Source organism: Ranitomeya variabilis, chromosome 6, assembly GCF_051348905.1.
Source record: "Ranitomeya variabilis isolate aRanVar5 chromosome 6, aRanVar5.hap1, whole genome shotgun sequence".
Lineage (NCBI taxonomy): Eukaryota > Metazoa > Chordata > Amphibia > Anura > Dendrobatidae > Ranitomeya > Ranitomeya variabilis.
Window position 1 is genome coordinate 439,513,147 of NC_135237.1, and position 144,179 is coordinate 439,657,325.

The window sequence follows — 144,179 nt, forward strand, 5'->3', positions numbered from 1 at the left end:
TACCTCAGGTCGCTCCCAAGAGAGTAGCATTGTTACAAGAGTAATACATAATTGAACAGATACCAAGAGGAATGAGGGCACTGCTCGCAAGCTTACAATCTATGAGGAAATAGGAAAGGCACAAAAGGTAAATAGTGCTTGCATTGTATGGTTCAGCCATAAATCTAAAAACTAGCTGCATGAACCGGTCACTAGCCAGTATTTGTACGGTACAGATACAAAATGCTATTAAGCACATGGAGGCCGTGTAAGCACATGCTATTTCTGGCCACATTCCGACTAGACGTATACGGCCTCCCTCATTTCATTTTCATTGAGCGAAGCCATGCATGTCTAGCAACTGCATGTATGCAAATTTCATACTTGCGATGTCGTGACCTCCCACTCTCACCACCAACACCAGAGAAATCTGACTGCATCCAGTGTGTGCTGAGAATTCAGAAGTCTGCAGTCACATAGAAAGACTGCAAACTCATAACAAACTTGGACAAACCTTTTAATGCTCTGAACATAAATGAAAACATAGTAACCCTTCATGGTCAGATGGCACAAAAAACTTTATTAACATAGCCATGTATCACGTAATCTTACAAGTTATGGATTGTTACATGTGTACAGGATCAGAACCAATACCAGTACAAGAATCCATCACCAGACCACCAGCAGTACAGAAATACTGATGTGGAACCCCCATCCATACAGAAACACAGCATCATAGCCCTCATCAGTACAGAAATACGTCACCAGAACCAGCAGTACACAAATTCATCATCATAAATACCAGCAGTACAGAAATACATCTGTACATAAACACAGCATCAAAAACCTCATCAGTACATAAATACATCACAAGAACCACCATCAGTACAGGAGTATATCACCAAAATCACCAGGAGCACCATCAGTACATGAATACATCACTAGGACTACCATCAATACATGATTTCTGCACCACAACCACCATGAGTACATGGTACATTATTAGTTATGTCCGGTCAGACCTATATATACATTTGTATTGCATGAACCTACAACTTCCAGTATGTCCTTAACAATGCTAAGGAGATAATGGGAGTTGTTGCCGTCAGTCGTCATCAGACTGCGCACCATACAGTATCCACAGTACTGAAAAGAATTAGTCAGAATCACAAATAACCATTTACTGAACATCCAGGTACCTTATAGATGTTGCCTCTGATTGGAGTTGTTCCCTTTTCTTCATTTTATCCAGACGCCATGATGACTTTTCACAGCCAGAGCTCGTCCCTGCATGCTTTCATCTTTTCAGGTCTAGTGCAGCACATCCCCACATGATACCCTTAAAAATAGCAGTGTCATTATAATGCTCCTGAATAAAAAATAGAATTATTCTTACCGTTAATTCGGTTTCTAGGAACCTTCCACGACGGCATATGGAGGTTGTCTCTTTGCCCTAATGGGGAACAGGAAACACAGAGAGGTTAAAAGGACCTCCCACCTCCCACTCGCCAGTGACTTACAACTGAGACCATAGCACCGGTTTACCTTCTGAATCCCAGGATTAATCGAGGAATATATAGAGGGTGGGAATTAGCGCCGTCGTGGAAGGTTCCTAGAAACCGAATTAACGGTAAGAATAATTCTATTTTCTCTAGTCACCTTCCACGACGGCATATGGAGGAATACCAAGTAATTTGGCACTAGGGAGGGACAACGGCCTGAAGAACCTTGCGGCCGAAGACTAAATCCTTATTGGATAATACATCCAATCTGTAATGTTTGGAGAAAGTATGGAGTGAGGACCACGTAGCTGCCCTGCAGATCTGCTCTGGAGATGCGCCTGCTCTTTCTGCCCAGGAAACCGACGTAGATCTGGTTGAGTGGGCCTTGATCCCTACTGGAGGTAGTTTATTTTGAGCAAGGTAGGATTCTGTTATGGCTTTTTTAATCCATGTAGCAATGGTATTTTTGGCTGCCTTCTTCCCCCTATTTTGCCCTGAGGAATGGACAAAAAGGTTATGATCAATTCTGAAATCTCGGGTTTGATCCAAGTAATGAAGCAGGATACGTCGAACATCCAGTGTGTTAAATTTCCTTTCCTCTAAGTTTGCAGGATTATTGCAAAAGGTAGGTAGAACGATTTCTTGAGAACGATGAAATTCAGAGACCACTTTTGGAAGAAAAGAAGGATCCAGGCGGAGTACTATCGAGTCTTCTCTAACCAGTAAATAAGGTTCTCTTATTGATAAGGCCTGTAATTCACCCACTCTTCTGGCTGAAGTTATGGCTACCAAAAAAACAGTTTTGTAAGCAAGATTTTGTGGGGAGCAGGAAGACAGAGGTTCAAAGGGTGGACCTGTAAGACCTTGAAGTACAATGTTAAGATCCCATGGAGGAACTATGATTTGTTGCCTAGGGTTTATTCTGATTGCTGAGGTCATGAACCTTTTGATCCAGCGATGGCCTGCTAGATCTTGATCGAAAATAGAACTGAGCGCAGAAACCTGGACCTTCAGAGTACTGGGTTTCAGACCAATCTCCAAGCCTTTCTGCAAGAAATCTAATATCCTAGGTATATCCGGCCTGAGAGGGTCTGGAAGGTTAGGTAGACAAAAAGATGAAAACTTTTTCCAGATTTTATTGTAAATGGCGTTTGTTACTGGTTTCCTGGATTTTTGTAAGGTGGCTATGACAGGGATTGATAACCCTTTCGCTTTCAACACCTGGGCTTCAGAAACCACGCCGCTAAATTCCATTTCTGAGGGTCTGAGTGGAGAACTGGCCCCTGAGAGAGGAGATTGTCTTTTATCGGTAACATTACCACTTGTAGTTGGATGATCAAGTTGAACCAACTTCTTTTGGGCCAAAATGGAGCAACCAGAATAGTTGGGGTCCCTTCTATCCGTATCTTCCGTAGCACCTTTGCAAGGATCGGGATTGGTGGAAATGCGTAGGCCAGATGAAAATGCCAATCTTGCACTAGAGCATCCACTGCTCTGGGATTGTCTGTTGGATTCAGGGAGAAATATGTTTTGACTTTTGCATTTTGGTGAGAGGCAAAGAGGTCGACTTCCGGGAGACCCCACCTGTTTACTAGAAGATTGAATGTTTGATGATCCAGACTCCATTCGCCCGGGTGGATATCTCGCCGGCTCAGATAATCTGCCTGAATATTGGCCGTACCTTTCAGGTGAGTTGCCGTCAGGGACAGTAAGTGATTTTCGGCCCAAGCAAAAATTCGAGCAGAGACCTTCTTTAGGCTGGCAAATTTTGTACTGCCCTGGTGTTTAATATGAGCCACCGTGGTCATGTTGTCTGAGTGTATCAGAACATGTTGCCCAAAAATCTGACGATTTGCCGCTAAGAGAGCTTCTTCCACCGCTTTGAGTTCCCAGAAATTCGATGATCTCCCTCTGATTGCCTGGTCCCAAAGATCCTGATAAGGAACATGATTTATCATGGCTCCCCAGCCTCTCTTGCTGGCATCCGTTTTGATTGTAGTTATTGGGAGCTGAACCCAACTCACACCCCTGAGAAGATTTTTGGATCTCATCCACCATGTTAAGGATGCTTTCACCCGATCTGGAGTGCGAACCTTTTTGGTTTAGTGAGCTGGGACGACCATCCCAATTGTCTAAGACATGGGTTTGAAGAATTCTTGAGTGGGCTTGAGCCCAAGCCACCGATTGAATGCAGGCTGTCATAGAGCCTAATAGCGACATTCCCTCTTTGAGTGTAGGAGATCTCATCTCCTTGTATTTCCTGATCTTTACTACTAACGGTAGTCTGTGATCGTCTGGAAGAAAGGACATTTGTTTCGCCGAGTCCAGAACCACTCCTAAAAACTTCCTGGTTTTTGAGGGTTGAAGCTGAGATTTCTTCATATTCGGAATCCAACCCAGAGACTTCAATATCTCTAATGTAGCTGACAGATGGGATATCAGGGTTGTCTCGGTGGGAGCTACTATCAGCAGATCGTCCAGATAGGGCACTATACAGACCCCTTGTCTCCGGATAAATGACACCGCCTCTGCCATTACTTTGGAGAACACCCTCGGGGCTGATGAAATGCCGAAGGGAAGGACTCCAAACTGATAGTGCTCCACTTGGTGACTTCCCTGTATCGCAAACCTGAGATATTTTCTGTGTCTCGGGTGGATAGGGATGTGAAAATATGCATCCTTTAGATCTATAGTTGCCATAAAGGAGTGTTTATTAAAGGGATGGCTGATTTTACAGACTCCATCTTGAATCTTCGATATTTCACATGCTGATTCAGACCCTTTAAATTTATAATAATACGGACTTCCCCTGATGGTTTGGGTACCAGGAATAATCGGGAATAATGTCCCAGACCTTGTTCTGACTGTGGAACCGGGGAGATCACGTTTGACCTTAGGAGATCTCTGAGACCCAATGTTAACAAATTGTGATGTCTTGTTGGAAGGGTAGTAATTTTTAGACCCTGAGGGGGGGGGAAATTAACTCCATCAAAAGGCCCTGTTTGATAACATTGAGGACCCAGTGGGAACTGGTGATGTTTTCCCACTGATCCACATATTTTGAGAGTCTTCCCCCCACCCGGTCGGAGTCATTGTTTATCTTGTTGGGATGACTGCTGCTGCTGCTGTTGTTGAGGGACAAAAATATTTTTCCCTCTCTCTTTTGCATAGCTCCACCTGCCGGTTTTGCCTTTACCTCTCGGTTGAGAGGGTTGCGACATTGGGGCACGAAAAAAATGTTTTTTCGGTTGTTTTTGCTCCGGGAGCGCTTTCTTCTTGTCAGTTGCTTTGTCAAGAATATCGTCTAAGGCTGGACCAAACACATAGTCTCCTTTAAAGGGAATGGCGCACAATTTAGCCTTAGAGGTGATATCACCACTCCATAGTTTGAGCCAGAGGGCCCTTCTGGCAGAGTTGGAGAGTACTAGAGATCTGGCAGAAATTCTAACGGATTCCAGGGAAGCGTCCGCCAGAAACCCAGTAGCTCTATGCAGTATAGGGAGTGAATCCAGCATTTCACCTCTAGGGGTACCCTGGGATATGTGAGATTCTAATTTTTCTAGCCAGCAGGAGAGGGCCCTGGCTACACAGGTAGAGGCAATATTAGCCTTCAGGACAGACGTAGAAATTTCCAAAGACTTCTTTAGGAGACTCTCAATCTTCCTGTCCATAGGATCTTTCAACTGCAAAGAGTCCTCAAAGGGGAGAGCCGTTCTTTTGGCAACTCTGGCCACCTGCACATCAAGTTTGGGAATGTAAAGTTTGACAAAATCACCTTCTAGAGGAAATCTATGTTTCATCTCTGAAGACATGCTAAGGCGTTTTTCAGGGAGCTCCCATTCCTACTCAATCATGTTAACAACATTAGCGTGAACGGGAAACCCTGATTTTTTTTCTCCGATCTGAGCCCACCAAACATATGATCCTGTATGGACTGTGGTACAGGTTCCTCTTCAAGTCCCATCGTGTTACGTACAGCAGAGACTAGGTCCTCAATATACTCTGAGGAGAAGAGGTATTTCCTGATCTCAGCCTTAGGGGATGCTGGATCCTCCCAGCCAACAGATGAAGTTTGAGAGTGGTCTGAATCAGAATCAGATTCAACGACCTGGAACTTCCTTTTCTTAGCTGGGGAATGTGGTGGCGGAGGTGGGGGTGGAGGTGTGAAAGCTGCCAAGGAAGATTGTACCTCCTGTTTAACAAGAGAGCGTATTTCATCTAGTAGGGATGGTTGCTCAGCTTTTATTATCCTGTCAGTGCATGGCTGACAGAGTTTTTTATCCCAGATAGGAGGGAATTTAACAGCACAGACCGGGCACTTCTTCCTATAGGTAGCTTTAGGGGTAGACTTTTCTCCCTGAAATAGAAGGGAGAGAAGAGTGAGGAGCTAAACCCCCTAAGGGAACTACCTCCTGGATCCCGTCCCTGCGTACTCACAGTAGCAGGGGCAGTGCTGGGCTTCTGCAGACGCAGGGCATAAGGAACCGTCCATACTGAAGATTTTTTAGTCTTACCTCAGTGGTGGTTCAGCAGGCTTTTATGGAGCAGCGCTCCCAGCACCTGCCTCCAGCGGCCGAATCTCCCCCTCCCCCTCCAGGATGGGACGCCATCGCTCCGACAACGCCGGCCGGCAAAACCCAGAAGTACCGGCTTCAGGGAGCATACGAAAACCGGAAGTGACGCGCGCGACTGCTGACGTCACTTCCGGAACGCTGAGCCGCATGGAGGGGAAGAAGCCGGGAAGCTCAGAGAGGATCCCGGCTGGGGATCCAGGCCTGCTTTACCCTCGTGGGGGCGCAGGAAGGCCTGGAGGGGGTCCCGAGGCACCTGGAGTACAGGACGACGGGAGCAGCAAAAGGAGAGGCACGGAGCGACATCAGCTTTCCGGCTAAGCAGGTAAAACCTGCATAAAAAAACACTGCAGTTCACCGGCCACTACAGCATATGAAAAAAACCTCTCCTTGTCCCAAGGGGAACAGGAAAGACACTGGCGAGTGGGAGGTGGGAGGTCCTTTTAACCTCTCTGTTTCCTGTTCCCCATTAGGGCAAAGAGACAACCTCCATATGCCGTCGTGGAAGGTGACTAGAGAAATATCTGCTCTACTCTGTGAACCTGAATAAATTATTGCTCTGCATGGTGTTCCCTGCACGAAATATGACCGACAAACTGTCCCTCTTATGGTACATGTCCTCCACACTGCCCTCTCCTTTCCATACTGGGCTCCATCTTTACACTGCCCTCCGTATACTGCCCAGTCTCTATACTTTGGTTCCTCATCACACTCTCCCTCCTTAGTATACTGTTCCCTCCTTGCTGCGGCCTAACTGTTCCCTCATGAGGTCATCTCTCCATACCACACTACTCAGTCTATTGGCACCCACCTAACAGCTGTGCCCAGGGCAAATGTCTAGCCTGCCCCTCCCCTAGATACACCCCTGGTAAATGTCGCTAACGGACGTCGGAGTTGCAGGTGTCACTTTACATGCTTACATCTTTTTCCCTTTCTTTACTGCTGCTTTTGCATTTTGATTTTTTTTCATCACGTTTCATTGGGTTATGCGATAGCCATAACCCAATGAAATGAGCCTTGTGCCTTTGTGTGGTGGCCACCTAGTGGTCATACCACAGGATCATCTTTATTTCCCTGAAGCATATATTCTGTGTACTTTTTATTTTTATTTTTTACTGTTAGTGACATTTAACCATTTATGTATTAATTTTTAGCAACCCAGTTACTTGCTGATCATATTTTGTCCTTGGTGCCGTCTTTGTGTCCTCACCATTGATCCACTACTATTTAATTATATTAACAAAAGCTATATTTTGCTTATTTTTGATAAATGCAATAAAAATGTATACTTTTTAGACTTAAATAGGTCTCATTATTTCTTAGTTACTTGGGATTATGCACCCATTTTTGTGTAGTATATATTCAAGACGGATTGGAGAGGAGAGAAGAATTGGGATGTTCTATAAAATGTAAAGAAAATATTGCAATGATTTGGAAATCTTTTATAGGCATATTTTATTCACAACTGAACAAAGCTCACAGATCGGAAGTGGAAAGTTAGACTTTTTCCATTTCAGTTGAAAACATGAACTAATTTAGAAACTGATGACAGCAATGCATCTTAAAAAACTTGGGACAGGACCACGTCTACCATTGCGTAGCATCCTCTATTCTTATTAAAATAGTCTGTAAACATCTGAGAAGTGAGGAGACCAATTGTTGGCGTTTTGGGAGAGGAATACTGATCCTTTGTTATACGATGTTGGATTCTAGCTGCTCAACAGTCTCGAAGCTTCTTACAAAAGAATTGAGGACTTAAGTTTAAAGAGGTTGTCCACTACATGGATAACCCCTTCTCAATTAACATTTTTCCATTGTAAACTAAAAAAAAAACAAATAAAAAACCAAACACCTATCTGTAGTCACCTCAAGTTCCATTCCAGTGATCTCGGCACCAGGTCTCTCAGGACGTTAGGTCACATGAACCCTTCAGCCAATCTGTGGCTGCTAATAGTCTGTTTAACTCTTATTTTCATCAGACAAAACTTACATGTAGAAGTAGTGAGAACTGCTGTTGCTCTTTGACTCCATTTGGATGTATGTTACATCCGATGAAAGTGAAGAGGACCACCATTATTGACCATTGGTTGGCAGCAGGGCTTACTCAACATGTCACGCTAGCTCCTTCACCAACAGTACTGGCACCAGAGTAGAGACCAAGCTGTTTTTATTTGATGTGTAGGATATATAGTAATTGAGAAGCGTTTGTCTAAGTAGTGGAGAACCCCATTAGGATGCCGAGGCTTCCATATAAATAAGATAGCCAGGTGATGCCACTGAATTTGCTGGGTTCGGCTGACTTTGCTCTAATTTAACACTCTTGGGTTAAAGGAAACCTGTGGTGTAAAAAAAAAAGCTATTATGCTGTAGATATGGGGTTAATCTGTAAGTTAAGTGGGTTCTTCTAAACTTTAGAATCAAAAGTCAAGCAGCCACCTCACTGAAAGCCCCACTCCTGGGAGGAAATGAACTTTTATCCTCCTGGCAGCCTCCAGCTTTCAGTCACAGAAGTGCGGATTCAGTCACTGCTTGGCACATAGTCCGTGCCGGGGCGTGGAGACCGCTGTCGATCACTATGGACTAAGCAGTGACTGAAGTCAAAGCCGCCGGCTGACGGGAGAAATGAAGTTAATTTCCTCCCGGTAGCCTTGCTTTCAGTGCGGTGGCTGCACCACTACAGAACACTATTAACCAGCAGATTAACCCCATATATGCAGGGTAATGGTGTTTTGACAGGACAGGTTCCCTTAAAAAAAAAATCAAGGTCAGATTGAAACAAACTAATCAACACAAGTCGTTTAATTTTACTTTAAGTTTATTATGTAAGAATGTGGAAGAACAGCAAAATAAGACGACCTTCTTTGACACATGCAATGCAAAACAATAAAATAATATTAGCTTTGATCGTGTTTATAGTCTACTACAAATTAAATATAGTGTAAGCGTCCCAGTTCACAGACATTATTGCTATTGTATTGAAGAGCAACATTCTCTTCCAAGACCGCGTATCCATTCACCTATTTAATAAGTAATGAACTGTGCCAAAACAAAGGTAAAAGTATAGTCTTCACGCCTTTCTACTAAAAACTGCAACAAACTTACAGTATCCCAATATAGAATCACTACCAAAATAAACAAGGCACAATGAACACTGCCTGGAGTTTATGAAGACTTTGCCTGAAGAATGCATTCAAATGGTTTCCTGCGATTTACTGCAATTTCTCGCTACATACACAGGTACATTTGTAATTCACAGTGCTGCTGTAGTTACCGTTCTAAACACTAGGTGGAGCCATCCTGTGGCCTGAATCACAGTATTCATGAGAATGCAGCATTTCATTACTAGGATCCAGTGCCTTAGAATTGTCACGTAGTGTACATGGACTCAGGCCACAAGATGTCTAACCTAAGTCGCATGTTCCTTCTAAATTCAAGGGTAATTTAGAAAATAAAAATAAATTAAAATTCAAGCAATTAAAAAAAAGTTAACTATACGTTCACTTGTAACTATTTTTTTTCCATGGTTTAATGCCCTTACAGTGTAAAGGATTAGAAAAACATGGCTGACATTTTCCAAAAACAGCACCACTCCTGTCTATGGGTGGTGTCTGGTATTGCAGTTTAGCTTCATTGAAGCAAATAGAGCGGACCTGCAATACCTCACACAACCTGTGGACAAGTGTGGCGCTGTTTATAGAAGAATGCCATTGTTTTCTAATTCTGGATAAACCAATTTAAGTAAGGAAATCTAGGTCTTTATGCAAAGAACTAAGCAAAATAATGCAATGGTTTCAGGTTAGATGCCGATAATCTAACAGTATCACTGTGGAGCCTGCCGAGCGATACAACGGCCATTAACACTGCATCATGTCAGCGACAATAACTCACAGTTCACAGTGTAAAAGGGGGTGCAGGAGAAATGGCAAATTTAAAGGCGTTCTCCAAGACGAAACATATAGGGTATCAATGGAAAAAACAATGCTCAAAATGCAGTCCCCGAGCGGCACGCTAACCGGACAGCACACACTGGGCTCTATGTATGAGCAGGTAATATAGTGATCATGCATCCACGGACTGCGGCCACACAGGGGGAAGGCAAAAAAATCTTCTGAAGCAAGGAACGTCTCAAGTTTTTTACTTTATTTCTTTGCAATAAAACAGTTATCATTTGTATAGAAATGACCCTCCAAAGAATGCCACTGAAGGAACTGGTGCCACGATCAGCACTGAGGTCTGGGCTGACAAATCACTTGGCTAATGTGGTTTACTTAAAGAAAGCCATGTACCTGCCGCAGCTCCAGAGCTAGTGAGATGGCGATGTATAAGCCAAAGGCGTTCTTAATAAGTAGAGCTGATGCTGATCAAAAGGATTCAATTCCCATCTATGGGAGCAACAGTACACATGTGTTACCACTGCTCCCCCCCAGACTGTGAATGGTGGGATGGTCACACATGTGTTACCACTGCTCCCCCCCCAGACTGTGAATGGTGGGATGGTCACACATGCGTTACCACTGCTCCCCCCCCCAGACTGTGAATGGTGGGATGGTCACACATGCGTTACCACTGCTCCCCCCCCAGACTGTGAATGGTGGGATGGTCACACATGCGTTACCACTGCTCCCCCATAGACTGTGAATGGTGGGATGGTCACATGTGTTACCACTGCTCCCCCCCCAGACTGTGAATGGTGGGATGGTCACATGTGTTACCACTGCTCCCCCCCCCCAGACTGTGAATGGTGGGATGGTCACATGTGTTACCACTGCTCCCCCATAGACTGTGAATAGTGGGATGGTCACATGTGTTACCACTGCTCCCCCCCCAGACTGTCAATGGTGGGATGGTCACATGTGTTACCACTGCTCCCCCCCCAGACTGTGAATGGTGGGATGGTCACACATGCGTTACCACTGCTCCCCCATAGACTGAGAATGGTAGGATGGTCACACATGTGTTACCACTGCTCCCCCATAGACTGTGAATGGTAGGATGGTCACATGTGTTACCACTGCTCCCCCCCCCCCCAGACTGTGAATGGTGGGATGGTCACACATGTGTTACCACTGCTCCCCCATAGACTGTGAATGGTGGGATGGTCACATGTGTTACCACTGCTCCCCCCCACCCCAGACTGTGAATGGTGGGATGGTCACACATGCGTTACCACTGCTCCCCCATAGACTGAGAATGGTAGGATGGTCACACATGTGTTACCACTGCTCCCCCATAGACTGTGAATGGTAGGATGGTCACACATGTGTAATCACTGCTCCCCCATAGACTGTGAATGGTAGGATGGTCACACATGTGTTATCACTGCTCCCCCATAGACTGAGAATGGTAGGATGGTCACACATGTGTTACCACTGCTCCCCCATAGACTGTGAATGGTAGGATGGTCACACATGTGTTACCACTGCTCCCCCATAGACTGTGAATGGTGGGATGGTCACATGTGTTATCACTGCTCCCCCATAGACTGTGAATGGTGGGATGGTCACATGTGTTACCACTGCTCCCCCCCAGACTGTGAATGGTGGGATGGTCACATGTGTTACCACTGCTCCCCCCCCCCCCAGACTGTGAATGGTGGGATGGTCACACATGTGTTACCACTGCTCCCCCATAGACTGAGAATGGTGGGATGGTCACACATGTGTTACCACTGCTCCCCCATAGACTGTGAATGGTAGGATGGTCACATATGTGTTATCACTGCTCCCCCATAGACTGTGAATGGTAGGATGGTCACACATGTGTTATCACTGCTCCCCCATAGACTGAGAATGGTAGGATGGTCACATGTGTTACCACTGCTCCCCCATAGACTGTGAATGGTGGGATGGTCACATGTGTTACCACTGCTCCCCCATAGACTGAGAATGGTGGGATGGTCACACATGTGTTACCACTGCTCCCCCATAGACTGTGAATGGTAGGATGGTCACATATGTGTTATCACTGCTCCCCCATAGACTGTGAATGGTAGGATGGTCACACATGTGTTATCACTGCTCCCCCATAGACTGAGAATGGTAGGATGGTCACACATGTGTTACCACTGCTCCCCCATAGACTGTGAATGGTGGGATGGTCACATGTGTTATCACTGCTCCCCCATAGACTGTGAATGGTGGGATGGTCACATGTGTTACCACTGCTCCCCCCCAGACTGTGAATGGTGGGATGGTCACATGTGTTACCACTGCTCCCCCCCCCCCCCAGACTGTGAATGGTGGGATGGTCACACATGTGTTACCACTGCTCCCCCATAGACTGTGAATGGTGGGATGGTCACATGTGTTACCACTGCTCCCCCATAGACTGAGAATGGTGGGATGGTCACACATGTGTTACCACTGCTCCCCCATAGACTGTGAATGGTGGGATGGTCACACGTGTTACCACTGCTCCCCCATAGACTGTGAATGGTGGGATGGTCACGTGTGTTACCACTGCTCCCCCCCCAGACTGTGAATGGTGGGATGGTCACATGTGTTACCACTGCTCCCCCATAGACTGAGAATGGTGGGATAGTCACATATGTTACCACTGCGCCCCCCCCATAGACTGAACGGTGTGATGGTCACACATGCGTTACCACTGCTCCCCCCATATAGAGAATGGTCACACTTGCTCGCTACCACTATACAGAGCGGTAGTGTGCACAAGTTATCATGGCACTCGTAAACCATGCAGACGGTCATACTTGTGCACTACCGCTCTATTCAAACACGGAACATGGGACCCCAACACACATCTAGCAGTCTGACCCCCAGGAAGCAAACATTACCTATCCTATATAATGATGATGTAAAAGTTATAGGTTAAAGAAGAAGAAAAAAAACTCTACTTTTCTCCATTAGACAGAGTGCCACTCCTGCCCATCGACTGTGTCCAGTACTGCCTTTCAGCCATTTTTCTATGATATGTAATACTGAACACAGCCCATAGACTGAAATGATGCACTTTTTTTTTGGGGGGGGGGGAAATTAAATTTTCTTTCTTTATTTTTTTTTAATCCTCATACAATCACCTCCATGCAGCTCTTGGTTACTGGTACTGTGGCTACAGGCTCTTATTTGGAGGGCTATAACCCTGTGGTCAGGAGCTAAAGTACCACATAAGGTTTACTAAAAAATGGAGATCACCATATTGGAAGTTCATTACATTTTATTTGTTACTCCGCAGAAAACATTTTGTTCTACTACCAATAACTGCTCCGGGCAATATTAACAAAATACCAACATTCATCTGGAAATGGTTTCTTGAAAAGGAAACCCGTCTCTTAACTCATATTTCCCCAAAACCCAGGCAGCGAGAACCAGAGCCCGGCTGCACGACTGCGGTCAGGTATATTTTCTGTATGAAACACTCGGGCGGGCGTTTCAGAGAAAATACTATGAAGATCTGGTAGGCGTCCATAACTGGAGACAAGACTAGGCCAGCGCCGACCCCAGCTGGCTTTACCCAGATCCGCTTTAGGGGACTGACAGGTCTTTACCGTGAGTATACTTAGCAAGAGACCTGTCAATCACCCAGAGCGGCGCTGTACAAAAAAACAGCAGGCGGTGGCACGTGGCTCGTCTGATCTCTCCCTGTAGTCCCCGGATGGACCTTTAAGTTACATTTTCTCTGAAACCCAAGAGCTTTTCAGAGAGAAAAATATACCTGGCTGCAATCTGATTCTTGCGGAGTGTGGTTTAGGCAACATGAATCAAGAGCCAGGTTCCCTTTAAGAATGCAACCTACATTTCATTGGGTCCAAGCACCTGAATGCAGCAATTAACCCCTGCTGTACTGCAGATTTTAAAGCAGTGCTCGATCATAATCGGCTCCTATGGAATCCAGTCCCATGGTCCTAAGCATTACTCCTTCGCTTATTCTACAATACTATAAAGGCAATTTGTTTTCGCATTCTTCAGCACAAAGTCACAAAAGCAAAGAAAAGATTTCATTCTCCGAACCTGTAAAATAAAGACACAGTGACTACAACAAAACTCATTTCCCTCCGAAAATGGAGAATAAAATCCTTAAAAAAAAATAAAAATAATAATAATAATAATTGAGAATCTCTGGAGCAAATTGAATTCTAGAAAAAACATCACCAACACAATATGCTATTCTTCAAAGAAGAACATATTTTGGCTCATTTTGAGTTTCACACAAAAGTAATGTGCTGCAAATAAAAATATACAGTATAAAAAAAAAATTAAAAATAAATTAGCAACCTAAAAACAGATCACACACACAAAAATATATTCTTGGCATCGGCTCCCTGACATTTAACACAGTTGGCACAGATATTTGGACAACCTGTATGTATGTTATGATATGTAGCTTTTATGATATATTATACAATAGAGATGCCATAGAATAAATCATACATCTACAAATGATAGCGGGATTAACTGTACATTCTGCCCCATGGTGGCCACGGCTGCATTCGATTAACCCATCACGGGTCCCTTTTCTCTTCCCATTCGGAAATGAACCCGCCGTAGCAGACTTGTCTAGAAGGCCTTAAGCTCACAAACCATTATAACAGTTTTCAGTCATAGCTGGCCATTAGGTAGAAACACGTCCTTCATATTACATAAAGCTCAAACAGATTTGTAAAATTCTAATATTTACAAATGTTCCGTTTTCATGCAAATAGACAAGTCGTATTCAAATAAAAAATAAAAATAATAATATAATAGTACAGTTTTACAATAAAGACATGCAAAGGTGTAAAACAGGAGTCATTAAAAACGTTGGAATAACTTTACATCAATCCATGTGTGTATACATAAATGTATCTACACATATATACACACAAATATAACCAATGTATTTACACAACTCAAAAATGATATATACAGAAACATGTACACCTGTGGAATACAAAAATAAAAAAAACTACGGTAAATAAAATATGCCTAAAAGGGGGGAAAAAAATAGTAAGTCAAGAAGCAGTAGATTGGTGCAAATATAATATTGGAAAGGAATTGTGTTCTTGAACTGAAAATCACTGCACAGTGGATTGAACGGTGAAGATGTGGAGCGTTTGGTGAGGCAAGGCTTTTGTCATGAGCAGTCTTCTGCTGTAAACATTGATGTAGCAGCTGCTGGCTTCGGATGTATGTATGGTCACACATTCAGAGAAGGAATTCGATATCAGTCACTAGTTAGAGGTGGTCCGTTCCTCCCATCCCGACAGTGTTCCTGCGGCTCCAGTCGGCACCCCCATTAATAGTCTTTCACTGGAGCCAGCTCTGGCACTAGATTAACTGTGATGTTTTTATACAACCTGTCTATGACGATATTTGGAGCATATATCAAATTGTTTAATCCATCTAGGAACTGACGTTCTTTAGAATATCGCAGCAATTTGTACCTGTGCAGGGGAAAAGAAAAAGGATAATGTATTATTACACGACGGCCTGGTCGGGGTAGTGTCTAAAGCAGACGACCATGATAAAAGAGGCAGCATACATATAGATCCATCTATAATAACACAAGACTAACAAGTGCCACTATGTAATCTAGCATGGCATTTTGCCCCTGTGGGCAGACATCATCCCTTCTTCTGTAATTGGAGTGGGCATACATCAGCATGAATTAGTTCCATTGCATAACACTAAAGCTTCACTGTTGGAAAGTTGGTGCACGGCCAGAAATAACCTGTAATATCCGGCCTCTATACAGGATGGAGGAGCGCACTGCATTGGATGTCATTACTCGGCTCAATGAATGAACACTGAGCTCTTTAGCTCCCTCTAGTGGTGGCAGTAGGATGCCAGCAGTTTCCGCTTTTTATGCTCTATATACGTTTTAGAAAGCGTGAGCTCCAACTAATATAACGACATACTGAGTAATCATCACAGAATTAGCTCCTCGCTCTAATGATACTGACCGGCCTAAGAACTGCACCTCTCCTCTATGATGATGAGGAATCGACTTGTATTTCCCAAGGTCTCCTTCTGGCCGGGAAACATTGAAGCCAGCATAATGCACCCTGGAATCATAAATACAAAGAAATCATCAGATCTGCCAGGAGATAGAGACCACAGACATCACTATTATAGGTTCATACAGACAAATACAACTTAGGTCACTTTTGGGGGGCAAACACTCAGAAAGTAACACCAAAACCATTCCATGTAATAAAGCCTACATGGCGGCACAGTAGTGGAGCTCAGCCATGGAGCCACAATTTGTTAAAGTGGTTTTCCAGGGCAGTTAATTTGTAAATAAAAAGTTGTGCATTACTTACCCTCCCGGGGTAAAGCAGAGGGTCTCCAGCGCTGCATTGATCTTCATTGCTTGGCTGCAGTGGCGACATCTCAGCAATATCGCTGCAGCCGATCACTGAGCTCAGCATCTCTGAGCGTCTCATGCCCTTTACATGGGCAAATACTGAGCTCAGTGATTGGCTGCAGCATGGCTAACACACAGACCAACGCAGCAGCGGAGACATTGTGCGGGAACCCCAGAAAAGGTAAAGTAAAGTAAAGCTAAATTTAAAAATTTATTTTTTTTTACAACTAACTGAACATATCAAGAAAAGATTTCTTAAGGGGGAGAAGCCTTTCAAGATGGGTCATCAACATCAGAGCAGTGAGGTCTGTCTCTTGGCATCAGCCAATTAAAGGGTCTGTTTCGTGTCCTCTTCATTTTGTAGTGACTGTTACTGGTAAACTCATTCCCATTCATTTGAATAGGACTCAACAGCAAAGAGCTGCAGTACCATATACAGCCACTACTTGGTGCACAGAGCCAGTAAAAGAGGCCCTCTGGTGCACCGCTACCCTTTTAATTAGCTGGTCAGTGTCCAGAGTCATATTCCCAAAACTCTGACATTGATGGCCATCAAAGACCTGGAATATTTCTGTAAGGAAATGGAATTATCTAATATGTAAACAACAAAACCACCACAATAAATCAAGGATCCAATGACAACCCTGCAGTAACCACATTTTTGAGAAGTCCACTGACAATACAGGTTACCATAACTGGCAACTATTTGCGGAACCTTTTGGGAATTGTCGCAATATGATAACAATCAAAGTGGATTAAATATAACACAGGGTGCAGAAAGATCAATTCTATGCCGAGTGATGGGTACTTCTGTTTAGACGCTACTCTATGGTGACAGATCTGATAAATATGCGATTAATAGTAATATGGAGATCTGTACAATGGTGGCTTTGTTCCCCACAATGACACACTGTATGAACCTGCTTACAGTTCTCACCCTTGAGGCTGTGTGTACTCACCTGTTCCATAAATCATCGTCTTCACCTCCCCAGCCCCAGAAAGCATTGGGAAATCCATTGATCTTTCGAAATTGCTCCACCGTCAAACCACTCACACCACCAAAGAACTCATTGTATGGTAGACTGAAAGAGATAGGAAGACAAAACGGGTCACTGAGCGGTATCGTGTCTATGAAAAGTAAAGGCCCATTTACACCAGACAATTATCACAAGACTATACATTCTCCACAGCACATTGTCCTGTGCATACATGTGACAATGTGCTGCCGATAACCTGATGCTATATGGTACATAATGATCATATTAACCATTGCTCTGTGAGCATAGAATATTCGTCAGCCAGTAAATAAGTAAATAAAATAAGCATATAATCACAAATGGGTTCTACTGGAATAGTATAATATGTTATGTAAGGGCAGTAAAAAGCTTATGGCCCAGTGACCAAATTTAAAATTATGTAAAAACAAAGGGCAAAAGAAACCTTTAATTAATAAATAATAAAATCTGATGCCAACAAAAGTTCCCCCCCCCCCAAAGTGAATTCCTCCACAGTAACTTCCACACGCATGGTACGGTAAGTCTACTGTATCCCCATCACAGTATGATGCTCCAACAGTGATCTTCCACACAGAATAATGGTCCCCACATAGTCCTCCATACAAAATAATGGGCCCCACATAGTCCTCCATACAGAATAATGGGTCCCACAGAGTCCTCCATACAGAATAATGGACCCCACATAGTCCTCCATACAGAATAATGGGCCTCACACAGTCCTCCATACAGAATAATGGGCCTCACATAGTCCTCCATACAGAATAATGGGCCCCGCATAGTCCTCCATACAGAATAATGGGCCCCACATAGTCCTCCATACAGAATGATGGGCCCCACATAGTCCTCCATACAGAATAATGGACCCCACATAGTCCTCCATACAGAATAATGGGCCTCACACAGTCCTCCATACAGAATAATGGGCCTCACATAGTCCTCCATACAGAATAATGGGCCCCGCATAGTCCTCCATACAGAATAATGGGCCCCACATAGTCCTCCATACAGAATGATGGGCCCCACATAGTCCTCCATACAGAATAATGGGTCCCACAGAGTCCTCCATACAGAATAATGGACCCCACATAGTCCTCCATACAGAATAATGGGCCTCACATAGTCCTCCATACAGAATAATGGGCCCCACATAGTCCTCCATACAAAATAATGGGCCCCACATAGTCCTCCATACAGAATAATGGGTCCCACAGAGTCCTCCATACAGAATAATGGGCCTCACATAGTCCTCCATACAGAAAAATTGGATCCACATAGTCCTCCTTACAGTATATTAGGCCCCGCATAGTCCTCCATACAGAAGAATGGGTCCCACAGAGTCCTCCATACAGAATAATGGGTCCCACAGAGTCCTCCATACAGAATAATGGGCCTCACATAGTCCTCCATACAGAAAAATTGGATCCACATAGTCCTCCTTACAGTATATTAGGCCCCGCATAGTCCTCCATACAGTATAATATCCACACATATACCCTGGCTTCGTGGGCCAAATATAATCACTCTGAGGGCCAGATTTGGCACACGGCCAGAGTTTGACATGTGTGCTGTAGGCTATGTCTGGAGATAGAGTGTCTAAACCAAGGAGAGAGAAGATATTCTTGATTCAGCTTTTCTGCTCTGGGTCAGGTGGCCTTCCAGTACATTAATAAATATATATTAATATTAATTCTGTTAGGTTTCTACTATCTCCCCGCACTCATCTTTCCCCTGAGTGTTAATACTGTTATAAAGTCACTTACAACAGACTTATGTAAATGAGCATGCACCAATAGGGTATTTTAGCCTTTCATTTCAAAAGGTTTTGATTTTTACACTATTTTTAGGTTTCTGAATATTTTCACACACACATTAAAAAGGGGTTGTCCATAACTTTTATATTGATGACCTATGTACCTACTTTATGTACATGATTAATATGGTGGCAGCCAGCTTGCCTGAGCTGCTGTTAATGGAGACTAACCACTGCTGGACCTAGTGCACGAGCGCTGGCCCAGTGATGTCAGCACCACTGTTCCCAGAGGGTGACATTGTTGTATCACGTACAGGCTGCAGTCACTGTGGCTGATCGTCAGCTGCAGGCTTTACAATTTTGTGTAAGCGAATGTCTGCATAGAATATGGATTTAGAGCTGATGAGAGACCACTCACTGGCCACAACCAACACGTGACACAGACATCAGTGGAACAAAATGTCGGCGGGAGGTATACAATGTTTTTATTTTTAATTCAGGTCCTGAATTGATTAAAATGGGGTTGCCCAGTTGTGGATAATCCCTTTAACAGGACTTAGAGATCTGCTTTATAACAGCCACATTGATCATAGATGGAGATGTTCACGGTCGTCTATGAGACAATGTGATGGGCATGCTCAGTTCTCAGTGCAGAGGTCACAGTACTGAGAGGGGAAGGAGGCGAGTTGTGACCATCACCTCTAATAAATGTTATCTACATATGGCCGTTACCTGCCATTGTAATGCTGGCTGTGACGATAATGACAGAAGTGGTCTCTGCAGGATAGGAAGTGTAAGTATTAAATGGTCAGCGTGAAATCGACAAGATTTCAGATTTTTTTTCATATAGATCATTACATAGGAAAAAACAACTACATTTCTCATTGACAGCAGGTTATTTTCTGATAACACATTGCCTTTATGCCAGCCATACACAAGATAGCTGAAGTTGCTCAATTTGCCATTTCACCTAACACCTCCATTTTTTTTAGTGCAGCATGCTATCTCCCACTAGATCAGAGGATCATATATATTATAATGCTGTGCCTGATCCCTATTTGCTCCTAAAAGTGCCGTCAGTGACGCATCAGGAGACCCTCAAACAAGTAAGACAGAGCGTCAAAATTTCTGACACTGCCATGATCTGTCATTATGTAATGTGCATGACCAGACATTGACAATGACATGATGTCAATACAACTACAATCCTGTTAAATCAAAGTTTACCAAGTCCATCATTTTCTGGAATATTTTGGATAAACTTGAGCACTTCAGAGCCAGCACAGGAAGAATCCACGGCCCATTCACTGCATGAATCACTCACCTAAGCAGTGGCGCATCTGTTTAGGTCTCTCGACAGCAAAACACACGAGGAAGGGGTTTTGCATAATGTGTATACTGATGAAAAACTCATTGTTATTAATCAAATAAACGCTATTTTTGGATGAAAGGACCCTCAGGAGAACCAACCGAGGACACAAGAGACCCATGACTCATATGACATCTAATACACAACATATTTGGTTGTGTGTCACAGAAGCCCGGCATTGTGAGGTTACAGATTACATCCTGAGCAGCTTCTCAGGTTCCAGTGGTTCCCAGGCAGCGTCCGTGGTCCAGTAACTCTACATGTTCTTCTATTACGGCACAAGCAATGTCAGCAGCTCTCGTCTTGGCACCTAAAGTTCCCTTCATATTGATAATTCTCCTAAACAAAGTTTCCATCCTTCTTGGACTTCTTCCACCTGCAGTCTTTCCCAATCAGCCCGATAACCGTTAGGAGAGGTCTTTCATCCAAAAATGTTGTTATGCTGTTAATTCTATTTATTGCACACATTATGTATGATTGCTGTATGTTTATGTACACAGCTGTGCTATGCGGCCTTTTATTACATAAAAAGGAACGGATTACGGTATGAAAGAGAGGTCTGTTCTTCCAACATAATGAAGAATGGATCTCCAGTACGTATACATAAAACACGGGGGCCGGGGAACTACATTTGCCCTTGTAGGACTACACATTCATATATGTCCAAGAAATACTCCCAACATATACTTCTGACAGAAGGCTCACACAGGGGAGCAAAGTTTTTAGGAAAATAAAAGGCTGCTTTTTTATTTTCAACTGTATGGTTAAGTAACAAAAAATACTTACATGTACATATATTTGTCAAGCTTTGTAGCAAAGTGACGCGGCATTTCCCCACATCCATAGTAATTTCTATCGTTTTCAGGAATGTGATCCACATCATGGAAAATGACACAATCCCATTTTCGATCCTTCATGGCTTCCTTAAACCCAACATTAAACAACATGGCTCGATTGAACGTCTGAGTACCGGCCTAGAAACAAGCAAAGCACTTCCTTATAAAATGCTGAAATCTGTGCATAGATGATAAGTTCATTTGTCGTGAACAGACAGTAACGGCAGCTATTTATGTGGATATAAACCGACAGAAACAACTGCACTCAGCATGCAGAAGCATATGTGAATGAACTACATACATAGTTACAAGGTTTCATCAACTTGCAGTTAACGCAATTGCCACATTTGAAAAAACCTTAGATTTTCCGATCTAACCAAGTGCCCTCTGAGTTGGATCTCATAAAGAAGCTATGCAGCAGATTATCACTGATGGAAAGTCCCTTCCTAAACGTGATCATTGGTCGAGGACCCACAATCCCGCCAAATCGGGGTCGGCCACCAGGATGTCCTAATACTTATTTAGGATTCCTACCACTCTCCTCTTTTGACAGTCAAAAGTACTAATGATCCGGGTAAGGTCTGAGCTTCTTTGAGGGCACTTGGTGCAGGTTTGCAATAAAGTACTTCTGTCACATGATAAGGCATGATTAAATACCATCTCAATGGTACCTCTGAGGTATCCTTTTTTCGTGACTCTCCTTCTCATTTCCGCAGATTGTTGTAGAAAGTCACCCATGTCGGAGCAGTTCCTCCTTAGACTCAAAAATTGTCCCTTCTGGATACCACGCTTCAATGCTTGTGGATGGTGGCTATCCCACCTAAGTAAACTATTTGTACTGGTAGGTTTCTGATAAATTTTAGTGTTCAGTGATCCATCTTGATTTCTCTGGATCTGGACATCGAGAAATGGCAAGACACTTTTCTCCAATTCAAAGGTGAATCTCAAGCCCACACTATTGTCATTGAGATCACTGACAAAATTGGAAAAGCTGATCTCAGTACTTTGACAGATGACAACGATATCGTCAATAAATCTGTACCAGACCCCTATGTGGGAATGCCACCACTTTGGTTCGTCTGTAAAGACGGTGGTTTCTCCCACCAGCCCAGGAACAGGTTGACATAGGATGCAGCGCAGGGACAACCTATGGCTGTGCCCCTGAGCTGGTGGAAGTACTTCCTGTCAAAGATGAAAAAATTATGAGTAACCGCGAATTGAAGAAGGTCCAATACAAATTGACTGTGGACTTGAAATTGGATTGCCCTTGTTTTAAAAAAAATCTTCAACACCAAAGAGGCCAATTTTGTGTGGTATATTACTATAAAATGGGCCTCAACGTCAACAGAGGCCAAGAAGGAAACCTCAACGACATGGATGTCCCCTAGTTTGAGAAGGAGATCAGAAGTGTCCCTAACATATGAGAGAAGAGCGAAGGGGCGAAGGATTTCATCGATATATACACCACAATTTTGAATTAGCGAATCTGTACCTGAGACAATGGGACGTCCCTTGATGGGATTGAGTCCCTTGTGGACCTTGGGTAAAGTATAAAAGGTAGCCACCAGAGGTTGGGATGGTAGTAGGAACTCAAATTCATTTTTGGAGATTAAAACCCGAGCTCTCATGGTCTCCAAAATACAGCTCAGTTCGGTTTTATATGACACAGAGGGGTCAGATCGCAGAATTTCATAAGTGTCAGTGTCCCTAAGGATGGTACCATGCACCTTCAAATATTCAGACTCTTCCATTGTAACCAAGTTCTCCCCCTTATCGGAGGGTTTTATGATCAAACCACTGTTCCTAATGGGCTGGTGGGAGGAAACCACATTCTTTACAGATGAACCAAAGTGGTGGCATTCCCACATCTTGTATAGATTTATTGACGATATCTTTGTCATCTAGGAAGGTGCCGATATCAGCTTTTCCAATTTTGTCAGTGATGTTAATGACAATAGTGTGGGCTTGAGATTCACCTTTGAATTGGGGAAAAGTACCTTGCCATTTATCGATGTCCAGATCCCGAGAAACAGAGCTGGATCACTGAACACCAAAATTTATCGTAAACCTACAAGTACAAATAGTTTACTTAGGTGGGATAGCCACCATCCACAAGCATTGAAGCATGGTATCCCGAAGGGACAATTTTTGAGACGAAGGAGGAACTGCTCCGACATGGGTGACTTTCTACAACAATCTGTGGATATGAGAAGGAGATTCACAGAAAAAGGATACCCCAGAGGTACCATTGAGATGCCATTTAATCATGCCTTATGTGGCAGAAGTACTTTATTGCAAACCCACACCAAGTGCCCTCAAAGAAGCTCAGACCTTACCCGGATCATTGGCACTTTTGACTGTCAAAAGAGGAGAGTGGCAGAAATCTTAAATAAGTACTGGGACATCCTGGTGGCCACCCTTATTTGGCGGGGATTGTGGGTCCTCTACCAATGATCACATTTAGGAAGGGACGTTCCATCAGGGATATTCTGGTGCACAGCTTCTTTCAGAGATCCAACTCAGAGGGCAGTTGGTTAGATCGGAAAACCTAAGGTTTTTTCAAATTTGGCAATTGTGTTAAAAGCATATGTGAATAATAAATAGATCAATTCTGAACTGCATTACTGCCATGTACTTGTAAGTCAGAGGTGCAGAGCGCACACAGTTGTGGGATCCAACCAGCCCTTTCATTTTATAGGCTAAAGTCCCCCACATACCTTAGATATCTGTCGGCTGAACGATGATTCAGCAAATCATTCAGCCAGCAGCTCTCTCACCCCACTGCCCCATACACAGGAGTAAGCACTCTACAAAGTAATCCTGTGTTATGAGGGCCTCTGCCAGACATCTACGACAAATCCTGAAATTTTGTCAGGGGAGAGTTGGTGTATATGAGGCCATTCGGTCCTGGTGAGCTAAGTTTGACAATGTAGGTTCCCATCTAAAGAGTTTGCCTATCTCTGGCAGATGTGTTCACACAATTTGATCAAAATTTGTACGAAGAGCCTTAAATGTATAGATCTCGTTTATACAGCAGTAATGCAATTCTAAATTCATATATTCAGTTTTTCCCTCTACCTTAGCAGACTCAGAGTGCAGCTGGATGTTTGCAATGCAGTCACAGCAACCTGCACCTGGAAATTTATGTCATTTTACTACAAGGTGTTTGGTTTTTTGCAGCACGTCATTTTACTTATGACTAAATGAGTAGCTTTAACGTATGCTTACAAATAAGGTATCACATCTATTCCTTTTACTAATTCAAACCAGATATGATTAGTTTATTGTTTAGTTGTTAGTTTTAGATTTTGCTATTTTTTTAAATGAATGTTCTGCTCAGGATTATGGGGGCGGCCATACATAATGCTTGAGCTGTGAATAAAAGCATTCAGACATTTGCTTTGCATAACTCCCATTTGGTGTCCAGTACATGCAGTATATAGCATATTAACCAGGAAGCAGAAGTAAACACTGAAATAGTACAGTATCTGCCCTTGCTTTTTAGTGTTGGACTGGAGGAAGCGACTTGCTGCCACAGAACACCCCCGATATACACGTGGCACCCTTCCAGCATGCGTCCTTCTTTAGGGCAACACAGAGGGCTCAGATGTCACTTCCCGCAAAAGAGACTCTTCCTCTTCTAGCTCTAAAACAGGAAAAGCCATCTAGACTGGTGCTGACATGTGAGATGGCACGGCGTTGCCTAGCGGGCACGAAAGCTGCTGGAGAAGTCATGAGCGGTGTCCCTGAACTCTCTAGGGAGGAGAAATCAATGGAAAGGAACTCTTAAAATGTCAGCGGGAAGTTTTTTTCAACAGTGACCATGCAAACATGGGCCAATAGACTATAAACAGAAAATCTCATTTCCTTTTCATGCAGAAAAAAAATATATACCGTATGTTTCTTTAGCAGAAAACTAATGTCATCAATAACCACATTCCCACATGTGATCACGCAGACCCACTCCACGGCAAAGTGATGAGACCGGCTTATCCTAAATAACAGTGGCCAATATACGGCAATGGAATCAGGTTGCCTACTCCTCCTATTGTAGGACGAGCAGCGAGTTTTTGTTGTCAGTGCTGCTTTTAAGATTATTTGGGTATTAGATAAATATGATATTCTAACGGACGCCAAATTCAGTCCACAACATTTTTACATTTTTACCAGTAGATGGCAATGCAAACAAAAACGTCAGGTGTCCATGAGGAATGGTACGAATCAGAACCCGGATCCTGCATTTAGCAGCACTCTCGCGCTCCCAGGGCTCAATCTGTATTTTTAGTTTTTTCCTGCTCTCAGGAACAAAATGAAGGTGAAAAAACTTCTATGTCGTCTCCCAGGCACAACACACAGAAGAGGCGATCCTGCTTCCCTGTCTCTCATACATCATAGAGAGGAACAAAAAGATTCACAGGACCCTGATGGGGCGGCCATGTTGGAAGTCCGCAGCTATCGGACCAGAGCATGGCAAAGCTTCACCTGCCAGCAGCCCCGCTTTCCCTAGGCCACGTGATGCCATTAGGTTGCGGCTTGTTGCATGGATGATGTTGTAGGGCCAACTAATCGGAGAATGTGCCAGGATGTTGCAGGTAATAGGATGTACGAGTGTAATGGAAACCCTTAGTTGGCACAGCAGCATGGCGAACATCATACACTAGTAATGAGCAGTTTTGATGTCAATCATGTACTAGTTTGAGATACTAGGACACTTACTAGGATCAGTAGCAATTCTGATGTGTCTGCGCCTCTATTCAGCTGATCCGTTGTCCTTTCACCCTCTCCCTATAGCCTTCTATTGGAAGCAGCTGTATCCTGAACCCTCAGTGAAGCTGAAGACCAGTCTTTTTCCTGCCTCCCTTTATCTTTCATAAAATATATGTAAAAAGTTTCTCATCACAGTATCTAATGATGGCATGAATGCAGTTATGGTGTCTACTAAAGAAACTATTAAAAAAATGTTGGGATATTGGTAGCAGGACACAAAAGTCGCACGCCACGTTATCATTATTCGTCACATTACAAGAGGTGTACGTCCATAACTCCGCCTGTGACTGGTCTGTGATTTGGCTTATTTTTTTTACATATAAATCAGTTTCTTGCAAGGAAGGAGCTGGCAGCTATGTTTTTTGGTTGAATGATTTTGCAGAGAATTGCTATGTTGCCCAAGTCAATGCATAATACGGTAGCGCCTTTTGTGTATTTCCATTGAGTCTAACAGACAGGACAACAAGTCAACTAAATGACCCAATTATAGGTGACATACAGGCTCACTGGATAGTACTACCTTAAGTTACAGGGGTCATCAGGTTCAATTAAACTGATGGCATACCATTAGGATAGGCTCATAAGAATATAATGATTGTCGATGACTCTGAGCACCGAACTGTTTGCAAGAGCCATATCTCCTTTGTTTGGATGGGGCAAAGCTTTATAGGCTATGTGCACACGTTCAGGATTTCTTGCAGAAATTTCCTGAGCAAAACAGGACATTTTCTGCAAGAAATCCGCATGCGTTTTTACCGCGTTTTTTTTTTTATGCAGATTTTTCCGGAGGTTCCCAATGCAATAATATAGTGGGAAATCCGCAAAATTAATGAACATGCTGCGTTTTTTACCCCGGAAAAAAATGCATCATGTGCACAAAAATTGCGGAATGCATTCTAAATGATAGGATGCATAATGTGTGTGTTTTTTTCACGTTTGTATAGCGAAAAAACGCGAAAAATCTGCTACGTGTGCACACAGCCTAAATACCAAGCAAAGCGAATTCTAGAAATCTGGTATTGTCCAGTAAGTACAGGGTCATGCAAAGAATAAAGGAAGCACTAATTCAAAAAGTGTCTTAGGTATTCAGGAATAAAAATGCTCAAGTATTTGGAGTCCCTGTAATACCGAGCACAGCCATTACTAAGTGTAGGGTATGCAAGCCGATGGAGCAATCTAAACAATGAGGAGACCACAATTCATGGCCAAGCACTATGGACCTTTAAACAAACTGTGGGGGGTGCAGAGAGCTGAACCCCTATTGATCATGCACCGATGGCTCGGCCCAGAAAAACCTCTTTAAATGAAAGTTCTGTAGCTGTCCAAATGGTTCCAAAATAGATTAAAAAGAGAAAAAAAACAAAAAAACAACCAATACCCAGTGTCATGACTCCGCATCACTGATTGCAATCGTCGTGACACTCCATATGATCCTGAAAGCACTACCAGATTTTTTTTTTTTTTTTTTTTTTAAGACCACAATGGGTTAGTGTTTAGAACTTAAAAAAATCAAATATCAGTACTGGAATCCCCTTTCAGAATGAGTTTCAAAACTTTTACTGGTAATGAAGTAATGGATTTCATACAAAGGTTTTCCTACCAGTAATTTTTTTTTTTTTTACAAGGAAGTCCTAACTTCATGGTGTCTGGAGGGCTGAGACCTCATATTGGAAGCAAAACCAGTCTTTCAGCATAAACCAGTCTACACTGTGTATTAGGAGCGGTCTTCCCTACAGCATTTCACCTTTACAGCAAGTATCATTTCTCAACTTCCTGCTTTGAACTTACGTGTAACAAAATCAGAAAATATAAATGTATGTACAAGAGGCAGAAACAAATGAGAAGACAGGAGATACCAAAAATGTACTGTTTAAGCCTGTATGTATGTAAGAGAACTGTGTGTGTGTGTGTGTGTGTGTGTGTGTGTGTGTGTATGTGTATGTATGTATGTAACAGAACTGTTTGTTTGTGTGTGTGTGTGTGTGTGTGTGTGTGTGTGTGTGTGTGTGTAACAGAACTGTGTGTGTGTGTGTGTGTGTGTGTGTATGTATGTATGTATGTAACAGAACTGTGTGTTGTGTAACAGAACTGTGTGTGTGTGTGTGTGTGTGTGTGTGTGTGTGCGCGTGTGTGTAACAGAACTGTGTGTGTGTGTGTATGTATGTAACAGAACTGTGTGTGTGTGTAACAGAACTGTGTGTGTGTGTGTGTGTGTGTGTGTGTGTGTGTGTGTGTGTGTGTGTGTGTGTAACAGAACTGTGTGTGTGTATGTGTATGTAACAGAACTGTGTGTATATGTAACAGAACTGTGTGTGTGTATGTATGTATGTAACAGAACTTTGTGTGTGTGTGTGTGTAACAGAACTGTGTGTGTGTAACAGAACTATGTGTGTGTGTAACAGAACTGTGTGTATGTGTATGTAACAGAACTGTGTGTGTATGTATGTAGCAGAACTGTGTGTGGGTGTGTGTGTGTAACAGAAGGGTGTGTGTGTGTGTGTATGTAATAGAACTGTGTATGCAACAGAACTGTGTGTGTGTAAAAGAACTGTGTGTGTGTATGTACGTAACAGAACTGTGTGTGTGTGTGTGTGTGTGTGTGTATGTATGTAACAGAACTGTGTGTGTGTCACAGAACAGAACTGTGTGTGTCTATGTGTGTAACAGAACCGTGTGTGTGTATGTAACAAAACTGTGTGTGTGTATGTATGTAACAGAACTGTGTGTGTAACAGAACAGAACTGTGTGTAACAGGACTGTGTGTGTAACAGAACTGTGTGTGTATATAACAGAACTGTGTGTGTGTGTGTGTATGTAACAGAACTGTGTGTGTGTATGCAACAGAACTGCGTGTGTGTGTATGTAAAAGAACTGTGTGTGTGTGTGTGTGTAACAGAACTGTGTGTGTAACAGAACTATGTGTGTGTAACAGAACTGTGTGTATGTGTATGTAACAGAACTGTGTGTGTATGTATGTAGCAGAACTGTGTGTGGGTTTGTGTGTGTAACAGAAGGGTGTGTGTGTGTATGTAATAGAACTGTGTATGCAACAGAACTGTGTGTGTGTGTGTAAAAGAACTGGGTGTGTGTATGTACGTAACAGAACTGTGTGTGTGTGTGTGTGTGTGTGTGTGTGTGTGTGTGTGTGTGTGTGTATGTAACAGAACTGTGTGTGTGTCACAGAACTGTGTGTCACAGAACTGTGTGTGTCTATGTGTGTCACAGAACTGTGTGTGTCTATGTGTGTAACAGAACCGTGTGTGTGTAACAGAAGTGTGTGTGTGTGTGTGTGTGTGTGTGTGTGTGTGTGTGTGTGTGTGTGTGTGTATGTATGTAACAGAACTGTGTGTGTGTGTGTGTGTGTGTGTGTGTATGCACGTGCGCGTGTGCGTGCATGTGTGTGTATATATGTATGTATGTATATATATGTGTGTGTCGGTGCTGTGTGTATATACAGCAGAGGCGTGTGCTTGCAGCTGTTGTGCATATTAGTGTGCTGCAGACAGTGCATATAATGGGCAAGCTGTTAAAGGGAACCTGTCACCCCCAAAATCGAAGGTGAGCTAAGCCCACCGGCATCAGGGGCTTATCTACAGCATTCTGCAGATAAGCCCCCGATGTAACCTGAAAGATGAGAAAAAGAGGTTAGATTATACTCACCTGGGCGGGCGGGCGGTCCGATCCGATGGGCGTTGTGGTCCGATCCAGGGCCTCCCATCTTCATAGGATGACGTCCTCTACTGCAGTGCGCAGGCGCTGGGCCTCTCTGACCTTTCCCGGCGCCTGCGCACTGCAGTACTTTGCTCTGCCCTCAACAGGGCAGACAAAGTATACCTGCACCAGAGCCACAGCGTGAAGACAAGAAGAAGACGTCATCGTAAGAAGATGGAAGGCCCCGGACCGGACCGTGACGCCAATCGGACCGGACCGCAGTGGGACCAGCCCTGGGTGAGTATATTCTAACCTCTTTTGCTCATCTTTCAGGTTACATCAGGGCTTATCTACTGCATTAAAGAATGCTGTAGATAAGCCCCTGATGTCGGTGGGCTTAGCTCACCTTCGATTTTGGGGGTGACAGGTTCCCTTTAAACTGTATGTGTATCATATGTGTTCTGCAGAGAGACACTGACAGATTACCTCCCTTTTCTACACTAGTGCACTAAAATTAGTGATATTCAGCCCTCTCCACTTCTTTACACTGCTTGCAAAGCTCTAATTAGTAGGAAAAGTGTGGTTACATTGCTCAAACACTTCCCTCAGACTGTTGTTCCTGACAGCCAGCGGGGAGTAGAAATGCACAGTGTCATAGGTCGTCATAATCCGAAGTGCCTACCACGCGTTGCGTCTGCTAGATGCAGCAAGATCATTTTTTCCCTTTTTTGTCTTAAAGTTACAGCGAGTCAGTGGAGCTAGTTGCAAACTGCGATAAGGCAGTAAATTCCTGTCGCTGCTTCCAAATTCTTGGCTGCATTGGTGACTATTTGATTTGCCATCTGGAGCCCTGAATGATGTGTCACCCATCAAAGCGAGACGTCTCACCATGTGTAGGCAGCTTTGCTTTATACCCACACAGAGCTTTGCACCTTAAACAGTTACTGAAAATGTAATTGTTAAAAAGTTACAGAAAACTGACGATGGGACTTACCTGCTCAATGACATAGAAGGAGAACTCTAAGTGCTGCCTCTGGAGCATGGGGATTAGATGCCTGAAGAAGATCGGCAGATGTTCATGGCGATTTCGGAATGGAATAAGAATTGCCACCTGTAACCATTCAAAAGGTAGAAGAGCGAGAAGGTTATCCACTGACTTACATGAAGTGTGTGCAGTATAAATCTGAGTCACTAGCTGGTACTGTAACTGAAAACGAAGAGGAACGTGTCGCCCCCTTGTCCTAGCAATCATTGGGTGTCACAAGGCACAGACCTCTACTGATGAGGCCATCTGAGATGCCTTGGTGAACCATCTGATTGAAACCTGAACTTATAGAATGCTTGATATATACAAGACCGTTGACTTCCTCCAGTGCCAGGCTCTAGTACCGTTTGCCATGCTTTCCTGATTACCCGCCTTACTTAAGACAGATGACATAAGCAGGAAGAGGTCCACTTCATTCTAAGGAGCCCTTGCTGCAATGCTTTGTCTTATTTCCTCAGCAAGCTTATTTTCTTCTCAGTGGTTCCCCATGGCAAAAAGCCAATCATTCCTATTCTGATAGCAAGAGCCTTCCTTCAATACCACATCCGATGCCCTCAGCATTAGTATGTCACGGTATGTCATGCATGTGCCTCTCAGGAGGACTCCTCACCCTTCTGTGCACATACCCGGTCAGCACAGGCTGGAACCCGCAATAACCTGGATAACTGCAGGCAACAAGTACAATTTTTGAAGGTGATTATCCCCATACAGCCAGGGCCAACAAAGGGTAAATAGTTGAAATGAAGGTTTCCTGCACATACAGTCTAATTTTACTTTTTACACATCTTTACTTCACAAAAAGCCTATGGAATTTCCGCCTGACATGCCCGACCTTTGCCCAGAGTGTGGAGTAACCTTGGGCACCTCTTATCTTCTACACCCATGCCAGAAGATTAACTGTAATTTGGAGCACATGACTGCATATTTCATACCACCATGTGGACATCAGTCCCTGATAACCAGGTAACGCAGCTACGATTCTTACACCCCAAAAACATTTCTTCTAACTGAACAGATATTCATAGGGGAGGTCCTGTGCCAGACTAAAAACAATCATGCCAAGTGCTGGAACTCACAATAGTAATAAAAAGCAAGACTGCCCCAGGGGACGTGAGGAAGCAGGGTGGAACGCGAGTCGGGGCTTGCTAGGTGAGCCGCTCTCTTGCAGGTTTGCATGCATCATCTCCAAACACTTGTTATATATTTTTGGTCTGAATACTTTCAGCATTCTGTTATTCACTTTATACTCAGTCCATGGTTCCACTTCAATACCCTTATTTTGGTGGAGAGACTATACTATGCTGTACTGGGACATTGGCCTGTATTTTCAGGGATGGCATACATCTGCTTTATGGATAGGCTGTCTCCATGTATAAATAGATCTTTCACTAACTGGATTAATACTTGTTTCAGTATACATGACCATGGCATTCATGGTGATTCCAGAATAAATCCTGGGGGAATATACCCTATGTACTATTGGATTATTTCACATATGATTAAACCATTATACTCTGTTTGGCAGAACCATTTATTGCTTATACTTGCATAGCATTTGGATGTTCCTAATTCTCTACCAATAGGCTCTTCATCTTGTGCAATCCCTGAGTCAATCTTGCTTTTTATTACTATCGTGTATGTTTTAATATACGTTGAATAAAGAATATTTGTTTTTTGTTTATTTTAATATTGGCATAGCAATTGCACCATTTGAAGCTCTATGACCTCGGTCGGTGGGATTCTTGTTTTTCATAGCAGAGCATGGTTGATATAAGGAGTGTTGTAAGCGTATTCATTATAAACCAGCAAGCTCTGACCGGCTGACCATGCATGTCTAACTCAATGTGGAGAATTTAGCCCTTTTCAAATCTTCATTGTTCACATTGACATGAGACACCATAGTGGACCCTTTTAAAAGTCAACGGGGTCTGACAGGCACAGATATTGACCATAGTTGTGGCACAGCACTGTGGCTTCTGTTACAATCAGAAGAAGCAATACGGAAGTGAGCAGGGTCTTATTTCTGATATCCAACATGCCCCATTCTTCCATTCCTCAATAGAAGCCATGCTGGGACTGACACATGCATTCAATTCACGTCTTTCTGCCACAATCAGGGGTCAGACTGCCGTTTATTGGATTCCCAACACTTGTGACCAGTTGTATTTTATGGTGGACACATTTCTTGGACTACTGACGCTCTTTTAGATGCACATTGCGTTCTTCCGATGCATTACTGTAAGGAGGGTCATGTATCTAGACTTTTGGAATTTGCATTTTGTATTTCTCAGGGTAGTTGGGTAAAGATAAAATTGCCACTGAATTGAAAGAAAACAATGGGAAAAATGGTTTCAACCATAAACCATGCCTTTCATATATATCATATAAAGAAAACAGCAATTTAGGGGTTATTAATAGAGAATTTTGTGTCAAAGGACCCAGATTATCAATCACACTTGGCCAGAGTAAAAACTGGTAATTTCCTGAGCAAAAACCACAAATATTCATTAAACATCAGCGGTAAAAAGCCACAAAATACAGATGTGCTTTATAAATAATCCATTTTATGACTGGGATTGTGACATCAAAAATCAGATTAAAGCAAAGACAGATCAAATACTTATACTAAGACCGTGCCTGGATTATTAGAGGGGAATATGACAGATAAACGGTAAATTGTTTAAAGGCAATTTGTTCTCATGAAATGTATAGTGCGTCTGCGAGCAGCAACAGCAGCGATAAGCCCAGCTAACTGCATGGTAATGGCTGATGGGAGCAGCTCTTATCTGGCCTGGTCCTTATTATATACAGGTGCTCCTCACAAAATTAGAATATCATCAAAAAGTTAATTTATTTCAGTTCTTCAATACAAAAAGTGAAACTCACATTATATAAGAAAAAATAAAATTTTTTAGTTCGCTCGCCGTCCTCGTCTCACTCCAGGAGTCCGTCCCTCAGCCAGGGTCGCGGCTCGGCAGCCACAGTAACAAAATTTAAAAAAATGTGTATGACCCGGAAATGAAGAATCCGCTGCACATTCAGAGGTCTTATACGTATAAAACTTCCATTTTATCGAAGAATAACATGTTGGTTCTAGATGTCCACTGGCTGATCTGACTGCATGTAACTGTACATAAAAGACCTCTGAAGGTGCAGCGGATTCTTCATCGCCGGGTCATACACGTTTTTTTGCATATACTATATAGTCATCATTACATACAGAGTGATCTATTTTAAGTGTTTGTTTCTGGTAATGTTGATGATTATGGCTTACAGCCAATGAAAACCCAAAAGTCATTATCTCAGTAAATTAGAATACTTTATAACACCAACTTGAAAAATGTTTTTAAAATCTGAAATGTTGGCCTCCTGAATGTATGTTCAGTAAATGCACTCAATACTTGGTCGGGGCTCATTTTGTATCAATTACTGCATCAATGCGGCGTGGCATGGAGGTGATCAGCCTGTGGCACTGCTGAGGTGTTATAGAAGCCCAGGTTGCTTTGATAGCAGCCTTCAGTTCATCTACATTGTTGGGTCTGGTGTCTCCTCTTCCTCTTGACAATACTCCATAGATTCTCTATGGGGTTAAGGTCAGGCGAGTTTGCTGGCCAATGAAGCACAGTGATACTGTTGTTTATAAACCAGGTATTGGTACTTTTGGCAGTGTGGACATGGGCCAAGTCCTGCTGGAGAATGAAATTTCCATCTCCAAAAAGCTTGTCGGCAGAGGGAAGCATGAAGTGCTCTAATATTTCCTAGTAGACGGCTGCGCTGACTTTGGTCTTGATAAAACACAGTGGATCTACAGAGAATAGCAGGTTTCTCAATGAAATGGACATAAAACTTAACTTTTACTAAGATCCTTTAAAAAAGGTGCTAACATATAGTGAAGACAAAGTGCCAGTGCAGACACCAACAACAAGAGAACATGAATAAAACACAAAAAAATGCTCTAACTACCACAATCTCCAGTCCAAAATTCTTATTGGATGGTGAAAATTGTTTCTCAACCAGTATGGGGTGTACAGAAACAGGAGATCTGCCACTCAATTCTATGGCAGATCCTCCTGATGTAATCGATCACTCTGTACCTAGATCCCTATCTGGAATCTAGATATTTATACACACTATAAATACACTCAAAGCATGATGTCTAGGGGCCGGCCTTTTTACAACTCCCCATGTGTATAGACACTCATACTACTTGGTGTGCTTAATCTCTTAGTGGTAGTATACACAAATAACAATATGCTCGTGTAGAAACACAGGATATATATTCCTCCAAGTACATCTCTCATACGTGTAGCTAAAATGAAACCATGCCTCCCACCATCTGAGGATCTCCCATGGTGCACATTCACACAGACTACCTACAACGGTTAATACATAGTCTCAATGTTTCTATACTCATCTGTCATCGCATGATCAACCTCCAGCCCGATGCAGATTGAGGGCACATAAACCTTCATGCGGCTCCTAGGTTCCTCCGCATATTCTATTACAGGTCATGCTGATTAGAAAATGTCTCCCAACGCATTTCATCTAATGCCGAATCCTCAGGGGATCAAGACATATTTGAAATTCAAATTAGCATTTGCTCTTGTGCTTTCATTTTACCGACCTTATAATGACTGCCCGCCGGAGTTCAAAGTTGCGTGCTTCCGGACGCCGCAGGCTTCACTTCCGGTGTATTGAAGCGCGTGCACTAAGCGATAGCGCGCACACTACTTCCGGTTACCGAGGCAATCACGCCTCGTGCCGTAACGTCACATCCGGTTTGCGAGCGCTTCTCCAAGCGCATCGCTCTTATGCGATAGTGCTCGATACACATAGGGGTGCGGATTATGGTTACATCTCCCACGATATAACACTACCTATACCCCATTTTTTATATTTGGGAAGAGGACTTCTTTCCAGTGCTATGATATGTTCAGGTTACAATATCTCTTCCATATATTATACCCCCGTGGATGGAGGCTGGTTTAGAGTTTCAGATTAATGTACCCCACTAAAAAGTGTATATATACTCAGAACTGATCAATATGCGCCGTTTTATTTGATGGTACCTACATCTCATGACACAGCGGGCCTCCTACATTGTAAGAGGGATACAAAAGGGTGCAGCTATCAAAATCCCTATATGAGCCCTCACTACACTCTCTCCTACCTATATTTAATATTACAGTCATGAAGCACCAATATACTTTGTATAGATGAGTGGTACCTACCACGGAGGTTGGCACCCTACACCTGCGCAATGGCGCCCCACTCAACGGTGGCTGTCCCTGTTACAGATGCTCTAATATCTATAAGAAAGAAGAAAAGTTAAGATTGTCATTCAGGCCTAGTGGTGTCATGGTTTGCAGACGAAATATCCACTTGCTCTCTTGTTGCAGGATACTCCTATCCCAGTCCCCCACCCCTCTGGGGGCGATGCACTCTTTCAATCCCCATGAAATTGACAACCTTGAGATTCTTTAGGTGTACCCTATTGATATGGTTGGCCACCGGGGTATCACTTTTGTTCACGGTATCTCTGTGATGTTCGCCCACCCTCCTTCTCAGCTCTCTGCTGGTTTTGCCGATATATTCAACTCCATATTCACATGTCATCTTATAGATTACGCCTCTGGTCTTACAATTTATGAAATGTCTGATGTGAAAAGTATCACCTGTCACGTTACTCATGAATTCTTTTCCTTGGCGTATAGCTGCACAATATTTACAGCTACCGCATCTGTAACATCCTTTAACTCGGCCACCTAGCCATGTAGAACTTGATTGGGGAGGGGGCGGGGTAAAATGGATGTGGACCACTATCTTTTATGGACCAACCTTTTCTGAATGTGATTTGTGGAACAGAGGTTAAAATCCCCTTTAGGTCGTCATCCATTTGCAGGATGGGCCAATGTTTTTTTTTACAATCTCTCTCAAGGCAGTCGCCCCGTTTGTAAATCTAGTAATCAGTCTGACATTGTTGTCAGCTTCCTTCTTAGAAGTTGGAATGAGTAGATCCCTTCTCTGTCTCATGAGGGATGATTTATACGCTTCCCTTAGGATCTTATCCGGGTACCCTCGTTCTTGGAAGCGTACTCTAAGGTCATTTGCTTGTCTATGATAGATCATACTCTCAGAGCAATTTCTCCGTGCTCTGAGATATTGACATAATGACTTTTGGGTTTTCATTGGCTGTAAGCCATAATCATCAACATTAACAGAAATAAACACTTGAAATAGATCACTCTGTTTGTAATGACTCTATATAATATAGGAGTTTCACTTTTTGTATTAACTTTTTGATGATATTCTAATTTTGTGAGAAGCACTTGTATATAACTGTAAGGTAGTGCCTGTTGGGAGCAGCTCTCATCTGGCCTGGTCCTTATTATATATACAGTTGAAACCAAAACTTTACATACACTATATAAAAAGATACATATGCATGTTTTTCTCAATGTCTGACAGGAAATCAGAATAATTCTTTCCTGTTTTAGATCAATTAGGATTACTATAATTATTATTTGCCAAATGACAGAATAATGAGAGAGAGAGAATGTGTTAAGGCATTTTTACTTACTGCAAAGACAAAAATTACATACATTTCATTAGTATTTGGTACCATTGTCCTTAAACTGAATGACTTGGGTCAAACGTTTGGGATCTCCTTCCACAAGCTTCTCACAATACTTGGTCGGAATTTGGGCCCATTCTTCTTGACAAAACTGGTGTAACTGATCCAGGTTTGTAGATCGCCTTGCTCGCATTGACCTTTTCAGCTTTGCCCATAAATTTTCAATAGGATTGAGATCAGGGCTTTGTGATGGCCACTCCAAAACATTGACTTTTGTTATCCTTAATTAAGCCACTTTGTTTTTGGCAATTGGCATTTTGGCAATATGCTTCAGGTCATTGTCCATTTGGAAGACCCATTTCTGCCCAAGCTTTAACTTCCTGGTTAAGGCTACTTTCACACTATCGTTTTGGTGAAAAAAAAAGCATCCTGCTAAGTTGCCCGCAGGATGCGTTTTTTCTCCATAGACTTGCATTAGCGGCGCATTGCGACGTATGGCCACATGTCGCATCCGTCGTGCGACGGATGCGTCGTGTTTTGGCGGACGGTCGGCACAAAAAAACGTTCCATGTAACTTTTTTTGTGCATCGCGTCCGCCATTTTCGACCGCGCATGCGGACGAAACGCCGCCCCAGACATTACAATGGTGCAGCGGATGCGTTGAAAAACTACATCCGCTGCCCCCGTTGTGCATTTATTTCACAACGTGTGTCGGTACGTCGGGCCGACGCATGGCGACGGCCCCGTACCGACGCTAGTGTGAAAGTAGCCTTATGTCTTGAGATGTTGCTTAAATATTGCCACATAATCTTCTTTTCCCATGATGCCATCTACTTTGTGAAGTACACCAGTCCCTCCTGCAGCAAAACAACCCCACAACATGATGCTATCACCCCTGTGTTACACAGTTGGGATGGTGTTTATTAGGCTTCCAAGTTTCTCCCTTTTTCCTCCAAAAGTAACGATGGTCACTATACCCAAGTAGTTACATTTTAGTCTCATCAGACCACAGGACAGGTCTCCAACAATTAAGGTCTTTGTTCCTGTGTCTGCATTTGCAAACATTAATCTGGCCGTTTTGTGTTTCTTTTGGAGTAATGGCTTCTTCCTGGCAGAGTGGCCTTTCAGCCATGTTGATAGAGTCCTCGTTTCACTGTGGATATTGACACAATCTTACGAGCTTCAGCCATCATCTTCACAGGTCTTTTGCTTTTGTCCTTGGGTTAACATACACATGTTGCACCAAAGCACGTTCATCTCTGGGACACAGAACCCTGCGGTATGATAGCGCTTCCAAACACATGACATCATCATATGGGCAGTCCAGAATTGTTTAAAGGCATAGTAATCTTAGTGTATATAAACTTTTGACTTTGCAGTAAGTAATAAAAATGCCTTAAAGCATTCTCTCTCATTATTCTGGAATTTGGCAAATAATAATTATGGCAATCCTAAATTACCCAAGATGGGAAAGGCTTATTCTGATTTCATATCACATATTGAGAAAAACCATGCACATGTGTCTTTTTATATAGTGTATGTAAACTCCAGGTTTCAACTGTATACTGTATATAACTGTATGGTAAGGGCTGATGGGAGCAGCTCTCATCTGGCCCGGTCCCTTATTATGCACCGAGCCGTGGGGGAAGGCTTCAGCGGTGAGTAGCACACTCTTTTCCTCCGTGCACCTGTGCAGTCTTGCATAAGAGCCAAAAGGAATATTAACAGATTTTCTATAAGCTCAGCATACTTTCTGTATAAGGTGCAGTAAAAACTTGAGTGCCTCATTGTAATTAGTATATTCATTGCAAACATTTTTCGAACTACATAATGATCATCATTTTCATCATGATGTTTGCTATGAAGCACATTTTACAGAATGCAATTACACCTCTGCTTATGAATGGACCCTGCAGCTGGCGAGTGACGGATGCAGGGCTAAAGGTATGCCGCCATGAGGGTCTGCGCTCCAGGAGACGGACATGTTATTTCATTCTCCTTTTTACTGACTTTACATCAGCCCAATACATGGTTGTGAGGCTGAAGAAACCGTCCCCTAATGTTCAGGCGGCCATGGGAGAACAGGTACTGCGACCTCAGAGCTTTTAGTGCATTCAATGGAAACCTGGGTCCAACCAACAGAGATCTAAAGAGTACAGCAAACGGGGAAACAAGAAATCGGCGTGCTGCTAAAGCTCTGCTGTCAATGGGGGCTCCCCTCATCGCCGTCAGTAAGATACAAGATCTATGCAGTTTCCTCGAGCTGCCATGCCATTACAGCATAGGAACGATGCCCGTGCAATCTCTTGAGGGGGCCTGTTTTGTTACACAGCAATACCACAATCTAACAGTAGGTAGTAGAGATAACAGTACCTGAGTGATATGACATAAGGCACACCATGGGGTGCGGCAAACCATTGGTCCAACAATTGCCCCAGTCTTTGCCATGTACGAAAAACCATTTACGTTATGGCCATGTGCTGGCAGTGACACTAGCCATGATGACAGCCATCGTACAGGATGAACACAGCAACGCCGGTTTGTATAATTGGAAGTCTTTAAAAAGGGTTTTCCAGCGTCAGGAAACCTCTGTCTCTCGACTGCAATTTGTTTCTTAAAAACAAACAACTGTGCTTTACTCACCCTCCTCGGGTCCTTTACTCACCCTCCTGTGAGTGGTACTGTCTGCAGCGCTGACATTACTGCAACCAAATCAGTGAACTCACCCCATGTTATCATCTCAGGTAGACTACTGAGCTCAGTTACTGGCCACAGAGCCGTCAGCTCTGCACACATAGCCCTCGCTGGGAGGAGAAGCAGGGACTCGGCGTTACACCGGTGAGGGCGAAGAACGCTAGTTTGCTCTTTGTTGTTCCTCGGCTCAAGGAACACCTCCGGGGCAAGAAATTTGACGACAATAGCGACGTGATAACTGCTGTTGGGGATTTTTTTGAGGGTCAAGATCAAGAATTTTTTTTCGAAGGGAATTCTAAGTTTAGAAAAGAGATGGACTAAATGTATAGACTTGTTAGGAGACAATATAGTAAAAAAAATAAATTATTTTTCTACATACATTGTGTTTAGTATTCATTATCATTACTTTTGGATCGCCCCTGGTACACACACATATACACCAGTACCAAACCATACTGCACCATTAAAGGAGTTGTCCACAAAAACCCCCCAAAAAACTGTATATGGGATTGCAGCTCTGCTCTGAATGGAGCCAGTGAATAGGTGCAGGCTTGCTTCTGGAAGTAGGCAGCCACATTCTTATAGCCCTGGAACAGGACAGAATAATGCGCACATCACAATGAGGGGCGGTAAGTAACTAAAGGATTTCTTAATACAGCTCCACGAACATGTGAGGCTTGTCAATTCCCAGTGTTAACAGTGAATAAGGACACAGATTATAAACTCTCCATTGCGCACATGTTGGGCCATTATATGGATTCTCGTATATAGGACTAGAATTTTCAGCAAATGTCTTATTGCAAATGTAAATGGGTTATTTATGAAATTGTTTGCAAGGGAAAAACAAATGTACTGGCCACAGCAATCAATCAGGAACCTGGCGGTATTCTGTGACTGACGTTAGAAAATGAGACTAGGTTTATATAAAAGCCTTCTGCGCAGAACAGAAAATTACCTGCAGTTTCCCTTGATTATAACTTACTGCGTCACCCCTGCTTTATATGTGCAGAAGTTTCTTCTATTCGCTGATATGAGCGGCGTGCGGCCATGCACACGGCCAGTCTTTCCGCTCCGCTGTCATAAAGTGAAGCGATTCCCACTTATATCCCATGTGTAGGTGGCCAATTTGACAGCATATACTTAATCGCTCACGTCGCACTGTAATTTGCTGATCTGACATTTGTGTAGTTGCCAACTGGAATGATTTCTTGTGGCCGCGGAGCCGATATTGGGGAGTGATAAGCAATCAGCTACAAAGCCGCCATCTTGCCCCGTCATCTCACCTTCCAGCGAGGGGTGCAGTCTGCAGGTTTCCAGTGCCCTCCTGGCCCAATATTCATGGCAGAGAATTGCTGGTGAATTTCTTCTAACGTGATCTCACTCATATTGATATCCGTGGGGCCACCTGCAGTGAAGAACAATTCCAATAAATAGCTGAGATTTCACAACGTTTTTGCCCGTCTTCATTTTATAGCGTGGGATTGTGCTCTTGGTAAGGAGCTCACCTTGGGTGAGGCCAATACAAGTCAACGCTTGAAAATTAGTCATTTAATTATAAACTTTTGTGTTGTAATAAGGAAGTTACAAGGCACTGAAGTTCACTATCGTTATAGCCATCAGAAGACAGCTGTCACAAACGGAGGATGGAAACTGGGCATTTTACTCACACCTCCACCCTCAAGACCGGCGCTGCTCAATAAGGACATCCCTCCAATATGGAAAGGGAGCAATGATGGAAATAGATTGCACATGCAATTACTCCCAGTGCTCACCAGTTTAATGAAGGTCCCATGGTGCACTGAAGAGGTCATAGCGCTGTACACTGTGGCCATGAATGGCACTGCAGGTTCTCAAATGTGAGAGCGTGCAGGACCATCCATACCCTGTACAGTGCTGTAGGGGTCGGGTGTCTGAGGGTCTCACCCCATGGTTCGGATATGGAGGACTGATCCCAAGATTAGGTTACTAACATGAAAATCTTGGAAACCCTTTTAGGCCATGTGCACACGTTCAGGATTTTTCGCGGTTTTTTTCGCTATAAAAACGTGATAAAAACGCGAAAAAACCGCTAACATATGCCTCCCATTATTTACAGTGTATTCCGCATTTTTTGTGCAAATGTTGTGATTTTTTCCGCGAAAAAATCGCATCGCGGAAAAAAAAGCAACATGTTCATTAAGGCTGTGTTCACACGTTGCAGATTATTCGCGTTTTTTTCGCGTTTTTTCCCTATAAAAACGCTATAAAACCACAAATAATCTGCTTATATTATGCATCCTATCATTTTTAATGAATTCTGCACTTTTTGTACACATGATGCGTTTTTTTCCGCGGTAAAAACGCATCGCGGTAAAAAACGCAGCATGTTCATTAATTTTGCGTTTTTTTTTGCGGATTTCCCACTTAAAATGCATTGGGAAATGTCCGGAAAAAAACGCATCAAAAACGCGGTAAAAACGCGGTAAAAACGCGCAAAAAACGCATGCGGTTTTCTAGCAGATTTCTTGCAGAAAATTTCAGGTTTTCCTCAGGAATTTTCTGCAAGAATTCCTGAACGTGTGCACATAGCCTAAAAATGCGGAATTGCGGGGATTCCGCACACCTAGGAGTCCATTGATCTGCTTACTTCCCGCACGGGGCTGTGCACACCATGCGGAAGTAAGCAGATTATGTGCGGTTGGTACCCAGGGTGGAGGAGAGGAGACTCTCCTCCACGCACTGGGCACCATATATTTGGTAAAAAAAAAAAAGAATTAAAATAAAAAATAGTCCTATACTCACCCTCGATGTCTTCCCGCCTCACCGCTGCATGCTGCCGCTTCGGTTCCTATAGCTGCTGTGCGGTGAAGGACCTGTGATGACGTCACTGTCTTGTGATTGGTCGTGAGCGGTCATGTGACCGCTCATGTGACCGCTCACATGACCGCGACGTCATGGAAGGTCCTGCGCGCACAGCAGCTATAGGAAGAGGAACGGACGCCGCTGAGGAGATGTCTGGGTGAGTATAAGCATTTTTTTTATTTTTTTTATTATTTTTAAACATTCTATCTTTTACTATAGATGCTGCATAAGCTGCATCTATAGTAAAAAGTTGGTCACACTTGTCAAACAGTATGTTTGACAAGTGTGACCAACCAGTCAGTCAGTTTTCCAAGCGATGCTACAGATCGCTTGGAAAACTTTAGCATTCTGCAAGCTAATTACGCTTGCAGAATGCTAAAAAAAACGCGAAAAAAACGGAAAAAAAACGCAAAAAAAAATGCGGATTTCTTGCAGAAAATTTCCGGTTTTCTTCAGGAAATTTCTGCAAGAAATCCGGACGTGTGCACATACCCTTAGTTTTGGCCTCAAACTCTTACATAAAATGCTTTTGGCCCTCTCCAAATCTGGTGTATTACGCCATTACTTTGGTGTGTAAGTGACTTATTTTCCCAGGCTCCATTGTCTTCGATAGGAACATTAAGACCATTATATGGAATTTGATGGAGGGGGACGATTATTGACTTATGTGAAAGCAGCATGGAAATATGGACGGATGTGTGCACTGTCCCATAGACTACCACTGGCTTCATATAATAGAGCCAAATAAAAACACACACGGAAAGGAGATGTTAAACCATATACACTCATCTCCTGTAAGGAACATCCCATTTAAGAACGGTTTATACAGTAATTTTAGTGTTACTAGTTGGGTGCTCGCGGTATTCAGCTTAGAAGGTGGATGTGCACATTGTATCCATTTAGTATGGCGCTACCTGGAGTTCCATGTCAGTAATGGTCAGCACGTTTCACTAGATTGGGGTGGGGGGTCCTCACAATGTAACAAGCAAATGTTCAATGTGTTCTGCTCCATACAATGAAATGATAGTTGACGGTGGGACCACCCCAATGACCTAGGTTTGATTGTATCAGGAAGTAGGAAGTATATTTTGCCGTGGAAAAAAAGAAAAATTACATGAGAATAACCGCTTCTTACTGAAAGAATCCCAGACCCTGAACATGGAATAGAAGTTGGGTCAGTATGGAGCTGCGAGTACATATATATGCCACCCCACCAGGGATAAAGACTTCCGCATACCTGCAGGAACTGAAGATGGGGCCTGTATCTTGGATATAGCTAAGTACATAGACCTTTTTTCACATTTTAAAGGTTTGTAAACATCTTTAAAACTAATTTCAAAGGTTTTTCTGGAACCTCAGTAGCAGCTCACCAAGCAGCACATCAAAGGGCCTGAGAAAACGCTCAGCTGGTTCTAGGATGACGCATTCAAAAAAGCTGTCGAGAACAAAGCTGCTGCAGAGAAGGGCTGAAGTTTTCTAAAAAGGTTTCATTTACAAAAAAATAAATAAATAAATCTGCTCTCACAATCTTGTATATCTCTAGTTCTAAGGACGTCATATCCTACAGTATATTATAACCATACTAGCATAGTGGCTCAGTGGTTAGCACTGTTGCTTTGCAGCGCTGGAGTCCTGGGTTCAAATCCCACCAAGGACAACATCTGCAAGGAGTTTATATGTTCTCCCCGTGTTTGCGTGGGTTTCCTCCGGGGTCTCAGGTTTCCCCCCCACACTTCAAAGACATACTGATAGGGAATGTAGATTGTAAGCCCCAATGGGGACAGTGATGATGATGTATGTAAAGTCCTGTGGAGCTATAGAAGTGAGTGAAATACATAAATACTAGCAGTCACCATACAGAAGCAGGGGCCAGCACTATGAGAGCACACAACTCGGAGGGGTCTACAATATTCCTTATCTCGCACATCTTCCCTACCTGATCTATCTATCAAAATAAATGAAATCACACTTTCCCCTGTCCCCACAATCCGCTGCCAATCCAAGCTCTCGCCACCTACAGCTCAAAAACATTTCCAGAATCCGTCCTTTCCTCAACCCTCACCCTACCAAAATGCATGCCATAATCATCTCCCGCCTCAACTACTGCAACATCCTCCTCTGTGGCCTACCTTCTAACACCCTTGCACCCCTCCAGTCCATCCTTAACTCTGCTGCCCGACTAATTAATCTCTCTCCTCGCTACACTTTTGCTTCCCCTCTTTGCAAATCTGGCTCCCAATTTCCCAGCGCATCCAGTTTAAACTACTAACACTGACCTACAAAGCCATCCATAACCTGTCTCCTCCGTATATTTCCACACTAATCTCTCAATATCTTGCCTCACGTAATCTCCGGTCCTCCCAAGACCTCCTCCTCTCCTCCACGCTTATTTTCTCCTCACCCAATCGCCTCCAAGACTTCTCCCGAATATCCCCCATCCTCTGGAGTTCTGTGCCCCAACACGTCCGGTTATCCATCACATTTGGATCCTTCAAAAGAAACCTGAAAACCCATCTGAACACCTACTGTTTCTTTCCCCATAATGCTGTAGAATGTAAGCCCGCAAGGGCAGGGTCCCCTTCCCTCCGTATCAGTCAGTCATTGTTAGTTTGTTTACTGTAACTGATATTTGTATTTTGATGTAACCCCGTCTCATGTACAGCACCATGGAATTAATGCTGCTGTATAAATAAATAATAATAATAATAATACTCCAGCTGCTGCAGAATTTCTTTTTAAAGAGAAAGGGAAGCTTCCTGTCCATCACTACTAGATATGAAACACCTTCACCCTTTTCATAAAGGCGGTCAGCGGTGCTTGTATACCTAGGTTCGGCAGCAGCCACAATACCCTGCACCTGCTGCAGAACCTCTTTGGTTACAGGCCTAGCAGAATGCACTTAGAAAAGTGATCTGTGCCGTCTGCAGGAAGAGATGAGCAGCCCCAGGATAATGTCATGGCGTGACATCAGTGGGGAGAATGCAAGCAGTAATGACAGCCTTGCCGATGGAACACATACAATGACAAGGCTTCCATGTGTACTTAGCAGCTCTATGGAGAGGCTTTACTTCGATAACTACTCTTATTTACCACTTAATGCTCCTTTAAGACCAGAAGGACTTAAACCAAATAACACAAATCCCGGATCCAGATTCCGGTGACATGGAGTCGTTTTGCCCAAGATTAGGACAGGGATGGGCAGAATACTGTCCGCTGTAGTAGCAGCTAGTTTGTCTGGTCTCTGGGCAGACTGCTTCATGCAGCTCTCCTCACTCCTTTCATTGTCTGTGCTAATCTTATAAAATATTCAGCATTTTCCGCAGACTCAGGGCAGAAGGACGTTTAATGACTTCTACAGATGGACATAAGAAGTTCAATATTTCAGCAGGATCAGGCCTAGAATTACACTGGGACACAAAGCTCATACCATGCTGAAAAATCATCTTTGTGGGGACTTGGATTCTTCGCTTTTCTTGTAGAAAATAAATAATGGGGAACCTTAGAGGGGGTTTTCTCTTTTCATAGTTTGGTGCTCCGCTCAACAGAGCTTTGCTGGCTACAGTAATCATTGTGACAACCCGGCTCACTCGGAGTTCTCCAAAGATCAGAGGGAGGACTAGTCCACGGGGGGGGGGTGAGTACACAGCCTCTCGGGACTAGTCCTGCCTCATTATTCTATGGAAGGCACTATAAGCGCACTTATGTAATAACGTCAATATTAGTATTACACAAAATATCTCATTGAAAAAAGGAACAATGATGGATACCATGAAAGCAGTGGTTGAGGACAGAAGACGGGTCTGAGAGGTTTCCTTTTAAGTCTTTGAAAAATAATTATTTTGCAATTTGTATAGTTCAAATGCACAAAGCCAAACATTAGCATTGCAATACATACGCATAAAAGGCAGCTTCTCGGGGCACGGGAGGTGCGGAGAGATCGTAAAGTTTTCTGGCAGGTACATGGTTGACTGTGCAGTGAAGTCTGTAGAGTTTGTTCCATCTGGATAATCTGCGCAGGAAATAAAAAAAACAGATCCAAACCTGAGAAAACTGCTGAATAATTGTAACAAACAATGAAAAAGTCCCAGTGTCTGTAAAAATGAAGTAACGTAATATATACAGAGGAGTTATAGTGAGCAGCCTTGACATATAACACCTAGGGCAGATTGTGATGGACTTCAAGATATTCCCACGCTGAAGGCACCCGAATATGCAAGAGAAAAGTCATCTGAACCTGACGGTTTTGCCAGGACCCTCTGATGATTCAGTTTGCCTGACCGGTTTGCCCTGATGACCGTCCTAAAGTGTGCCGCAGTGGTTTACTGCCTTTTCATTAAGCGCACATGCACGCTCAGTAAAACTGCTGTACATGTGTATGGAGAAGCTACTGGACCACTGTACGGGTTATTTCTCACTACACACATCATTTTTTTGCCATCGGGCACAATCCGGCAAATTTTGAAAAAAAATGGATCCGGCAAAAGTTGCCGCAGGATCCGTTTTTTTCTCATAGACTTGTATTAGCGATGGATTGCCTCACGTTTCATCCGTTGTTTGCCGGATCTGTCGAAAATTCGTTTTCAGGCGGCCGGAGAAAATGGACATAGTAACGTTTTTTTGTGTACGACACTTGCTATAATGGAACCCTATGGCGACGAATTCCGTTTTTTAAACTAAGCACGCGTTTTCCATTCTGGGTTCTCTCTCTTCCCCAGAATCCAATTAGCCAGATCAGCTAGTCGAATACGGCTAAAAAATCGGATCCGTCGTATCAGTTCCACAATTTGCGATGGATCCGTTTTTTCCAAAATTCGCCGGATTGAGCCTGACGGCAAAAACCTGATGTGTGAAAGCAGCCTAATGAGGAGATTTCTTATCTACATTCTTCCAGCAACTAAAAGTACGTCACAAAGTGTTAGGAAAGTTTCAAGGCAGTCACTCACCCCATAACACACATTATATTATTTACACAGTTACATAGAGAACTTTGCTCCTATAAAAAAGGTTTCAGGAATATATTTTATAGTGTTTTACTGGCTGAGAAAACGACTTATTTCATATGCACCTAAGGCGTGGACAAGGGCGCAGTGCAGTGTTATGACCCCTTAATTTACATTTGGAGCACTGCTTCTGACCCCGATTGACAGCACTCTATTGATCATCTCGGCACACAGAAAGTGAATGAGTCCAGCGGCACTCACACAGTGTCAGTGCAGGCGCGCACACACTGTACACAGACCGTGAATGAGCCCAGCAGCACTCACACAGTGTCATTGCAGGCACGCACACACTGTACACAGACCGTGAATGAGCCCAGCAGCACTCACACAGTGTCAGTGCAGGCGCGCACACACTGTACACAGACCGTGAATGAGCCCAGCAGCACTCACACAGTGTCAGTGCAGGTGCGCACACACACTGTACACAGACCGTGAATGAGCCCAGCAGCACTCACACAGTGTCAGTGCAGGTGCGCACACACACTGTACACAGACCGTGAATGAGCCCAGCAGCACTCACACAGTGTCAGTGCAGGTGCGCACACACACTGTACACAGACCGTGAATGAGCCCAGCAGCACTCACACAGTGTCAGTGCAGGCACGCACACACTGTACACAGACCGTGAATGAGTCCAGCGGCTCTCACACAGTGTCAGTGCAGGTGCGCACACACACTGTACACAGACCGTGAATGAGCCCAGCAGCACTCACACAGTGTCAGTGCAGGTGCGCACACACACTGTACACAGACCGTGAATGAGCCCAGCAGCACTCACACAGTGTCAGTGCAGGCGCGCACACACTGTACACAGACCGTGAATGAGCCCAGCAGCACTCACACAGTGTCAGTGCAGGTGCGCACACACACTGTACACAGACCGTGAATGAGCCCAGCAGCACTCACACAGTGTCAGTGCAGGCACGCACACACTGTACACAGACCGTGAATGAGTCCAGCGGCTCTCACACAGTGTCAGTGCAGGTGCGCACACACACTGTACACAGACCGTGAATGAGCCCAGCGGCTCTCACAGTGTCAGTGCTATCAATCACGGAAGAGGACGGCAGAGGTAAGTGGAAAACAAGCATGCTGGAAGGTTCACTGAACTGCTGGGCCATGCCAAGAGTGCATCACCATTTTTTTACTGACAGATTCCCTTTAAGTACGGTAGCTTCATCTATATATCTCACAATCAGACACTCTGCCTGACTAAGATTACTACACTGCAGGCCAAGATGCACTATAAATCCCAGGCTGCATTGCCACTGCTGAATGGGAGCAATGGCCAAGAGACTTACTGAACTTAAAAACATGACAAAGGATCAGACTAACCCATGATCTCAATAATATACAATCTCTTGCCGGCTCTTGCCACTTACATCTAAAGAACATCTCTAGAATCCGCCCTTTTCTCACCATGGAAACAACAAAAACCCTCACTGTCGCCCTGATCCACTCCCGCCTGGACTACTGCAATTCTCTATTAATTGGCCTCCCCTTCACTCGACTATCCCCTCCCCAGTCTATCCTTAATGCAGCAGCCAGGGTCGTCCATCTAGCTAATCGGTATTCAGACGTGTCCGCTCTTCACAAGTTGTTAAACTGGCTGCCCATTCATTACAGGATACAATTCAAAGTACTTGCTCTCACCCAAAAAGCTCTCCACAGTGCGGCACCCCCTTACATCTCCTCCCTCATTTCTGTCTATCGGCCTAACAGACCACTGCGCTCTGCAAAGGACTTTCGACTAACCTCTGCACTAATCTGTACCTCCCACTCCCGACTCCAAGACTTCTCCCGTGCTGCGCCAATCCTCTGGAATGCTCTACCCCAAGATATTAGGACCATCCACAATTTGCATAGTTTTAGGCGCACCCTCAAAACACATTTGTTCAGAGCGGCCTACCACGTTCACTAATCAGTCATTTTATGTTTGTGTGTGTGTAGCCCATTCACTATCTCATCTACCCCCCACCCCCTGAAGATGGCTGGACCATCATTGTAAATACATCATTGTAAATACACACCTGTACTTTGTATCTCCCCACCTCATTGTAGATTGTAAGCTCTCACGAGCAGGGTCCTCTTATTGTGCTTTAATTATTGTATTGTTAACGTTGTTACCTATGACTGTTGTGTTTGAAATTGTTAAACTGTAAAGCGCTGCGGAATATGTTGGTGCTATATAAATAAAGATTATTATTATTAATAATGGATCGCTAAAACAAAGAGTAATTCCCATCTCATAACGGGATAGCATATGGCTAGAATATGCCACCAACATATAAACCGTGGTAGTCCAACCTCAAGATTCACTACTAACCCAGACAATGAAGGGTCTACAGCACAGATTTACACATTTGCACCCAATGATAATTTTTTCACTGCACAGCAGCACAACTACCCAGGTCAAGTTTATATGTGGCCCTGCTGGGGCTTCCCGGCCAGCCAGGTTTCTAGATGACAGTACAAAAAAAAAAAAAAAACAGCACTAAATCAGCACTCCGACCCCCATCATTCGTAGGTAGGTTGGTTCCCGCCAACCCATATATGTACGCTTTACTGAGAGAGGTGTCCACATTCACCCACAGACATTAGCCTTTGGTAAGTGTTCAGATTTGGACAGGGAGGTCAGGGACCCATCAGATTAATGAGACCACCTTGACGATGGTTGATGGGCTCACACTATTTGGCCAAATTCTGTGCAAAGCATCTCAAATATTTTTCCTAATGTTCAAAAAGCCATTTTGCTATTCATATTTCATGTATTTCATATTCAACATGCTTTGGCACGATCGAGTGCAACCTTTTTTGTATATTGTATATGGAGGTAGCTGCTCCTGGTATGCACCTATTCACACAAGTTTGGATGTGCCAGTCATTTTTTTTGTCACCCCATCATTCGTAGGTCAGTGGCGGACAGATTCTGACCGATCACAATATCCTGGATTATCCTAGTAATGTGCCAGTAAAAGTTTGGAAAAACCAATACAAAAGGTGATCACGCTTTGTTATTTCACTTGGAAATGTAGAGAATTATCCTGGGACTTCTCCTGTTATGAAGCATGGATCTGGAGATGTCCACTGTGCCGTCCACAGGCTGCGCCCAGCATTATAACAGCGCGGAGTGGGCACGCTTCACATGGAATGCTCACTAATCCCATTACTAGCAGCTCCATGCGCAAAACATCCAAGAAAACTAAGAAATTACTGTAGCAATCGGCCAGAAGAATGCCGCAACATAAACTATCCACGGCACATAGATACAGATCTAACAGGAACTTTTTCCATAACAGGTGCACACTCTTTCAAACCACCATGATTCAATGTTATTACACTATGAACCATGACAAAAGTCCAAGGGACAGAACTTTTTTCCCTTTGTAAGCCCTGTATCCATGATTGATATTAACATTTATCAAAATGTCATTAAACAGGACACAACTGACAAGCCATAAAATCTCACATGTATGCGGCCAAGACAGAACTGACTCAGAGTCCATTCAGCACTGCCAACTTTTGTAGCTACCTGGTATATGAGGTGAGGAGCGCCATGGAAAATTCCTTATTAAACATAGCTCTGGTGGAAAAGGAGATCTTCATATTTAGATGGTGTTTACAGTGGTCCCCCACCTATGTTCTGCATACCCCTGCAGATAAAAGCTGGGGCTCTCCTTTATCCTGGAGCTTCTCCACTTCCAGAATGGTAGAGACTCTGGCTCCAAATTGGGCTTCACTTTACACCCCTATGCCATGCTCTGTCAGATAAATCGTACCCTAGGTAAGGGTGGCCCATTACAGACAGTACTAGTAGTCAAAACAGCACAAAAAATGCCTAATAGGTACTATAAAGAACACCGGTACGTGCAGCTCCACGGTGGTCACATACACAGGAGCATTGATCACGTCATATTCCTTTGGGTTGGAGCTCAGCTCTTGGTCAGCCCACCTTCACGACATCGGAATTTGCCTGTGATACCAGCAATAACTTGTACAAATACTGACACTCAAACCACACACAGCTTCAAGGGGTCGGATTTAATAAAGTTAAAATAAAAAAATACTTGTGATTTACCCTAAACAATCCTATGCTCCAGGGTCGGCGCTCTGGATGCCCTGCTGGTTCTGCAGTGCTGGTGTCCCTTTCATCATTCTTGTGACTGCTGCAGCCAATCGCTGTCATCTGCAGCTGACTGCAATCCAAGCAAACTCTCCACTAAAACCAATGACTGGCTGCAGCGGTCATGTGCGGTGGTGCTAGAGTGGCAGGAAATTCATTGGAAAATAAATGGTTAACATTTGCAGCAGTCCGATGCGAGTCTGCACTGAACTCCAATAATGTGACAAGTACACAAGAAGAGGGACATATGTATAGAGCCATGGTGACCAGGTTAAAGGGCGGCTCTAGGGCAGGGGTCCCCAGCTTCTGTAGCGCGAGTCACCCTCCGATATGACAGATGGCGTTGGGCCACACAATAGTAAAAGCAAAGAGTCTCCTTCCAGTGACATTTTTCCAGTACTAAATGGTAGTAATGCCGACACCAGTGCACAATACCACCAGGGTCCGACCAGCGGGTGTCCATGAGCCAGTAGCCGGGTAGCACCTTTCTAGGAGCACACAATGCAGCTGCACTTACACAAGACATGTTCTTAAAGGGATTTTTAAATTAATGCTTATCGGTTGACAGAATGGAGCTAGCTTAGCTAATAAGCAGTCCTGTGTGGCTGAGAACATGGATGGAGCGAATACCTAAACAATATCAGGCCTAATAGAAGAATATTAGTACGGCTGAATAAAGTACCACAAAGTACATTTACATAAATGTTAATGGGGCTGAAAATTCTCTTTAAAAAAAGTTTAATACCCAACTCTTCATGTGGCTGTAAACCCCGATTCAAAGCTCACATTGTTACCGAGTACATTAGGAAACAGGAGAACCTGCTGAGAGATCCCTGAGGAGAATATGGAGAAGACCAAGCAGAACATCAGGAAGAACTTTAGTTAAAGTTACAGGGCTTTTCCCATAAACAAAGTACATTTTAATCAATAGATCTTGGAATAACAATAACTTCCACAATTGGAGGTGTTAATAAATGTTCCTGTGCTGAGATAATCTTATAAATGTGCCCCTGTTGTGTACTGTGTAATGGCCGTGCAGGAACATGGTCTGATCATACCACAGCTCCTGGGCAGGGAGGAAGCAAAAGAGTATACAGACAGGACCGCAGCTGATTCTTTCTGTGAGGTAAAATATTTTCCTGTCTATTTTTAAGAAATGTTTTTCCTCAGAGAAAAAGAATCAGCTGTGATCCCCTGCTGTAAAGTCTGTGTACTCTCTTTGGATTCCTCCCCTGCCCAGGAGATGCAGTATGATCAGACCATGTTCCTGTACGGTCAGACACGGCCATTACACAGTACACAGCAGGGGCACATTTATAAGATTATCTCAGCACAGGAACATTTTATTAAAAACTCATCTAATTGTGGAATTTATTTATTATTCACAGATCGATTAGCTTTGATAGTGGGGAAAACCCCTTTAAAACTCTTCCCTTACTAAGAAATATAGTTGGGTTACTCATCTACAGGTTTCATCATACACACGTCAACAGTGCAGTTACAACATGAAGAAATAAAAGTTATGGCATTATGGAAGATCACAGGATGGATAGACAGGTTAAAGAAATGCAAATGGTGCAATATCGAGTATGAACGCCAAGCGCAGAGCTACGCGCACTTACACGCCTTGGTCGCCATCGGTGAGGTTATTAATGATTGCCTGAGGGATCTTCTGCCATGCTGAATAGACTTGGGCAAATCATCAAGATCCGTGTTGCAGATAATTGCTCAGACAACCATTACTAACCTCACTGATAGCAACCAAGACGAGTATGTGCAGGATTTCTGCATATGGCACTCATATTCTATATTGAACAAATCCAAAAATGTTGTTTCCATTTTTTCATCCTTAGCACATTGGTGACATGTCTGTCCATCCTTCCATAATGCCTCAACTTTTCCTTCTTGTGTAGCAATTTCACTGTTGAGGAGTGTGTTATACGAGTGCATTATAGTAATTTAATTCAATCACCAAAAAATAATACACGAAAAAGATTGGTGGAATCATTATACATGTTGACAAGCAGACAAAGATGAACTGGAATACAAGTACAGAAAGTATGCATGACACGTTGAGCTGGACATTACATTTATCGAGCTCCCGACTGCTGGCTGTCCATTAGCCGGGTCTTAGTCCCCCTTGGCCCTTATTCACATTTACATCATTTGACATATGTTAAGGTTTTAATACTAGAGGTTAGGACCATCCCGAATAGGGCCACCTTGATGTGGTGGGATGGTTTTTACAGTTTTTTTTAATCAAAATTATGTTGATCAAGTACCTACCCCATGTTATTTTCACGCACGATTGCTATTTACTGAGGGGTATTTGCTCATTTTGTTTCATTTATTAATGAGTAGATGGGACATGTGATAACATCTTACAGCTCTCCCCTTAGAGGAGGGATCATAAGTGGGAGTATAAGCTTTAAATGTCGTCTAAAATTCCAGTGGGTGTCTTCACAAGACGACCACTAATACATAAAGGGTTTTTTATACTAACGCAACTCGGAAAGTTATTGCCCAGGCCACATCTACAATGCATTGTAATACAAAATTAGGCACATTTTGGTAAACGATCCCATGTGCCAGGCAGAAAAAAAATCAGATCAGGCAAGAAAACCAGGAGTGTCACTCCTCAACCATGTAAGGGACCACAGAAGGACAAAAATGTGATTGACAGGAGATGAGGATTGGAGATACAATTGATGAGGCACATTCACATCTATTCTATCTATAGTAGAAATATTTTTTTTATTTTAATATTAAAGTGTAAGGTCATTAAGGAAACCCTTTTCAAATGAAATCTACATGAAAAGTTGAATATGTGCAAACAGTTTTCTTTAATGTTTCTTATCTATTTTGTCATAAGTTTTCCATTCATACCTAGGGCTTCTACTGGTCCTGGTACTGGCACTGGACTGCATACCTTACTGTTTTAGTGGCGGTGTCACATACACACTATTTTAAAAATTCAAGAAAAAAAAATACAGGTTTTGCTGCAGTTTTTTTAAATAAAATGCAAGAAAGGATCTGGCAAGGAGAAATGCTAGTGCTTATTTTCTCTTTTTCCCCTATTTCTTTTGAAACCACTTCAAGCTTTAGCTAAAAAAAAAAATAAAAAATAAACGAAACCAGTGTGACGGATGCCTGTATATGGACTCATACAGGGAAAGCTGGGGGCACATTTTAAGTAATTAAAAGGATCTTGTGCAAGGTTGTAATAAATGACATGGTGAAGTCCCTCCAGAGATAGAGCAGAGTCGTTTGTTGCCGGATTTGTGTATATGAGAAGGCATACAGCCAGCAAATTTCACCTTAAAGGCATGACCACAATTGCATCCATGCCGCACTTCATTCATTCATTATTCTACAGGAAATAAAATGCACAGGAAGACACTACAGAAGGCAGGATCTCCCGGGTGCTGCTCCGTCCACGTTCCCTTTATATGCCATGGAAGGTGAAAGCTTACATTTCCCAATCAAAAAAAAAAATAAAAAAATTCAGTTTGACGTAAAAAACAAACCTGTGCTTTACTTTCCCTGCCTATGTCCAGCGCAGAGTCTCCGCTGCCGCCCAGGTCAGCAGAGCCGACATCACGTGAACAGCGCTGCAGACTACCACTGGCTTGTGTCATTCGCATAGGCAGATCAGCTGAGCCCAGAGATTGGCTGCAGTGCTGTCATCCTGATGTCAGCTCTGCAGACAAACAACCACGACAGGAGCAGTGGCGCAGAGTCTCAGTGCTGGACCTGGGGGCGAAGTTTGAATTTTAATTTTTGCAGTGATCTGCGCCTAGGGGCTTAAACCATAAAACCCCTTTATAGAAGTATTGCATCATTACTGCATCATGAGCGCTGCTTTTTATACTAAAGCAGTTGACTGACACAGGGTTCGACTTCTGAAATTTCCATAGGCCCATGTGTATATTTCCCATGTAAGAACCACTAGAGGGGAAAAGCAGCATTGCACACTGCAAATGTACAGGCCAAAAAGGCCCCAGGTTAATAAAAACCATGGTCTACAGGGGTTGTCTTCATAAGATGACCCCTCTGGTAGCATGGTTATTATCTGTTAGTATAGATGCCCTTAGGTTGATTGGTAAAAGTGACACATTGTCTTCTCTTTGTCAGATTAAGTAAGGCTACTTTCACACTAGCGTCGAGCCGAGGTTCCCGACGCTAGCGTTGTCTCCGCCGCACAACGGGGGCAGCGGATGCATTTTTCCAGCGCACCCACTGCCCCATTGTGAGGTGCGGGGAAGTGCGGGGAGGTGGGGGCGGAGTTCCGCCGCGCATGCGCGGTCGGAAAAAGCGGACCGTCGGGAGCAAAAAACGTTACATGTAACGTTTTTTGCTCCCGACGGTCCGCCACAGCACGGCGCAACCGTCGCACGACGGTTGCGACGTGTATCATTGCGTCGCAAATGCGTCGCTAATGTTAGTCAATGCAGAAAAAACGCATCCTGCAAGCACTTTTGCAGGATGCGTTTTTTCGGCAAAACGACGCATTGCGACGTAATGCAGTTAACGCCAGTGTGAAAGTAGCCTAAGGGGCCACATACTTTCAATGGCCGTCGGCTGCTTGTTCAACTGCTAGCCCACAGATAGAGGTGTCTAAGGAATAGCTAAGCACATACGCGTTTTCAATGGTAAGATGCTAAATTATGTGCTCCCAGACACCTCTGGTGACATTCAACATGCACAATCCAATTTCTCCCTACAATATGTCGAACAAATGACAGCAGAACAGCGAATAATTTCTGGTGAGCTTGGTGCACAGCCTGATGGCCCGGTGTTGGGGCAGACTCCATGTGGTGAGTGGTAAGCCTTGGGAGCATCCTCCCGTAGCTATGGTTCCCCTCGTATAAGCGGAGGTGCGGGCTGGAGGTGAGGTCCGGCCGGAAGCACCGCCGTGCAGTGGCGAGGTTAGCGGGGGGCGTGGTAAGGGCCATCAGGAACGCATCCTTCAAAACACGTCGGCTTTTTGGTCCCATTACAAACCCGTTGTTGAGAACTGGTGATATCACCCTTACGATGCCCCTCACTAACCTTGCCACTGCACAGCAGCGTGGCCGGCCAGTGCCTCCCCTCCTACGAGGGGAACCATAGCTACGGGAGGACCCTCCCAAGGCTTACCACTCACCACACGGAGTCTGCCCCACCACCAGACCATCAGGATGTGCACCGTGCTCACCGGGATCTGAGTAAGGGCTCATGCACACTTGCAATGAAATCGGACAAATTCAATATGATAAAAAAAATTGGATTGAATTCGGACCAATGTTAATCTAGGATTGTGTGCTCATCGGTTTTTTTTTCCAGCTCTGATTGGATCACGATCAGGCTGGGAAAAAAAATAAAATAAAAAAATTGCAGCATGCTGCGAATGTTATCAGAAAACGGATTGCATCCCGCAATAGAAGTCAATAGGTGCGATAGAAAAATTGCACAGCACTCGCACCGGTGTCCTTTGAAAAGCCGGCAATTCATATGCGGCTAATGTAAAAAACACACTGACAGGTTATAATATGGAAGATAGATTACACATATACACATAGAATACATAATATACATAATATACATATATTTAATAGAGAGATAGATAGCAGAATAGCCGATAATTCATTTGTCGGTGTTTGCAAAATAATTGCAGAAGCTGGCAGGATAGGATACATGGTTTACATTCATTAAAACATTGCAGAACAGTTAGATTTATATATGTCAGTGATTAATACTGTTAGTAGTATGTGTGTGTAAAATTTGGGACCTGTATGTATTTAATAAAAATGTTTTCACAGAAAAAACTGGCGTGGGTGCAATTTTCTGCACCAGAGAGGGAAAGCCTCAAATGAACTCTTAAGCGTGGGAAAATGCCAGCTGATTTTCCCACACTGAAGAGATCATCTTCGTTCAGGCCGACAGGGAGCACAGCTTCAGTAACGTCACCGCTAGTCACTGAAGCTTCGCTTTCAGCATTTCATTCATTGCCCAGTAGTTTACAACTGGGACGGTCGCATTAGCACCACTCCCGGTTGTAAACTGTATATACCCCAGATATGGATTATGGCGTAGGACTGACTGTACGCCGTACAGGTATGGGTATATTGTTGGTTTGTTAATTTTTCATTTTTTTACAGGAGATCGAGGGCTTCGCTTGGATTAGCAGTAACAATAAAATTATCAAACGGTTTATTGTTTTATTTCATTAAAAAAAAATTATTCTCCGTGTGTTTACTTAACCCTTTACAAACTCTAGGATTAGTAATGGATAGGTGTCTTATTGACACCTCTCTATTACTAATGGGCTTAATGTCACCATACAATACAAAGGTAACATTAACCCCTTATTACCCCATATGCCACCACTACAGGGCAGTGGGAAGAGAGGCTAAGTGCCACAATTAGCGCATCTTACAGATGCGCCATTTCTGGGGCAGCTGAGTGCTGGTGTTTGTAGCCGGGGGGGACCAATAACCATGGACCCTTTGTAAGCTATGAATCTCAGGCCGCAGCTGTCTGCATAGGCTTTTCTGGCTATTAATTATAGGGGGACCCCACATTATCTTTCTTTGGGGTCCCCCTATTTTAATAGCCAGTAAAGGCTAAATATACAGCTGCGGGCTGAGATTCATAGCCTGGGAAGATCCATGGGTATTAACCCCTTCCTAGGCTACAAACATCGGTCCCCAGTCGCTGGCTTTCCCTCTCTGGCTATTCTGCATGCATTTACTATATGTAATCCATGTCTCCTATCCTGTCGGCTTCTGCATTCATATTACAGAAGCCGACAAATGAATTAACGGCTAATCTTCTATCTATCTGTATATGAAATATAAAGATATACACATATACATACTATTCTATGTGTATATACATCTATTCTATCTATTCTATACTGGACGACAAACTCACATTTAGTGTCCAGTGTCAGGCAGCTGCTAAAAGGCAAATAAAATAATGGGATGCATTAAAAGAAGCATACACTGTGTTCCAAATTATTATGCAAATTGGATTTAAGTGTCAAAGATTTAATTGTTTTGTTTTTCAAATAACCTCGTGGATGGTATTGTGTCTCAGGGCTCAATGAATCACTGAAATCAATCTTAAACACATGTGATAATTAGTTTTCCAGGTGATTCTAATTAAAGGAAAACTACTCAAAAATGTTGTTCCACATTATTATGCAGGTCACAGGTTTCAAGCAATATGGGAAATAAAAAGGATTTCTCTGCTGCTGAAAAGCGTTAAATAGTGCAATGCCTTGGACAAGGTATGAAAAAATTAGATATTTCACGAAAACTGAAGAGTGATCGTCATACTCTGATGAGATTTGTGACTGAAACAGAGCACAGACAGAGTTCATGCAAATAAAGACATAATGAGGAAGTTTTCTGGCAGACAAATTCATTGGATTAAGAGAGCAGCTGCCAAAATACCATTACAAAGCAGCAAACAGTTATTTGAAGCTGCTGGTGCGTCTGGAGTCCCTCAAACCTCAAGGTATAGGATCCTTCAAAGGCTTGCTGTGGTGCATAAACCTACTATTCGGCCACCCCTAAACAGTGTTCACAAGCAGAAATGGTTGCAGTGGGCCCAGACATACATGAAGACTAATTTCCAAACAGTCTTGTTTACTGATGAGCGTCGAGCAACTCTGGACAGTCCAGATGGATGGAGTAGTGGATGGTTGGTGTCCCAACAAGGCTGCGATGTCAGCGAGGAGGTGGAGGAGTCATGTTTTGGGCTGGAATCATGGGGAACCAGCTGGTAGGGCCCTTTAAGGTTCCTGAAGGTGTGAAAATGACCTCAGCAAAGTAAATAGAGTTTCTGACTGACAACTTTCTTCCATGGTCTAAAAAGCAGAAACGTGCCTTCAGGAACAAAATCATCTTCATGCATGACAATGAATACCTCTGAGTAATTGGCTGCTATGGGCATAAAAAAACAAACTCATGGTGTGGCCACCATCTTCCCCTGACCTCAACCCTATAGAGAACCTTTGGAGTATCATCAAACAAAAGATCTATGAGGGTGGGAAGGCAGTTCACATCAAAACAGCAGTTCTGGGAGGCTATTCTGACTTCATACAAAGAAATACAAGCAGAAACTCTCCATAAACTCACAAGTTCAATGGATGCAAGACTTGTGAAGGTGATATCAATGAAGGGCTCCTATGCTAACATGTAACTTGGCCTGTTAGGATGTTTTTTAGTTAAATAGCATTTTTGTTCAGTGAATGTGACCTCCTAATGCTGCAAATTCCACAAATGAGCATTTTCAGTTCTTTAAAACATATCAAATGTTTAGAAATACTACTGTGCCTAATAATTTGGAACAGTGCATTTTGAGCTTTTATTCATTTTGGAGATTATACTGTTATCATTGGGAGGTTTCTTCAATAAAATTTGATGTATAATCTAACGGGTGATGACTTTTATTAGACTGACTGTCATTTGCACCGACCATTTAGGAAAATCCGAGAAAAATGTCATTTGCATAATAATTTGGAACATAGTGTAGATGCTCATGAAGAGAACATCATTTTACCTCTATACAAGTCACTAGTTCGACCACACTTAGAATACTGTGCACAGTTCTGGTCTCCGATGTACAAGAAAGACATAGCTGAACTAGAGCGGGTGCAGAGAAGAGCGACCAAGGTTATTAGAGGACTGGGGGGTCTGCAATACCAAGAAAGGTTATTACACTTGGGGCTATTTAGTTTGGAAAAATGAAGGCTAAGGGGTGATCTTATTACAATGTATAAATATATGAGGGGACAGTACAAAGACCTTTCTGATGATCTTTTTAATCATAGACCGGTGACAGGGACAAGGGGGCATCCTCTACGTCTGGAGGAAGGAAGGTTTAAGCATAATAACAGACGCGGATTCTTTACTGTAAGAGCAGTGAGACTATGGAACTCTCTGCCGTATGATGTTGTAATGAGTGATTCCCTACTAAAATTTAAGAGGGGACCTGATGCCTTTCTTGAAAAGTATAATGTTACAGGTTATATACACTAGTTTCCTTGATAGGGCGTTGATCCAGAAAACTAGTCTGATTGCCGTATGTGGAGTCGGGAAGGAATTATTTTCCCTAATGTGGAGCTTACTCTTTGCCACATTGTTTTTTTTTGCCTTCTTCTGGATCAACATGTTAGGGCATGTTAGGTTAGGCTATGGGTTGAACAAGATGGACTTAAAGTCTTCCTTTAACCTTAATAACTATGTTACTACAACCCCTGGCAAAAATTATGGAATCACCGGCCTTGGAGGATGTTAATTTAGTTCTTATAGCAATTCAGATTAAAATTTAACTTCTAATATCAATATCCATAAAAGTATCACAAAATAATCTTCACCACAAAGTGCAACGTGCATAAGACATACAACACTAAAACATTAATAGACAAACAGCGGGGTGCATATAATCAATGGGGAACTATACACACTAGCCCCTTATATGCAGGAACCTAACCGTCATATCCGACTGCATACAGAAAGTGGGGTATTTTTTGTGTAAACCACTCGTATATAGGAAACCGACCATCAAATCCGCTCATAAACACCAAGTGGTTAGTAACGTTCCTAAATAAATGGCCCGGTTTTGTGGGCACTTATAAACAACATGTGTTACCCCTAATAGCTCTGCTCCGTGTATTTCAGCTATCTCAGCATCGCTTATTCAGCGTCTAGGATAGAACCTGCTTCAGCCTTTTTACGGTCCATTCCAAATTAGCATGTAAGACCCTTCCTTATGCACAGAAAACACATAACAAGGGTCATTCAGTGTTCATAACATAGTCCTCCCAAATGGTGCAGTCTAATAATGAAATTCAATTTCTCTATTGCCTTATAGCTGCTAGTACCAATCATAGGAGTTTACAGACTAACATTGTTTGAACATATGTGGCAAATTAGAAGGATCTCACCCATCTGGAAGTTGCTTCTAAATAATACCCTCCATTCCAAGATGTTACTAACCGCTTGGTGTTTATGAGCGGATTTGATGGTCGGTTTCCTATATACGAGTGATTTACACAAAAAATACCCCACTTTGTGTATGCAGTCGGATATGACGGTTAGGTTCCTGCATACAAGGGGCTAGTGTGTATAGTTCCCCATTGATTATATGCACCCCGCTGTTTGTCGATTAATGTTTTAGTGTTGCATATCTTATGCACCTTGCACTTTGTGGTGAAGATTATTTTGTGATACTTTTATGGATATTGATATTAAAAGTTAAATTTTAATCCGAATTGCTGTAAGAATAATATTGGTTGGATTATACCACTGGCTGATAATTATGTTAATTCAGGTGTTTAATTTTGTAGAAAAAAGCAGATCACAGACATGGCACAAAACTAAAGTCATTTCAAATGGCAACTTTCTGGCTTTAAGAAACACTTAAAGAAATCAAGAACAAAATGTGGTAGTCAGTAATGGTTACTTTTATTAACCCCCGGAGCTTTTTCCGTTTTTTCGTTTTTGTTTTTCGCTCCCCTCCTTCCCAGAGCCATAACTTTTTTATTTTTCCGTCAATATGGCCATGTGAGGGCTTATTTTTTGCGGGACGAGATGTACTTTTGAACGATACCATTGGTTTTACCATGCCGTGTAACAGAAAACAGGAACAAAATTCCAAGTGTGATGAAATTGCAAAAAAAGTGCAATCTCACACTTGTTTTTTGTTTGGCTTTTTTGCTAGGTTCACCAAATGCTAAAACTAACCTGCCATTATGATTCTCCAGGTCATTACGAGTTCATAGACACCTAACATGTCTAGGTTATTTTTTATCTAAGTGGTGAAAGAAAATGCCAAAGTTTGCTTAAAAAAAAAAAAAAAAAAAAATTGCGCGATTTTCCGATACCCGTAGCATCTCCATTTTTCGTGATCTGGGGTCGGGTGAGGGCTTATTTTTTGCGTGCCGAGCTGGCGTTTTTAATGATACCTTTTTGGTGTAGATACATTCTTTTGATCGCCCGTTATTGCATTTTAATGCAATGTCACGGCGACCAAAAAAACGTAATTTTGGCGTTTTGATTTTTCTCGCTACGCCATTTAGCAATCAGTTTAATCCTTTGTTTTTATTGATAGCTCGGGCGATTCGGAACGCGGCGATACCAAATATGTGTAGGTTTAATTTTTTTTTACTTGTTTTATTTTGATTGGGGCGAAAGGGGGGTGATTTGAACTTTTATATATTTTTTATTTTTTTTATATTTTTAAACACTTTTTTTTTTATTTTGGCATGCTTCAATAGCCTCCATAGGAGGCTAGAAGCATGCACTACACGATCAGCTCTGCTACATAGAGGTGAAGTACAGATCACCTCTATGTAGCAGAAATCCAGGTGTACTTTGAGCACCGACCACAGGGTGGCGCTCAAAGCAATCGGCCATCAACAACCATAGAGGTCTCAAGGAGTCCTCTGGTTATTATGGCAATGCACCGCTGACCCCGATCATGTGACGGGGGTCAGCGGTGCGAGCACTTCCGGCCGCGCGCGCTAGTTAAATGCCGCTGTCAGCGCTTGACAGCGGCATTTAACTAGTTAATGGGCGCGGGCGGATCGCGATTCCGCTCGCGCTCATTGCGCGCACATGTCAGCTGTACAGAACAGCTGACATGTCGCGGCTTTAAGGTGGGCTCACCGCCGGAGCCCACCTTAAAGCAGGGGATCTGCCAGCTGACGTACTATTCCGTCAGCTGGCAGAAAGGGGTTAACCAAGCATAGGGGAAAAATTATGGAATCACTCAATTCTGAGGGAAAAATTATGGAATCATGAAAAACAAAAACAAAAAAACTCTCCAACATCACTAGTATTTTGTTGCACCATATCTGGCTTTTATAACAGCTTGCAGTCTCTGAGGCATGGACTTAATGAGTGTCACACAGTACTCTTCATCAATCTGGCTCCAACTTTCTCTGATTGCTGTTGCCAGATCAGCTTTGCAGGTTGGAGCCTTGTCATGGACCATTTTCTTCAACTTCCACCAAAGATTTTCAATTGGATCGAGATCTGGATTATTTACAGGCCATGACATTGACCTTATGTGTCTTTTTTCAAGGAATGTTTTCACAGTTTTTGCTCTGGCAGGATGCATTATCATCTTGAAAAATGATTTCATCATCCCCAAACATCCTTTCAATTGATGGGATAAGAAAAGTGTCCTAAATATCAACATAAACTTGTGCACTTATTGAAGATGTAATGACAGCCATCTCCCCAGTGCCTTTACCTGACATGCAGCCCCATATCATCAATGACTGTGGAAATGTTCATGTTCTCTTCAGGCAGTCATCTTTATAAATCTCATTGGAATGGCACCAATCAAAAGTTCCAGCATCATCACCTTCCACAATGCAGATTCGCGATTCATCACTGAATATGACTTTCATCCAGTCATCCACAGTCCACGATTGCTTTTCCTTAGCCCATTGTAACCTTATTTTTTTCTGTTTAGGTGTTAATGATGGCTTTCGTTTAGCTTTTCTGTATTTAAATCCCATTTCCTTTAGGCAGTTTCTTACAGTTCAGTCACAGACTGACTCCAGTTTCCTCCCATTCGTTCATTTGTTTTGTTGTGCATTTCCTGTTTTGTAGGCATATTGCTTTAAGTTTCCGATCTTGACGCTTTGATGTCTTCCTTGGTCTACCAGTATGTTTGCCTTTAACAACCTTCCCATGTTGTTTGCATTTTGTCCAGATTTTAGACACAGCTGACTGTGGACAAAACATCTTTTGCAACATTGCGTGATGATTTACCCCCTTTTAAGAGTTTGATAATCCTCTCCTTTGTTTCAATTGACATCTCTCGTGTTGGAGCCATGATTCATGTCAGTCCACTTGGTGCAACAGCTCTCCAAGGTGTGATCACTCCTTTTTAGATGCAGACTAACGAGCAGATCTAATTTGATACAGGTGTTTGTTTTGGGAATGAAAATTTACAGGGTGATTCCATAATTTTTTCCTCAGAATTGAGTGATTCCATAAACTTTTCCCCTATGCTTGGTTAAAAAAGTAACCATTACTGACTACCACATTTTTTGTTCTTGATTTCTTTTAGTGTTTCTTAAAGCCAGAAAGTTGCCATTTGAAATGACCTTAGTTTTGTGCCATGTCTGTGATTTGCTTTTTTCTACAAAATTAAACAACTGAATGAACATAATCCAAGGCCGGTGACTCCACAATTTTTGCCAGGGGTTGTATGTACGCAGCAGATCATTTGCCGGCTTTTAATCTATCTAATATTTTATCTATCTAATAATATATATATAGATATATATTATATATATACACACACACACACACACACACACACACACATACATACATACATACACACACACACACACACACACACACACATTTGGACGAACAGTTTGTTCTAAAATGATGTGTAAATGACTTAAAAGAATTTCTCTATGTAAATGCTCATGTTAAAATTGCATTGCAGTCTGATAGCAAATGCACTGCATTCAGATGTAAATCGGGTGCTAGGTGTGAAGAATCTGATTTACTCGCGCAAAAAACGCATGACACTCGCATGACAATTGCATTACACTCATCCGACTCTCCTGCATCAAAATCGGACCGATTTTTAAATCGCTAGTGTGTCTCCAGCCTAAGTGACAAACTCACACACACTACTACCAGGAGGCGGCTGGCTATTTCTGCACATCATATGTTCAGTCTTTTAGGTCTGTAGCGCGGTAGTTTCTCCTTTTATAGTTTTCAGCACATGTGTAACTCGGACAGGATCACGCACAGAGCCCGTCTAACTGCCAGCTGCTTCAGCCTACCATTTGCCTGTGAGCTCCAGTGTGTCCCTTTTCGTTTTTAGCTAATAATTTCATGTCTAGCAACTAACAATCACATTAAAATCTAATTATTTGGAGTCTCAATACTTCATTCTCAGGACTAGGGTGAATGGACTGTTTACAGCAATCACTAAGGAAAATGAAGGATTTCTAAGTGACAATTTTACACCAAGATCACCATCACCCATTCAGTCCCATTTAGCTGCAGGCACATTTTAATTAACAGGATTTGTGTCCCATAAGCTACATATAACTCAAACTTTAGATGTCAGTCTTACCTGTCCCGTTGAGTGCACCGGTGCCGTTTTTGTTGGTATACTGTCTTATCATATTTCCAATGGTTCGAACATTGTCCCTTAGCATTATGCCTTGGGCTTGCACCATGAAGAGGTAGGTGTTTGCTAAAAGACAAAAGAAAAACTAAATTGTTGATGAGTGTTAAAGAGATGGAATGTCGAAGAGTATAAAGAAGATGGAGAAAGAAGCATAGAAAACATACTGCAAAGTAGCAGATGGATTTCCTTTGGACCATCATCTATGAAGGACTCCGCTTTTCCAAAGAAGTAGTGGATTGTAGAACACGTGTCTACATGCTTCAGCCTCTGCTTATGGAAGATGTATACCACTACTGACAAATACTCACAATTGCAACAGAAAGGACAAACAGTAAGGTGTAAGAAGTGTTAAAATCTGACACAGACTGAGGGACAGAATCCTTGAACTGAGACACCTTGGTTTATCACCTCAGCAGATCACTATGTAGGTAGGCCGAGATGTCATCACTGTCAACATTGCATGTCCCAGTGCTTGGGACCGGAAGAGACGCTCAGAGGCGAACCTCTGCGCAGATGGATCCTCAGATTAGAAGAAAGTGAAAAAAAGAAATAGGAGGCGCTCCCCTCTGGTGGAATGAATCCCCAAACACATGTCAGATGTGAACCACTCCTTCCGGCCATGTCCAGAATGGTGAAGACACTTTATATTTGTCAAATTGAATTTATTTATAAAACATGAGTAATAAAGATTTTTTTCATGCTTGTGAACATTAAAAAAAAGCATGAAAACTTTAAACAGGTATTAAAATCAAAACGCGTTTCTGCTCTAGAAGAGCTTTTATAATTATCACAAGCATGAAAAAAATCTTTATTACTCATGTTTTATAAATAAATTCAGTTTGACAAATACAAAGTGTCTTCACCATTCTGGACATTGCCCGAAGGAGTGGTTCACATCGGACATCTGTTTGGGGATTCATTCCACCAGAGGGGAGCGCCTCCAATTTCTTTTTCCACATATCCCTTGAAGTTGTGAATGCAACAGGACCAACAGAGCTCCACACCAATTGTTAGGGCGGCACGAGGTGGGATCCCCTATTGAGATCAAATTGCTACATAGAGTTGTGCGTATCCTGCACAACCCCCACAGGTGAGCATGTATGTATGTATGTATGTATGTATGTATGTATGTATGTATGTATGTATGTATGTATGTATGTATGTATGTATATGTATATATGTATATATGTATATATATATATATATATATATATATATATATATATATATATATATATATATATATATATATATATATATATATATATATATATATATATATATATATATATTTTATTTTCTATATGTCATTTATTGCGCTTAGGTAGCGATCTCTGGTTCTCTCGCCCCTTTTCTCAGTCTCCTGCAAAATTTTCTTACAAATTAGAAGAATGGCGTGTAGTGATCCTTTCTGTACTGCAGGTGAAATTGGACACGATAATACCAGGCCGCATGTTACTCGTGCTATTGTGAGCAGCCTGCATGGCCTAAACATGCCACCATGACCTGCAGCTTCTCTGGACTTTTCTCCCATCAAACACATTTAGCACATCATTGGTTGGCAATCGTAAAGGGAGCTGCCAGCAGCGGATCTTGACAATTTGCACTCAGAGAGGCAGAACATTACTCAGACAACCATCAATAACCTAATGGCTTGTATTTCTGCATGTGGTGCTCATACTTGACACTGAATATGCTGAAAGGGTTTTGAAAATGTGGTTTCCATTTTTATCATTTGCATATCACTAATGTGTCTATTGACTCTGATTTTCATAGTTACACTTCCTTCTGGCACTGCAATTTCAATATTAAGAAGTACGGTAAATTACATCATTCCACCTAATTGTAGTTCTGAGCAATCATTATTTAGGCTGTTAATTCACATTGATGTAAATAACATGTATTCACATTTTACCATGTTGTTTCCAGCACCTTCACAGGAGAAGGCGCAATGATTAATCATCCCTTCTATTTACAGGGAAGAATGGGGAATACAAAGTTACAAGGTCACTTATTCTTCCAGTTTTAGGCTAAGTTAACACTAGGCGTTTTTGCAGCTTTTTTTTAATGAAAAATTTCAGCTGCTTTTTATAGGAGTCCTCTGTATATGAAGTACGAGCTCAGGAGTCCTCTGTATATGAAGCATGAGCTCAGGAGTCCTCTGTATATGAAGTATGAGCTCAGTAGTCCTCTGTATATGAAGCATGAGCTCAGGAGTCCTCTGTATATGAAGTACGAGCTCAGGAGTCCTCTGTATATGAAGTACGAGCTCAGGAGTCCTCTGTATATGAAGCATGAGCTCAGGAGTCCTCTGTATATGAAGTACGAGCTCAGGAGTCCTCTGTATATGAAGTACAAGCTCAGGAATCCTCTGTATATGAAGTACGAGCTCAGTAGTCCTCTGTATATGAAGTACGAGCTCAGTAGTCCTCTGTATATGAAGTACGAGCTCAGGAGTCCTCTGTATATGAAGTACGAGCTCAGTAGTCCTCTGTATATGAAGTACGAGCTCAGGAGTCCTCTGTATATGAAGTACGAGCTCAGTAGTCCTCTGTATATGAAGTACGAGCTCAGGAGTCCTCTGTATATGAAGTACGAGCTCAGGAGTCCTCTGTATATGAAGTACAAGCTCAGTAGTCCTCTGTATATGAAGTACGAGCTCAGTAGTCCTCTGTATATGAAGTACGAGCTCAGTAGTCCTCTGTATATGAAGTACGAGCTCAGGAGTCCTCTGTATATGAAGTACGAGCTCAGGAGTCCTCTGTATATGAAGTTCGAGCTCAGGAGTCCTCTGTATATGAAGTAGGAGCTCAGTAGTCCTCTGTATATGAAGTACGAGCTCAGTAGTCCTCTGTATATGAAGTACGAGCTCAGGAGTCCTCTGTATATGAAGTACGAGCTCAGGAGTCCTCTGTATATGAAGTAGGAGCTCAGTAGTCCTCTGTATATGAAGTACGAGCTCAGTAGTCCTCTGTATATGAAGTACGAGCTCAGGAGTCCTCTGTATATGAAGTACGAGCTCAGGAGTCCTCTGTATATGAAGTACGAGCTCAGGAGTCCTCTGTATATGAAGTACGAGCTCAGGAGTCCTCTGTATATGAAGTAGGAGCTCAGTAGTCCTCTGTATATGAAGTACGAGCTCAGTAGTCCTCTGTATATGAAGTATGAGCTCAGTAGTCCTCTGTATATGAAGTATGAGCTCAGGAGTCCTCTGTATATGAAGTACGAGCTCAGGAGTCCTCTGTACACGAAGTACGAGCTCAGGAGTCCTCTGTATATGAAGTATGAGCTCAGGAGTCCTCTGTATATGAAGTACGAGCTCAGGAGTCCTCTGTATATGAAGTATGAGCTCAGTAGTCCTCTGTATATGAAGCACGAGCTCAGGAATCCTCTGTATATGAAGTATGAGCTCAGGAGTCCTCTGTATATGAAGTACGAGCTCAGGAGTCCTCTGTATATGAAGTACGAGCTCAGGAGTCCTCTGTATATGAAGTATGAGCTCAGGAGTCCTCTGTATATGAAGTACGAGCTCAGGAGTCCTCTGTATATGAAGTATGAGCTCAGTAGTCCTCTGTATATGAAGCACGAGCTCAGGAATCCTCTGTATATGAAGTATGAGCTCAGGAGTCCTCTGTATATGAAGTACGAGCTCAGGAGTCCTCTGTATATGAAGTACGAGCTCAGGAGTCCTTGGTATTCATGAGCTGGGAGCCAACACCTCCCATTCCCACCCTCGTGCCTCTGATTGACAGCTTGCACTCTATGCAGAGTAATAAGGCGAAAGATCAGCCCTCACATTAGGAGTACCAGGACTCCTACCTCACACAGTAGAGAGAGCATTGGAGCTAACAGACAGACAATGCTGAACTCAGCATTCAGCCAACATCTATAGACGGTTTATGGCCACCTAGAGGAAAGGATCTTATCGAATCTTGTTGACTTCTGTTAGCATGAGCAAGCTATAAGGGAAATGCAGTCAAACTCCTTAGGCTACTTTCACACTAGCGTCGGGCCGACGTTCCCGACGCTAGCGTTGTCTCCGCCGCACAACGGGGGGAGCGGATGCATTTTTCCAGCGCATCCGCTGCCCCATTGTGAGGTGCGGGGAGGTGGGGGCGGAGTTCCGGCCACGCATGCGCGGTCGGAAAAGACGTTTACGACGGAGCAAAAAACGTTGCAAGCAACGTTTTTTGCTCCCGACGGTCCGCCACTGCACGACGCATCCGTCGCACGATGGGTGCGACGTGTGGCAATCCGTCACAATGCGTCGCTTAATGTTAATCAATGGTGAAAAAACGCATCCTGCAAACACTTTTGCAGGATGCGTTTTTTCGGCAAAACGACGCATTGTGACAGAATGCAGTTAACGCTAGTGTGAAAGTAGCCTTAGAGATCATAGATACATGGGAGAAAATTACACCTCAAAGCACTTAAACCCTATAACACCGCACAGAGATTTCAGTTACTGAAAATCCAATACAACAATCTAAGCAAAGGAGCGTTTGCATCAATAGTGGTGAGCGGAGACTGTGCCAGGTTCCCAGTAACAAATCTGAGCAGTGTGAGGCAGAGCTACTGATCGATACATTACCCTCGCATACACATTTTTTCAATCTAAAATGAAAAATAAAAGTATCTTGGCAAATTTCATTGTTCTGTGTCTATGGCTCTGATAAGAGCCTATATATTTCCATGGTAACAGAAAACAAATCCTGTGTAGTCTGATCCTGCAGTCACATTGTGCTGGGGCTTAGTACCACATTTCAAAATATTTGACTAGAAGAACCCCCCCAAAAAATCACATTAAAAGTTTATGGGTGCATGAAGCGCTATTCATCTCGTTGTGTGACGGATCGAGCTCATCGTTTAGCATTTGAAAAATATGTTTCTAGCTAAAGCTTGTGGACCAGTAACAGTGATACAGCTATGGTCCACATGTAGACAACTGAAAGGTGGCCAAAACCACCAAGTTCAGCAAGACTGGCCAAACACGTGATGTGTATGAAGGCCTCCCAACAGATGTCAGGGAGAAGGATCGGACAGTTGGCATCCAATCCTTTATTCAGGGTAGAGAAGCCGCTGCCTAGTTGGCAAATTTCACCTCTCTCCCTGTTGGAAATACATGAACACTAGGACCAATCAAGTGCTCATATGTATGGGGGAGTCAGGAGATATAGCAGTCCGCCGAATGAATGTTCGTCCAACAAGTATCTCGTATATGGCCAGTAGTGATGAGCGAGTATACTCGTTGCTCAGGTTTTCCCCGAGCACGCTCGGGTGGTCACCGAGTATTTTGACGTGCTTGGAGATTTAGTTTTTGTTGACGCAGCTGCATGATTTACAGCTGTTAGACAGGCTGAAATACATGTGGGAATTCCCTAGCAACCAGGCAACACCCACATGTACTCAGGCTGCCTAGCAGCCGTAAATCATGCAGCTGTGTAGTCGACAAACTAAATCTCTGAGCACGCCAAAATACCCGGAGACCACCCGAGCGTGCTCGGGAAAACCTGAGCAACGAGTACACTCGCTCATCACTACTGGCCAGCTTTCAGTCGTTCTATGCCATCAGCCTATAGAAATGGTTTCTAGTCTTTTCGGATAAACCTGCGATTTCACGAAGGTTTTACTTCCTGGATATTCTCTTAGACAAATGAAGTTACTGCTCAGTTCCAGCCTCACCTCCCCTGGCTACTATTAGTTAGTACCTCAGAGACTATTGTTATTTGTAACAGGAAACCTTGGCATATGGCCCAGAAAAACAGAACTTTACTCAATTACTCGTCTCCCAAGGTGACCGATTCCATCCAAGTATACAGAGAAACATAGAAGACTACTTTGTGCCAACACAACTTCATACTTCCTACCATGGATGCCCTAATGTCAAAAGTATACTCCACAGATGAACCCCAGTGATAAAAATCTACTGCAGCTAGAATATCAATCCCTTCACGTTCCCGGAGAATCATGCTCAGGTCTGATGGTTACTTCTTCTGGACTTATGGAATAGTAAAAAATATACCGTAATTATATAAGAAAATCCGCAAGTGTTATTGTAGGCACTTCATAAACTAGACATAAGAATCTTACCAAATAACAGGTTGAATGGAGAAGAGATCCATTATAATAAAAAAACAATTATATTTGTTAAATAACAATTAAAATTCAATTTTAAAATAAGCAGAGATGTCACAAAAAGTGGGATATTCAGAGGTGGCACCCAAAACAACCAGGATGGAATATATGTAATATAGTACATAGAATTGAATTAGATTCCAATAACTTAAAAAACAGCAGATTATTAGCAAAAGGTAAAAATAATGTACAAAAAATGGTTTAGCGATAGTACATTAATTTTTCATATATATATTGATTGTATAATAGAATCTCCAAAAAGTGCTGTGCTAGATAGAGCGGGATGAGTTATAACGGAGGTCCAATCATAAAAGGCATGTAGTTGCAAAATGCAGATTAATAAATATAAAGGAACCCAGATACTAATCCCACCTAGATGTATATGTTTATGATATCAATATCCTGCTATGGAGAAGTCAAAGTAATTTAAAAGATAATAAAGTGCTTTGTGCCGTTTTTTAACCTGAATGTCAGAAGGCAGTGCAGATTCTGCTGATGGCGCCTCACCCCGACGCGCGTTTCGCCAACAGTTTCTTCCAGGCCGTGTCAGGGTGAGGGGCTGCCATGTTCTTAACAGCTAGATGAGCTTATTGGCGTGGAAATGCTGAGCATGACGCTCCTGACACGCAAGCATGGATCGCAAGCCTGTCAGAGTGAAAGCGTCATCGGAAGAGCCTGAAATGGGGAAGGCTGTGCATGCGCTCCATCCATGCCATGCAGTGGGGGACTTAGGAAAAAAAAAACAGTAACAGGGTTGTAGGAATGTGAAGGGAAGGGAAGTATACTCCACAGATGAACCCCAGTTATAAAAATCTACTGCTGCTAGAAATATCAATACCTTCACGTACCCTGGAGAATCATGCTCAGTTCTGATGGTTACTTCTTCTGGACTTATGGAATAGTATCGTCTAGTACAGGGGTGTCAAACTGCATTCCTCAAGGGCTGCAAACAGGTCATGTTTTCAGGATTTCCTTGTATTGCACAGGTGATCGTTTAATCACCTGCACAGAATGATTCCAGCACCTTGTGCAATGAGAAGGAAATCTTGAAAACACGCATGGTTTGAGGCCCTCGAGGAATGCAGTTTGACACCACTGGTCTAGGACATTATTACATCAGTATCTTTCGGCCCCATGAATATGTTCGGAGTATACACGGGGAGTTTTCCTTGCATATATGCCAAACGTAATGTGAACATAGCCTAAAGGAGCTTTTACTGCACTGGAGCAAATAATTATTGTATTATATTGTACAATAGATATGGGGTAGTGGACACTGCAGAAATGGCTGCTCGAGTCTGGAACCAGCTGATCGCCACAGCATCTCATATATTAAAGGGATTATATGGTATGTGACAAATGGAAACATGATCATACTTATTATTACATGTAATTGGCAGTACAGCCTGATCATCCAATGCCTATTGTGGCCTCCCAATATTCTTCCATCGACAATCATTTCAGAGATTAGAATTGGATGGTTGTACTCAGGGCTGACGAGTAAGTGTCGTGGAGTCGGTGTCAGTATAAAATGGACCACCTGACTCCTAAAATATATAATGCATTGGGTACAGTAGTTCAGTGCAGGATGTGCTGTAAATGTTTTCATAAGAATTTGAGTAAGTTATGAAATGTCCTATAAATGTCTGTTCTGTTCCTGATCTCAGCTTTTAGTTGAGATGAATCTGTGCTGCACTTTATGCACATGCTCAGTAGTGACCAGTGCTGTGGAGTCGGAGTGGTGGAGTAGTAGTTGGGAGTTGGAAATCATGGAAATTGAGGAGTCAGAGTTGGACTCCACAGCCCTGATTGTACAACCCAATTCCTTTGTTCTCAGGGACATACAGAGGGATCTATCAGCAACTTACTCCCCTCTTCCTTCGGAAAATACAAGCACACCTTGAGCGAAAGATGTTGGCCAAACACTTTTTTTTTTTTTTTTTACCAACACCCATCTCTTGTGTTTTGTGACTCCTACAAAGAAGTCGGTCAGCGCATAAAGACTGATCAAACCAAGCACAGGCATTTGGTGCTCCTTTGGAGTTGCACCTTCCCACCTACTTGTTTTCCAACCATCTCCAAACCTTCTCTGGCTCCTGTTACATCAGACCTGTCAATCAAGGAAGTTAAGAGATAAATGCAATACAAGTAGGGGGGGAAGGTGCACTGTACTACACGGCCATGCCAAGGGAGCACTGAGCGAATGGCCTTGGATTGAATAGTCATGTTATGCGGAGACTCTCTGCCCACTAAAGTAATTGATTATTAATATATGTTTTCAGTTCCCATTAAAGAAATATTCAAATGACTAAGGGAGCTGACATGAACCTGTCCCTGACGGGTATTGTGACACTAGTTTCAGTAACGCTAACCACATAAAAGCCGATCCGGGGTCACTGATGGGTAACATGGCTGCAGCGGAATAGGAGACAGTATAGCATTGCTGCAAGCAGTCTTCCTAACCATGGAACTGTGCGACATTGAAGAGTATAATACATGAAAACTCATTTCTGACTCCCGACATGTGCAAACCGTATTAAAACCAACTTCTACAAGCAGCGGACAGGAAGTCACTGACCAAACACATTCAGCTCTAAAGTGCTAACGTCAGAGAGAAGACAAAGCGCTTATTGTCCCCGCAGCGAAGGACAAAGTAATGTGCCGCCAATACTTTATGGTGCCTAATGTAAAAACAGCAGCACAAGAATATAAAAGAAGCAGATGAACATCGGTCTTGGTATAAGAAAATATATTTATTTGCATTAAAAAAAAAGAAAGAAAATAATTTACAACAGCCAGGCATATAACCTTGGCATTACCAGATCATATATGGATGTGTTTGGAAGGTACTACGGTACTGTGCTCGTTACATTTTAATGCATCACTGAAGAAAAAAAAAAAAGTCTTTCAACAGGCTGACCTCTATAAATATGGAACAAAAACAAGTTAAATAGTTGATGCAATCATACCTAGCATCCAGCTGAGTGCTAACTGGGGGTGAAATAGTATGTCATGACTGTAAGGGGACGTTCAAACAACGTGATCATGCCGTTTTGTTTTTTATTTTTAAACACAAATTTTCCAAAATCGCGGTAACACCAACTAATTTCTGATGTGATTTTTGAAAACTGCAGCAACAGTGACTTTTTTTTTTTTTTTAAACATATATTTGGAAAATCACTCAAAAGAACACAATGGGATCGCATTGTTTGAACATACCCTAAACATGACTACCATTTTTATATCCCGCAGTAGGAAAATTGGAAAAAGAGCCATGTGGGTGGTCTGAGGCCCAGGCTTGGCTGTCCACTCACAGGTTGGACACGTCAGCTCTGTGGCATCCGGGCATGTGCAGACGTTGCCATCTCCGCAATATAAGGTCCATAAGCTGGTTTATAGGAGATTTGTCCAACATTTCCATGACTGAACCTTTCTGGTGACATGTGGCCTGTACTTTCACAAACATTTTATCCAAATAAGGAAGAGTGAGAGAAATAAATATTGTACAGGAAGATTGCGAGCACAAGAATAAAAAGCTAGATAAATAAAGCCACGAGTAAATAATAAAAGGCAGTGTCAGAAGTCTATCCCAAGACACCAGCGGCACGCCTTGGAAGCACCTGAAGCTTCCCCTGCACAAACATGTCGAATTTAGCTCAGTGGAAAAGATAATTACGCGGCACTGTGGGCCGAAATGCTGTACTCTGCTTCCGTGCACCCTCCATTACTGATATTATGGGTCACCTGTCCTAAAAGGTTATTTCTTTTACTGATTAGTATATTATTCTGTATTCATCGGCCACGTGGCATGGAGCATAGTATATTTACATAGGCAAGTTTCTGCCCAACGAGCACCGATCTGATAAGCTCTCCATACAGCGGGTCAGGAAGTGTCTCCCGTGGGACCATATCTGTGGGGACACCTGCCAGTAATTGTTTACTTCATCTACGGCACCACCACTACAGAAATTAAAAGGGGTTTCCCACTCTGGACATCCTATACATAGGTTATACAGGTTGGTGCTTAGCTGGCCATTTTAGTCCCAGTGCTCATGCTCTGTTCTCGTGAACGGTGGGATGACCAATCATGCAGCCCCCAATGATCAGACATTTATCAACCATGCTGTGAATAATGCCACCTGTGGGATTCCCTTACTGCCCCCAACTGCTACTATAGTACATGGGGGAAAATTTCTTTAGCCTGATTAAGTACAGTACTTTCTGCAACTTACTAACGCTGCAGTGTTAAAAGAATAAACTTTTATCGTGAAGCGCCACAAACTAATGAGGGAGGACAAGCCCAGAGGGGAAGCTTTCTGTAGTCACGCCTTCCTGGATGTGACTGACAGCTTCCATAGAGGTGCTATCCAAACCAGAATTGTATGCAAGCCGTCTACCACACCCAGAGGGCGGGAGATCCGATCCAGGACTAGTGCAGGGACAGAGACCCCCCACTGGCCTAGTCCACCTCATTGCATAAATTACATGATAAGATTACAGGAATCTGCACCCGTACTGGTATAAAAGTGGAAGGCAGTAGTCAGGGGATCTGTCAGATTGCTGACTTAGGGTACCGTCACACATTGAAATTTTCATCGCTGCGACGGCACGATTCGTAACGTCGCAGCGTCGTATAATCATCGCTCCAGCGACGTAGACTGCGGTCACACGTTGCAATCACGGCGCTGGAGCGATGCCGAAGTCCCCGGGTAACCAGGGTAAACATCGGGTAACTAAGCGCAGGGCCGCGCTTAGTAACCCGATGTTTACCCTGGTTACCAGCGTACATGTAAAAAAACAAACAGTACATACTCACCCGTCGGTGTCCTTCAGGTCCCTTGCCGTCTGCTTCCTGCTCTGAGTGCAGCCGTACAGTGAGAGCAGAGCGCAGCACCGCTGCGCTCTGCTCTCACTTTCCGTCCGGCACTCAGAGCAGGAAGCAGACGGCAAGGGACCTGAAGGACACCGACGGGTGAGTATGTACGGTTTGTTTTTTTACGTTTACGCTTGTAACCAGGGTAAACATCGGGTTACTAAGCGCGGCCCTGCGCTTAGTTACCCGATGTTTACCCTGGTTACAAGCGAAGACATCGCTGGATCGGTGTCACACACAACGATCCAGCGATGACAGCGGGTGATCAAGCGACGAAAGAAAGTTCCAAACGATCTGCTACGACGTACGATTCTCAGCAGGGTGTCTGATCGCAGTAGCGTGTCAGACACAGCGATATCGTAACGATATCGCTAGAACGTCACGAATCGTAACGTCGTAGCGATGGAAATTTCAATGTGTGACGGTACCCTTACAGACATTCAAATCAATGGACTGTCCATGCAATGTAGGGCAGATCTGTCAGAAGAGCCATGTTCTTTGGAAACGCTCTCCACCTCCACTAAGAATAATGGATTCTGGACAGAGGACCTTCCTGACCCCCATTTATTTAGGATTTCCTAAAATGGCAATGTGAAAATTGGTTTTCTAAACCAGACAGGCACTTTAAAGGGAACCTGTCATCAGGTGTTTAACATCCCATCTGAGAGCAGCCTGATATAGGGGCAGAAACCCTGCCCTCAGATTATAACCCTGGTTATAGATGCCCCTTAAAGGGAACCTCTCACCCCCTCAGGCGTTTGTAACTGAAGGAGCCACCTTGTGGAGCACAAATGCTGCATTCTGACAAGGTGGCTCTTTTAGTTGTGCTCCCTGCACACGCTGAAATAAATGTTTATAAAATGTGCCCCCTCATACCGTGAAACCATCTCTGAGGCGGGACTTTCCTTCCTAATCAGACGCAGCACAGCCGTCACTCCAGGCCTGTGCGCGCCGGGCGCCGCCTCCTCTTGCTGCATTATCGTCCCCCGGCTCCTGCGCTGTAGGTACGAAGGGCAGCGCAACTGTGCACGCCCCAAAAAAACTTAATGCGCAGGCACCGGGGATGATAATGCAGCAAGAGGAGGCGGCGCCCGGCGCGCACAGGCCTGGAGTGACGGCTGTGCTGCGTCTGATAAGGAAGGAAAGTCCCGCCTCCGGGAACATTTTGCGGTATGAGGGGGCACATTTATTGTCAAACTACCGTGTTTTCTCTTGAAAGCATGTGAAAGCATGCACGAGTTGTATAAGGAAGGAACTGTGGATTCATCTATTTCCCAAGCTGTACTGTGGACGTGCAGATACAGACATGCAAATATGGCTGCATGCAAAGTGCAATGAAACACCGGAGTACAGAGGAGAGACAGCAGAGATTGTAAATCCATGATGTACGGAATGAACGCAAGACGCTCTTTATCTTTGGTGAATATCCCATGCGGAGAGATGGCTGCCTCCCCTCACCTCAGTCCACTTAAGGTACCTTCACACGAAACGACATCGCTAGCGATCCGTGACGTTGCAGCGTCCTGGCTAGCGATATCGTTTCGTTTGACACGCAGCAGCGATCAGGATCCTGCTGTGATGTCGCTGGTCGCTGAATAAAGTCCAGAACTTTATTTGGTCGTCCGATCGCTGTGTATCGTTGTGTTTGAAAGCAAAAGAAACGATACCAGCGATGTTTTACACTGGTAACCAGGGTAAACATCGGGTTACCAAGCGCAGGGCCGCGCTTAGTAACCCGATGTTTACCCTGGTTACCAGCGTAAAAGTAAAAAAAAAAAACAGTACATGCTCACCTGCGCGTCCCCCAGCGTCTGCTTCCTGACACTTACTGAGCGCCGGCCCTAAAGTGAAAGTGAAAGCACAGCGGTGACGTCACCGCTCTGCTGTTAGGGCCGGAGCTCAGTCAGTGTCAGGAAGCAGACGCCGGGGGACGCGCAGGTGAGCATGTACTGTTTGTTTTTTTTACTTTTACGCTGGTAACCAGAGTAAACATCGGGTTACTAAGCGCGGCCCTGCGCTTAGCAACCCGATGTTTACCCTGGTTACCCAGGGACCTCGGCATCGTTGGTCGCTGGAGAGCGGTCTGTGTGACAGCTCTCCAGCGATCAAACAGCGACGCTGCAGCGATCGGCATCGTTGTCGCTATCGCTGCAGCGTCGCTTCGTGTGAAGGTACCTTTAGGCTGCCATCACACTAGCAGTATTTGGTCAGTATTTTACATCAGTATGTGTAAGCCAAAACCAGGAGTGGGTGATAAATGCAGAAGTGGTGCATATGTTTCTATTATACTTTTCCTCTATTTGTTCCACTCCTGGTTTTGGCTTACAGATACTGATGTAAAATACTGACCAAATACTGATAGTGTGACGGCAGCCTAAGGGTTGTAATATTTTGGGCATACATTAGGAAGAGATGCAGAAATGGAATAGTGATGACATTTCCCTTTTATATTTGTTATCCTTTCTTGGTACAGGCAGCATGTGTGATTGTGGCTTATGCGGCGGGTAAGAGGTAAAGTGTTGTTACCCTTCAGGACAACACAGATCTATATTCGAGCCTCCTGCAATTGTGTCCAGCCATCAATGATCAGACACGTGAGAATATCTGGATAATTGCACAGTGCACTTACTGGGGGCCTGACGGCAATACACCGGGTGGGGTCCGATAGAGCAAAAGTTCATCTGCGCATCGGAGGAGTAGTTTACGCAATCGTTCCTGTGGCTTGTCACACACCTAGCACTACGATCTCTACCTTATCAACCATTGTTAATGGGGCATGCAGAACAGGTTCAGCATGTCAGCACTAGGAAAAAAAAAATGACATGTCTTCTCAGAAGGAAAACTGAGTACATAAAAGTAGATACTATCACTTTTCCCTATAGGCCGATTATTTACATCGTGCCAAGATTGACCTGTCTGACAGATTGGAGGCAGATGTCAGAAATTATTTATTGCATGACCAATCACGGAGCTAGAGCGGGGGAAGATGGACAGGGAAGGAAGGAGAAATGTTTGTGACGGTTATAGGTATGGACTCCCTGACAACATATGGTCACCTGTAGCCAAAGGATCTGCAGAAGATGTTGCTGCGCTGTACTGCAACACTGCATGTGCTGGACGGTCAAATGCAACCTCCACAGAGTTATGGTGGCACTACATATGACAAGTAATGCCAGCATAGGATACCCTTTCGGCATGCGAAAACAATCACAACATCCTGTGAATGGCTGAGAGAATCAGATCACACGAACCCATACAAGTCTATGGGTGGGTGTGAAACCTTGCAATGCACTCATATCACCCGAGAGCAGTGCGATTCCCACAGATGCCGGCAGAAGAGGAGATAGAGAAATTACTTTCTCCGTCTCCTCTGCACCTGTGCGCCAATTCTCGCATGCAAGAGTATCGGAGCACAGTAGCATGACATTCAGATCACGCTCGCAGTAGAGCAGGAGCCGAATATCATTAGCTCTCACATTGGATGCCATACGCTAGTGTGACTCCAGCCTTATACAGACACTGCATCCTTCAAAAGGTCCGTATAAATCTAACTTTTAAGAGGACCTTTCACCAGTTTGAGTATGTAAAACTGGCCACATTATGGAATAGTGGCTGCAAAGCTGAGTTAAACAGTCATATTTTTTTCATTTCTTCTCTGTTGTGGAGATAATAGCTTATAAATTTGGGCGTTACCAAAGAGTTGTCTCTAGGGGTGTGTACTTCTTCCCCTGCATCAAGTTGACCAATCATAATCAGGCAGCAATATATAGGGGAGAAAAGAACACGCCCTCCTCTCCTCACTGATCTCTGTAGCGCTTACTTATGTAACATTAATAACACTTCCAGAGCTCATCTCACAGCAGTCAGTTTGGTGGGAGGGTAAGAACTGGCAGTACTGTGAGATGACATTTTAAAGTGTTTATAATAATACATAACTACACAGTTCATGTATAGATAATACAGCAGTGTTGTATGCAGTATATATTTACACACTGTAGTACAACATTTTGATGCATTCAATAGATTGTTAAAAAAAAAAAAAAACACATAACGGCACAGTGCACATTTTTAAAACATTTTTAGCATGGCTGCCAAAAGGAGCATGCATTAAACATATAAGCCAAGATTTTTTTGCATATACAGTACAGACCAAAACTTTGGCCACACCTTCTCATTTAAAGATTTTTCTGTATTTTTATGACTATGAACATTGTACATTCACACTGAAGGCATCAAAACTATGAATTAACATGTGGAATTATATACTTTACAAAAAAGTGTGAAACTACTGAAAATGTGTCTTATATTCTAGGTTCCTCAAACTAGCCACCTTTTGCTTTGATGACTGCTTTGCACACTCTTGGCATTCTCTTGATGAGCTTGAAGAGGTAGTTACCGGAAATAGTCTTCCAACAATCTTGAAGGAGTTCCCAGAGATGCTTAGCACTTGTTGTTTTTTTTGCCTTCACTCTGCGGTCCAGGTCACCTCAAACTATCTCGATTGGGTTCAGCTCTGGTGACTGGAGGCCAGGTCATCTGGCTTAGCACCCCATCACTCTCCTTCTTGGTCAAATAGCCCTTACACAGCCTGGAGGTGTGTTTGGGGTCATTGTCCTGTTGAAAAATAAATGATGGTCCAACTAAACACAAACCGGATGGAATAGCATGCTGTTGCAAGATGCTGTGGTAGCCATGCTGGTTCAGTATGCCTTCAATATTGAATAAATCCCCAACAGTGTCACCAGCAAAGCACCTCCACACCATCACACCTCGTCCTCCATGTTTCACGGTGGGAACCAGGCATGTAGAGTCCATCCGTTCACCTTTTCTGCGTCGCACAAAGACACGGTGGTTGGAACCAAAGATCTCAAATTTGGACTCATCAGACCAAAGCACAGATTTCCACTGGTCTAATGTCCATTCCTTGTGTCCGTTATCCCAAACAAGTCTCTTCTGCTTGTTGCCTGTCCTTAGCAGTGGTTTCCTAGCAGCTATTTTACCATGAAGGCCTGCTGCACAAAGTCTCCTCTTAAGGGCTCATTTCCACATGCGAGGCACACGTCCGTATCTCGCATGTGGAAACCAAGCTGTGGAGCCGGCACTCCAGAGAGGAGCGTGCGGCCGCATAGGAACACATGGAGCTGCACGCTCCGCTCCCAAGTGCCGGCGCCAGAGCTTGGTTTCCACATGCGAGATACGGACGTGTGCCTCGCATGTGGAAATGAGCCCTGACAGTTGTAGAGATGTGTCTGCTGCTAGAACTCTGTGTGGCATTGACCTGGTCTCTAATCTGAGCTGCTGTTAACCTGCGATTTCTGAGGCTGGTGACTCGGATAAACGTATCCTCAGAAGCAGAGGTGACTCTTGGTCTTCCTTTCCTGGGGCGGTCCTCATGTGAGCCAGTTTCTTTGTAGTGCTTGATGGTTTTTGCAACTGCACTTGTGGACACTTTCAAAGTTTTCCCAATTTTTCGGACTGACTGACCTTCATTTCTTAAAGTAATGCTGGCCACTCGTTTTTGTTTACTTAGCTGCTTTTTTCTTGCCATAATACAAATTCTAACAGTCTATTCAGTAGGACTATTAGCTGTGTATCCACCAGACTTCTGCACAACACAACTGATGGTTCCAACCCGATTTATAAGGCAAGAAATCCCACTTATTAAACCTGACAGGGCACACCTGTGAAGTGAAAACCATTCCCGGTGACTAACTCTTGAAGCTCTTCAAAAGAATGCCAAGAGTGTGCAAAGCAGTCATCAAAGCAAAAGGTGGCTACTTTGAAGAACCTAGAATATAAGACATAATTTCAGTTGTTTCACACTTTTTTGTTAAGTATATAATTCCACATGTGTTAATTCATAGTTTTGATGCCTTCAGAGTGAATGTACAATTTTCATAGTCATGAAAATACAGAAAAATCTTTAACCCCTTAGTGACGGAGCCAAATTTTTTAAATCTGACCAGTGTCACTTTATGTGGTAATAACTCTGCAACGCTTCAACAACTCCCAGTGATTTTGAGACTGTTTTTTCATGACACATTATACTTTATGATAATGGTAAATTTAGGTCAATATGTTTTGCGTTTATTTATAAAAAATATCAAAAATTTGAGAAAAATGTTAAAAAATTAGCAATTTTCGAAATTTGAATGATTATCCCTTTAATCCGGATATTCGTACCACAGCAAACCATTAATAAATAACATTTCCCACATGTCGGCTTTACATCAGCACCATTTGTAAAATGTTCTTTTATTTTGTTAGCATTTTAGGAGGTTTAAAAATGTAGCAGTAATTTTTCTTTTTTTCAAGGAAATTTACTAAATTAATTTTTTTAGGGACATATCCATGTTTGAAGTGACTTTAGGGGTCCCATATATTGGGAAACCCCCAAACGTGATACCATTTTAAAAACAGCACCCCCTGACATATTGAAAACTGCAGTCATGTAGTTTATTAACCCTTCTGGTGCTTTACAGGAATTAATGCAAAGTGGTATGACAGAAATGAAAATGTGTATTTTTACCACCTAAATTTCTCTAACTTCTGAACAGATTACTATAGCCGTCAGACTCTAAGGCCACTATTTGGTCATGAATTGCCATCGCAAACATCAGGACCACACAATCATGATCTGAGGACAGCAATTTGGATAAAGAGGAAGCCCCCACACTCTGTTAACCATTTATAATGATGTAGTCACTATTGACAGCAGCATCTAAGGGGTTAAACAGATTTGGATGGTGCAAACAGTGATCGTGGCTGATACAGCAAGTTGTCAGCTATAGTGCACAACCAACAGCTGATGGATTTTTACCTGTATGGGGAGGCTATTCTCTAATATCTCAGGTCAGTTAAAAGACGTATTGGCTGTCATTAAGGGGCTAAATGAGAAGGTGTGTGCAAATTTTTGCTCTGCACTGTACGTGAAAAGGATGTCATTAATATGCTGTGAAAACTGCTGTTTTGGAACTTATTACTTATTACTGGGAAGGTGATTTTTTTTTTACTAGCATTCATAAAAACAACAACAAACAAACAGGCCTAATGTGCAAGTAGCAAAAGTTTTTAATCACACAAATCTCCAAGACAGTGGACTCGTATCCATGTAGCAGAAGTAAAAAAAATTCCCCAAAAAAACCAAACATCAGCCGTTCTGAACATATAAAAGAATCAGAAAAGGAGAATGGAGAAAAAGATAGATACGGTACATAAATTTATGCACATGGAATGTATACTTAAATAGCCCTAAAAGAAGAAGATAAAAAAGAAGCGCACTTACCCCGGTAAGATGGTCACAACTTTATTCGGACATACAACACAGTGGCAGGGAGAGATGTGAAAACGAAGTGCCGCTCGCACGAAACGGCCATTGTCCGTTCGTTTTCACATCTCTCCCTGCCACAGTGTTGTATGTCCGAATAAAGTTGTGGCCATCTTACCGGGGTAAGTGCGCTTCTTTTTTATCTTCTTCTTTTATGGATTGTGATGGACTTTTTTGAAGCAGCACCCCATTGGTAAATTAAGGGGATTTTTTCTACGACATCAATAAAAAAGGAAAAAATAGGGGTTGAAGACAGCAGAGTCTGGCGTATAGCAGCGGTGCGATGGTATTCTTTTCTTCTTTTTTCTCTCAGTATACTTAAATAGGTACGTACTAGAACGTCTGATCAGAAGCATAAAAATGGTGCTTGGAACCAAATAATTTTTTTTGTCTTTTTGTCCCTTGTACAGAAACTGCAAGGGACAAAAAGCGATATTTCTTCTACACTGGGTGAATTCAAAGCAGTAGAAAGATGATCTGTGTATCTAGATGGAAGTTGTGTGATCTGTTCACAAAAAACCTTCTCCTCATAACGCTGGATTAGTCATGGCTCCACAACAGTGATCAGTAATCCCAGCCATCCGGGTCGGTTAGTATGTGAATCAATTCTAAAATGCCACAAATTTTCCTATGCAAGTCCCATACACACCTACTGTGGCAATGCCTGCATGGCAGCACTTCTAGGTCACTGGCATTATCTAAGATCAAAAGGGAGGTCACTGTTATTCACCAGGACATGCAAATATACAGCTACACTGACATTATCAGATGTTCAGAGAAAACAGCTTTAAAAAAAAAAAAAAAAGTACTTGAATTCTCAACGAAATACGAAGAAGAATCATTTCAGATCTTTTTCCACTTTTAATGTCACATAATCTGTGCAAATTGATTGAGAAACTAACAGAAATTATTTTATGTTTATTTTCCCCCTCAAAATTATGTGGTTGCCAAAGTATAAAAACCCACTTATAATTAAGAATTAGCCAATCACCTAAACTCATGTTAAAGAGCAGTCAGTGCACAGCTGCCACCACTTACAGGGACTCGGATTCACTCCACATAGAGTGCAGCAGTTCTAGTCTGATTTTCCTGACATTTCCCAAGTTGTATTTTACAATGCCAGTACTGGCACAAGTGGTCGAGGTTCTCTCACTAAACCCCGCCTGATGTTTCCTCCTGGACCTTGACAGATGGTTTTTTGTTGGGTCACTTTCTCCTGCATTGAAACCTTGTGCATGCACTTTTCACTCCTGGCATATGTACCATAAAACAGATTCATAGTCAAGAAATTATATATAAAGAGAGCCTGGATAAGTGTGCTATGGACACTCCTGCACTGATATTCATCCATAAGAAAACATGGAGTATCCATCCATAACATGTAATGATTAGTGATGAGCGAGTGTACTCGTTGCTCGGGTTTTCCTGAGCACGCTCGGGTGACCTCCGAGTATTTATCACTGCTCAGAGATTTCGTTTTCATCCGGGCAGCTGAATGATTTACAGCTACTAGCCAACTTGGTTACATGTGGGGATTCCCTGGCAACCCCCACATGTACTCAGCCTGGCTAGTAGCTGTAAATCATTCAGCTGGGGTGATGAAATCTAAATCTCCGAGCAGTCATAAATATTCGGAGGTCACCCGAGCGTGCTCAGGAAAACCCGAGCAACGAGTACACTCGCTTATCACTAGTAATGATATTTACTCAAGATTTATATTTTAAAAAAATTGGCATACAACTAAATACACGTAAATGCAATGTCACAGGCAAGATACAGGTGTCAAAAATGTACAAGTCACTCATATATTAGGGTTGGGAAGAGTTAATCATATTGTGAAATTCTGAAGTGCAAGCGCTAAAGTAATCAAGAAATCTAATTATATACCAAATGTAATTACCGTATATTACTAGCACAAATTCTCCATGTATACATACAGACCCACATAATATAAGCCTGCCAGTAAAGCAATTCATTATGGCTGCATTAATAAACATTACTCTAATGACAACAAAACAGGACAAAAAACAACAGTTCCTTATCACCCTTACCCATTGTCACCCACGTGGAACAGGTATGATAGCAGCGTGATGTGCGTTGTGACGGAAGTTGCATCCCTTCCGGCATCAGGCCTGACGCGGCAGGTGGGGGGGGAAATCTACTGTGATGTCAGTAACCCGTCAATCTATACATTTATTTTTTATTTAATATCATAGATTTATGCCTGTTATTAAATGACTAAATGAATAAGGATTTACCCTGCCCTGTCACTTTAAGCATTCAATTATAATAATGTATGCTATTGAAAGAATCCAATCATTTGTATCATATGTTGATTGCATAATGACCAGTGTACAGTATAGTCATCTGTTTTCTCCAAGTGTAGTGCATGCTTAAAATTCCATTCTTTCTAGTTAATCACATCTAGAACGTAAGTTTTAAATTTAGCCTACATAAAAAATGGAAGCTCCCTGATCTTCTCACATCTAAAATGGCACCTCATATGATTTGATCCAGTACAAAACATCGGCAATGGAGTCTCTTCCCTGACATCACAATAGATTTACTCACATCCGCTGCATCAGGCCTGATGCAACTTCTGTCGCACTCCACATCAGACATGCGCTGTGCTTATGACAATAATGGCGTACACTTGTAGAGCACTCATTTTAATAATGGTCTTCACACACTGATACTTAGAGCCCCTGAGGAAGCCCACGTGAAACGCGCGTTGGGGCTGCTATCATAGCTGTTCCACATGGGTAACAGATGGGCAAGAGTGATAAGGAACTGTTGTCCTTGTTCCTGTTTTCTTCTCATTAGTGTAATGTTTGTTAATGTTGCCATAATGAATTGCTTTACTGACAGGCTTATATTAGGTTTGTCTGTATGGATACATGGAAAATTGGTGCTAGTGATATAAATATATTTGGTCAATAAACAGATTCCTTGATTACTTTAGCACTTGCACTTTATAGGATTTCATTATATTTTTAACTCTTTCATACCCTAATATATATGAGTGACTTGTACAGTTTTGACACCTCTATCTTGCCCATTGACTTGATCTGTATTTACAGGTATTTTGTTGTATGCCAATTTTTTTATATAAATCTTGAATAAATATCATTACATTTTATGGATGGACTAGTTACTCCATGTTTTCTTATGTCTGAATTTCTGTTACAGAAAACAGCCTGATAAGCACAGTAATCAGTTTGGCCTCTGCCCACAGAACAGACAGTACCACCATGCGTATACCAGGCCTAAAACGAATAGTGCACAGTGTACGCAGGACATTTCTCTGCAGAAGATAGTAACTTACAGTGCTACGTCTATCATTTAAGGCCAAGGAGGAGACATCAGGTGAGGTGTACAGAGTCCTTGCCGGGACTGGTACAGGGCTGTTGACTCCTTGCCGGGACTGGTACAGGGCTGTTGACCCCTTGCCGAGACTGGTACAGGGCTGTTGACCCCTTGCCGAGACTGGTACAGGGCTGTTGACCCCTTGCCGGGACTGGTACAGGGCTGTTGACCCCTTGCCGGGACTGGTACAGGGCTGTTGACCCCTTGCCGGGACTGGTACAGGGCTGTTGACCCCTTGCCGGGACTGGTACAGGGCTGTTGACCCCTTGCCGAGACTGGTACAGGGCTGTTGACCCCTTGCCGAGACTGGTACAGGGCTCTTGACTCCTTGCCGGGACTGGTACAGGGCTCTTGACTCCTTGCCGGGACTGGTACAGGGCTCTTGACTCCTTGCCGGGACTGGTACAGGGCTGTTGACCCCTTGCCGAGACTGGTACAGGGCTGTTGACCCCTTGCCGAGACTGGTACAGGGCTCTTGACTCCTTGCCGGGACTGGTACAGGGCTCTTGACTCCTTGCCGGGACTGGTACAGGGCTCTTGACTCCTTGCCGGGACTGGTACAGGGCTGTTGACCCCTTGCCGAGACTGGTACAGGGCTGTTGACCCTTTGCCGAGACTGGTACAGGGCTGTTGACCCCTTGCCGAGACTGGTACAGGGCTGTTGACCCCTTGCCGAGACTGGTACAGGGCTGTTGACCCCTTGCCGAGACTGGTACAGGGCTGTTGACCCCTTGCCGAGACTGGTACAGGGCTGTTGACCCCTTGCCGAGACTGGTACAGGGCTGTTGACCCCTTGCCGAGACTAGTACAGGGCTGTTGACCCCTTGCCGAGACTGGTACAGGGCTGTTGACCCCTTGCCGAGACTGGTACAGGGCTGTTGACCCCTTGCCGAGACTGGTACAGGGCTGTTGACCCCTTGCCGAGACTGGTACAGGGCTGTTGACCCCTTGCCGAGACTGGTACAGGGCTGTTGACCCCTTGCCGAGACTGGTACAGGGCTGTTGACCCCTTGCCGAGACTGGTACAGGGCTGTTGACCCCTTGCCGAGACTGGTACAGGGCTGTTGACCCCTTGCCGAGACTGGTACAGGGCTGTTGACCCCTTGCCGAGACTGGTACAGGGCTGTTGACCCCTTGCCGAGACTGGTACAGGGCTGTTGACCCCTTGCCGAGACTGGTACAGGGCTGTTGACCCCTTGCCGAGACTGGTACAGGGCTGTTGACCCCTTGCCGAGACTGGTACAGGGCTGTTGACTCCTTGCCGGGACTGGTACAGGGCTGTTGACTCCTTGCCAGCTCATTTTTATATTGAATCAAAGTTCATTTTCTCAGCAATACAATGTGCTGTAATTGCTACAGAGGTCATAAGTCGCAGGACAGACTCCATTACAAGGCAGATAACTTTTTATATTACACCAGAAGTTTTATACCTGCTCAGTCTTCATCTCCCAGTCTGATAAACTTCCAGATCATATTTCCATTGAATACCACTTTATCACAATTTCTCCATTATCAAATGCCAGATTAAATGAATTATACAGCACCAGTATTTTTCTTAATGTCAGCAATATAAATGCCTGAAGAACACTTAATTACTAAAGAGACCATAGGAAATTCTCTAAAGACGTGTTTCGTCTGGGCAGAAAGCTGAATAAGCACTGCGGGCCGATGAAGATAGTAATTTCCCATGACACAGTACCACCTTGTAAATGGATTCAAAGAACAAATCTGTAGCAAAAACAGAAAATATAAAACTCAAAAATATGCGTTTCCATCTGACAAGCTAATCCATCAAGTAGCATAACAGCAACCAGCTAGAGTTACTATCAAGGGTAGCTGTGTCCACATGCAGCTCAAGTGCAGCCGGCATACAGCAGAAGCTGAGGATACACATATATACAGTTTTGGGGGGAAAGATTCACGACAACTTCTATTTTATTCACTGAAATCCCTGCTCAGTTGATGTTTAGGCGTCCAGGGGGTGGTCTTATCAGTGACTGACAGCCATATTTGTTAGCACAATCATAGGAGGCTGTCAGTCACTGAGTAGCAACACCCACTGGACTCGTAAGCACAGAGCAACAGTGATTGCAATAAAATGTAAGTTAAATTGAATCTTTTCCCACCAAACTAAGTTTTTATCTGCTCAGAGACCCTCCTGCATGTTTATATCACATGTTCTCCGGGATTAGGAAAAAAAAAGCCGAAATACCATAGTACATTAAAATGGATGCTGCCTTGTTATATTGATCTGTCCTAAAATGGCAGGTGCAGTAGTTGAGCAAAATAACCATTTCTTGGTAGTGCTCTTTTTTAAGAGATCAATACTTATGAACAGTATATCATTTGATTGCTTTTGTCACTTAAAAAATAATTAATATTATTTTTTTTCCCTGTAGCAGTGTTTACAGTAAGTTGACTACACAGGGTTTAAAAACTATTTGCCTGCAGATTATCCCTATGTCGAGAAGGAAATAGAATTTTTTACAGAGGCTGGTTCCCTTTAAGGCTCTTTACACAAATCAATGCCTGACAGAATTAATGTCTGTGCCAAATTATTACCCAGTGTAAAAAGGACATGATAGCACATGAACGGAACGAACGATTGCCCAAACGATCATGGATACCAAACCCTCCCAAAAACTGCAGTATGGAAACGGTAGAACGTACCCCTATAACAGATACTCTACGATGTTCAGACTTGGGAGGCAATGACATGACGGGCCGGGGTTAATATTCATGTGCCATTCATGCCCACAGTTCTTCTCCAGTGAAACTGTGAATAGCAGCGGCTGATCACAAATCCCTTCAAAAATGTCTTGGGTAACTCACAAAAAGATATGTAAGCAGCTGTAATGTTAAGGCCCCGTCTCACATAGCGATTTACCAACGATCACGACCAGCGATATGACCTGGCCGTGATCGTTGGTAAGTCGCTGTGTGGTCGCTGGGGAGCTGTCACACAGACAGCTCTCTCCAGCGATCAACGATGAGGGGAACGACTTCGGCATCGTTGAAACTGTCTTCAACGATGCCGAAGTCCCCCTGCAGCACCCGGTAACCAGGGTAAACATCGGGTTACTAAGCGCAGGGCCGCGCTTAGTAACCCGATGTTTACCCTGGTTACCAAAAAAAACAAACACTACATACTCGCCTTTCGGTGTCCAGGTCCCTTGCCGTCTGCTTCCTGCTCTCTGACTGAGCCGCCGTACACTGAGAGCAGAGCGCCGCGGTGACGTCACTGCTGTGCTCTCACTTCTCACTGTACGGCCGGCAGTCAGCGAGAGCAGGAAGCGGACGGCAAGGGACCTGACGGACATCAGAAGGCGAGTATGTACTGTTTGTTTTTTTTTACATTTACGCTGGTAACCAGGGTAAACATCGGGTTACTAAGCGCGGCCCTGCGCTTAGTAACCCGATGTTTACCCTGGTTACCAGTGAAGACATCGCTGGATCGGTGTCACACACACCGATTCAGCGATGTCAGCGGGGCCTCAACGACCAAAAAAAGGTCCAGGCCATTCCGACACGACCAGCGATCTCGCAGCAGGGGCCTGATCGCTGGTACGTGTCACACATAGCGAGATCGCTATGGAGGTCGCTGTTGCGTCACAAAACTAGTGACTCAGCAGCGATCTCGCTAGCGATCTCGCTATGTGAGACGGGGGCTTTACTTTCTTCAGTATCGATGTGTAATTATGACTCATTTCTGAAACTCATGACTCCGGACACTGTCTGCACTTTCAATATCAGACGTTTAGCTCCTCAATTACCTAAATGACCCAATTATCCAGAATGGACTAAATAGATTCAAAATCACAATACAAAGGTATTTTCACAGTCCATAAATTTGTGTGAGGAAACCCAACCATCAGGGGTGTATGAATAGCAGTAGTATGTACGCACATTGCGGATTCTCTGCGGATCTGCAGAGTTTTTTGCAGTGCAGAAACACTGCAGATCCGCAATTGATTTACAGTACAATGTAAATTAATGAGAAAAAAAAATGCTGTGCACACTTTGCGGAAAATCCGCTGCGGAAACGCTGCGGTTTAAAAGAAGTAGCATGTCACTTCTTTTTTGTGAATCTGCAGCGTTCTTGTACCCATTCCATTATAGAAAACCGCAGGGGTAAAAAACGCAGCAAATCTGCAAGAAAACCGCAGCAAAAACGCACAAAAAAACGCTGCGGAACCACACAAAAAACCGCAGGTGTGTTTTCTGCCAGGACAGAGAATCCGCACCAGAAATGCCTAATCCACAATGTGTGCACATAGCCTAAATACAGACAAAAAGGTTGGTACCGTTCTGTTATAGAAGCAGTCCCATGAAAGTTCTCATCTTCTTAATATATTGCAGCCATCATTAGGGGTGCGCGGTTTCTGGTACTAAAGTTCATTTCAAGAACCAGAACGGCACCCAAACATCAACCAAAACCCAAACCCCATTGAAAAAAAAAAAAAACTGGGTGAAAAGGTGAACAGGGGGTGAAGCAGAGTTGCACAGGAATTTGCAGCTTTCAACAGTGGTTCTTCCTCGGTTGTCTTACCATGAAGTCCACTTTGGCCAAGATAACGATGGAGGGTGCGATCCGACACTTAAGTGGTGAACTCCAAGTTCAAGGTACATATCTCTTTGGAAGTTGTTCTGGGCTCTTTGGTTACCATTTGTGTTATCCGTCTCTTCAGTCTGTCATCAATTTTCCTCTTGCAGCCGTGTCCATGGAGGTTGGCTACAGTCCCATAGACCTTCAAGGGAACCTGTCACCCCCAAAAATCGATGGGGAGGTAAGCCCACCGGCATCAGGGGCTTATCCACAGCATTCTGGAATACAGTAGATAAGCCCCTGATGTTACCTGAAAGAGGAGAAAAAGACGTTAGATTATACTCACCCAGGGGCGGTCCCGCTGCGGTCCGGTCCGATGGGTGTCTCAGGTCCGGTCGGGAGCCTCCCATCTTTATTCCATGACGTCCTCTTCTTGTCTTCACGCCGCGGCCGTGGCGCAGGCGTACTTTGTCTGCCCTGTTGAGGGCAGAGCTAAGTACTGAAGTGCGCAGGCGCCGGCAAAGGTCAGAGAGGCCCAGCGCCTGCGCACTGCAGTACTTTGCTCTGCCCTCAACAGAGCAGACAAAGTACGCCTGTGCCGGAGCGTGAAGACAAGAAGAGGACGTCATGGAATGAAGATGGGAGGCCCTGGACCGGACCTGAGACACCCATCGGACCCGGACCGCAGGAAAGCCATAGGGAATGGGTTTCCATTGTGGTTACCTGACTTTAGCTGAACATGAAATAATGTAGTTCTCAAAATGTAGAAGATAAAATGACCATGCCAAACAAAACTAAGACCACAAGCCTGATTCCACAAAGAAAGAATCTCTGGACGTTCTCTGCCCCCAATTCCTGCACGGCCATAGCAGAGTTATTATTATTTATTATTATAGCGCCATTATTCCATGGGGCTTTACATGTGAGGAGGGGTATACATAATAAAACAAGTACAATAATCTTACACAATACAAGTCACGACTGGTACAGGAGGAGAGAGGGCCCTGCCCGCGTGTGCTCACAGTCTACAAAGTATGAGTTTAGCTTGGAGCGTTCTTTTAGGGTATGTGCACACTGCCGAGGTTTACAGTAGCAGTGTTGTGGATGCAATATTACCAGTCATGCTCCATTCACGGAGATCAAGATCTGTAGTGTCACTTCCCTGTGGATTTCCCCCTTTGATCTGCAGGACTTCTATAGCCAAATCCACTCCATTTGTCACTGCAGTGGAAAAGTCCCAAGTGGATCTATTCTTCAGTACAGACATTTATCTCAACAGGGGTTGTCCACCTCGGGAGAATTTAAGGGGAATCTGTCACTAGATATCCTGATTCCAATGATGTGTCACTTGCTGTAGTATTAATAAAATCGCTGTTTTAGCAACAGATTATCAGTGGAGAATCAGTAAATCTGCTGCCAAGTAGTCAAGCATATTCATGAGCGCTGTATATCTGCTCCCACCGCCGATTGGCAGCGTTCTGCTTATGCCCAGTAAACATAGAAAGCGGTCATTTACTGGGGTTGGGGGGTTATACGGAGAACTGGAAGATCTGTAGCAAATAAAACAATGATTTTCTCAACAAGCAGCACAGTAAATGAAATCACTAGAATCAAGGTCTCTGTCCCTACATCATGCTGCTCTCAGATGAGGTAACAAAAGCCTAGTAAGAGATTCCCGTTAAGTAAATGTATGTATATTGGGCACAAAATCATTTTTGTAATTGGGTTTCAATAGAAATGTTGCACTGTTTGCCTTCTATATCTTATTTGTTGTATTATCTATTGCAGGCTCCAGAATAGGTAAACTGAGAATCCATCAGTGAGCTCATTTTGATAGTCCAATGGGAAAGATTGTAACTAGATATCTTTTTGTGAGTTTCTCTCAGCTGATTTGTGACTACAGATCACAAAGTTGAATGTGCAGGGCAACAAAAAAAATAATCTGTAAAATCAAAAAAAACAGTGCAAACATTTTAATGCAACCAAATTGTAAAAATTAAACAACGGCAAGATAAGAAATGATCACCAAAGCATCAGTTCATTAGTGTGGACATTCACCGGAGGACGAAAATGTATACACCTACTCAAGGGAGTGTGTACACCAAAGGATATATTAATATTGAAAACACACATAGGGGAACACCAGTAACATGTCTGGGGAACCACTATAAGACAGTGGGTATAGTGACTATGCTATATTATACTGACTACTGGTAAATGACACTTCCTTACATCCCCTCTTTTGTAAAGAAGCGGACACCCTGCAGCAACGCCCATGATTGGAGCTAGCATCGATCGCAGGCGTGTAACCTCTCTGATGCCACTGTCAATAGTGACAGACACAGCGGGCATTGCAGACAGACGGACCTCCCACCGGCACAACGTGGTGGTGATCGCGTTGTTCCGATAGTCTCCATGGTGCCCCTGGGTAGGATAGCCACGGGGTCACCTAGGGATGGTGGCCTGTTAGCTCCTGCATGTGATCCAGAAGCATTGCAGTGTATTAGATCAGCGATCACTATGGCCTCAGAGAGGCACTGCACATGACCGGAGGTCTCTGCGCTCTTGATCATGCTCAGTGCGCCTCTCTGAGGCCAGAACGCGTACACCCGGATTCAGAGGATCAATGATGAGCAGGGGAGTATGAAGCCTGCGATGATATCAGCAATTGTAAGTCATGTTATCCTGTCCATAGGGGCGCGTTAACATGCTAAGATGGCAGACTATTCGGAAGACACTAATGCCCCCTTGACATATCATAAATGGACTTTAGAAATACTCTTTCTAAAGATCTGCGTGTGTCATGTAATACAGGGAGTGTTACGGGGGGAATTTATATATGCCGACACATAAGACAAAATACCATAACTTAAAAAAAAAAAAAAAAAACACGAACTGCCCTGGCCCAGAGTTCAGTTTTTTACGCTTGCAGCAGCCATGCTCTGCCCGCCATCCTGGGCGCCTCTGCGGCTCGCTACGCTCCAGTGACGTCATTACACGCGGGGGCCTAGACTAGGCCTCACCAGAGGTGCCCAGGATGCCAGGCAGGGAGATGCCGATGCAGGAGGACCAAGCTGGACGCCAGATGAGGGTAGTTTGGATCTTTTTGCTCATCCCTATTTGTGACACTCCCACATGCTCCAGGAAAGAAAAAAACAATCAGCAGCATGCTCCAAATGCAGACAGTTTCTTACATTCCTTATATGCCAGTATGTCCTCCAGAAAGTTGGGATAACGGCTCATGATACGGGATTTTGGAATATGATCAGTGAGGTCACAGTAAACTGAAAGCACGAGAATGCCACTTCCCGGCCTACGAGTGATGATTTTTCCATTGTGAGAATAATTCGCCAATAGCTCTGTGATGTAACAAATATCAGCCCTGTGCACTAGTTCCCCCATTTTAGATGCTGGAGAATAAAGACTTTCCGTAATGTACACTTACATTTTACTTAAACAAAGAAGCCGCATCGTCCTGCGTGGGAGAAAAGAGCGGAGGATTTCTATAGCAACAGAAGCTCAGCACCATTAAAAAGTAAAAGAGCAACCGAGCGCTGACTGCAGCCCGACGTCCCGGGAGGCCGTGCATTGCCGTGGTTTCATGACACAGGGTAAATAGCGGCCCAGCTACACAATACTACAGAGGAACAAACAGTACAGTGTTACAGCAACGCGGCCGCACAGAACTCGCCTGACAACTTTACATTATCTGCAGCAGGAAACACAACAAAAACACACGGGAACGATCAACCCAAATCATAAAATGTACGACTGATGTATAAATAAGTGCATGAAAGTCATGTCATAATACAAGATGGATGGAGCCGAGACACTGCCACAAGATGCAATGTGACATCCTGGGCAATCGGGAGACATATAATGTGCCATGCTTCCAACAGTGACAGCATGTATAGAATAAAGGGGTAATAGAATAAAGGGGTTTCCCAAAATTTCAAGTTGTTCCCCATCCATAAAATGGGTGACAACTTCCAGGACTCCCAGGGACCGGGGGCTGTGCAGAGGTGGGCACGCTCAGCCTCCACTCTATTCATCGTCAATGACAGTGGAGAGGTGTATGCAGCTATTCCAGCAGTCTGGACCACACAGCTCCATTCATGTGATCGATGGCAGTCTCAGAAGATCGCTCCCCAGCAATCAGCAATTGGTGCAGTGGTTAGCACTGCAGCGCTGGGGTCCTGGGTTCAAATCCCACCAAGGACAACATCTGCAAAGAGTTTGTATGTTCTCCCCGTGTTTGCGTGGGTTTCCTCCTGGTTCTCCGGTTTCCTCCCACATTCCAAAGACATACTGATAGGGAATTTAGGTTGTGAGCCCCATCGGGGACAGCGATGATAATGTGTGCAAACTGTAAAGCGCTGCGGAATATGTTAGCGCTATATAAAAATAAAGATTATTATATTATATCTTGCAATTCTGGAAAACCCTTTTAAGGCTAGGCTCACGTCATGTTTGTGATTTAGGTTTCAGAAGTATGACAGAAAAGCTCCTGTGTAGGCAGACATGTCTACTAGTGAGGACCCCAAGGTATCTCCTTGCAGTAAGAACACAGCACCATGTATGTTCTGGTCAATCAGGTAATGATGCACACCTACATAGGATTAGGACCACTCAGAGGCAATATTTGGGAGAAGGATACTGTAGAGAGTTTCAGCACTTTCCATGACCAAATGAAAAGTGGAGGATTTGGAGTCCAGAACAACCTTGTTAATCAATCTATCTGCAGGTCCAATTTGTGGATCACTACAGGGATGATTTCTTGTCTCAAGGGGACAATATTGTGATCAAGAAGGAGGTTATAGGGGACAAAGAGAGCTTTTCCCTCACCTGGCCACACTGTGTAGATCCGGATCTGCCAAACTTTCCCTGGCAGGAGATGCCAAATAAAGGAAGAATCATCAGTTGTTCCAATATGTTAGTTCTCATGTAAGATGAGCCAACTCTTGAAGAGAGCTGATCCCTTTACATGTTAGGTCGCAGAAGAGTACTGCCTAATGTGCACCATTACTTTTACCATGGGGACAGATCAGTAGTTGTATGGCACAGGTTATAGGGGAGGTCAACCTGGAAAGAAAACCCAACTTGACACTTGCATTTTCAAACCGGAAACATTGCGAGGTTTTCCCCAGAGACACAACATTGTACGTGAATGATGCAAAAATGTCATCTCTATGACCAGCTTACAAAGGTTTATCTGGTTCAAAAGATGCATTTCCTAATAAGCCATCTCCTAAATATTGACAAAGCGTGTCTTCCTCTGGATAATCGCCATGTCCGTCCATGAAATCTTCAGTCGCTACACTTCAGTGCGCACCATGTAGTTCTCAGTTTCCCAGATATCATCGATCAAGGGAAACGGAATGCTTCTTGTTTCACCCACAGATTACAGCGGATTTGGGGAGTTCCAGCAGCAGGAATATGCACTATGCCTTTCTTTTGTTGCTACATCCATGTTTCTGGACACACCGCTGAGGCATTGACGCGGTATTATTAGGGAGAACCTGTCAGAGTGCCGAGTGCCTCAGCTTATGACACAGAACGGGATAACTGCTTTCAGTCTGAACCACATGAAGCACTATGATCGCCCCTGGCCATTGCTGTCCTACGCAAGAGAGAAGCAGATTGAAAGCAGAAACCACGTGCTCGGAGACCCTGCACTCCACGCCCTCTATAGTACAGACATCATGTGAAGGCATTAGATGTTCTGTAGCTGGCATGTCTTCATCATGTACAATATAATTAACCCTTACCATCTCCATCTCTTTCAATCAGTCCTATGCACATGGCCATCCTTCTTACTATGCTACTGTTCCCCTTTGGCAGGATTATTTCACCTCAGAGAACAGATGGAAAAGCTTGCCAGCTGAGATAGAAGGCCATCAGGTTATATTTGGCCGTTTTACGTTCTAAGGAAATCACTTAGAGCAATGTAAAGGGCTGTTCCACAATGTGAACATAAAGTTGAATGAAAGGAGTATTTTGGTCTACAAAAAATATTGCCCATGCACTGGATAGATGACTGTTAGATCAGGGTGGGTTCCACTGCTGGGACATGGCACGTGTCCCTGGTTCTCCCCTAGACACAATACCTTGCTCAGGAGGGGCTGAATGGAGCAGATAGTTATGCATTTGGTCTGATGCTTAATTTTAAAAGCACTCATACACATCTTTATGAAATTCAGTGGAACCGATCCATTTCAGAGGACAGGCCAACCATCTGATGTACATGGAAGTCTCACAACGCTCCCTCAAAGGATGTCGAGGTAAAGGAGGACCAGGAGGCTGGAATTTCCTTTTGCTTTCAAGGGATATAAACTGCAGGTAAGACTCTGGCTTTCTCCTCTAACCCTATTGAAAACACCCGAATGCTCACCTGAGTCGAGGACTCATATGCATGGGGAAATCAGAAGAGAACAACGTTGTGACCGACAGGCATTTCATTTGAACGATAAGCAACTGGAAAAAAAAAAGCAGAGGAACAAGGCAAAACCTGGTGAAATACGATGAGATATACAGCAGGTGAAATAAGTATTGAACACGTTACCAATTTTCTAAGTAAATATATTTCTAAAGGTGCTAATGACATTAAATTCTCACCAGACGTTGGTAACAACCAATCCAATCCACACAGGCAAAGAAGTCAAGCCAAAGATGTCCATAAATTAAGTTACGTGCAATAATGAGAAATGACACAAGGAAAATGTATTGAACACATCATGAAAGAGTGCAAAACGCCATGGAAAGTCTTGACACAAGTTGAAATCTGTCAGTACTTAGAAAGGAATCCTGACACTTTAAATTATAATATCAGCTGGTTCAACTGATGGCCTATAAAAAGGTGTCATTATCGAGGTGTAACACAAGAAACATCTCATGACAGGTACAAACGGTGACCTATCTCAAGACCTTCACAACCTTATTGTTGCAAAACATACTGATGGCATTGGTTACAGAAGAATTTCTAAACTACTGAAGGTTCCAATAAGCACTGTTGGGGCCATAATCTAAGTGGAAAGATCACAATTTCACGATAAAGCGACCAAGACCAGGTGCTCCCCACAAGATAATCAGACAGGAGTGAAAAGAATTATCAGAAGAGTTGTTCAAGAGCTATGGACCACCTTTGAAGAGCTACAGAAAGAAAGTGAAGCACTCAACCCCCATAGCCTGTATGCACAGTCACAACCTATGACTCAAGAGCTTTTAAAGTTTGCTCAACAACATTTAGACCAGGCTGTGAAATACAGGGAGAATATAGTCTGGCCACAGACCATTCTTTGGATGTCACAATACACACCATGTTTGGAGGCCATGAAACACTGCATATCACCCCAAGAACACCATACCAACAGTGAAGTTTGGAGGGGGGAACATCATGGTGTATGGCTGATTTTCAGCATATGGCACTGGCAAACTTCATATGACTGAATGTAGGATGAATGGACAAATGTACCAAGACAATCTTGATAAAAAATCTGCTGCCATCTACCAAGATGATAAAAGATTGCCATTTCAGCAAGACAATGATCCCAAACACACAGCCAAAGAAACTCTCAATTGGTTTCACAGAAAGACAATTAAGCTGCTATATTGGCCCAGCCAATCACCAGACGTGAATCCAATAGAAAATTATAGAAGGAACTAAAGATCAGCGTTCATAGAAGGAGCACATGTAACCTTCATGTTTTAAAGAGGTTTTGTGTGGAAGAATGGGTCAAAATCACACCTGAGCAATGTGTGCTACTAGTTTTTGTACTAAATAGTAAATCAATTTCCGTTAGTGTGGTCAATACTTTTTCCCCTGTATCATTCCTCATTATTACACATAACTTAATATATGAAATCCTATGGTTTGATTTCTTTGCCTGTGTGGATTGGATTGGTTGATGCCGAAATTTGGTGAGAATGTCATGTCAATAACACCTTTAGAAATATATTTACTTAGAAAATTAATGATGCGTTCAATACTTATTTCACCCACTGTAGATAGAAAGATGAATGGTGTACATATATAGACTATGCACACCAAGTAATCACAACAATTCCGGTAGGTGCACTGCAACCAGACTACTTCGAACTTCCTTGATGGACCTTTAGGCAAGTTCATTCAGATAGAGATCAAGGCAGAGGGCTTCCTAAGTGCTTCCAACCACACCAAAGATGATTAGGTGCCCTTGCAGTTTTGTTTTTTCTTGCATATTTTTCCATCTGTTTCACTGGTCACCACCTTATTAGGACCACTGATGCATGAGGATGAGGTACTGTTGTTAGTGAAACCCCAGCATAAATTGGATAACCAATTCACATGTCCATGGGATCCCAAATCTACAGCTAGTATAGGAGTCCAAAAAAGGCAGCTCCAACTTTGACAAAAAACGTATGCTTTATTTTGTATCCATAAAGATCATTAACAAGGATGGTATGTCAAAAAAGGAGTCCAAGAGAAGAACTAAGCCCTTCAGGACAAATAAATGGTTGGCGCGTTTCGAAGTGCATGTCTTCTTACTCATTACTCAGGTTATCATTAAGAAATGGTACGTGCCAACCATTTATTTATTTCTCCCATGGGACTTTTAGTTCTTTTCTTGGTCTCATTTTTAGACATACCATCCTCGTTGCCGATTTTCTGGAAACAAAGTAAAGCATTAGGATAGGTGCACACGGTCAGTAACTGGCAGTGCACTGGACACAGCACATGACCGCCCTGTACAAAGCGCTGCCGGCTTTTGAACACAGGCGATTCTGGATGTGTTCATTAAACCATGTGGAATCACTGCGTCCAATACATTGCATGAGTGACATTTATCTTGCGTCGCCGCAAGAGAAATAGACATGCTGTGGTCTGCAAAGACGCGCCACATGTCCATCTCTGCAGGTGAGCCGCGGGTGTCGGTGCACGCATAGTGTACCGTGTATGCTGTAACATCTGGACGCTGCGGGTTGGACAATGCAGATGTATGCAGCGTCCAACGCGCAGCGTTTACTGACCATGTGCACGTACCGAAACAGTTTTCTGACGTACTGTTACTACTTTTTGGACTGCTATACCCCAGCATTGACTGAGCAAGAGAGGAGTAAAAGATGTAAAACAAAACAAAAAAAAAAAAACAGAAGGCGCTGGATCTTTTAAGCTGTGGCACCACCAGTGGCCTCTGCCTTTATCCTTATTTGAACATACTTACCAGATTAACTATATGTCACCAACAAAGTTAGCTAAGAACTGAGCTTTACTGTCTTTGTATATTCAGTACCATAGACTCTAGAGAAGCCGGGCACCTGCACAGCCAGATGCTCCATCCAAGCACTTGTAGTAGCTGTTATGAGACGAGTAAGAATAAGGGGATGATGTCTGGTTTGTGGTCTCAGCTAATTAGTAGAAGTCCTCTAACACCAGACCTCTGAACTGTTTCTGCATCCATAGGATGACTAGTCCTGTTGCAGTGGCTCAGTGATTAGCACTGTGGTCCTAGATTCAAATCCACGAATAATGACAAGCTGTACAGCGCTGCGGAATATGTTGCTACATATAAGCAACATACATAAAAGGTATAAATATAAAAAAAATAATACTGCTATGCTTCCAGTATTATGGTAGTTCCAGTATTTTTTTAGCTCAGCAATCCATCAGTAAGCAATGAGGGAAGGAAACCATTTCTCAAACAAAAGTAGTGGGCGTATATATTACAGTCTGTGGAATACATAAGTAATTTACTATGATCAAATATTGCAGGCAATCACAAACAAGAAGCCAACAAAATACCTTGTATTTTTATCAGCGTTTTAGTTTTTAACATCATTGTCTCATCAGTAGTTAGAGGGAACTTGTCATGTAAAACAAACACTACTAACCTGCAGATATGTGATTACTCTGCAGGTTAATAATGCTCTGAAGATGCCCAGCACTCGCACTGAGAGCCCCTCTGCCAGAAGAAAACAAACTTTATTCCTCCTGACACACTTGTGCTTTCAGTCATAGGGGTGGGCCGACATGACGCCAGTTACCGCTCACTGCACAGTAGGTGGCGGCTGTAACCACACCCCTGCACTGACTGACAGCTGACTTAGGGTGGACATGTGAATAGCTCCATAGATTATAGTGAAATTCATGTACCAGAGAAACGTACTTCTGAATAAGGCCTAACTTATTTTAATGTGCAGATAGGTATATACTTGTAAGGGAAATTATAACATCAATAAATTAACATTAGATAAATTCTGCCATTCCCAGGACTGTCTCTACACAAAGGATAACCGCTCTTTAGGGTAGGCGCACACGGTCAGTAATTGGAAGGGCTTTCAGCGCAGCACATGCCCACTGCGTCCAAAGCGCTGCCGGCTATTGAACGCAGGTGAATCTGCATGTGTTCACTGAACCGTGCGGATTCACCGCGTTCAATACATTGTACGGGTGAAATTTATCTTGCGAAGAAATAGAACGAAGTAGACATGATGCGGTCTGGTGAGACGCGCCGCTTGTTCATCTCCGCAGGTGACCGTCAGGCGTCTGGGTACGTATAGTGGGCATGGGATTTCTTGAAATCCCATCCACTATGCTGTAACATCTGGCTGCTGACCTTGTCTTCCTACAGGAACTCAGAACCATAGTGTGTCTCCTGGAAGAATACTGAGGGTGACAATCTTGACACCTCACCCCCCTGAGCTTCAAAGAGTGGGCAGGCTGGATATTTACTACATAGAAGTGGGGAGTAGAGACAATGTGTTTAAAATGCAAGGTGCTTACCCCTAAATTAGTCTAGTCACATAGCGGCAATTTTAAAATTTTAATCTAGGACATCCTGGAAATGTGACCCCAGGATCAGGCAGATAAAAAGATATGTTACACAATGACATGGTGTTCACATTTGGTGGGGAGGGTCGGGTGGAAATGCCTCAAGACAAGAAAATGATGCTCAGTAATGTGTGTGGCCTCCTCGTGCCTCTATGACCTCACTTCAACACCTGGGCATGATAATGATGAGGCGGCATCTTCTCCCAAACCTGGATTAAAGCATAAAGGTACCTTCACATTTAGCAACGCTGCAGCGATACAGACAACGATGCCGATCGCTGCAGCTTCGCTGTTTGGTCGCTGGAGAGCTGTCACACAGACCGCTCTCCAGCGACCAACGATGCCGAGGTCCCCGGGTAACCAGGGTAAACATCGGGTTGCTAAGCGCAGGGCCGCGCTTAGTAACCCGATGTTTACCCTGGTTACCAGTGTAAAATGTAAAAAAACAAACACTACATACTCACCTTCGCGTCCCCCGGCGTCCGCTTCCTTGCACTGACTGAGTGCCGGCCCTAACAGCAGAGCGGTGACGTCACCGCTGTGCTGTACTTTTACTTTATGGCCGGCGCTCAGTCAGTGCAGGAAGCGGACGCCGCGAAGGTGAGAATGTACTGTTTGTTTTTTTACATTTTACACTGGTAACCAGGGTAAACATCGGGTTACTAAGCGCGGCCCTGCGCTTAGTAACCCGATATTTACCCTGGTTACCATTGTAAAACATCGCTGGTATCGTTGCTTTTGCTGTCAAACACAACGATACACGGCGATCTGACGACCAAATAAAGTTCTGAACTTTAACCAACGACATCACAGCAGGATCCTGATCGCTGCTGCCTGTCAAACTCAACGATATCGCTAGCCAGGACACTGCAACGTCACGGATCGCTAGCGATATCGTTTAGTGTGAAGGTACCTTAAGTCAACTCCTGGACAGTGTGGTGCATTGTGGTGGATGGAACAAGACACGATGTCCCAGATGTTGTCAATTGGATTCAGGTCTGGGAACGGGCAAGCAAGTTCATAGCATCAGTGCCTTCATCATGCAGGAACTGCTAAAACACGTCAGTCACATAAGGCCGGCGTCACACTGGCGAGTTTTACGGACGTAAGAGCGCAGAAACTACGTCCGTAAAACTCGCATAACATACGGCACAATTATTCTCAATGGGGCTGCTCCTATCAGCCGTATATTACGGATCCGTAATATACGGCTTTCTACGGCCGTACAAAATCGCAGCATGCTGCGTTTGTCAGCGTACTGCGCAAAAAAATCGCCAATGAAAGTCTATGGGGGCGAGAAAAATACGGATTCCACACGGACCAGCAGTGTGACTTGCGAGAAATACGCAGCGGTGTTAGTGAAAAGTCAGTAATTCAATTGCCGGCTTTTCATTTCTCCTGCACAAACCCGACAGGATATGAGACATGGTTTACATACAGTAAACCATCTCATATCCCCATTTTTTTTGCATATTCCACACTACTAATGTTAGTAGTGTGTATGTGCAAAATTTCAGCACTGTAGCTGCTAAAATAAAGGGTTAAATAGCGGAAAAAATTGGCGTGGGCTCCCGCGCAATTTTCTCCGCCAGAATGGTAAAGCCAGTGACTGAGGGCAGATATTAATAGCCAGGAGAGGGTCCATGGTTATTGGCCCCCCCGTGGCTAAAAACATCTGCCCCCAGCCACCCCAGAAAAGGCACATCTGGAAGATGCGCCTATTCTGGCACTTGGCCACTCTCTTCCCACTCCCTGTAGCGGTGGGATATGGGGCAATGAAGGGTTAATGCCACCTTGCTATTGTAAGGTGACATTAAGCCAGATTAATAATGGAGAGGCATCAATTATGACACCTATCCATTATTAATCCAATTGTATGAAAGGGTTAAAAAACACACACACACACACACACACACACACATGATTTAAAAGTATTTTAATGCAATAAACACAGCGGTTGTTTTAATAATTTATTGCTCTCTCAATCCATCAGCAACACCCTCGCTTGGAAAAATAATAAACGCACAAGATAAATACCTTCTGATGTCCTATCACATCCAACGAGGAAATCCATCTGAAGGGGTTAACTAATATTACAGGCATGAGCTGCGATAAACCACTCGCTCGTGCCTGTAATCCCCCGGGTGCTGAAAGGAAAGCTGGATCTGTACTTACATTGAGTCGCGGTGATGCGCCCCTGCTGGATGTTCTCATGAACTGCAGCCTGGGAACTTTTTCCCACGCTCCAGGTCATATGAGGACATCCACCAGGGGCGCATCACCGCGACTGAAGGAAATGTAGGTCAATGACCTACATTTCCTTCATTCGCCGGGGATTACAGGCACGGAGCACAGCTGCATTTGCAGGGCTCCTGCCTGTAAAATATTTTAACCCCTTCAGATGGATTACCTCGTGGGACGTGACGGTTCAGCTGAGGGTATGTATCTTGTGCGTTTATTATTTTTCCAAGCGAGGGTCAGCAAATGGATTGAGAGAGCAATAAATTATTAAAACAACCGCTGTGTTTATTGCATTAAAATACTTTTAAATCATGTGTGTGTGTTTTAACCCTTTCATACAATTGGATTAATAATGGATAGGTGTCATAATTGACGCCTCTCCATTATTAATCTGGCTTAATGTCACCTTACAATAGCAAGGTGGCATTAACCCTTCATTACCCCATATCCCACCGCTACAGGGAGTGGGAAGAGAGTGGCCAAGTGCCAGAATAGGCGCATCTTCCAGATGTGCCTTTTCTGGGGTGGCTGGGGGCAGATGTTTTTAGCCACGGGGGGGGCCCAATAACCATGGACCCTTTCCTGGCTATTAATATCTGCCCTCAGTCACTGGTTTTACCATTCTGGCGGAGAAAATTGCGCGGGAGCCCACGTCAATTTTTTCCGCCATTTAACCCTTTATTTTAGCAGCTACAGCGCTGAAATTTTGCACATACACACTACTAACATTAGTAGTGTGGAATATGCAAAAAAAATGGGGATATGAGATGGTTTACTGTATGTATCCTGTCGGGTTTGGGAAGGAGAAATGAAAAGCCGGCAAATGAATTACCGGCTGTTCACAGATATCGCGCTGAATGAAATCTAAATACAGAATATATATACATGTGTCTCAATGACATATATATATATATATATATATACTGTATATATGTTTTAATGAACATTTGAGCACATAAATCCATTAGATGTCGGTTTTGCAAGCCTGCGCGAAAATCTCGCAGTACAGATGCCATACGGATTATATACGGAGGATGCCATGCGCAAAATACGCTGACACACCCTGACTACGGATCACTATTTTGGGAACATTTCTCCGTATTACGGCCGTAGTACGGACGTATAATACGTGGCGTATTGTCTTACGCCAAGTGTGACGCCGGCCTAAGGCCTAGCATTGTCATGCATTAGAAGAAACCCAGAGACCAATGCACCTGCATATGGTCTCACAATGGGTCTGAGCATCTTATCCTGGTACCTAAAGGTAGTCCAGGTACCTCTGGCTAGCATATAGAGGGCTGTGCGGCCCACCGAAGAAATGCGCCCCCCACCCCCCCTTATATACACACACCCCATTCTGACCCACTGCCAAACCGGTCCTGCTGGAGGATGTTGCAGGCAGCAGAACATTCTCCACTGCGTCTCCAGACTCTGTCACGTGTACTTAGTGAGAATCTGTTCTCATCCGTGAAGAGCAAAGGGTGCTAATGTCAAATCTACCAATCTTGATGTTCTCTGGCAAATGCCAATGGCCCTGCACGGTGTTGGGCTGTAAGCGCAACACCCAATTGTGGATGTCAGGCCCTCAGACCACCTGGAGTCTGTTTCTGACAGTTTGAACAGATACATGGATGTTAGGAGCCTGCTGGCACTACTCCTCCTTGCACAAAGGAAGTGGTAGCAGTCCTGCTGAAAGGCTGTTGCCCTCCTACAGCCCCCTCCACTTCTCCTGGTTTCTGCACCATGCTCTGGACACTGTGCTGACAGACACAGCCACCCTACCTGCCACAGTTTGCATTGATGTGTCATCCTGGATGAGGTGAACTACCTGGGTAACTTCTGTGGGTTGTAGACACCGCCTAATATACCTCTAGACGCGAGAGCAATGACAAAATGCAAAAGTGACCAAAACAGCCAGAAAGGAAGAGAACAGAGAAATGGTCTGTGGTCACCCCCCTGCAGAGCCACTCCTTTATAGGGGTTGTTTTGCTAATTGCCTATCATTTCTATCTGTTATCTGTTCCATTTGCACAACAGCAGGAGAAACTGATTCACAATCGGTGTTGGTTCAAAACGAGACAGGGTAATTTCACAGAAGTGTGATTTACTTGGAGTTACGGTAGATTGTGTTGTCTAAAGGTACCTTCACACTGAACAACTTAACAACGATATCGCTAGCGATCCGTGACGTTGCAGCGTCCTGGATAGCGATATCGTTGTGTTTGACACGCAGCAGCGATCAGGATCCTGCTGTGATATCGCTGGTCGGAGCTAGAAGGCCAGCACCTTATTTCGTCGCTGGATCACCCGCTGACATCGCTGGATCGGTGTGTGTGACACCGATCCAGCGATGTCTTCACTGGTAACCAGGGTAAACATCGGGTTACTAAGCGCAGGGCCGCGCTTAGTAACCCGATATTTACCGTGGTTACCATTGTAAATGTAAAAAACCCAAACACTACATACTCACCTTCTGATATCTGTCGCGTCCCCCGGCGTTCTGCTTCCCTGCACCGTGTCAGCGCCGGCCGTAAAGCAGAGCACAGCGGTGACGTCACCGCTCTGCTTTACGGCCGGCGCTTACAGTGCAGGGAAGCAGAACGCCGGGGGACGCGACAGACATCAGAAGGTGAGTATGTAGTGTTTTTTTTTTTTTACATTTACACTGGTAACCAGGGTAAACATCGGGTTACTAAGCGCGGCCCTGCTCTCCAGCGACCACACAGCGACGCTGCAGCGATCGGCATCGTTGTCTAGATCGCTGCAGCGTCGCTAAATGTGACGGTACCTTTAGGCTATGTGCACACGTTGCATGTTTTCCGCGTTTTTTCGAGGTGAAAATGCTTAAAAAACGCTTACAAAACACATCTCCGCGAAAAAAACGCAGCAAGTTCATTAATTTTGCAGAATTTCAGCGATTTTGCCGCTATATGATTGTATTGGGACGCTCTAGAAGAAAACGTGAAAAAAACGCTGGGAAAAACGCACAAACAACGCGCAAAAAACGAAAGCGGATTTCCTGCGAAAGGAGTCCGGTTTTGATTGGGAAAATTCTGCAAACATTCTGCAACGTGGGCACAGCCTTAGTGTATTTTTTTGAGCAGTGTAGTTTTTCTAGCATATCCCACACATGCCTTCATTGAATCCATGGGAGGACTCATTCAGATATCCATGATTTTTCACATACGCATAAAACAATCCTATTTAAATCAGAATTTTTTTGAATTATCTGAGATTGATCAATTTGTCAGTTTTTACTGTCAGTGTTTCATCCGTGATTTTTTCAAATGATATAATAAATTGTAAAGCATCCCCTATCCGTTGCAATGTTAATCATAGACAGTACACGGACTGCATCCATGTGCTGTTCACGGTTTCATGAACCCATAAGTTTGTACATGCAATTTTGATCCAATCAAAACATTATCCTGATGAAACAGGACCTGGATATTAGGGAATACCACTGCTATGAAGTAGTGTACCTTGGTACAAAGTCCAGGTATTTAGTAAAGTAACAATCACAAGAATGCCAGGACCAAATATTTCTCAGCAGAACATTGCTTGTTTTCCCTCTCATACTGAAGCCTGGTGCCACCTCTTACCAAGCGAAACCCATGCACCCGGACATGTGATTCTTCAGCCCAAACCACTCTTTTCTTGTCTCATGGTCCAGTTATGAAGCTCGTGTGCCCATTGCAAGCGCTTTTTCAGATGGACAGGGATTAACTTGGGATCTCTGACCGGTCTGCATCTAGAGACCCACACCCAGCAAGTTGTTATACAGTGTCTTAGGCTACTTTCACACTAGTGTTGTTTTGAATACGTCGCAATGCGTCGTTTAGGAGAAAAAACGCATCCTGCAAAGTTGTCTGCAGGATGTGTTTTTTCCCCATAGACTTACATTAGCGACGCATTGCGACGTATGGCCGTGTGACGGATGCGTCGTGTTTTGGCGGACCGTCGGCACAAAAAAAGTTACATGTAATGTTTTTTTGTGCGTCGTGTCCGCCATTTCCGACCGCACATGCGCAGCCGGAACTCCGCCCCCTCCTCCCCGGACATTACAATGGGGCAGAGGATGCGTTGAAAAACTGCATCCACTGCCCCCGTTGTGCTTTTATTTCACAGCATGCGTCGGTACGTCGGCCTGACACACTGCGACGGGCCTGTACCGACGCTACTGTGAAAGTAGCCTTATCCAGCATTAATGCTTTCATCTGTGCTACAGCAGCAATTCTGGGGATCTGACAAGACAGGCTAGTCTACTCTTTCACACTTCCGTCGGAACGGGGCCGTCACAAAGCGTTGGCGCAACGTACCGACCGACAGTGGTGATTTTCTGCACAACGCGGGCAGCGGACGCAGTGTTTCAACGCGTCCGCTGCCCATAGTAAACTCCCAGGGAGGAGGGGGTGGAGTTACGGCCGGGCTTGCACAGTTTATAATGCAGGACACGACGTACGAAAAAACATTCTCTTGAACGTTTTTTCGCTGCGACGGTCCACCAAATACCGACGCATCCAGAGCACGACGGACACGACGTGTGGCCATACGTCACGATCCGTCGGCAATACAAGTCTATGGGAAAAAAACGCATCCTGCAGGCACATTTGCAGGATGCGTTTTTTTCCCAAAACGACGCATTGTGACGGATCTAAGAAGACGGAACTGTGAAAGTAGCCCAAAGACACACACTTGGGTCTTGGACGCCCATCATCTGATCACCAGTTTGCCCTCAGAGAACTTTTGGAAGGTACTAAGCACTTCATACCAGGAATACCCCACAACACTCGCTGTTTTCAAGATGCTTTGACAAAGTCTTCTAGTAATTAAGATTCAGGCCTTGTCAGTTTCTCAGATCATTATGATTGCCCATTTTTCCTGCTGCCAACACAACAGTTTTTATGGCTGCTTATTATATCCGAGCCCTTGACAAATGTTTTTCTTTTCACCAGTGGTTTTAATGCTCTGATATGTGTAAAGCTTCTTTGTGTGTTACATCCCATGCTGTGTGGGTCTAGCCTCTTTAAAAAATATATATATATATTATTAATAATAATAATAATAATAATAATAATAATAAAGTGCTGACCAGGTCTATGGAAACCTTGCACACAAAACATGAACTGCAGCCAGTAATAAGAAAAATGCACACCAGCGCCCAAGGAAAATATAAAAATACCAATAAATCACCAGAGCGTGCCATTCTCTCCAGAGAGAAATAAGGACATGCATTTCCAAACCTCTGGAGACTTGGGGGAGCCAAGGAACGCAAGGCGTAAGTTTCCAGGGTCATGTGCTCTCAAGATCATGTTAATTTTCTAATTATATCAGAATGAACAAGACAACTAAATCAATATAGACACTGCCCTGCTTTCAACATGGAAACATTATTAATATCATATCCATTGTGGAGGCAGAAAAACCCTCTAGGACCCATTAGGTTAAATCTTTGGCAGTATACAATTGGTGCTATATAAGCAACGGGAAGGGTATAAATAATTAATGGCCAAGAACATTATAAAGGCAATACAAATGCTAAGTCAGAAAGAAGCCATGTCACAGATCCCAAGTGACAGAAGGTGTACGTCATCAAGACAGAATAGCTGTGCTCCACACAATAGTCTAATGAAGGGTATCAGCTTTCCCAGGAGACAGACGTGGAGGTGGCCGATTCATAGGGCAGAGCTAAGCCAAGAGGTGCAATGACAGCTGGACAATGTGAAAAACAAGAAGTTTAATAATACAGGAATGTGAGACATGGCCTATATGTCGCCACCGTCTCTGTACTATGATAGAGTTAGGTCAACTCCCAGCCTTCACGTGTATACCTAGCACTAAATCGTAAGACCCATCGCTATAGGACTCCATTCACATTCCTTAGGATACATGCACATGCATAGGGCATAGCCATAGCAGAGAAGCTCTCTGTGATGGTCCATCAATTACATGGGCAGCCGTTCATCTGAATGTATACTGATTGCTGTAGAGATAGCAGGCGAGTGTCACAGTGGAAACGTTGTTGTTAAAGGGATACCTTTTATTTGCTCACAGTAGAAGTTTAATACACGCTTTCGCCGTCAGTTACCATAACACGAGAACTAGAACACGAGAAGCGGTAGCGCACCTAGTGAAGGAACAGGGATGTTTGCAAAGCTTTCTATCAGCCAAACCAGATCTCCCCTTTGCACTGACGAGGGGCAGTTCTCCGAAACACAGTGTCTGCAAACTGAGATTCTGATTTGGCGTTTATCCTAAGTCATGTGACCAGGCTCGTTAAAGGGTCAACATTGACTATTAGGATTGCTACCTTCCAATAGGTGGCACTAGAGTTCTAGTCCTCTTCCTCTCTGAAGAGACAATTTGCATATTTCCCAGAGGAGCATTGGCCTTTAAGTCTCCTCACCTCGACATGCTTATCATGTCACTCTCCACAACGAGAAACGATACTTCTTGGATCCCGTAGTAAACCAATGAAAGGCATCTAAGAGAAGCATGTGAATTACACCAGGGGTGAGGACCCCCAAACCCATGGGCCATTCACAGCCCACGATGACCTTTTATCCAGCCCCCGGGCAGATTCCTGGGAAGGGAAAAAAATAATGGAAATAATTAAAAATAATGGAAACCATAAATCACCCACAAGTGTTGCAGGGACAGAGCACGTGGCTAGGCTGGAAGCCATGTTGGGTGTACAGCCATCCTAATTGGCTCCTCTCTCAAATGACCCCATAAGAGATGGATTTCCCCTGACAGTATTGGTGCCGGTATTACTTTGGTAATTAGATTCTAGTACTGGGCAAATAATGCTGATTCCAGGAAAAAACAAAACAATTCATTTTAGTGCTCCAACAATGATAGTTGACATTAATAGAAGTCAAGATAATGTTAGGTTCCCAACAGAATATTTCTATGATCATTGCCAAGAAGTGTAATAAGAATTTCAGCAATTAGATAAGGGTCAGTATCGCTCACTAATGACTCCGTAAATTAGTTTGGTCAGTAACCCATGGTCAGATTCATCAATGCAGAGTAGAAATGAAGGAAGGAAGTGGACAGCTTCCGTAAGAGCAACACCGTGTTTTACCAACACCATGACAGCAGCCAGTAACCTCCCGGTATTGCTCATAAATACATCTCTCATCCATTGTCTCCTAAAGTTCACTGAGCTTAGAAAACTAAAGATGACTAGGTCACCATGGGAGCGTGCAGATCTCTATCTCACTGCATCTAGTTTCAGGCGAATGCTTCATTACTGTGTGGAATTTATCAGTGTACAGTGATAAAAATGAATGCAATGCGATTAATGAGGAGGAAGCAATGTGACCGAGATAGCTGTGCTCTCATTCACTGAACCCTAATAATACAGGGCACAACGGGGTGGCATCCTGGTAACATGCCTGCACTACTTAGGCCTTTATTAAGCCAACTTCTGAAACAGCACCGGTTCAGAAAAGCCATGTTATTGTTTGAGGTGAACCCCAAAGGCTCTATTATTAAGGGTACCATCATTTCTCTCATATGTGGGAGGGGGAAGGGAGATCGGCTGCGGAAAAAAACATTATTTCTATAAACGAAGAGGTGCGTGGACTCCAGACCAACTTCTGGGCAGGAACAGCAAGGGGAAAGAAATTACAGCATCCGCAAAATTAAAAATATATAAGATCAAAAAACACCAAAAATAAAAAGGGGGGCAGGGGGACCACAGCTGTGGACACAGGTCTACGTCCTTCAAGCTCACAAGCCTGAAGGACTAAAGGCTTATGAGCCTGAAATGCGTAGACCTGTGCCCCCTATGTCCTCCTTCCCTTTCCCCCCTTTTTTTTTTAATCTTACTGTAATTATTTTTAATATCGCTATTAAAAGTCAAGTCTCCTTTTAAGGGTGTCACAGCAGCTCAATGCGTCTTAGTACCAGGCTGTAACAAAAGGGCTATCAGTCCCAATGAAAAGGAGCAATATCTCCAAGCGTCCGTGGTCTCATCACTCATCAGTTTATAGTATAGGAAGAAAGCTATGGTACATAAACTATGGCACATTCAAAGTGCCCATATGCATAAGAGCTAAGTTGGACGATCCAGAAGTGTTTGTATGGAACAGCGGACAATAATATGATCGCCTTCCGAAAGATGATTTTTTTGGGGGGGATAAAAAAAAAAAAAAAATAGGGCATGCTGAACTTTACAATGTCCCATACTTTTGTTCTGCTACTAGAAGAGCCGCTGTCAGAGGTGTCAGGCGTCGGCCGACTTTATAGAAGGTGTATGGGCGGTTTCACACAAGATACAGCCCTTGAAGTATGAAGAAAAAAAAAACAAAAACCAAGATATAGCAATGAGCACATTCCCCATAAAGCAATGTATAATATGCTATGTGAATAATGAATAATAAATGAGTAATAAACTAAGGAATGTTCCTCTAATAAGCCATCATTTCCAAAAGAGGTTGGAGGCTGCACTTCCTGCAACTTATACATTTCACTTCCCATTGACAAAGGAAATAGAGACCATCAGTCACCCACAAGTCTTGCCGAGAGAGCAAATTACTCACATTTTTAGAGAATCCCACAGACACTTATGTAGCACACAGAAAGCTCACACTCCACATCCTGCACAAGTACAGTCACTGAAGGCACCTAATATCCAAGTCACAAACTAGACAACTACACAAAAGGAAGCAGAGACTTGCCCTAAAAGCAGACTCCATCACTCTCTAAAGATTAATTTGATAGAAAATATGAAAATTAAACAATTACCCACACCGTGGTTATGTGAACCAGCCCATGTATGCCACCTACAGCCATGTACCACAGTGCGGCCAATGATCTGGATAATGGAAGGCTTGATGATGGCTGGTGAATATCTAGGTGACCCACCGAACTAGTATAACTACACCATTACATTAATTTTTGTAAACCTTACTTTAGAAACCTTCACAGACCCAATAAGTGGCACCTGGCGACCATACAGGGCCTAAATAGTTTAAAATAGCGGCACTCTAAAAAAGTAATATAGAACACAAAGAGAACAGAGAAGTCTCCAGCACATCGGTGGGTTTTCTACCTGGGCCTTAGCATGAGTTTACACGTGCCGACCTGCGGCTGCTACATGTCCTCTGATCACCTACATGCAAACTGCTCCACGCTCATTTAAGTCTCTTTAGACAGGCCCGCCACACTTGCATACGCACAGAATGATTGTTAATACAATCGTTCTGTGCACAGAAGTCATATTTACACTAGACTATGTGCTACCGAGAACAAGGAACTTCAAAACAAGCTTAGAAATCTCACCCGACGAACGAGCATTTGTTTTTCTGGTGACAAAAAAAAAACGCTCTTGGGAATGCTCGCTCCCAATAATTGTCCAGTATAAATGATGGTACTGGTGCTGGTAGTACTTAGGTCATTAGATGACCGAATGCTAGGAATATTTCTGAGGTGATCAAAGATGCCACGTTTTCTAGTAGAAATCACTTCAGGAGAAGCTCCTTCTTAGAGAGTTTTAAGACATTTTTTTCCTCATTTGATAAAGACGCCGGTATGGTGTGAATAAAAAAAAAAAAAAAAAAAAAAAACACTTTTAGCATCATTGAAGAATCGATTTACTCCAGCAGCACAGCCCCCCATATGTGCGTCATCCAACCATTACCATGTTTTCTAGTAGAAATCACTTCTGGAAATGTTCCTCTTAGGGGAGTATAGGGAGGAATTATTTCATTACCTGAAGAGTTTTTGAAACATTTTGGAGATTTTTTGCTGATCTGTTAAAAGAGACTCCTAAACAAACGGTGCATACATCAGAAGGTAGGTGCACACAGAATTTTTTGAGGAGTCGTTTCAAGAGATTCCACTCCAAAAATCCTATTACAAAATATATCACTGAGGGAAAAAAAAAACAAACACTTGAAGAACTTTTACCATTTATTCGTATTGAGAAACAAAAATTGCTGTTCAGAGGTTCAGGCTTTTGATCACGTTTAACTTTGGGTTTTCAAAAACACCTTTGTTTTATTTAAAAAAAAAAATAAATAAGTTTTTGGAAGTCTTTCTGCCTCAAAACTGTAGTGTTTTTTTAATCCTTAAAGATTTTATATAACGTGAGTAATTAGGCCACAGAAAATATAAAAATGTTAAAAACAATTCTGATAAACTTCAGGACAGACGCCACCTGGAAGGAGCAGTTTACGCTTGAAAAACATGTTATTTTTGACAGAAAAAAAAAAAAAAAACAGGAACCTCTGTGTGCACATAGCCTTAGATATAAAAAATGATGCTTGTTCTCTGCACCAATCACCTTTCATAACTCTACTGCATTTTAGAAAAAGCGCAACGCACCCAGGTGACATTGCACAACAAGCTGGTGGCCCTCCTCTAGAAAGTTCTGTTCACTCACAACTTCTGGAAACGATACTTTCAAGGAATTTTCTTTACCTGAAGTAGTTTTGGAAGTTTTTTTGTAACCTTTCGATTGGACAGTGCCTACTTTAGCCTCTGTCCATTCAAAAGGTGACATAAAACGCTAGTTTAGAGCAGATTTCACCAGAATCTGCTTCAAAGAAGTGACGTGCACTTTTTTTTTTTCCAACCAGACATTTTCCAAAACGTCTTCAGGAAAAAAAAAATAAAAAAAAAAAAATCCTCAAACAGCAACGTGAATTTCCCATACAAATTAAAAGAGTTTTCATGTTTTTGAGGAACATTTTTGAAAAAAAAAAAAAACACTTCAAAAACGTTGAACATAGAGAAAACATAAGGACGAGGTGAAATTTACCAGGAAATGTGTAACCTAAATACAGACTGCACCCTCCTCAGAGCTTCACAATCCTACAGCGTGCTCACCTGACAGGAATCTACAATGTCTTGGTGTCGCTGACCTCGGAGAAGTTATAATGGGCACATAGTTACCTCCTGACAGAAAGATATTTGCATTGGCTTCAGTCCTAATGAAATTACTTAACCACGGCACGCAGACGTCAAGCGGCACCTAGAACAATAGTCATATATTCGCATATTTATCTTCATAGGACGCATTTCTAAATCACTCTCAAAAAAAGTAATATAATGGCTGAATTCACACTAGCATAAGCAAAGTTGGCAGTTTTACGTCCAGAAACAAATTAAAATGTTTCACCTGCAGTCCGTATAACATCCAGATGTCCATTTTTCCCATCCGTAAGTCAGTTTTGCACATCTGGTGTTCACATGAACAATTTTATATAGGTCAAATACAGTTTCCGATGTTTATAATTGTAATTGGAAAAAACACATGTAATCAACAAATTATTTGCGCCGCCCTGATCAAGCGTTCGGTCCAGTCCTCTGTGGCGGCCGGGCCGAGGTAGTCTTCACTAACTAAGCCACATGCTGTCATGACGTCGCACGATGTCTAGTGATTAGGTCTCTTGTGATCTCATGATTTTGGGTACCATAGTAAACGCAAGAGGTGGAAGGGGATCCAGGAGCAAACGTGAAGACTGCCAAGGCCCAGCTGTCTTGGAGGACTAGGCTGAACGCCCGACCAAGGCAGCGCAAATTTTTCCCTCAAGTAATAATCATCCAGCATTTCCATGAGGTAACACAAACTACCTCATCATCTATGGTGCCATCATACCAGCACACCACCCTTAACCATTACTCACAGTCCTGGAAGAGGCCATTGATTACCATATCCAGCCAATTAGACCATTAGTTTAATGATTTCAATATATTATCAATAATTTCTATTATATCAATAGAAAAGTAACCTACACATGCAGGAGACACCACAGCATGGGCGGGAAGTCAGGTGCTGCCCAATTACATTTCCAATCTCATTATTAGGCCTCAGTCACACATCAGTGTTTGCATGCCAAAGCCAGGGGTGACACTTAAGAGAAAAAACATAATTGAAAGATGGACACCTGGTCTGTCTTTTGGAGACGCTCATGGTTTTGGCATACAAATACTGGTGTGTGAAGGAGGCCTTAGAGATCCTTCTAAAAACACTACAAGCAATATGGCATATAATATAAAGCTGTCACAGGCACCCATACATCACAGAGGCCAAAAGTGTGCCCTCGGGCAGGTGGGCATCTGCCTGCCATTGCTGAGCTGCACAGTACACAGAACTTTCCGACTCAGAGGGTCACCACAATTATTTTTTTCAGCGATCAGTCATTCTGGTGGAAGGATACCATGGCAACCATCCAGACCGAACTGTGGTCCTAGTCCGGTATCTGCCTCCTGAATGTATGTGGCCGACAGTCACCATGAGGGAAGTGTGCGCTGAGCATAAGGCACTGCCATCCCTGCCCAGACAGCATGGCGAGCGGGCACACACCACGGCCATGTATGATCCCACAAGCAGCTACAGCCAGTAACAAATACGAGTGTAGCCCTGACAGGACAGGGAATGGTTTATTTCCCCCCGAAATCTATATATGCACCAAACAGCAGGAAAAAAAAAAGTTGTTCATATTTCTAAATAACTCTTTAAAAAAAAAAAAAAAAAACACACAACAAGTAGCCTTGTGGTTGTCAGGTGACTCATTACACTCCTATGTATGGACTGCAGCCCGCGGCTCCGGTCACGAGGTGGGCAACTAATCATCTGACCCCGCAATCATCTCATTACGTGAATTAATGTACCGTACTGCACTATACTTATGTACTATGGCAATTAGAAAAATGACTGTAGTGGCAGCATGTGCCACCCTGTATGAGCGCCATCAGTATAGACACATGCCCTCTCCTCTGTGTAACACATTATATGACCATGAAGGTTATCACCATAGTCCTGGAAGGACGTTACACCCAGGTGTCCCACAGACAATATATGGGACCGGAGACTGATGCCCCCCGGCACTGATGCCCCCACAGGTAATCACAGGGCACAATCATCAATGTGAAATGACAAGGTGCAGCCATAATAAAGGTGAGGTCCCCTGTGCCATCACCTGCCACTATGGTGCCAGGACCAGGGAATGGGCAGCCCAATCGCTACAAACAGGTGTCTATGGATGAAATGCCAGTCATTAGCAGCAGCCACCCATCATGCCATTCCCGCTGCTCCAGAAAGGAGTGGCAGGGCCCTCTGCCCGCACAATGCTGCCCCCATGCCCCCAGCCGGCAGCCGGCCACACTGACACTCACCTATGCCGGGGGCCACATACACGAAGTACAGGCAGGACGAGGACAGCGAGAAGAAGAAGATAAAGGCGAAGATGGATCGGTTAGACACCCGCAGGAGCCTCCGGAAGAGCGGCCTCATGCTGCCGGAGTCGGAGGGCGGCTCTCAGAGGAGCTCGCTGGCGGACCGGCTACTGCTACTGGACGACAAGCCCATCGGGTGACAGCGGGACGAGCAGGACCACACCACCGGGAGGAAGGAGCCGGAGATCACGGCGGCTGCACACAAGCTGCACCAACCCCCAGGGGGAGGGGAGAGGAATCAGATAGCAGCAGCGGGGAGGAGGGAGGAGGGAGGAGGAGGAGGAGGAGGATGGGGGTTACCGGCTATAGGAGGGGACTGCTCATCAGGAGGTGTCCTACATGGCGATGTGCGAGGATCCCCCCGTACATAATCATCAGGGGGCACAGATATAGGGGATGATTATCAGGATATACCCCCATATATAATCATCAGGGGGCACAGATATAGGGGCTGATTGTCAGGATATACCCCCATACATAATCATCAGGGGGCACAGATATAGGGGATGATTGTCAGGATATACCCCCATACAAAAGCATCAGGGGGCACAGATATAGGGGCTGATTGTCAGGATATACCCCCATACATAATCATCAGGGGGCACAGATATAGGGGCTGATTGTCAGGATATACCCCCATACATAATCATCAGGGGGCACAGATATAGGGGCTGATTATCAGGATATACCCCCATATATAATCATCAGGGGGCACAGATATAGGGGCTGATTATCAGGATATACCCCCATACATAATCATCAGGGGGCACAGATATAGGGGCTGATTATCAGGATATACCCCCATACATAATCATCAGGGGGCACAGATATAGGGGATGATTATCAGGATATACCCCCATACATAATGATCAGGGGGCACAGATATCGGGGCTGATTATCAGGATATACCCCCATACATAATCATCAGGGGGCACAGATATAGGGGATGATTATCAGGATATACCCCCATACATAATCATCAGGGGGCACAGATATAGGGGATGATTATCAGGATATACCCCCATACATAATGATCAGGGGGCACAGATATCGGGGCTGATTATCAGGATATACCCCCATACATAATCATCAGGGGGCACAGATATAGGGGATGATTATCAGGATATACCCCCATACATAATCATCAGGGGGCACAGATATAGGGGCTGATTGTCAGGATATACCCCCATACATAATCATCAGGGGGCACAGATATAGGGGCTGCTTATCAGGATATACCCCCATACATAAGCATCAGGGGGTACAGATATAGGGGCTGATTATCAGGATATACCCCCATACATAATCATCAGGGGGCACAGATATAGGGGATGATTATCAGGATATACCCCATACATAAGCATCAGGGGGCACAGATATAGGGGCTGATTATCAGGATATACCCCCCATATATAATAATCAGGGGGCACAGATATAGGGGCTAATTATCAGGAAATACCCCCATATATAATAATCAAGGGGCACAGATATAGGGGCTGATTATCAGGATATACCCCCCATATATAATAATCAGGGGGCACAGATATAGGGGCTAATTATCAGGAAATACCCCCATATATAATAATCAAGGGGCAAAGATATAGGGGCTGATTATCAGGATATACCCCCATACATATTCATCAGGGGGCACAGATATAGAGGCTGCTTATCAGGATATACCCCCATACATAATCATCAGGGAGCACAGCTATAGGGGCTGATTATCAGGATATACCCCCATACATATTCATCAGGGGGCACAGATAAAGGGGCTGATTATCAGGCTATACCCCCGTATATAATAATCAGGGGACACATATAGGGGCTGATTATCAGGTATATACTGCCATCTATATATATAATTGTCTAAGGGGTACTTCCGTCTTTCTGTCTGTCCTTCTGTCGGCAACTTCCGTCAAGGTTATTCATTCGCTGATTGGTCTCGCCAGCTGCCTGTCATGGCTGCCGCGACCAATCAGCGACGGCCACAGTCCGATTAGTCCCTCCCTACTCCCCTGCAGTCAGTGCCGGGCGGCCGCTCCATACTCCCCACAGTCACGGCTCACACAGGGTTAATGCCAGCGGTAACGGACTGCGTAATGCCGCGGGTAACTCACTCCATTACCGCCGCTATTAACCCTGTGTGACCAAGTTTTTACTATTGATGCTGCCTATGCAGCGTCAATAGTAAAAGGATCTAATGTTAAAAAAATAAAATAAAAAATCATTATATACTCACCTTCCGCCACCTTTCCCGCTCCTCGCCACCCTCCGGTAACCGCTCTGTTCAAGCGGCAGGTTCCGGTAGCAAGGATTGTATGGCAGAAGGACCTGCCATGACGTCACGGTCATGTGACCGTGACGTCATCACACCCTGGGACCGGAAGCTGCTGCCTGTACCGCGCACAGGCGACAGAACTACAAGTATGGTGAGTATGTTAGAACTACAAGGGGCCCTCGGATCGGAAGGTGAGTATGTTTATTTTTTATTTTTTAACCTGTGACATACGTAGCTGGGCAATCTACTACGTGGCTGGGCAATATACTACGTCACTGGGCAATAGACTACGTCACTGGGCAATATACTACATAGCTGGGCAATATACTACGTGGCTGGGCTATATACTACGTGGCTGGGCTATATACTAAGTGGCTGAGCTATATACTACGTGGCTGAGCTATATACTAGGTGGCTGGGCTATATACTACGTCGCTGGGCAATATACTACTTGTCTGGCCAATATACTACGTGGGCATGCATATTCTAGAATACCCGATGCGTTAGAATCGGGCCACCATCTAGTATATAATAATCAGGGGACACAGATATAGAGGCTGATTATCAGGATATACCCCCATATACAGGTGCGGACTGGGGATGAAATTCAGCTCTGGCATTTGAAATCACACAGGCCCACGTTGTCCCCGTCCCCATGAACCAGATGAGATATATTACTAATATTACCCTGGATGGAGGAAAGGAAGATTTACTACAAGACCAATATTTCTAATTATACCCACAGCATGCTGAGGTAAGTGACGGAGTGACCGGCTTTGTGCTCCGTCACAACTGTTAACAGTATGGGTGTCTTGAGAACTTTGATTCTGTTAACAATGTAGCACACAAGGCAGCCCACAACCAGACTGGCCCTTCTGGCATTTGCCAGAATTGCCAAATGGCCAGTCTGGCCCTGCCCATATATAATAATCAGGGGACACAGATATAGGGGTTGATTATCAGATATATACTCCCATATAAAGTGATCAGATAGTGTAAAGGTATAGGAGCTGCTTATCACTATATACCCTGTATACCCCATATATAACTATGTGCAGAACTATTAGGTAGGTGAGTATTTTGACCATATCATGATTTTATGCACATTCTCCAACTCCAAGCTGTTTAAACGTGAACCCTTATTGGATGAAGTAGATCAGGTGATGTGTACTTGTGTAATGAGGGGGGTGAGGCCTAAGAATACAACACCCTTATCAAGGTGTGCAGAATTATTAGGCAGCTTGTTTTCCTCAGACAAAATGGGCCAAAAAAGAGATTTAACTGACTCTAAAAAGTAAAAAAAAAGAAGTCTTACAGAGGATGCAGCACTCTTCAAATTGCATTAAAATGTTTGTTGCAATTAGTCCACAGGGTGACAAAAAGTGTTGAGAAAAAAAGATGCCCATCAAAGGGGTTGTCCGGTCCAAACTATTGAGGCCATGTGCACACGTTGCGGTTTTTACTGCGGATTCGCAGCGTTTTTGATGCTGCGGATCCGCAGCAGTTTTTCATGCGGTGTACAGTACCATGTTAACCTATGGAAAATAAAAACTGCTGTGCACATGCTGCGGAAAAAAATGCGCGGAAACGCAGCGGTTTATTTTCCGCAGCATGTCAATTCTTTGTGCGGATTCCGCAGTGGTTTTACACCTGCTCCATAATAGGAATCCGCAGGTGTAAAACCGCAGTAGAAACCGCACAAAAACTGCGGAAAATCCGCGATAAATCCGCAGGAAAAACGCAGTGTTTTTGCCCTGCAGATTTATCAAAATCAGTGCGGAAAAAACCGCACACCAGTCCGCAGCGTGTGCACATACCCTAAGTCTCCCAGCCAGTGGGCGTGGCCTCTCTCCATATGGTTGAATAGAGCGAGGCGGCACCCTCTAGTCAGCCATGCCTACTGGATGTATACAAGTGTATGAAGAGCAAGAACGCGCCAACTGGATGGACTCCTGTCCCTGCGAATACGAGTGCGTGCAATGGGGGGATTCATAAGTCTGCAGAATTGAGATGAATCAAGCGTGAAGTGACCAGGAAGCCATTATCCTCCAGGCCATTCATATTCATAACTGCAACTTCCCTGGAGGCCCAGAAGTACAAGGTGTACAGTGCTCAGAGACATGGCCGAGGAAAGAGAGGCTGAAACCGACCACCACTGAGCAAGAGACAGAAGAGGAAATGTCAAGGTTGGGCCAAGGAATATTTGGAGACAGATTTATCAATGATTTTATGGTTGGTGAGTGACTCTTGGACCAGATGGATGGATCCGAGGCTGGATCAGTAATGGGCACAGACCTCCACTTAACTTCAGACGCCAGCAAGGTGGAGGTTGGGTCCTGCTATAGTCTGGTATTATTACACATGAGCTAGTTGGACCTTTTTGTGTCGAAGATGGACTCAAAATCCGCTCCTAAACCCACTGACAGTTTTTAGAAGACACTTTATTCAAGCAGTGGCAGATGAAAATGTCTGTATCTTTCAAGAAAACCATAATTTTTATGTAGAACAATGCTCCATTACAGCACCAAAGTCTCCACTGCTCAGCTGCCAGTACAGGCCTTAAAGATAAAAGCATAATAACGTGGCCCCTTACCTGACTGCGACAGTACTCCTCTCAACAATGTTTGGTGCTGCTCAAAAGGTTGATCATCAAGAGAGTGAACCTCTGGTACATGGTACCAGCTGGTACATGCCCGATCTTCAAGCAGCATGCATCAGGCACTATCTCTATGATCTCAGCCGGGTATGTTTGACTCTGAAACTCTGTATGGTCTGTGGTCTTGCAACACTCAGGACCTACATAATCCTGCAAGTGCTGGGATTATCATCGGCACCTGATTGGCTCAACTCCGGTGTTGTCTTCTAGATGCTGTAATCGTGGCATTTAGAAGATTTGAGGTCTCCTTCTCTCTCCCCTCTGGCACCCCCGCGATGTGATCGCGGGGAGCCCAGGGTTGTCATGGCAGCAGAAGGTCACTGACAACCTCCAGATCTGCCAGCTACCGTGACCTGCTAGACTCAGCCAGCAACAGAGTCTAACAGGTGTTCTCACAGTCTTAAACTGACAGTTCTCAGGTATTGCAATCAGATCAGAGAAATACAAGTTGAAATCCCATACAGTGACTAATAATAAAAAAAAGTAAAAAAAAACAACATATAACTATAAAAAAAAATCACAAAATAATTTAAAAAAGTTAAACCATTAAATTTGTTTATTTAAAAAACAAAAAAAAGTAGGAAAAAGTTATACCTCTCAGAATACAGCTATGCAAAAACAATTGTTTTTTTCAATAAAATAGTTTTTATTGTGTGAAAGCAGCAACACATAAAACATTATATAAATTGGTATCGCTGTAATCATACTGATTTTTTCTTTCTGTCCCCCCAAAGATCACAGTAAGGCTCGGCTCACATTTATCCTGCGCTCCGTGCTGAGTGCTTGCACCGGGGTTTCCGTGTAAATCTCTAAAATACATGAGTCAGAGGGAATGAGGCAAATGAAGGCACTGTGGATGCCGTGTGACCTGTGATCCGGTGGTGTCTGTCTTTTTAGGCGTGCATAAAAGTTCAGTTTTGTGCACCTCTGAAAAGGTCAAAGCTGAACAGAGGCCAGACGGAGTCCAGAGTAACTCTGCTGCCTCATAGTGAATGGATCCCTCGGGGGTTTCATCTGAATCGTCACTCGGAGATTTAGTTGGAAACCCCGATGTTACTGCTCAGCGGATAAATGTGATCTCAAATGTTATGTAAAATGTTCATAATAAAAGTGTCCACACAATCCAGAAAAAAAGCAAGTCCCCACTCAGGTCCGTCATCTCTCAATGGAAATACAGGGGGCATCCACATTACTGTTAGTACAAAGGCTCTGGAAAAGCACTATGGCTCCTCACTCCCCAAAAGAAATGCAGTGAATTCTGCACTCCAAAATCCAAATGCCCCCTCCCTCCTGAGCCCCAGTGTACCTAAACCACATTTAGCATCCACATGTTTGGCATTTCCATAGCGATAAGAGCCCACCTAATTTACAGGTGCGTGTCTCCAGAAGCACGAGCTGAGCATAATGACAAGTTGAACTGTTTTGCAGTGGGCGTAGGGTTAAATTATCATATTACCATAGGTGAACGATACTTTAACTAAAGACCCTATTTATAACATAACTTTTAATTTATATCCTTACAATGAATGAACGGAATAGACCCTAAATATTAAAAACACATACGGTATTATCATGATGGGGGAAAAAACATAAACCGGATGTATCCTGTGACGTTTGATAAAGTGCTAATTGCTACTGAATTTTGTGCGGTATACACCATAATTATATTGCACTAGCCTTAGCTTCCTTTTTCATATAACCCTCCCTATCCGGTATATGCTGTTAAAATTGATCAGCTACTAGCCCCCCAACATGTCTCACCACTCAGGAGTCATCAGGGGAATGAGGCAATACAACACATAGTGCACTGGCATACCCAGGAGAAATTGCGTAACAAATTGTACCATTCATTTTCTCCTATTATCCCTTTTGAAAATTAAAAATGTGGGGCCAAAGCAACATTTTGTGGAAAAAATTGTAATATTTCATTTACTCAGCACAAACTTATACAATTCTGTAAATCGCCTGAGGGTTAAAAATACTCACTACTCCCCTAGATGAATTCCTCTGGAGGTTTCTAAAATGGGGTCACTTTTTAGGGTTTCCTGCTGTTTTGGCATGTCCAGGGCTCTTCAAGTGTGACATGGCATCTGCAATCAACTTCAGGCAAAATGGCATCTCATCCCTTCCAAGTCCTGCCGTGCACCCAAACAGTAGTTTTCCCCACATATGGGATATCAGCATACTCAGGAGAAATTGCACAACAAATTTTATGGATCAATTTCTCCTGTTACGCTTGTGAAAATAAAAAATATGGGGCTAAAGCGCACAGCTAGATAAGTTCCCTGAGGGGTCTAGTTTCCAAAATTAGATCACTTGTGGGGGGTTTCCACTTTTTAGGCCCAAACATATTCACCATATGTGGGGTATCGGCATACTGAGTAGAAATTGCACAACAAATTGTATGGTCCATTTTCTCATCTTACAGTTGTGAAAATGCAAGATTTGGGGCTAAAGTAGCATTTTTGAAGGAAGCAGTAAAATTTTCATTTTTTCCTTCCACATTGCTTTTAATTCCTGTGAAGCACCTGAAGGGTTAATAAACTTCTTGAATGTGGTTTTGAGGACTTTGAGGGGCGCAGTTTTTAGAATGGTGTCACTTTTGGATATTTTCTGTTACATCGGACCCTCAAAGTCACGTCAAATGTGATGTAACCTTAAAAAAATTGGTTTTGTGAATTTTGTTGAGAAATTGCTGATAAACCTTTAACCCTTCTAACGTCCTAACAAAAAATTATGCTTCAAAAATTGTACTGAAGAAAAGTAGACATGTTGGAAATGTTATCTATTAACTATTTTGTGTGACACCACTCTCTGTTTTAAGGGTGTAAAAATTAAAAGTTTGAAAATTGCAAAATTTTTCAACATTTTCACAAATAAATACAAAAAATATCAAACTAAATTGACCACTAACATGAAGTACAATATGTCATGAATAAAACAATCTCAGAATCACTGGGACAAGTTTACGCGCTCCAGAGTTATGACCTCATAAAGTGACTCTGGTCAGAATTGTAAAAATTGGTCTGGTCAGGAAGGTGAAAACAGAATCTGGCGCGAAAGGGTTAATCGATGAGTTGACAATCGGGTGGCAATCTCTGACAGCGCATTCCACATGCTCGCACCGGAAGCGCGTCACTAAACCCGCCTATCGGCGCCTCTGTCACATGATAGCAGGGCCCCGAATGGTTGCCATGACAACCCGGGGGTTGGCAGGAGACCCCCTGGTTGTCATTGCTGATCTGCTATGAGCGCCGCCCCATGGCCCGCGTTCATAGCAGATGAGCATTTCTGCTACACAACAGTAGGGTTGCAGCCATGCTATGTGTAGTACAAGCGATCAGAAGATCGCAAATTCAAGTCTCCTAAGGAGACTATTGATACAAGTAAAAACTAAATAAATATCTGTAAAAATATTTAAAAAATATAAAACTTCAACTCATCCCTTTTGCCCCATTCAAAATAAAAAAAATACACAAAATAAACAGAAAATAGCTCGGGGTGAAGGGGTTAAACAATAGAGATCTATCAAACTCCAAACCATCATGAATGTGGAAGTGTATTCTGACAAAAGATATTTTTGAGGACTTCAGAGGAAGACTTGTTGCTCATCTGACTGGAAAAGTTTTCAAAACCATCTCTCAGGATTTAGCACTTCACCAGTCCACCGTCAGATTGTACACAAATGAAGGAAATTTAACTCCATTATTCCCAGGAGTGGTCCACCAATAAAATCACTCCAAGGGCAAAGTGTATGAGTGGTACAAACGGACCCAAGGTAACCTCTAAGCAACTAAAGGCCTCTCTCACATTAGCTAATGTTAATGAAGGCAATTAGAATAATGTGTGTGGGTGAATGAGACCAAAAGTATAGACTTTTTGGATTAAAGGAAACCTGTAACTTTGAAAAAATATATTTAATACCTTGTAAAAATCCATGATTCCTATGCATTATGTTTTGTGCTGTCACTCCATTGCAAATTCAGTTTATTAGCAAAATTTACAAACGGTTTGCCTTTTCAACAAATCAGTGACACAAGAACAATTTACATAGCTAAACACAACTAATATAACAAGTGATTTCTCCAAATTCTACACAAAATGGCACTTTTAATGATGACCGCAGGCTCAAGATTTATTTAACCCCTGTAGCTCCTCCAGCTTTGCAGTGGCTTGTGTACATGTGCTGCTGATTGGGGATTGGCCTTTATATGACTATATAGGCAGTGCATGGATTATCTACTATATAATTGTCTAAGGGTCACTTCCGTCTTTCTGTCCTTCTGTCTGTCTGTCACGGATATTCATTGGTCGCGGCCTCTGTCTGTCACGGAAATCCAACTCGCTGATTGGTCGCGGCAAAACAGCCACGACCAATCAGCGACGGGCACAGTCCGGCGCCAAAATGGCCGCTCCTTCCTCCCCGCAGTCAGTGACCGCTCCATACTCCCCTCCAGTCAGCGCTCACACAGGGTTAATGGCAGCGTTAACGGACCGCGTTATGCCGCGGTGTAACGCACTCCATTAACGCTGCTATTAACCCTGTGTGACCAAATTTTTACTATTGATGCTGCCTATGCAGCATCAATAGTAAAAAGATCTAATGTTAAAAATAATAAAAAAATAAAAAATCATTACTCACCTTCCGCCACCTTTCTTGCTCCTCGCGACGCTCCAGTGACCGCTCCATGCAAGCGGCAGGTTCCGGTACCAAGGACGGTATGCGAGAAGGACCTGCCATGACGTCCGGACCGGAAGCTGCCGCGTGCACCGCACACAGGACCAGGACTTCAACGGGCCTTCGGAAGGTGAGTATATGTTTATTTTTTATTTTAAGTCTGTATACTACGTGGCTCTGTGCTGTATACTCCGTCGCTGTGCAATATACTACGTGGCTGGGCAACATACTACGTGGCTGGCTGGGCAATATACTACGTGGCTGGGCAATATACTACGTGGCTGGGCAATATACTACGTGGCTGGGCAATATACTACGTGCCTGGCCAATATACTACGTGGCTGGGCAATATACTACGTGCCTGGCCAATATACTACGTGGCTGACCAATATACTACGTGGACATGCATATTCTAGAATACCCGATGCGTTAGAATCGGGCCACCATCTAGTTTAGTATAAATGTGAGCGCTGGATGAGCCCGTGTTCCTAACGGTGGTGTGAGAACGGAGAACAGAGCTGTACATATTACTGGAAGGATTCAGGGGGATCCCACAGGCTGATGGACTCTGGTTGCTTAGAGCAGATTCACAAATCCTGGTTTTTTAGACCCAGTATGGAATACAATATATGGACTGGCAGCAGCTCTTCTGACCAAGCTCATCAGGCGTATACAGATCGTGGCTATCGGCTTTAGGGTAGGAGACCTGTGATGGAGCCTTGAGTTGTGGGACAGCGACACTCTGATGTGTGGATAACGGTTATTCATGTGCGAGTTCTAAGCGTCTTTTTCAAGGATAGGACGTAACCTATTAAACTGAGGCTAGTCACATGTCCCTGACTGCTTCTGTACTGAAGGTTCTGCCCCAAATCACAGAGACATCGCCAATTTGGGTCCAAGTCATGGATCAACCTCACCAATGCAAGTCTATGGGTCCGTGAAAAAGACAGCACTTGGACGCCTTCATTTTTTATTGCATATGGATAAACTGATGAAATGCTGATAAAAGCGGACACGCTGACCAAACGCTGAGGAAATGCGGTCTTTTTTTTTTGCGTACCGATAGCGGTGATGGTGACCACCCACGCGGCTGGTCTGATCTGCATCACACGACGGTCCGGAGGCTGGGACCCCGCTAGAGATCTTGAGAGTAGCGCCGTCGAGGGACATGACTTTTTGGTGGGATTGTAGCAATCTGCTGAGTGAGGGAGATGTATGGGCCACACCACAGGCACCATCACCCTGTGGAGATGCCACAGCTCCCCATATGGGTCCTTCACAGCAGGCCACCATGGTGCAGACAGGCCCTACAGCCGGACCTAGCTGCCATCACTCCTGTATACAGACCGCTCTCACACGTCCTGGCACCACACTGTGTGCCCCATGTCTGCAGCCCCACAGGACAGCTGGTCGCACGGTGACCTTCACATGCGCAGTGCTTGGTTAGTCACTGTGCACACATGGCTGGATGCAGAGAGGCGATCAGCTGTCCCACCTGTCACTCAGCCCTGCACCGTGTATGCTGATCACATGACCCGGCCGGCAGGTGCTGAGCCGACGCCTGCGCGGCAGAGGGGAAGAGGCAGCACAGCCTGTACTGAGGTGTATGCCGGCCCTGTCAGCGTCACCGGTATGGGTGGGGCTTAGCCAATGACAGGCGGGGTTATCAGCAGGTTCCCCGCCCACATCAAGAGTCGCATTTTCCCCCACGCTGTATCCTTCACAACAGCCAATCACAGCCCCGATAATAATCTCCCTTCATGCTGATTGGTCGCGCCTCTTCGCAGCTCCGCCTTGAGCACAATAAAGACTTGTGATTGGGTAGCGCACTGCCTCGCTTGTGTAGGGCACTAATCGGGCGCGGTCTTCACCTTAGGGAAGCTGCTCCTTTATCCTTTGTGCGGCGGTGACGGCAGATGACGTGAGATGGGACATTCCAAGCGCACACGTGATCCGGCTGCTGAGAATTGGAGTGATGTAGTGAGCCATGGCGGAAGGGTGCCGCTCTGTGAGGTGGGCAGGGCGGAGCACGTGACGCGGGGCCGGGCTCCTGCACACTGCTGCAGTAGTAGCGATCACCTGTAGCAGAGAGTTGTGGGGATTAGTGACGTCACGGGCAGAGTGCTGGCTGCCTGGAGGGAGGGTGGTCTGGCTGCCTGGAGGGTGGTCTGTCCTCCGGTGGGGGCTGAGCATGGCAGAGCGGGTTGTATGCATTCACTTCAGTGGAAATAGGGGCTTTAGTTCATGGTTAAAAGATAGTGACATTGTCAGGACAGGCAGCAAAATCCGGCGGATCCCTGATAACAGTGCCGGCACAAGCCCCTCAATGACCAGCACTGCCAGCAAAGTGTAAAATTACAGAATAAGTACCAACCCCCTGCTGGTCCTGTGCCCACCCTTCCCTGGCTCCCAGTGGCCTGCTCACCTGTCTGCAGCTGTAATGTGGCATATCGACCTCTCAGCTGTCAGCCCTGTGGCCAGTGATTGGCTGCAGTGGTCACATGTTAGATCGAGAATTGGAGGAAATTGGCGACTATTGCTTCTGTTATTTTAGACCATTGAAACTGTTACTGAACATTTGTATGGAGGTGAAGAACCCTGTAACCCACTACAGCTCAGACAATCTGACAGCCCGGCACCGAAGGCTGTAAGCATCAGTTTGCTTCAAAATAAAACTGTGTCTGAAATATCTGGGGATCTGGACAACTTATTAGAATTGTCACCCTATCGCGTGAGAGTCTTGCGTCTCAAATCTTGGAAATCCACAACAATCACCAGAAAAACTAGGGATGGTCACTTTGTGCTCTGCAATATTGCACAACACCCTATTAAATAGGTAAAAGCTGGGAACAACTCTACCAGAGTAAGAGCAGCTCTTTGGCTAACAGAGGGGGTCTCGAGTTGTGTAAAAAAGTAAACCAGCAACTACATGTATGTATGTGCTGTGTGCATGCGTCTGTATGTATGTGCTGTGTGCATGCGTCTGTATGTATGTGCTGTGTGCATGCGTCTGTATGTATGTGCTGTGTGCATGCGTCTGTATGTATGTGCTGTGTTCATGGGTCTGTATGTATGTGCTGTGTTCATGGGTCTGTATGTATGTGCTGTGTTCATGGGTCTGTATGTATGTGCTGTGTTCATGGGTCTGTATGTATGTGCTGTGTGCATGCGTCTGTATGTGCTGTGTGCATGGGTCTGTATGTATGTGCTGTGTGCATGGGTCTGTGTGTATGTGCTGTGTGCATGGGTCTGTGTGTATGTGCTGTGTGCATGGGTCTGTATGTATGTGCTGTGTGCATGGGTCTGTATGTATGTGCTGTGTGCATGGGTCTGTATGTATGTGCTGTGTGCATGGGTCTGTATGTATGTGCTGTGTGCATGGGTCTGTATGTATGTGCTGTGTGCATGGGTCTGTATGTATGTGCTGTGTGCATGGGTCTGTATGTATGTGCTGTGTGCATGGGTCTGTATGTATGTGCTGTGTGCATGGGTCTGTATGTATGTGCTGTGTGCATGCGTCTGTATGTATGTGCTGTGTGCATGGGTCTGTATGTATGTGCTGTGTGCATGCGTCTGTCTGTATGTATGTGCTGTGTGCATGCGTCTGTATGTATGTGCTGTGTGCATGCGTATGTGCGCACTTTCGCTTTCATTTTCAGCTGCCATTATTTTGTGGCGCTGGTGCACTTCCTCAATCCCCCATGCTTATCAAGGTATTTACCTGGACACCGATTGCCCACCTGTGAGTAATTGTCTTAATTTTTTCTGCCGCTACTTAAGTCTTTCTTAAGTCTTTCTTGGCCTATCACCCAGCACTTCCCCTGACGAAGTTGCGCTCAGCAGCGATACGCGTGGGGCCTCCCCACACTTTCTGGATCCCGGGATCATCTTCCTTTACTCCTGACTTCTGACAGCTGACAGCCCAGACCGCAGACTGGATGACCTGATCGGGTGATTTATATTTATACTCATACCTTGTGCTCTTTCTACCATTGTGCCACATACCCTGACCTTTGTGGGCACTTTTCTATAGCCTGGGTGATATTCTTGTTCCACCTGATCACCCTGCTTTATATTTATATAATTTTCTCTTGATTTAATTTACCTTTTGCTGGTATTACCTCCCTTTTTTTTTTTTCTTCCTATTATGGCTCCTTGATAGTCACAGGCTCGTCTTCTATAGCAAGGCTACTCATTCATAGTGGGGGTATCTGGGGACGCCCAGACCCTCTGTGCTCTTTTATTTGTTTGTACTATTACATCTGTATTATTGAATTATTGAGTCACATTACATTTTTATAGGGCTTAGGGGGTTTTATTCCCCACTTTACAGGTCTTCCTTATATGCTCTGTATGTATATGTCTGCTGTGTATGTATGTGTCTGTAGGTCTGTGTATGTATATGTCTGTGCTCTGTGTAATCATGTCTATATCAGGGGTGGGCAATTAATTTTCCCGGAGGGGCACATGAGACCGTAACTGTTGTGGAGGGCTAAACCAATAAGCTGAAATGAATTTTGCTCAAATATTTATATTAACATTATTATTAAGTGTATCACTTAGTATTGAGAAAAATTAAGTATGCTGACATCCCCTATATACCATATGAGCCCACAAACTTCCCTATATAACGAATGAACCCATACACAGTCCCTATATACCGTAAGACCACGACATAGCCTCTTATATAAAGTATGAGCCCCAAATAGCCTCCCATATACAGTATGAGCCCCACATAGCCTCCCATATTCAGTGTGTGCCCCCACATAGCCTCATATATACAGCGCAAGCCGCACATAGCCTCCCGTATACAGTGCAAGACCATCTAATCATAGCGACAGGAGGAAGAAAGGATGCGACCCGGAAGGCTGAGGGGAGTCACTGATGAGTTCTTGACCCACCAATTCCCCTTACCTGCAGAGGAGCAGGACCGGTGGCTGCCGGAGCCGGAACATCGACGACGGGTGCTGGAGGCCGGAAATGGAGGCGGAGCCGGAGTGTGCAGCTGCATTGGAAGGATCCAGCGGTAGTGGGACGGTCGCAGCCGGGATGCTCGAGCACATGGCGGTGAGTGGACCTCAGCCCCTGACCACGGAAGACTGGACTGCACCTCGGCCCCAAGACCCAGAGGGCAGGCCCACGCTCAGTAACACCTTGTCCCTTAGCTTGTCGCGGTTCCACCAGTGGACACAGGCCATTTCCATCCCCCAGGCAGGCCGCCTGGATTGCGGGGGTCATTGAACATAAGAAGCAGCGGGAAAAGGAGGTATGGGCAGAGCTACGCCACACCGGAGGGGGCACTATGGCCTGATGTCGCACCAGTGCGCAGCAGGTGTACACAGGTGTGGACCAGGGCTACGGCTTCATACGGGAGGTGGATACAAGCCCCAAAGTGTATGTAAATGCCGCCTCTGTAAAATTTGGCAGACCCCTGAGGGAGGGAGATTGGGTCAACTTTTATGGCCCTCGGGGGTACTATGCCGTGGCCGTCAGCTTGCGTCAGGAGGATAAAGTGGAACTGTATGGGGACCCAAAACAGGCTCAGTCGGCCCCCTGTCCCCTGACCACTGTCCAGCCAAGCCCTGCTCCTGTTATGTCTTTGCAGAACACGATGCCTGGGACTGCAGAGTCTGTCAGCTTGAATACGGGCATGGAGCCCAAAAGGAGATAAAGCAGCACGGGACGGATGTCGCTGACTGGATGCTGTTTAGCCTTTTTTTTTGTAATGTGCTTGTTGCTGAAACGGGACTGTTCCGCGTCCCTGTGGGCAAAAGGAGCCCTGTTGCACCCAAGTCAGGTGCAGTGTGGCCGGGACGGGCCTCAGTTACAAGTTGAACGTTGAGTTTCCCCTATCCCAGTTCTTCCACGCATTTTGCGCTCCGCCTGCTGAATTGCAGGACTCTAACCCTGTGGAGTTGCGGGCCCGTGGACTGAAGAAACGAACTGTGTGTGGCTGCTAAAAAGGGACTGTGCTTTAATGTATTTAACTTGTACTTTACTTTTAGGGAAAAGCAGCACACGTGTATCTTAAAGGGCCGTACTCCATACAAAGGAGGTAGGGGGGAAGCCCCAAGGACATGATGATCAGGACAAGGTGATTCTGTATTTCTGTTTGGGTCTTGTAGACATATGGACCCGGGGCTCAATGGACTAAAGATGCTACCTGGAGAACTGTTTACCAGGCGCCTGTTAGGGTAAGAGAAAATGGACTCTTATGCGGTGTTAAAGGACTTTGCTCACATGGAGCTAACAATTGTTATACCTCGTTCACCTCCCTGCGTGGAGTATTATACTGTACATATTAAAGTTATATCCTCCGGCACTACATGGCCCTGACGAACTGATGTGTTTGACATGCACTGCTGCTATATTGTATGTAACTGTTGAATGATATGTCTATTATAAGATGATTAATGCCATGTAGGTATGTTATTTACTAGGGAAAGTGTAGTATTCCAAGTAGCCCACTAGAGGAGGACACAATAGTAGTGTTGAGCATTCCGATACCGCAAGTATCGGGTATCGGCCGATACTAGCGGTATCGGAATTCCGATACCGGGATTCCGATACTTGCCGCGTATCGGATACCGGAATCGGAAGTTCCCAGATTCAAAATGCAGAAATTCAGCCAATGAGAATGATTTCAAGTGTGGGCACATCCTGTTCAGCATGGAGGGCATGAAACTACTGGCATGGCTGTGATTGGCTGCTGAAATGATGTCATGATGCAGTTTAAAAGTCGCTGGCGCCATTTTGCGATCACTCTGCTGTGAATTCAGTTAGTGACAGGACGCTGTTTGCTGACTGAGGGACAGTTTAGAGATAGCGATTTGCTTCTTTGTGCTTTCCAAAGGCTAATTTAGCAACCGCTGTGTTCACCTACTATTCACCTTCCTTTTGCCTTGTAGCGCTGTTTTCACAGCGATCTGCAAGGTCTCTCTGTGTGTGTGTGTGTGAGTGCAGCCCACTCTCTAGTCTGAGTGCAGCCACATAGGCCATCCATAGCTGGTTGTATTCAGTTCAGGGAGGGTGGTTCATTGCCTCATACAGTACTGTTCTCTTTTTTTTTTTTTTTTTTTTCCAAGTAGTGTAGTCTGCTGCTAATTTATTCAAAAAAATCCTATTAGTGTCTTTCCACCCGTCTCCAGCTAATTTGTGGAAAAACACTACATAGGATAAAGTAGAGGAGGGTTTTTGGGCCTTGCAGCGCCGTTTACGGCTGTCTGCACGGTCTCCGTGTGACTGCAGCTCGCCCTGTGGTCTGTGAGCAGCCGTAGCTTGGTTGTCTCCAGCTCAGGGTTGTTCACTGCGTCATACCGCCAAATCAATTTTCATTTTGTTTTCAAGTAGTGTAGTCTGCTGCTAATTAATTTAAAAAAATCCTATTAGTGTCTTTCCACCCGTCTCCAGCTAATTTGTGGAAAAACACTACATAGGATAAAGTAGAGGAGGGTTTTTGGGCCTTGCAGCGCCGTTTACGTCTGTCTGCACGGTCTCCGTGTGACTGCAGCTCTATCCGTTGTCAGTTCAGCCCCAAAAAAATAAATAATAAAGTTCACCAAACACACCAGTTACACCACTTTACATTTGTGTAGGCCACATTAGCTCATATTCAAGTCTAGTCCACACTTTAGAAAATTAGTGTGTCTTATACCTGTTAGGAGGAGTTGCTCAGGAATAAGCACACAAAGCCGTTAGTACTTTTCTGCTTATCTTTATCAGTCAACCAAGATGAAGAAGGCAGTGAGTAAGGCACGTGGGCGTGGGCGCGGAGCAGGGAGGGGACGTGGGGATTCTGTGCCTGCTGCGGGCACCGGTGAGTCATCAGCACCCACTTTCACAAGGGAACAGTCGTTCATGCGCAGCTTTGTCGCCGAGCGCCGTACACCGCTGCTGCGTCAAGACCAAATTGAAGCCGTTGTGGGATGGATGGCAGCTAATGCATCAACTTCCATTAGTGCCACATCCTCTCAGACACAGAGCACTGGAGAGCAGCCATCTGTCTCTTCACCACCTGCAAAATTGCCCAGGCAGACAGAGATCCCAGGACAGGAGCAGTCTCTACTTCTGTTCTCTGAATCATCTCTTGGCTTGGAAACAGGGGGCCAGCCAAGCAGCATTGGAGAAATGGAAGAAGAGGCAGGGTGCAGTGATGCCCAACCGCTTTTTCTGTCTTCCTCTGAAGAGGCGGGTGGGCCAGTGGCTCCGGTCACCACCTCGCAGGCCGCATCAGCTGATGATGACACTCAGGTGCCACTTACTGGTGCGTGCTCTGCTGCTGAGACTACCCAGGAGGAGCAGTTGGGGGCAGAGGGTAGTGTAGATGATGAGGTCCTTGACCCATCTTGGCGTCAGGGACAGGAAGGTGGTGGGAGCAGCTCTGAGGAAGAGATTCCCCGTACGGCCCAAAGAGGGAGGGGGAAGACTGCGGATCCTGCAGCCTCCGCTTTGGCACCCGTAAGGAGCATGTCTCTTCCAAAAGTCAAAAGGGGGGCTCCCAAGACTTGCAGTGCCTGGTCCTTTTTTGACCCAGTTGCAGATGACATTTGCTATGTCAGATGCAAGGTGTGTCATCAAAAAATCAAAAGAGGTCAAAAAGTCGCCAACCTCAATACCTCCAACATGTGGAAACATGTGCGCAACAGGCACCCGGCGGAGTTAGACAAACACACTGAAGAGCTAGGCCAACCAACAGCGGCAGCTACCACCTCTTCAGCTCGTGTTGCCTCTTCCTCTAGCTCACACGCAGCTGGTTCGGCTTCCTCCCAGGATCGCCGTGGAAGAACCTCTGGCCCTGTTGTCCAGAGACCCGCTGTCATTCCACCCGCAGCACCACTTTCCCAGTCATCCACACACTCCCAGCCCAGTCTACAGCCATCGGTAGTACAGGCATGGGAGAAAAGGCGGCCTTTCTCGTCAAACCACCCACGAGCACAGGCTCTGACTGCAGGCATTGCCAAACTTCTGTCACTGGAAATGCTGTCATTCAGGCTGGTGGAGACTGACAGCTTCCGTGACTTGATGTCATTGGCAGTCCCACAGTACAATGTGCCCAGCCGCTTTTACTTCAGCAGGCAAGCCGTCCCTGCCCTGCACAAGCATGTGGAGGGACACATAAAACACGCGCTACTGAACGCCGTCAGTAGCAAGGTCCACCTCACCACCGATGCGTGGACCAGTCAACATGGACAGGGGCGATACCTTTCCCTCACTGCCCATTGGGTTAATGTAGTTGAGCCGGGTACAGACCGTGCGAGTGGCGCAGGACGTGTCCTGCCCACTCCAAGGATTGCAGGAATCCATTCTGTACGCATTGACTCCTCCTCTTACACCAGTTCCTCAGAATCATCGCTGCAGGAGCCGTCACAGTCCACCTCCACATGGACCCGTGATGAACGTGTACCTGTTACGACCGACATGAGCACAGCCGTGGCCAAACGTCAACAGGCCGTCTTGAAATTAATTTTTTTGGGGAATCGTAGCCACACAGCGCAGGAGCTCTGGAATGCCATCAAGCAGGAGAGCGATGTGTGGTTTGAGCCAGCGAATCTCCAGCCAGGCATGGTAGTGTGTGATAATGGCCGAAATCTGGTGGCAGCCCTGGGCCTCGGCAACCTCACTCACATCCCATGTCTGGCACATGTGCTCAATTTGGTCGTGCAGAGTTTTTTGAGGGACTATCCGGATCTTGATGCACTGCTGCACAAGGTCCGCCTAGAGTGTGCTCACTTGCGGCGTTCCAGCACGGCAAAAGCGCGCATTGCGGCTCTGCAGCGCCGACACCGCCTGCCGGAACATCGCATCATATGTGACCTACCTACCAGGTGGAATTCCACGTTACATATGTTGGAGCGGTTGTGTGAGCAGCAGCAAGCTGTAATGGAGTACCAGCTGTATCAGGCGCAAAAAAGTCGCAGTCAGCGCCGTACAGACTTCACAACCACAGAGTGGGCCACTATGAAGGATGTCTGCCAGGTTTTGCGTCCCTTTGATTATTCCACGCGGATGGCGAGTGCAGATGATGCACTAGTCAGCATGACTGTCCCCCTTATCTGCCTGCTTGAAAAATCACTGCAAGCGCTAAGGGATGATGTTGTGGAAGAGGTGGAGGATGAGGATTCACCACTTCCATCATCTTCTGGACAGTCAGCGCCACGTGGTTCCTCACAAACGCGTAGGCAGGGGACAGTTTGTGAGGAGGATGAGGAGGAGTCAATGGAGGAGGAAGACATCCGTCCAGAGGAGGGAGTTACACAATTGTCCAGTACTCAGTGTGTACAGCGAGGGTGGGGTGATGACGAGCGGGCAGAGATCACGCCTCCAGCTGGGGACAGCGTTTCTTGGGCAGTTGGCAGTCTGCAGCACATGGTGGATTACATGCTGCAGTGCCTGAGAAACGACCGCCGCATCGCCCACATTCTCAACATGTCTGATTATTGGGTGTTCACCCTCCTCGATCCTCGCTACCGGGACAACGTAGAAAGCCTCATCACACCGTTGAACCGGGAGCGAAAAATGCGGGAGTACCAAGACACACTGGTCAGTTCCATCATCTTCTCCATTCCAACTGAGAGAAGTGCTGCTACTGCATTCCAAAGCAGCTCAGTGCGTCCAGGCAGTGGTGGAGGCTCTGCACAAAGAGGGAGCAGAAGCAGTGCCTCTGCCCAAGGCAAGACCAGTATGGCCCAACTGTGGCACAGTTTTGTGTGCCCCCCACAAAAGTCTACACCATCACAGACGGCTCCAGTCAGCAGGAGGCAACGGTTCCGTCAGATGGTGACAGACTACATGTCTTGCCCTCTTGCTGTACTCCCAGACGGCTCTTCCCCTTTCAAGTTTTGGGTCTCAAAGCTGGATACATGGCCAGAGCTAAGCCAGTATGCATTGGAGGTGCTGTCTTGCCCTGCGGCCAGTGTATTATCGGAACGTGTCTTTAGTGCTGCAGGTGGTGTACTAACTGACCGTCGCATGCGACTATCCTCCGATAACGTTGACCGGCTTACTTTTCTGAAAATGAACAAGGCCTGGATCTCGCAGGAATTTGCCACTCCTCCTCCTGATTAAATAATTAGGTCACTGTATACGTTATCCAGGTCTCCTGTTGTGTTCATCTTTCTACCACCTGAACTTAAATTCCTGGGCTCCAACACCGCCAGTTGAGGCTCAGACGTGCCGTCTGCACAGTCAAAACATACGACCCAGTGTTATTGGGTTTCAGTAACGTCAGCTGATCCCCAGCTGTGTAGCCGGCAATGTGTCATGCGACCGCCACGCTGACACAACAACTGAAATGTAAGGGAATCTGTCCCCCCCCCCCCCAAGGCGTTTGTTACTGAAAGAGCCACCTTGTGCAGCAGTAATGCTGCACAAGGAAAAAGGTAGCTATTTTGGTTTTGCTCCTTGCACACGCAAAACTTAACACTTATAAAATGTGTCCACTGATACCGTAAAACCGTCCCGGAGGTGGGACTTTCCTTCGTAATAGGACGCAGCACAGCCGTCATTCCTACCCCCCCCGGCGCCGCGCCCCGGCTCCTCAGCGTTGTTTGATTCCGTCCCGGAGCCTGCGCTGTTATGTTATCCCGTGGCCAGGCACACTTAGCGCTGCCCGTCTTCTGGCATCATTTGGTGTCAGGCTGGCTGCGCCTGTGCGGCCACGCTGGCCGAGAGCCCGCCTCGCAGTGTCTTCTGATTTAATCCCACTGGGGGCCTGGGATCTATGGACATGCGCAGTGCATATCTGAACCTCCACCTCTCACTCATCTCCCTATGGCTTCTTCAGACTGTTCGGTGTCAGCTGGTCCCTAATAGCATGCCACGGCCGTGACACCGCACAGTCTGAAAAAGAAGCCGTAGGGAGGGGAGTGAGAGGCGAGGATATGCACTGCGCATGGCCATGGATCCCAGGCCCCCAGTGGGATTACATCAGAAGACACTGCGAGGCGGGCTCTCGGCCAGCGCGGCCGCACAGGCGCAGCCAGCCTGACACCAAATGATGTCAGAAGATGGGCAGCGCTAAGTGTGCCTGGCCACGGGATAACATAACAGCGCAGGCTCCGGGACGGAATCAAACAACGCTGAGGAGCCGGGGCACGGCGGCGGGGGGGTAGTAATGATGGCTGTGCTGCGTCATATTACAAAGGAAAGTCCCACCTCCGGGACGGTTTCACGGCTTCAGGGGACACATTTTATAAGTGTTTAGTTCTGTGTTTGCAAGGAGCATGATGAAAAGAGCCACCTTTTCCTTTTGCATCTTTTGTGCTGCACAAGCTGGCTCTTTCAGCTACAAACGCCTTGGGGGGGGGGTTAAAGGTTCCCTTTCGACTTTCTCAGGCTTCGGCCTACATTGTGTTCCTCTGCTTTTCCACCTGCCCCTGGGCTCCAACACCGCTAGTTGCCGTCCAGAAGTGCTGTACGCACAGTCAACAGTCGCTCCTCTGTTATTGGGGTTCAGTAACGTCAGCTGTTCCCCTGCTGTGTGTGTGGCAATCCCTCCTACCTCCTCCAACCTCCTCCTCCACCTGTCCCTGGGCTCCAACACCGCCAGTTGCCGTCCAGAAGTGCTGTACGCACAGTCAACAGTCCCTCCTCTGTTATTGGGGTTCAGTAACGTCAGCTGTTCCCCTGCTGTGTGTGTGGCAATCCCTCCAACCTCCTCCTCCTCCACCTGTCCCTGGGCTCCAACACCGCCAGTTGCCGTCCAGAAGTGCTGTACGCACAGTCAACAGTCCCTCCTCTGTTATTGGGGTTCAGTAACGTCAGCTGTTCCCCTGCTGTGTGTGTGGCAATCCCTCCTACCTCCTCCAACCTCCTCCAACCTCCTCCTCCTCCACCTGTCCCTGGGCTCCAACACCGCCAGTTGCCGTCCAGAAGTGCTGTACGCACAGTCAACAGTCCCTCCTCTGTTATTGGGGTTCAGTAACGTCAGCTGTTCCCCTGCTGTGTGTGTGGCAATCCCTCCAACCTCCTCCAACCTCCTCCTCCTCCACCTGTCCCTGGGCTCCAACACCGCCAGTTGCCGTCCAGAAGTGCTGTACGCACAGTCAACAGTCCCTCCTCTGTTATTGGGGTTCAGTAACGTCAGCTGTTCCCCTGCTGTGTGTGTGGCAATCCCTCCAACCTCCTCCTCCTCCACCTGTCCCTGGGCTCCAACACCGCCAGTTGCCGTCCAGAAGTGCTGTACGCACAGTCAACAGTCCCTCCTCTGTTATTGGGGTTCAGTAACGTCAGCTGTTCCCCTGCTGTGTGTGTGGCAATCCCTCCTACCTCCTCCAACCTCCTCCTCCTCCACCTGTCCCTGGGCTCCAACACCGCCAGTTGCCGTCCAGAAGTGCTGTACGCACAGTCAACAGTCCCTCCTCTGTTATTGGGGTTCAGTAACGTCAGCTGTTCCCCTGCTGTGTGTGTGGCAATCCCTCCTACCTCCTCCAACCTCCTCCTCCTCCACCTGTCCCTGGGCTCCAACACCGCCAGTTGCCGTCCAGAAGTGCTGTACGCACAGTCAACAGTCCCTCCTCTGTTATTGGGGTTCAGTAACGTCAGCTGTTCCCCTGCTGTGTGTGGCAATCCCTCCAACCTCCTCCAACCTCCTCCTCCTCCACCTGTCCCTGGGCTCCAACACCGCCAGTTGCCGTCCAGAAGTGCTGTACGCACAGTCAACAGTCCCTCCTCTGTTATTGGGGTTCAGTAACGTCAGCTGTTCCCCTGCTGTGTGTGTGGCAATCCCTCCAACCTCCTCCAACCTCCTCCTCCTCCACCTGTCCCTGGGCTCCAACACCGCCAGTTGCCGTCCAGAAGTGCTGTACGCACAGTCAACAGTCCCTCCTCTGTTATTGGGGTTCAGTAACGTCAGCTGTTCCCCTGCTGTGTGTGTGGCAATCCCTCCTACCTCCTCCAACCTCCTCCTCCTCCACCTGTCCCTGGGCTCCAACACCGCCAGTTGCCGTCCAGAAGTGCTGTACGCACAGTCAACAGTCCCTCCTCTGTTATTGGGGTTCAGTAACGTCAGCTGTTCCCCTGCTGTGTGTGTGGCAATCCCTCCTACCTCCTCCAACCTCCTCCTCCTCCACCTGTCCCTGGGCTCCAACACCGCCAGTTGCCGTCCAGAAGTGCTGTACGCACAGTCAACAGTCCCTCCTCTGTTATTGGGGTTCAGTAACGTCAGCTGTTCCCCTGCTGTGTGTGTGGCAATCCCTCCAACCTCCTCCAACCTCCTCCTCCTCCACCTGTCCCTGGGCTCCAACACCGCCAGTTGCCGTCCAGAAGTGCTGTACGCACAGTCAACAGTCCCTCCTCTGTTATTGGGGTTCAGTAACGTCAGCTGTTCCCCTGCTGTGTGTGTGGCAATCCCTCCTACCTCCTCCAACCTCCTCCAACCTCCTCCTCCTCCACCTGTCCCTGGGCTCCAACACCGCCAGTTGCCGTCCAGAAGTGCTGTACGCACAGTCAACAGTCCCTCCCCTGTTATTGGGGTTCAGTAACGTCAGCTGTTCCCCTGCTGTGTGTGTGGCAATCCCTCCAACCTCCTCCAACCTCCTCCTCCTCCACCTGTCCCTGGGCTCCAACACCGCCAGTTGCCGTCCAGAAGTGCTGTACGCACAGTCAACAGTCCCTCCTCTGTTATTGGGGTTCAGTAACGTCAGCTGTTCCCCTGCTGTGTGTGTGGCAATCCCTCCTACCTCCTCCAACCTCCTCCTCCTCCACCTGTCCCTGGGCTCCAACACCGCCAGTTGCCGTCCAGAAGTGCTGTACGCACAGAGCCAAACACCTCGCCTATGTGTTAGTGGGGTTCAGCACCGCCAGCTGTTCCCCTGCTGTGTATACGGCAACGTGTACTGCGACCACCACGCAGGCACAACAAGTTAAATTTATGGGAACCTGTCCCCCCCCCCCCATGCGTTTGTTACTGAAGGAGCCACCTTGTGCAGCAGTAATGATGCAAAGGGAAAAAGTGCCTCTTTTCGTGGTGCTCCTTGCATATGCTGAACCTAACACTTATGAAATGTGTCCCCTCACAGCGTTCAACCGTCCGGTAGGTGGAACTTTCCTTTGTCATGTGACGCAGCACAGCCGTCATTTTTACCCCCTTGTCGCCGTGCGCCGCCTCCTCAGCGTTGTTTGAATCTGTCCCGGAGCCTGCGCTGTTAGGTTACCCCTTGGCCATGCACACATTTTGCGCTGCCCGTCTTCTGACATCATTTGCTGTCAGGCTGGCTGCGCCTGTGCGGGTGCGCTGTCCGAGATTCAGCCTCGCGGTGTCGTCTAATGTAATCCCACCGCGGGCCTGGGATCCGTGTCCATGCGCAGTGCATATCCTCGCCTCTCACTCCCCTCCCTACGGCTTCTAATGACTGTTCGGTGTCAGCTGGTCCCTAATAGCATGCCACGGCCGTGACACCGCACAGTCTTTAGAAGCCGTAGGGAGGGGAGTGAGAGGCGAGGATATGCACTGCGCATGGACACGGATCCCAGGCCCGCGGTGGGATTACATTAGACGACACCGCGAGGCTGAATCTCGGACAGCGCACCCGCACAGGCGCAGCCAGCCTGACAGCAAATGATGTCAGAAGACGGGCAGCGCAAAATGTGTGCATGGCCAAGGGGTAACCTAACAGCGCAGGCTCCGGGACAGATTCAAACAACGCTGAGGAGGCGGCGCACGGCGACAAGGGGGTAAAAATGACGGCTGTGCTGCGTCACATGACAAAGGAAAGTTCCACCGACCGGACGGTTGAACGCTGTGAGGGGACACATTTCATAAGTGTTAGGTTCAGCATCTGCAAGGACCATAATTAAAAGAGCTAAGTTTACCTTTTCCAGCATTAGTGCTGTACACGATGGCTCTTCCAGCTACAAACGCCTGGGGGGGGGGTTAAAGGTTTCCTTTCAACTT

General features: G+C 44.5%; 1 protein-coding gene and 1 long non-coding RNA gene across 3 annotated transcripts; one reads left to right on the forward strand and one right to left on the reverse strand.

Annotated features, from left to right (window-relative positions):
* Window positions 1–13,036: 13,036 nt before the first annotated feature.
* B4GALT6 (beta-1,4-galactosyltransferase 6) lies at window positions 13,037–119,038 on the reverse strand. 2 transcript variants are annotated; one of them, XM_077270399.1, is made up of 9 exons: window positions 118,616–119,038; window positions 66,133–66,255; window positions 46,796–46,909; window positions 41,343–41,464; window positions 30,741–30,857; window positions 21,279–21,466; window positions 17,317–17,439; window positions 15,954–16,055; window positions 13,037–15,434 (listed from the first exon to the last, which is right to left on the reverse strand). In XM_077270399.1, the coding sequence occupies exons 1-9, from the start codon at window positions 118,731–118,733 to the stop codon at window positions 15,287–15,289; spliced, it is 1,155 nt and encodes a 384-aa protein (XP_077126514.1). In that variant the 5' UTR covers window positions 118,734–119,038; the 3' UTR covers window positions 13,037–15,286. The 2 variants fall into 2 exon arrangements, with proteins under 2 accessions (XP_077126514.1, XP_077126515.1); XM_077270400.1 differs by lacking the exon at window positions 118,616–119,038 and adding an exon at window positions 116,324–116,465.
* A 10,134-nt stretch (window positions 119,039–129,172) lies between these two features.
* Window positions 129,173–134,599, forward strand: LOC143782677 (uncharacterized). Its single transcript, XR_013217020.1, has 3 exons — window positions 129,173–130,300; window positions 133,208–133,354; window positions 133,893–134,599. It is a non-coding gene; the product is annotated as an uncharacterized LOC143782677 (long non-coding RNA).
* Window positions 134,600–144,179: the final 9,580 nt, after the last annotated feature.

Excerpts from the sequence above, each read along its gene's own strand:
- B4GALT6 (XM_077270399.1), bottom strand. The coding sequence starts at position 118,733 with ATGAGGCCGCTCTTCCGGAGGCTCCTGCGGGTGTCTAACCGATCCATC. Across the intron at positions 66,256-118,615 it reads GTATGTGGCCCCCGGCATAG|CAAACACCTACCTCTTCATG; the intron begins GTGAGTGTCAGT and ends TTTGTCTTTTAG. Across the intron at positions 15,435-15,953 it reads GAGGTGCAGTTCTTAGGCCG|GTACAAATTGCTGCGATATT; the intron begins GTCAGTATCATT and ends TCCCCTGCACAG.